The 142,481-nt window shown below is 45.3% G+C and overlaps 30 non-coding genes across 30 annotated transcripts; 16 read left to right on the forward strand and 14 right to left on the reverse strand.

Moving 5' to 3' along the window:
* Positions 1 to 6,626: 6,626 nt before the first annotated feature.
* On the forward strand, positions 6,627 to 6,790 carry LOC135022032 (U1 spliceosomal RNA). The gene has a single exon (XR_010219199.1). It is a non-coding gene; the product is annotated as a U1 spliceosomal RNA (small nuclear RNA).
* A 152-nt stretch (positions 6,791 to 6,942) lies between these two features.
* LOC135022055 (U1 spliceosomal RNA) lies at positions 6,943 to 7,105 on the forward strand. The gene has a single exon (XR_010219222.1). It is a non-coding gene; the product is annotated as a U1 spliceosomal RNA (small nuclear RNA).
* Positions 7,106 to 7,778: 673 nt separating this feature from the next.
* On the forward strand, positions 7,779 to 7,942 carry LOC135022091 (U1 spliceosomal RNA). The gene has a single exon (XR_010219258.1). It is a non-coding gene; the product is annotated as a U1 spliceosomal RNA (small nuclear RNA).
* Positions 7,943 to 8,094: 152 nt separating this feature from the next.
* LOC135022064 (U1 spliceosomal RNA) lies at positions 8,095 to 8,257 on the forward strand. The gene has a single exon (XR_010219231.1). It is a non-coding gene; the product is annotated as a U1 spliceosomal RNA (small nuclear RNA).
* Positions 8,258 to 8,928: 671 nt separating this feature from the next.
* LOC135022038 (U1 spliceosomal RNA) lies at positions 8,929 to 9,092 on the forward strand. The gene has a single exon (XR_010219205.1). It is a non-coding gene; the product is annotated as a U1 spliceosomal RNA (small nuclear RNA).
* Positions 9,093 to 9,244: 152 nt separating this feature from the next.
* LOC135022067 (U1 spliceosomal RNA) lies at positions 9,245 to 9,407 on the forward strand. Its single transcript, XR_010219234.1, has one exon. It is a non-coding gene; the product is annotated as a U1 spliceosomal RNA (small nuclear RNA).
* A 670-nt stretch (positions 9,408 to 10,077) lies between these two features.
* On the forward strand, positions 10,078 to 10,241 carry LOC135022097 (U1 spliceosomal RNA). Its single transcript, XR_010219264.1, has one exon. It is a non-coding gene; the product is annotated as a U1 spliceosomal RNA (small nuclear RNA).
* A 152-nt stretch (positions 10,242 to 10,393) lies between these two features.
* Positions 10,394 to 10,552, forward strand: LOC135022061 (U1 spliceosomal RNA). The gene has a single exon (XR_010219228.1). It is a non-coding gene; the product is annotated as a U1 spliceosomal RNA (small nuclear RNA).
* An 11,633-nt stretch (positions 10,553 to 22,185) lies between these two features.
* Positions 22,186 to 22,348, reverse strand: LOC135022075 (U1 spliceosomal RNA). The gene has a single exon (XR_010219241.1). It is a non-coding gene; the product is annotated as a U1 spliceosomal RNA (small nuclear RNA).
* A 152-nt stretch (positions 22,349 to 22,500) lies between these two features.
* On the reverse strand, positions 22,501 to 22,664 carry LOC135022084 (U1 spliceosomal RNA). The gene has a single exon (XR_010219251.1). It is a non-coding gene; the product is annotated as a U1 spliceosomal RNA (small nuclear RNA).
* Positions 22,665 to 23,335: 671 nt separating this feature from the next.
* LOC135022048 (U1 spliceosomal RNA) lies at positions 23,336 to 23,498 on the reverse strand. The gene has a single exon (XR_010219215.1). It is a non-coding gene; the product is annotated as a U1 spliceosomal RNA (small nuclear RNA).
* Positions 23,499 to 23,650: 152 nt separating this feature from the next.
* LOC135022042 (U1 spliceosomal RNA) lies at positions 23,651 to 23,814 on the reverse strand. The gene has a single exon (XR_010219209.1). It is a non-coding gene; the product is annotated as a U1 spliceosomal RNA (small nuclear RNA).
* A 670-nt stretch (positions 23,815 to 24,484) lies between these two features.
* LOC135022058 (U1 spliceosomal RNA) lies at positions 24,485 to 24,647 on the reverse strand. Its single transcript, XR_010219225.1, has one exon. It is a non-coding gene; the product is annotated as a U1 spliceosomal RNA (small nuclear RNA).
* A 152-nt stretch (positions 24,648 to 24,799) lies between these two features.
* Positions 24,800 to 24,963, reverse strand: LOC135022100 (U1 spliceosomal RNA). The gene has a single exon (XR_010219267.1). It is a non-coding gene; the product is annotated as a U1 spliceosomal RNA (small nuclear RNA).
* A 671-nt stretch (positions 24,964 to 25,634) lies between these two features.
* Positions 25,635 to 25,797, reverse strand: LOC135022080 (U1 spliceosomal RNA). The gene has a single exon (XR_010219246.1). It is a non-coding gene; the product is annotated as a U1 spliceosomal RNA (small nuclear RNA).
* A 17,622-nt stretch (positions 25,798 to 43,419) lies between these two features.
* LOC135022033 (U1 spliceosomal RNA) lies at positions 43,420 to 43,583 on the forward strand. The gene has a single exon (XR_010219200.1). It is a non-coding gene; the product is annotated as a U1 spliceosomal RNA (small nuclear RNA).
* A 152-nt stretch (positions 43,584 to 43,735) lies between these two features.
* Positions 43,736 to 43,898, forward strand: LOC135022056 (U1 spliceosomal RNA). The gene has a single exon (XR_010219223.1). It is a non-coding gene; the product is annotated as a U1 spliceosomal RNA (small nuclear RNA).
* Positions 43,899 to 44,571: 673 nt separating this feature from the next.
* LOC135022092 (U1 spliceosomal RNA) lies at positions 44,572 to 44,735 on the forward strand. The gene has a single exon (XR_010219259.1). It is a non-coding gene; the product is annotated as a U1 spliceosomal RNA (small nuclear RNA).
* A 152-nt stretch (positions 44,736 to 44,887) lies between these two features.
* On the forward strand, positions 44,888 to 45,050 carry LOC135022071 (U1 spliceosomal RNA). Its single transcript, XR_010219237.1, has one exon. It is a non-coding gene; the product is annotated as a U1 spliceosomal RNA (small nuclear RNA).
* A 671-nt stretch (positions 45,051 to 45,721) lies between these two features.
* LOC135022039 (U1 spliceosomal RNA) lies at positions 45,722 to 45,885 on the forward strand. Its single transcript, XR_010219206.1, has one exon. It is a non-coding gene; the product is annotated as a U1 spliceosomal RNA (small nuclear RNA).
* A 152-nt stretch (positions 45,886 to 46,037) lies between these two features.
* On the forward strand, positions 46,038 to 46,200 carry LOC135022068 (U1 spliceosomal RNA). The gene has a single exon (XR_010219235.1). It is a non-coding gene; the product is annotated as a U1 spliceosomal RNA (small nuclear RNA).
* A 670-nt stretch (positions 46,201 to 46,870) lies between these two features.
* Positions 46,871 to 47,034, forward strand: LOC135022098 (U1 spliceosomal RNA). The gene has a single exon (XR_010219265.1). It is a non-coding gene; the product is annotated as a U1 spliceosomal RNA (small nuclear RNA).
* A 152-nt stretch (positions 47,035 to 47,186) lies between these two features.
* Positions 47,187 to 47,345, forward strand: LOC135022062 (U1 spliceosomal RNA). The gene has a single exon (XR_010219229.1). It is a non-coding gene; the product is annotated as a U1 spliceosomal RNA (small nuclear RNA).
* An 11,636-nt stretch (positions 47,346 to 58,981) lies between these two features.
* LOC135022076 (U1 spliceosomal RNA) lies at positions 58,982 to 59,144 on the reverse strand. Its single transcript, XR_010219242.1, has one exon. It is a non-coding gene; the product is annotated as a U1 spliceosomal RNA (small nuclear RNA).
* A 152-nt stretch (positions 59,145 to 59,296) lies between these two features.
* On the reverse strand, positions 59,297 to 59,460 carry LOC135022085 (U1 spliceosomal RNA). Its single transcript, XR_010219252.1, has one exon. It is a non-coding gene; the product is annotated as a U1 spliceosomal RNA (small nuclear RNA).
* Positions 59,461 to 60,131: 671 nt separating this feature from the next.
* On the reverse strand, positions 60,132 to 60,294 carry LOC135022049 (U1 spliceosomal RNA). Its single transcript, XR_010219216.1, has one exon. It is a non-coding gene; the product is annotated as a U1 spliceosomal RNA (small nuclear RNA).
* Positions 60,295 to 60,446: 152 nt separating this feature from the next.
* On the reverse strand, positions 60,447 to 60,610 carry LOC135022043 (U1 spliceosomal RNA). The gene has a single exon (XR_010219210.1). It is a non-coding gene; the product is annotated as a U1 spliceosomal RNA (small nuclear RNA).
* Positions 60,611 to 61,280: 670 nt separating this feature from the next.
* LOC135022045 (U1 spliceosomal RNA) lies at positions 61,281 to 61,443 on the reverse strand. Its single transcript, XR_010219212.1, has one exon. It is a non-coding gene; the product is annotated as a U1 spliceosomal RNA (small nuclear RNA).
* Positions 61,444 to 61,595: 152 nt separating this feature from the next.
* On the reverse strand, positions 61,596 to 61,759 carry LOC135022035 (U1 spliceosomal RNA). Its single transcript, XR_010219202.1, has one exon. It is a non-coding gene; the product is annotated as a U1 spliceosomal RNA (small nuclear RNA).
* A 671-nt stretch (positions 61,760 to 62,430) lies between these two features.
* On the reverse strand, positions 62,431 to 62,593 carry LOC135022081 (U1 spliceosomal RNA). Its single transcript, XR_010219247.1, has one exon. It is a non-coding gene; the product is annotated as a U1 spliceosomal RNA (small nuclear RNA).
* Positions 62,594 to 142,481: the final 79,888 nt, after the last annotated feature.

The following is a 142,481-nucleotide window of genomic DNA, read 5'->3' on the forward strand; positions in this document are numbered from 1 at the left end:
TGTGTAGCACTGCAGAGTTCCTCCGCGCCCGGTCCACCCTCTCTCAGCGTCTGGACATGCTTACTGCGCATGTCAGGACTCCAGGGAGAGGAGGAGTCAGCAGGACAGGGCCGGGCGCAGAGGAACTCTGCAGTGGTACACAAACAATGACGCTCGGCCCTGTTGCGGTCACCGGTCTGTGCTGGCGGGCTGGTGTGCGGGCGGCAGCTCAGGCTAGGATAGAGGGCTTCCGGTGCAAATATATCCCTGGCAGTGCTCATTAGCAAACGGTTCTCAGAACTGTACCTAATATTAGGTATCGGTTCTATGGAACCGGTGCGAACCGGCTGAATCCCACCACTGCTACCGTGGTGTCGTTGTCCGATTGTACTTGAACAGGCCTGTTCTGTACTAGAGGCAGGGCCAGTGTCAATGAATTGAACACTGCCCGCAATTCCAGAATGTTTATCGGGAGGAGAGATTCCTCCCTGGTCCACCGATGGTGAAGGGTCGTTATCACGGCCATGACCTTGGTGAATTTCCGAGGTGCCGTGGCCAAACCAGAAGGCAGGACCTGAAATCCAAAAACTAACCAGGCACAACACTGCTTAGCTTCCAACATCAGATGAGATTGGACATATCCAGTGTGATGCGGCTGTAGATGATGTTTGCTGTTTCTAACTTCTACTTCTAACTACTGGTACATCAATGAATAAGTTTCAAAATATAATGCATCAAGAGAACGGTGTTGGTAGTATAAAACTACCTACAGCACCTGGTATTCCCAGGTGGTCTCACATCCAAGAACAAACCAGGCCTAAAATCAGGTGATATTGGGCATATACAGTGTGGTGTGGCTGTAGATGAGCTTAGTGGTTTCTGTTAGAGTTCTTCTACTTCTAACTACTCGTACATAAATGAGTAAGCAGCCGATTTATTAAACCTGGTGAAATGATAATTTGCATGGTGATAAAGTACCAGCCAATCAGCTCCTAATTGCCATGTCACAGGCTGGGTTTGAAAAATGACAGTTAGGAGCTGACTGGCTGGTACTTTATCACATTGCACTTTATCAGTTCACCAGGCTTAATAGATCTGCCCCAATGTTTCAAAATGGAATGTATCAAGAGAACGGTGTTAGTATTGTAAAAATACACACAGCTCCTGGTATTTCCTTGTGGTCTCCCATCCAAGTACTAAAACCAGGACCAACACTGCTCAGCTTCCATGATCAGGAGAGATTGGGCAAATCCAGTGTGCTGTGGCTGTAGATGAGCTGGTGGTTTCTGTTACAGCTCTTCTACTTCTAACTTCTGGTACATAAAAGAATACATGTAAAAATTAAATGTACCAAGAAAATGGTGTTGGTAGTTTAAAAACACCTAAAGAATCTGATACTACCAAGCAGTCTCCCATCCATGTATTAACAAAGTCCAATACTGCTTTGCTTCAAAAATCAAATGAGATTGGGCATATCCAGTGTGGTGTGGCTTTAGATAAGCTTTGTGGTTTCTGTTAGAGCTCTTCTACTTCTAACTACTGGTACATTAACGAATATGTATAACAGGCATGTCCAAACTGCGGCCCTCCAGCTGTTGAGAAACTACTCATCCCAGCATGCCCTGACGCAGCTTTAGCATTCCCTGACAGCAAAACTGTGTCTGGGCATGCTGGGATATGTAGTTTCACAACAGCTGGAGGGCCGCAGTTTGGACATGCCTGATGTATAAGGTTGTAGTTTATCCAATATGCCTTTACTACCTTACCTTTCAACCCCCCCTCCCTCCCCTCTTCTCCTTATAACTTCCTTAGTTCTCTCCTCCTCGTGTGTGCGTTATTTGTTTTCTCATACGTCCTAGAGGATGCTGGGGTCACATTAAGAACCATGGGGTATAGACGGGATCCGCAGGAGACATGGGCACTTTAAGACTTTCAAAGGGTGTGAACTGTCTCCTCCCTCTATGCCCCTCCTCCAGACTCCAGTTTTAGTATTGTGCGCAGTGATACTGGATGCACTACAGAGGAGCTCTACTGAGTTTCTCTGAAAAGACTAGTTAGTTTTTTTTATTTTCAGGGAGGCTGCTGGCAACAGTCTCCCTGCTTCGTTGGACTTAGGGGAGAGAAGTATGACCAACTTCTAGTGAGTTCAATGGCTCTGCTTCAGGCTGACAGGACACCATTAGCTCCTGAGGGTGCTGATCGCTGGGTACGCCTAGATGCACACTCCCGAAGCCTGCCGTCACCCCCTTACAGAGCCAGAAGACAGGTGAGTAGCAGAAGAACAGAAGACTTCTTCTTCAGTGACGGCATTCTGAGGTACCGAGCAGCGAGCGGAACGCTGCGCGCCATGCTCACACACAAACACAGGCACTGCAGGGTGCAGGGCACGGGGGGGGGGGCACCCTGGGCAGCATAAATTCCTCACAAAAGGCTGGAAAAAGTGGACATTAGTGCCTGGGCACTGTCCTTACCCCAATAGCGTAATTAATTATTTCTGAGCGGGACAGATACGCGCCATTACAGCGGCGGGGCTTCTTCCTCACCTCACCAGAACATCTTTAGAGCATTACAAGTCTATCACTATAGAGTTTATTATTTCCCAGACTGTGTACTCTTGGCGCTGGATTGTGAGCTGAAAAATCCTCTGTGTCCCTCTGACAGATTTACTGACGGTCTGTCCCCCATAAGCCGGTGTGTCTGTGGGTACTTGGTATATGTGTGTCAACATGTCGGTGGCTGAATGTTTTTCCCAAGAGGAAACTATATTAGGAATGCAGACATATGATGGTGGCCCTGTTGGCACCACCAATAACTGACTGGGTAAATGTTTCAGTAATATCAGAGTAAGGTTGGATAAATCTGTGTCCCAGACACAGACGTAGAGAATAGATGTGATATTCATGGCTATGTTTCTTTTCCCTCAGGCCCCGCTGGGTCGCAAAAATGTTATTTTGCCCAGTTACTACACACTGATACTGACACGGATACTGATACTTATGTCGACCATAATGTTTCCTGATTAGATCCAATATTGGCAAGGAGCATTCAGTACATGATTGTGGATATTAAGGACATATTAAAATCACTGAAGACCCTGCTGTTCCTGACAAAGGGGTCTATATGTATGTATATATAGATATATAATGAAAGCTGATGTAACGTTCCTCCATCTCTGTTTGAGAAAGTCTGGGCCAGCTCGACAAGATGGTTTCAAATCCCCAAAAGGATTCTGGTTGTTTATTCATTTCCCGCCGTGGACAGAATAAAGTGGGAGTCACCCCCTGTTCTGCACGGGGCCCTGTCACAAATCCAGCGGATCGTATGCAGGAAGCTACATTATTTCTAGTTATGTAACCACGGGTACATTACTTAGACCTGCCATTACATGTGCATGGGTGAGTAGTAGTATTCAAGAATTGGTCGAATACCTTGTCATCCGATATAGATACCCTGGAGAGATGGGATACTCCTTACGTTGTATCATATCAAGGACACTGCAGCATACTTACGTGAGACTGCAAGGGATATAGGACTCTTGAGTTCACGGGCCAATTTCATGGCAGTGTCGAATAGGAGGGCATTGTGGATTCACCAAGAGAATGCTGATGCTGACTCCAAGAAGAAAGGGAGTCTCTTCCCTATGAAGGTGAAGCCTTGTTTGGTGACTGCCTAGTTAATTTGATCTCGGCAGCTCCCGCAGGTAAGTCAACCTTCTTGCCCTATGTTCCCTCCCAACGGATGAAGACGCATCATTCTCTGATGCAGTCATTTCGGCCCAATAGATATGCAAGAAGTTAAGATTCCCCTTTCTTTGCAGGTAGAGGAAGGAGAAGAGAGAAGAGGTCTGCATCCTCTTCAAGATCGCAGGAGCAGAGATCATCCTCTGCTTCTGCCAAATCCACTGCATGACGCTGGGGCTCTCTTGCAGGAGCCCGCACCAGTGGGGGCACGTCTAAAACTCTTCAGTCAGTTCTGGATTCATTCGGACATGGACTCGTGTGTTTTACAAATAGTGTCCCAAGGGTACAAACTGGGGTTTCAAGATGTTCCCCCTCACCGATTGTTCAAACATTAAGTTACTGTGCTATTCCTGGGTTATATAGCGCTGGGGTATGTGCTGGCATACTCTCTCTCTGTCTCTCCAAAGGGCCTTGTGGGGAAATTGTCTTCAGTATTGGCAAGGAAAAGCTGTCTTGTACCTTTGCATTTTTCTCCCAAACGAAGGACACTAGAAAGAAAATTTTAAAGCCTCCTGTTAGGCCATCATCTACACGACATAGCCCTGAATTTTCCAATGCGTAGCTCTTTGCAAAAGAGAGATATTGGCAAGGAAAAGCTGTCTTGTACCTTTGCATTTTTCTCCCAAACGAAGGACACTAGAAAGAGAATTTTAAAGCCTCCTGTTAGGCCATCATCTACACGACATAGCCCTGAATTTTCCAATGCGCAGCTCTTTGCAAAAGAGAGATATTGGCAAGGAAAAGCTGTCTTGTACCATTGCATTTTTCTCCCAAACGAAGGACACTAGAAAGAAAATTTTAAAGCCTCCTGTTAGGCCATCATCTACACGACATAGCCCTGAATTTTCCAATGCGCAGCTCTTTGCAAAAGAGAGATATTGGCAAGGAAAAGCTGTCTTGTACCTTTGCATTTTTCTCCCAAACGAAGGACACTAGAAAGAAAATTTTAAAGCCTCCTGTTAGGCCATCATCTACACGACATAGCCCTGAATTTTCCAATGCGCAGCTCTTTGCAAAAGAGAGATATTGGCAAGGAAAAGCTGTCTTGTACCATTGCATTTTTCTCCCAAACGAAGGACACTAGAAAGAAAATTTTAAAGCCTCCTGTTAGGCCATCATCTACACGACATAGCCCTAAATTTTCCAATGCGTAGCTCTTTGCAAAAGAGAGATATTGGCAAGGAAAAGCTGTCTTGTACCTTTGCATTTTTCTCCCAAACGAAGGACACTAGAAAGAAAATTTTAAAGCCTCCTGTTAGGCCATCATCTACACGACATAGCCCTGAATTTTCCAATGCGCAGCTCTTTGCAAAAGAGAGATATTGGCAAGGAAAAGCTGTCTTGTACCTTTGCATTTTTCTCCCAAACGAAGGTCACTAGAAAGAAAATTTTAAAGCCTCCTGTTAGGCCATCATCTACACGACATAGCCCTGAATTTTCCAATGCGTAGCTCTTTGCAAAAGAGAGATATTGGCAAGGAAAAGCTGTCTTGTACCTTTGCATTTTTCTCCCAAACGAAGGACACTAGAAAGAAAATTTTAAAGCCTCCTGTTAGGCCATCATCTACACGACATAGCCCTGAATTTTCCAATGCGCAGCTCTTTGCAAAAGAGAGATATTGGCAAGGAAAAGCTGTCTTGTACCATTGCATTTTTCTCCCAAACGAAGGACACTAGAAAGAACATTTTAAAGCCTCCTGTTAGGCCATCATCTACACGACATAGCCCTGAATTTTCCAATGCGCAGCTCTTTGCAAAAGAGAGATATTGGCAAGGAAAAGCTGTCTTGTACCTTTGCATTTTTCTCCCAAACGAAGGTCACTAGAAAGAAAATTTTAAAGCCTCCTGTTAGGCCATCATCTACACGACATAGCCCTGAATTTTCCAATGCGTAGCTCTTTGCAAAAGAGAGATATTGGCAAGGAAAAGCTGTCTTGTACCTTTGCATTTTTCTCCCAAACGAAGGACACTAGAAAGAAAATTTTAAAGCCTCCTGTTAGGCCATCATCTACACGACATAGCCCTGAATTTTCCAATGCGCAGCTCTTTGCAAAAGAGAGATATTGGCAAGGAAAAGCTGTCTTGTACCTTTGCATTTTTCTCCCAAACGAAGGACACTAGAAAGAAAATTTTAAAGCCTCCTGTTAGGCCATCATCTACACGACATAGCCCTGAATTTTCCAATACTTGACTGCATAATTTGTGTTTCCCCTGGTCGGCTCTCATATAATTCAGATCTCTTTGTCTCAGGTCTCTCTCCAGCCTAGTTTGCTGTCTGTTTCCACTTCTCTTTTCTTGAGCCGCTCCCTTCTATGCCCTTGCGCACTATCCTGACTTCTCCCGTCTGCTTACTTTGTGCCTTCCAACGCACAATGCGAACTACAGGTAGTGCTGCAGGGCCCACACCCTTTTATTTGCCTTACAGAGCAGCTCTGGAGCTGTTACAGTGCCCAGCTGCTGCAAGAAATCAGCTTGAATGCTTCAGGGGCTGGGGCATAGCCAACATGAGCCCCACACCGAATGAGGGTGCAGGTGTTTAATGCGAACTAGGGGTCATCCAAGCGCCGCAAAAGGCCGCCATGCCCTGCACGCCCCTTTTCTCTTTTCATATGCAGATGAGGGTTGAAGCCAACTTTGACCCACTGCTTGGATGACATCACCATATGCAAATCCATCTGCTGCAGGCCTTCCCCCAGGAATGCTTGTACTAGTTGTTGCATTTGGTTTGTTGTTTGGGGGTGCTTCAGTATTAGGCAGCCTTCTGCCCTCCCATGTTCATCTGAAAATATGTGTTCTCCCTGCAGTTGTTGTCCCCAGATGAGAGTTCCCTTGTGCTGCCTCAGTTGAATCTCCTTTACTTGACAGAGATGTGCCTGAGCAGCGGCCCTCCCCAGCCCTATCCCAAATCATACTTATTTTGCATAGGAGATACCATGGTCATGAAGATTGTTCTCCCAGGGTGAGGTTCATTCATTGCATTCTGGGTATGCTGACCCCTGTGATTTCCCCAAATGTGGGAAACTCGACTGCATTATTTGTGGTAGAGGGGGACTATGTTTGTGCTTTCCTCTGGTCAGCTCTGGTAAAAGTCAGATTTATTTGTCTCAGATCTTCCTCTAGCCTTGTTCCTCTTTCAAGAGTTCCCTTGTGCTGCCTCAGTTGGATCTCCTTCACTTGACAGGGGGGTGCCCGAGCAGCGACCCTCCCCAGCTCTAGCCCAACTCCTACTTACCTGCCAGGTGAGATACTATGATCATGAAGGTGCTTCTCCCAGGGCAAGGCTCACCCATTGCACTCTGGGTGTGCTGCTCCTGCAATTTCCCCAAATGTGGGACACTTGACTGCATAATTTGTGTTTCCCCTGGTCGGCTCTCGTATAATTCAGATCTCTTTGTCTCAGGTCTCTCTCCAGCCTAGTTTGCTGTCTGTTTCCACTTCTCTTTTCTTGAGCCGCTCCCTTCTATGCCCTTGCGCACTATCCTGACTTCTCCCGTCTGCTTACTTTGTGCCTTCCAATGCACAATGCAAACTACAGGTAGTGCTGCAGGGCCCACACCCTTTTACTTGCCTTACAGAGCAGCTCTGGAGCTGTTACAGTGCCCAGCTGCTGTAAGAAATCAGCTTGAATGCTTCAGGGGCTGGGGCATAGCCAACATGAGCCCCACACCGAAGGAGGGTGGAGGTGTTTAATGCGAACTAGGGGTCATCCAAGCGCCGCAAAAGGCCGCCATGCCCTGCACGCCCCTTTTCTCTTTTTTGATATGCAGACGAGGGTTGAAGCCAACTTTGACCCACTGCTTGGATGGCATTACCATATGCAAATCAATCTGCTGCAGGCCTTCCCCCAGGAATGCTTGCACTAGTTGTTGCATTTGGTTTGTTGTTTGGGGGTGCTTCAGTATTAGGCAGCCTTCTGCCCTCCCATGTTCATCTGAAAATATGTGTTCTCCCTGCAGTTGTTGTCCCCAGATGAGAGTTCCCTTGTGCTGCCTCAGTTGAATCTCCTTTACTTGACAGAGATGTGCCTGAGCAGCGGCCCTCCCCAGCCCTATCCCAAATCATACTTATTTTGCATAGGAGATACCATGGTCATGAAGATTGTTCTCCCAGGGTGAGGTTCATTCATTGCATTCTGGGTATGCTGACCCCTGTGATTTCCCCAAATGTGGGAAACTCGACTGCATTATTTGTGGTAGTGGGGGACTGTGTTTGTGCTTTCTTCTGGTCAACTCTGGTAAAAGTCAGATTTCTTTGTCTCAGATCTTCCTCTAGCCTTGTTCTTCTTTCGAGAGTTCCCTTGTGCTGCCTCAGTTGGATCTCCTTCACTTGACAGGGGGGTGCACGAGCAGCGACCCTCCCCAGCTCTAGCCCAACTCCTATTTACCTGCCAGGTGAGATACTATGATCAGGAAGGTGCTTCTCCCAGGGCAAGGCTCACCCATTGCACTTTGGGTGTGCTGCTCCTGCGATTTCCCCAAATGTGGGACACTTGACTGCATAATTTGTGTTTCCTCTGGTCGGCTCTCATATAATTCAGATCTCTTTGTCTCAGGTCTTTCTCCAGCCTAGTTTGCTGTCTGTTTCCACTTCTCTTTTCTTGAGCCGCTCCCTTCTATGCCCTTGCGCACTATCCTGACCTCTCCCGTCTGCTTACTTTGTGCCTTCCAACGCACAATGCATACTACAGGTAGTGCTGCAGGGCCCACACCCTTTTACATGCTTTACAGAGCAGCTCTGGAGCTGTTACAGTGCCCAGCTGCTGCAAGAAATCATCTTGAATGCTTCAGGGGCTGGGGCATAGCCAACATGAGCCCCACACCGAAGGATGGTGGAGATGTTTAATGCGAATTAGGGGTCATCCAAGCGCCACAAAAGGACGCCATGCCCTGCACATCCCTTTTTTCTTTTCATATGCAGACGAGGGTTGAAGCCAACTTTGACCAACTGCTTGGATGACATCACCAAATGCAAATCCATCTGCTGCAGGCCTTCCCCCAGGAATGCTTGCACTAGTTGTTGCATTTGGTTTGTTGTTTGGGGGTGCTTCAGTATTAGGCAGCCTTCTGCCCTCCCATGTTCATCTGAAAATATGTGTTCTCCCTGCAGTTGTTGTCCCCAGATGAGAGTTCCCTTGTGCTGCCTCAGTTGAATCTCCTTTACTTGACAGAGATGTGCCTGAGCAGCGGCCCTCCCCAGCCCTATCCCAAATCATACTTATTTTGCATAGGAGATACCATGGTCATGAAGATTGTTCTCCCAGGGTGAGGTTCATTCATTGCATTCTGGGTATGCTGACCCCTGTGATTTCACCAAATGTGGGAAACTCAACTGCATTATTTGTGGTAGTGGGGGACTGTGTTTGTGCTTTCTTCTGGTCAACTCTGGTAAAAATCAGATTTCTTTGTCTCAGATCTTCCTCTAGCCTTGTTCCTCTTTCGAGAGTTCCCTTGTGCTGCCTCAGTTGGATCTCCTTCACTTGACAGGGGGGTACCCGAGCAGCGACCCTTCGCAGCTCTAGCCCAACTCCTACTTACCTGCCAGGTGAGATACTATGATCATGTAGGTGCTTCTCCCAGGGCAAGGCTCACCCATTGCACTCTGGGTGTGCTGCCCCTGTGATTTCCCCAAATGTGGGAAACTTGACTGCATAATTTGTGTTTCCCCTGGTCGGCTCTCGTATAATTCAGATCTCTTTGTCTCAGGTCTCTCTCCAGCCTAGTTTGCTGTCTGTTTCCACTTCTCTTTTCTTGAGCCGCTCCCTTCTATGCCCTTGCGCACTATCCTGACATCTCCCGTCTGCTTACTTGTGCCTTCCAACGCACAATGCATACTACAGGTAGTGCTGCAGGGCCCACACCCTTTTACATGCCTTACAGAACAGCTCTGGAGCTGTTACAGTGCCCAGCTGCTGCAAGAAATCATCTTGAATGCTTCAGGGGCTGGGGCATAGCCAACATGAGACCCACACCGAAGGAGGGTGGAGATGTTTAATGTGAATTAGGGGTCATCCAAGCGCCACAAAAGGACGCCATGCCCTGCACATCCCTTTTTTCTTTTCATATGCAGACGAGGGTTGAAGCCAACTTTGACCCACTGCTTGGATGACATCACCATATGCAAATCCATCTGCTGTAGGCCTTCCCCCAGGAATGCTTGTACTAGTTGTTGCATTTGGTTTGTTGTTTGGGGGTGCTTCAGTATTAGGCAGCCTTCTGCCCTCCCATGTTCATCTGAAAATATGTGTTCTCCCAGCAGTTGTTGTCCCCAGATGAGAGTTCCCTTGTGCTGCCTCAGTTGAATCTCCTTTACTTGACAGAGATGTGCCTGAGCAGCGGCCCTCCCCAGCTCTATCCCAAATCATACTTATTTTGCATAGGAGATACCATGGTCATGAAGATTGTTCTCCCAGGGTGAGGTTCATTCATTGCATTCTGGGTATGCTGACTCCTATGATTTCCCCAAATGTGGGAAACTCGACTGCATTATTTGTGGTAGTGGGGGACTGTGTTTGTGCTTTCCTCTGGTCAGCTCTGGTAAAAGTCAGATTTATTTGTCTCAGATCTTCCTCTAGCCTTGTTCTTCTTTCGAGAGTTCCCTTGTGCTGCCTCAGTTGGATCTCCTTCACTTGACAGGGGGGTGCCCGAGCATCGACCCTCCCCAGCTCAAGCCCAACTCCTACTTACCTGCCAGGTGAGATACTATGATCATGAAGGTGCTTCTCCCAGGGCAAGGCTCACCCATTGCACTCTGGGTGTGCTGCTCCTGCGATTTCCCCAAATGTGGGAAACTTGACTGCATAATTTGTTTTCTTTCAAAAATCCACTTAATTTTCTTTACCCTATTATTAAAATGGTAATTGACAAAAACAAACTACATTGTCACCAGAAGAGCAATACAAAATGTACAAGTGATATATTAAAATCATCTTTCCAGCTTGAATTTCAATGATGCATTAGGGCAACGATTTTGTGAGAAACATCTTCACCCTTAAATAAAGATTTTCTTAATTCCTTACCTGTGTGATAATTAGATATCACCTTGTTTTCGCATTAAACAGACTTCCACATGAGAAAACAGCAAGGATGCAGTGGCGTTAATGTTTCCTGGTGTCAACTTGTATTATTTCAGTAGACATTGAAATGAGGATGCATCTTGCTGCCTTTCCAATGAAGCAAGTTTAATTTAGTAATAGGTGAAAAACCATCCTTACAAAGGTGTTAATCAGAGACTTGGCTTTGTGGACACTTTTCAGAGAACAAATTTGTTAGCATAAAAATAAAGCCAGAAAATGAAGAGCTGTTTAATCACTCAATTGGATTTTTCTGCAAGCATATTTTTTTTCTCTGCAAACCACTGCTAAATTGTGCTTCCTAGCTGTTTTTATAAAATCAATTAATCAAATCTAACTCTGATTACATCAGAGAAGGCCAGGTACCCTACACAATAAGATGGGGTTTGAAATTTTGACTTGTCTACTTAAATATCACCAAAATCTGATCACAAGGTCAATTACGTCCCTGGGTGGGATTGAACCACCAACCTTTTGGTTAACAGCCGTACACACTAACTGATTGTGCCACAGAGACACTTTGCAAAAGTACAAACTGACAAATGCTAATAAGCATTCATCTAAAACGTTTCCTAGAAAAACTTAAAAAAGTCAATAATCTGGAGAGTTTTTGTAAGATGTTTCTTCTATCAACCAACGAAGAAACACATTGGTACTTTCCCATGATGAGTGAGTGCTTCAGGATCTCTTGCACTTACATGTGCAGCAGAGTACAGCAATGGAAGCATGCTGGGCCCATAACCCAGAGGTAGGCAGATTGAAACTATCCTCTGCTATATGCATTTTTTTTTGTTAATTAAAGTTATCCAAAACTGGGATTGATATTTTGGCTCTTTTATTTTTACTTAAAGTACAATAACTTTTACCATTTTAATTTGTTTTAATAGTATATTGACAGTATTGTTTTCTTTCAAAAATCCACTTAATTTTCTTTACCCTATTATTAAAATGGTAATTGACAAAAACAAACTACATTGTCACCAGAAGAGCAATACAAAATGTACAAGTGATATATTAAAATCATCTTTCCAGCTTGAATTTCAATGATGCATTGGGGCAACGATTTTGTGAGAAACATCTTCACCCTTAAATAAAGATTTTCTTAATTCCTTACCTGTGTGCTAATTAGATATCACCTTGTTTTCACATTAAACAGACTTCCACATGAGAAAGCAGCAAGGATGCAGTGGCGTTAATGTTTCCTGGTGTCAACCTGTATTATTTCAGTAGACATTGAAATGAGGATGCATCTTGCTGCCTTTCCAATGAAGCAAGTTTAATTTAGTAATAGGTGAAAAACCATCCCTACAAAGGTGTTAATCAGAGACTTGGCTTTGTGGACACTTTTCAGAGAACAAATTTGTTAGCATAAAAATAAAGCCAGAAAATGAAGAGCTGTTTAATCACTCAATTGGATTTTTCTGCCAGCATATTTCTTTTTCTCTGCAACCCACTGCTAAATTGTGCTTCCTAGCTGTTTTTATAAAATCACTGAATCAAATCTAACTCTGATTACATCAGAGAAGGCCAGGTACCCTACACCATAACAGGGGGTTTGAAATTTTGACTTGTCTACTTAAAGATCACCAAAATCTGATAACAAGGTCAATTACGTACCTGGGTGGGATTGAACCACCAACCTTTTGGTTAATAGCCGTACACACTAACTGATTGCGCCACAGAGACACATTGCAAAAGTATATACTGACAAGGGCTAATAAGCATTCATCTAAAACGTTTCCTAGAAAAACTTTAAAAAGTCAATAATCTGGAGAGTTTTTGTAAGATGTTTCTTCCATCAACCAACGAAGAAACACATTGGTACTTTCCCATGATGAGTGAGTGCTTCAGGATCTCTTGCACTTACATGTGCAGCAGAGTACAGCAATGGAAGCATGCTGGGCCCATAACCCAGAGGTAGGCAGATTGAAAATATCCTCTGCTATATGCTTTTTTTTTGTTAATTAAAGTAATCAAAAAACTGGGATTGATATTTTGGCTCTTTTATTTTTACTTAAAGTACAATAACTTTTACCATTTTAATTTGTTTTAATAGTATATTGACAGTATTGTTTTCTTTCAAAAATCCACTTAATTTTCTTTACCCTATTATTAAAATGGTAATTGACAAAAACAAACTACATTGTCACCAGAAGAGCAATACAAAATGTACAAGTGATATATTAAAATCATCTTTCCAGCTTGAATTTCAATGATGCATTGGGGCAACGATTTTGTGAGAAACATCTTCACCCTTAAATAAAGATTTACTTAATTCCTTACCTGTGTGCTAATTAGATATCACCTTGTTTTCACATTAAACAGACTTCCACATGAGAAAGCAGCAAGGATGCAGTGGCGTTAATGTTTCCTGGTGTCAACCTGTATTATTTCAGTAGACATTGAAATGAGGATGCATCTTGCTGCCTTTCCAATGAAGCAAGTTTAATTTAGTAATAGGTGAAAAACCATCCCTACAAAGGTGTTAATCAGAGACTTGGCTTTGTGGACACTTTTCAGAGAACAAATTTGTTAGCATAAAAATAAACCAGAAAATGAAGAGCTGTTTAATCACTCAATTGGATTTTTTTGCCAGCATATTTTTTTTCTCTGCAACCCACTGCTAAATTGTGCTTCCTAGCTGTTTTTTATAAAATCACTGAATCAAATCTAACTCTGATAACATCAGAGAAGGCCAGGTACCCTACACAATAAGAGGGGGTTTGAAATTTTGACTTGTCTACTTAAAGATTACCAAAATCTGAACACAAGGTCAATTACGTCCCTGGGTGGGATTGAACCACCAACCTTTTGGTTAATAGCCTTACACACTAACCAATTGCACCACAGAGACACTTTGCAAAAGTACATACTGACAAAATCTAATAAGCATTCATCTAGAACGTTTCCTAGAAAAACTTTAAAAAGTCAATAATCTGGAGAGTTTTTGTAAGATGTTTCTTCCATCAACCAATGAAGAAACACATTGGTACTTTCCCATGATGAGTGAGTGCTTCAGGATCTTTTGCACTTACATGTGCAGCAGAGTACTGCAATGGAAGCATGCTGGGCCCATAACCCAGAGGTAGGCAGATTGAAACTATCCTTTGCTATATGCATTTTTTTTGTTAATTAAAGTAATCCAAAACTGGGATTGATATTTTGGCTCTTTTATTTTTACTTAAAGTACAATAACTTTTACCATTTTAATTTGTTTTGATAGTATATTGACAGTATTGTTTTCTTTCAAAAATCCACTTAATTTTCTTTACCCTATTATTAAAATGGTAATTGACAAAAACAAACTACATTGTCACCAGAAGAGCAATACAAAATGTACAAGTGATATATTAAAATCATCTTTCCAGCTTGAATTTCAATGATGCATTGGGGCAACGATTTTGTGAGAAACATCTTCACCCTTAAATAAAGATTTTCTTAATTCCTTACCTGTGTGCTAATTAGATATCACCTTGTTTTCACATTAAACAGACTTCCACATGAGAAAGCAGCAAGGATGCAGTGGCGTTAATGTTTCCTGGTGTCAACCTGTATTATTTCAGTAGACATTGAAATGAGGATGCATCTTGCTGCCTTTCCAATGAAGCAAGTTTAATTTAGTAATAGGTGAAAAACCATCCCTACAAAGGTGTTAATCAGAGACTTGGCTTTGTGGACACTTTTCAGAGAACAAATTTGTTAGCATAAAAATAAACCAGAAAATGAAGAGCTGTTTAATCACTCAATTGGATTTTTTTGCCAGCATATTTTTTTTTTCTCTGCAACCCACTGCTAAATTGTGCTTCCTAGCTGTTTTTTTTATAAAATCACTGAATCAAATCTAACAACATCAGAGAAGGCCAGGTACCCTACACAATAAGAGGGGGTTTGAAATTTTGACTTGTCTACTTAAAGATCACCAAAATCTGAACACAAGGTCAATTACGTCCCTGGGTGGGATTGAACCACCAACCTTTTGGTTAATAGCCTTACACACTAACCAATTGCGCCACAGAGACACTTTGCCAAAGTACATACTGACAAAATCTAATAAGCATTCATCTAGAACGTTTCCTAGAAAAACTTTAAAAAGTCAATAATCTGGAGAGTTTTTGTAAGATGTTTCTTCCATCAACCAATGAAGAAACACATTGGTACTTTCCCATGATGAGTGAGTGCTTCAGGATCTTTTGCACTTACATGTGCAGCAGAGTACTGCAATGGAAGCATGCTGGGCCCATAACCCAGAGGTAGGCAGATTGAAACTATCCTTTGCTATATGCATTTTTTTTGTTAATTAAAGTAATCCAAAACTGGGATTGATATTTTGGCTCTTTTATTTTTACTTAAAGTACAATAACTTTTACCATTTTAATTTGTTTTGACAGTATATTGACAGTATTGTTTTCTTTCAAAAATCCACTTAATTTTCTTTACCCTATTATTAAAATGGTAATTGACAAAAACAAACTACATTGTCACCAGAAGAGCAATACAAAATGTACAAGTGATATATTAAAATCATCTTTCCAGCTTGAATTTCAATGATGCATTAGGGCAACGATTTTGTGAGAAACATCTTCACCCTTAAATAAAGATTTTCTTAATTCCTTACCTGTGTGATAATTAGATATCACCTTGTTTTCACATTAAACAGACTTCCACATGAGAAAGCAGCAAGGATGCAGTGGCGTTAATGTTTCCTGGTGTCAACTTGTATTATTTCAGTAGACATTGAAATGAGGATGCATCTTGCTGCCTTTCCAATGAAGCAAGTTTAATTTAGTAATAGGTGAAAAACCATCCTTACAAAGGTGTTAATCAGAGACTTGGCTTTGTGGACACTTTTCAGAGAACAAATTTGTTAGCATAAAAATAAAGCCAGAAAATGAAGACCTGTTTAATCACTCAATTGGATTTTTCTGCCAGCATATTTTTTTTTCTCTGCAAACCACTGCTAAATTGTGCTTCCTAGCTGTTTTTATAAAATCAATGAATCAAATCTAACTCTGATTACATCAGAGAAGGCCAGGTACCCTACACAATAAGATGGGGTTTGAAATTTTGACTTGTCTACTTAAATATCACCAAAATCTGATCACAAGGTCAATTACGTCCCTGGGTGGGATTGAACCACCAACCTTTTGGTTAATAGCCTTATACACTAACCAATTGCGCCACAGAGACACTTTGCAAAAGTACATACTGACAAAGGCTAATAAGCATTCATCTAGAACGTTTCCTAGAAAAACTTTAAAAAGTCAATAATCTGGAGAGTTTTTGTAAGATGTTTCTTACATCAACCAATGAAGAAACACATTGGTACTTTCCCATGATGAGTGAGTGCTTCAGGATCTCTTGCACTTACATGTGCAGCAGAGTACTGCAATGGAAGCATGCTGGGCCCATAACCCAGAGGTAGGCAGATTGAAACTATCCTTTGCTATATGCATTTTTTTTGTTAATTAAAGTAATCCAAAACTGGGATTGATATTTTGGCTCTTTTATTTTTACTTAAAGTACAATAACTTTTACCATTTTAATTTGTTTTGATAGTATATTGACAGTATTGTTTTCTTTCAAAAATCCACTTAATTTTCTTTACCCTATTATTAAAAAAAATGGTAATTGACAAAAACAAACTACATTGTCACCAGAAGAGCAATACAAAATGTACAAGTGATATATTAAAATCATCTTTCCAGCTTGAATTTCAATGATGCATTGGGGCAACGATTTTGTGAGAAACATCTTCACCCTTAAATAAAGATTTTCTTAATTCCTTACCTGTGTGCTAATTAGATATCACCTTGTTTTCACATTAAACAGACTTCCACATGAGAAAGCAGCAAGGATGCAGTGGCGTTAATGTTTCCTGGTGTCAACCTGTATTATTTCAGTAGACATTGAAATGAGGATGCATCTTGCTGCCTTTCCAATGAAGCAAGTTTAATTTAGTAATAGGTGAAAAACCATCCCTACAAAGGTGTTAATCAGAGACTTGGCTTTGTGGACACTTTTCAGAGAACAAATTTGTTAGCATAAAAATAAAGCCAGAAAATGAAGAGCTGTTTAATCACTCAATTGTATTTTTTTGCCAGCATATTTTTTTTATCTGCAACCCACTGCTAAATTGTGCTTCCTAGCTGTTTTTAATAAAATCACTGAATCAAATCTAACTCTGATTACATCAGAGAAGGCCAGGTACCCTACACAATAAGAGGGGGTTTGAAATTTTGACTTGTCTACTTAAATATCACCAAAATCTGATCACAAGGTCAATTACATTCCTGGGTGGGATTGAACCACCAACCTTTTGTTAATAGCCTTACACACTAACCAATTGCGCCACAGAGACACTTTGCAAAAGTACATACTGACAAAGGCTAATAAGCATTCATCTAGAACGTTTCCTAGAAAAACTTTAAAAAGTCAATAATCTGGAGAGTTTTTGTAAGATGTTTCTTCCATCAACCAACGAAGAAACACATTGGTACTTTCCCATGATGAGTGAGTGCTTCAGGATCTCTTGCACTTACATGTGCAGCAGAGTACTGCAATGGAAGCATGCTGGGCCCATAACCCAGAGGTAGGCAGATTGAAATTATCCTTTGCTATATGCATTTTTTTTTGTTAATTAAAGTAATCCAAAACTGGGATTGATATTTTTGCTCTTTTATTTTTACTTAAAGTACAATAACTTTTACCATTTTAATTTGTTTTAATAGTATATTGACAGTATTGTTTTCTTTCAAAAATCCACTTCATTTTCTTTACCCTATTATTAAAATGGTAATTGACAAAAACAAACTACATTGTCACCAGAAGAGCAATACAAAATGTACAAGTGATATATTAAAATCATCTTTCCAGCTTGAATTTCAATGATGCATTGGGGCAACGATTTTGTGAGAAACATCTTCACCCTTAAATAAAGATTTTCTTAATTCCTTACCTGTGTGCTAATTAGATATCACCTTGTTTTCACATTAAACAGACTTCCACATGAGAAAGCAGCAAGGATGCAGTGGCGTTAATGTTTCCTGGTGTCAACCTGTATTATTTCAGTAGACATTGAAATGAGGATGCATCTTGCTGCCTTTCCAATGAAGCAAGTTTAATTTAGTAATAGGTGAAAAACCATCCCTACAAAGGTGTTAATCAGAGACTTGGCTTTGTGGACACTTTTCAGAGAACAAATTTGTTAGCATAAAAATAAACCAGAAAATGAAGAGCTGTTTAATCACTCAATTGGATTTTTTTGCCAGCATATTTTTTTTCTCTGCAACCCACTGCTAAATTGTGCTTCCTAGCTGTTTTTTATAAAACCACTGAATCAAATCTAACTCTGATAACATCAGAGAAGGCCAGGTACCCTACACAATAGATGGGGTTTGAAATTTTGACTTGTCTACTTAAATATCACCAAAATCTGATCACAAGGTCAATTACGTCGCTGGGTGGGATTGAACCACCAACCTTTTGGTTAATAGCCTTACACACTAACCAATTGCGCCACAGAGACACTTTGCAAAAGTACATACTGACAAAGGCTAATAAGCATTCATCTAGAACGTTTCCTAGAAAAACTTTAAAAAGTCAATAATCTGGAGAGTTTTTGTAAGATGTTTCTTCCATCAACCAATGAAGAAACACATTGGTACTTTCCCATGATGAGTGAGTGCTTCAGGATCTCTTGCACTTACATGTGCAGCAGAGTACTGCAATGGAAGCATGCTGGGCCCATAACCCAGAGGTAGGCAGATTGAAACTATCCTTTGCTATATGCATTTTTTTTGTTAATTAAAGTAATCCAAAACTGGGATTGATATTTTGGATCTTTTATTTTTACTTAAAGTACAATAACTTTTACCATTTTAATTTGTTTTGATAGTATATTGACAGTATTGTTTTCTTTCAAAAATCCACTTAATTTTCTTTACCCTATTATTAAAATGGTAATTGACAAAAACAAACTACATTGTCACCAGAAGAGCAATACAAAATGTACAAGTGATATATTAAAATCATCTTTCCAGCTTGAATTTCAATGATGCATTGGGGGCAACGATTTTGTGAGAAACATCTTCACCCTTAAATAAAGATTTTCTTAATTCCTTACCTGTGTGCTAATTAGATATCACCTTGTTTTCACATTAAACAGACTTCCACATGAGAAAGCAGCAAGGATGCAGTGGCGTTAATGTTTCCTGGTGTCAACCTGTATTATTTCAGTAGACATTGAAATGAGGATGCATCTTGCTGCCTTTCCAATGAAGCAAGTTTAATTTAGTAATAGGTGAAAAACCATCCCTACAAAGGTGTTAATCAGAGACTTGGCTTTGTGGACACTTTTCAGAGAACAAATTTGTTAGCATAAAAATAAAGCCAGAAATGAAGAGCTGTTTAATCACTCAATTGGATTTTTTTGCCAGCATATTTCTTTTTCTCTGCAACCCACTGCTAAATTGTGCTTCCTAGCTGTTTTTATAAAATCACTGAATCAAATCTAACTCTGATTACATCAGAGAAGGCTAGGTACCCTACACAATAAGAGGGGGTTTGAAATTTTGACTTGTCTACTTAAATATCACCAAAATCTGATCACAAGGTCAATTACGTCCCTGGGTAGAATTTAACCACCAACCTTTTGGTTAATAGCCGTACACACTAACCAATTGCGCCTTAGAGACACTTTGCAAAAAGTACATACTGACAAAGGCTAATAAGCATTCATCTAGAACGTTTCCTAGAAAAACTTTAAAACGTCAATAATCTGGAGAGTTTTTGTAAGATGTTTCTTCCATCAACCAACAAAGAAACACATTGGTACTTTCCCATGATGAGTGAGTGCTTCAGGATCTCTTGCACTTACATGTGCAGCAGAGTACTCCAATGGAAGCATGCTGGGCCCATAACCCAGAGGTAGGCAGATTGAAACTATCCTTTGTTATATGCATTTTTTTTGTTAATTAAAGTAATCCAAAACTGGGATGGATATTTTTGCTCTTTTATTTTTACTTAAAGTACAATAACTTTTACCATTTTAATTTGTTTTAATAGTATATTGACAGTATTGTTTTCTTTCAAAAATCCACTTAATTTTCTTTACCCTATTATTAAAATGGTAATTGACAAAAACAAACTACATTGTCACCAGAAGAGCAATACAAAATGTACAAGTGATATATTAAAATCATCTTTCCAGGTTGAATTTCAATGATGCATTGGGGCAACGATTTTGTGAGAAACATCTTCACCCTTAAAAAAAGATTTTCTTAATTCCTTACCTGTGTGCTAATTAGATATCACCTTGTTTTCACATTAAACAGACTTCCACATGAGAAAGCAGCAAGGATGCAGTGGCGTTAATGTTTCCTGGTGTCAACCTGTATTATTTCAGTAGACATTGAAATGAGGATGCATCTTGCTGCCTTTCCAATGAAGCAAGTTTAATTTAGTAATAGGTGAAAAACCATCCTTACAAAGGTGTTAATCAGAGACTTGGCTTTGTGGACACTTTTCAGAGAACAAATTTGTTAGCATAAAAATAAAGCCAGAAAATGAAGAGCTGTTTATTCACTCAATTGGATTTTTCTGCCAGCATATTTTTTTTCTCTGCAACCTACTGCTAAATTGTGCTTCCTAGCTGTTTTTATAAAATCACTGAATCAAATCTAACTCTGATTACATCAGGGAAGGCCAGGTACCCACACCATAACAGGGGGTTTGAAATTTTGACTTGTCTACTTAAATATCACCAAAATCTGATCACAAGGTCAATTACATCCCTGGATGGGATTGAACCACCAACCTTTTGGTTAATAGCCGAACACACTAACCGATTGCGCCACAGAGACACTTTGCAAAAAGTACATACTGACAAAGGCTAATAAGCATTCATCTAGAACGTTTCCTAGAAAAACTTTAAAAAGTCAATAATCTGGAGAGTTTTTGTAAGATGTTTCTTCCATCAACCAACGAAGAAACACATTGGTACTTTCCCACGATGAGTGAGTGCTTCAGGATCTCTTGCACTTACATGTGCAGCAGAGTACTGCAATGGAAGCATGCTGGGCCGATAACCCAGAGGTAGGCAGATTGAAACTATCCTCTGCTATATGCATTTTTTTTTAATTAAAGTAATCCAATATTGGGATTGATATTTTGGCTCTTTTATTTTTACTTAAAGTACAATAACTTTTACCATTTTAATTTGTTTAATAGTATATTGACAGTATTGTTTTCTTTCAAAAATCCACTTAATTTTCTTTACCCTATTATTAAAATGGTAATTGACAAAAACAAACTACATTGTCACCAGAAGAGCAATACAAAATGTACAAGTGATATATTAAAATCATCTTTCCAGCTTGAATTTCAATGATGCATTGGGGCAACGATTTTGTGAGAAACATCTTCACCCTTAAATAAAGATTTTCTTAATTCCTTACCTGTGTGCTAATTAGATATCACCTTGTTTTCACATTAAACAGACTTCCACATGAGAAAGCAGCAAGGATGCAGTGGCGTTAATGTTTCCTGGTGTCAACCTGTATTATTTCAGTAGATATTGAAATGACGATGCATCTTGCTGCCTTTCCAATGAAGCAAGTTTAATTTAGTAATAGGTGAAAAACCATCCCTACAAAGGTGTTAATCAGAGACTTGGCTTTGTGGACACTTTTCAGAGAAAAAATTTGTTAGCACAAAAATAAAGCAAGAAAATGAAGAGCTGTTTAATCACTCAATTGGATTTTTTTGCCAGCATATTTCTTTTTCTCTGCAACCCACTGCTAAATTGTGCTTCCTAGCTGTTTTTTTTATAAAATCACTTAATCAAATCTAACTCTGATTACATCAGAGAAGGCCAGGTACCCTACACCACAAGAGGGGGTTTGAAATTTTGACTTGTCTACTTAAAGATCACCAAAATCTGATAACAAGGTAAATTACGTCCCTGGGTGGGATTGAACCACCAACCTTTTGGATAATAACCGAACACGCTAACTGATTGCGCCACAGAGACACTTTGCAAACGTACATTCTGACAAACGCTAATAAGCATTCATCTAGAACGTTTCCTAGAAAAACTTTAAAAAGTCAATAATCTGGAGAGTTTTTGTAAGATGTTTCTTCCATCAATCAACGAAGAACATTCAAGCTGATTTCTTGCAGCAGCTGGGCACTGTAACAGCTCCAGAGCTGCTCTGTAAGGGAACTAAAAGGGTGTGGGCCCTGCAGCACTACCTGTAGTTCGCATTGTGCGTTGGAAGGCACAAAGTAAGCAGACGGGAGAAGTCAGGATAGTGCGCAAGGGCATAGAAGGGAGCGGCTCAAGAAAAGAGAAGTGGAAACAGACAGCAAACTAGGCTGGAGAGAGACCTGAGACAAAGAGATCTGAATTATACGAGAGCCGACCAGGGGAAACACAAATTATGCAGTCGAGTTTCCCACATTTGGGGAAATAGCTGGAGCAGCACACACAGAGTGCAATGGGTGAGCCTTGCCCTGGGAGAAGCACCTTCATGATCATAGTATCTCACCTGGCAGGTAAGTAGGAGTTGGGCAAGAGCTGAGGAGGGTCGCTGCTCGGGCACCCCCCTGTCAAGTGAAGGAGATCCAACTGAGGCAGCACAAGAGAACTCTCGAAAGAAGAACAAGGCTAGAGGAAGATCTGAGACACAGAAATCTGGCTTTTACCAGAGCTGACCAGAGGAAAGCACAAACACAGTCCCCCACTACCACAAATTATGCAGTCGAGTTTCCCACATTTGGGGAAATCACAGGGGTCAGCATACCCAGAATGCAATGAATGAACCTCACCCTGGGAGAACAATCTTCATGACCATGGTATCTCCTATGCAAAATAAGTATGATTTGGGATAGGGCTGGGGAGGGCCGCTGCTCAGGCACATCTCTGTCAAGTAAAGGAGATTCAACTGAGGCAGCACAAGGGAACTCTCATCTGGGGACAACAACTGCAGGGAGAACACATATTTTCAGATGAACATGGGAGGGCAGAAGGCTGCCTAATACTGAAGCACCCCCAAACAACAAACCAAATGCAACAACTAGTACAAGCATTCCTGGGGGAAGGCCTGCAGCAGATGGATTTGCATATGGTGATGTCATCCAAGCAGTGGGTCAAAGTTGGCTTCAACCCTCGTCTGCATATGAAAAGAGAAAAGGGGCGTGCAGGGCATGGCGGCCTTTTGCGGCGCTTGGATGACCCCTAGTTCGCATTAAACACCTCCACCCTACTTCGGTGTGGGGCTCATGTTGGCTATGCCCCAGCCCCTGAAGCATTCAAGCTGATTACTTGCAGCAGCTGGGCACTGTAATAGCTCCAGAGCTGCTCTGTAAGGCAAGTAAAAGGGTGTGGGCCCTGCAGCACTACCTGTAGTTCGCATTGTGCGTTGGAAGGCACAAAGTAAGCAGATGGGAGAAGTCAAGATAGTGCGCAAGGGCATAGAAGGGAGCGGCTCAAGAAAAGAGAAGTTGAAACAGACAGCAAACTAGGCTGGAGAGAGACCTGAGACAAAGAGATCTGAATTATACGAGAGCTGACCAGGGGAAACACAAATTATGCAGTCAAGTTTCCCACATTTGGGGAAATCGCAGGAGCAGCACACCCAGAGTGCAATGGGTGAGCCTTGCCCTGGGAGAAGCACCTTCATGATCATAATATCTCACCTGGCAGGTAAGTAGGAGTTGGGCTTGAGCTGGGGAGGGTCGATGCTCGGGCACCCCCCTGTCAATTGAAGGAGATCCAACTGAGGCAGCACAAGGGAACTCTCGAAAGAAGAACAAGGCTAGAGGAAGATCTGAGACAAATAAATCTGACTTTTACCAGAGCTGACCAGAGGAAAGCACAAACACAGTCCCCCACTACCACAAATAATGCAGTCAAGTTTCCCACATTTGGGGAAATCATAGGAGTCAGCATACCCAGAATGCAATGAATGAACCTCACCCTGGGAGAACAATCTTCATGACCATGGTATCTCCTATGCAAAATAAGTATGATTTGGGATAGAGCTGGGGAGGGCCGCTGCTCAGGCACATCTCTGTCAAGTAAAGGAGATTCAACTGAGGCAGCACAAGGGAACTCTCATCTGGGGACAACAACTGCTGGGAGAACACATATTTTCAGATGAACATGGGAGGGCAGAAGGCTGCCTAATACTGAAGCACCCCCAAACAACAAACCAAATGCAACAACTAGTACAAGCATTCCTGGGGGAAGGCCTACAGCAGATGGATTTGCATATGGTGATGTCATCCAAGCAGTGGGTCAAAGTTGGCTTCAACCCTCGTCTGCATATGAAAAGAAAAAAGGGATGTGCAGGGCATGGCGTCCTTTTGTGGCGCTTGGATGACCCCTAATTCACATTAAACATCTCCACCCTCCTTCGGTGTGGGTCTCATGTTGGCTATGCCCCAGCCCCTGAAGCATTCAAGATGATTTCTTGCAGCAGCTGGGCACTGTAACAGCTCCAGAGCTGTTCTGAAAAGCATGTAAAAGGGTGTGGGCCCTGCAGCACTACCTGTAGTATGCATTGTGCGTTGGAAGGCACAAGTAAGCAGACGGGAGAGGTCAGTATAGTGTGCAAGGGCATAGAAGGGAGCGGCTCAAGAAAAGAGAAGTGGAAACAGACAGCAAACTAGGCTGGAGAAAGACCTGAGACAAAGAGATCTGAATTATACGAGAGCCGACCAGAGGAAACACAAATTATGCAGTCAAGTTTCCCACATTTGGGGAAATCGCAGGAGCAGCACACCCAGAGTGCAATGGGTGAGCCTTGCCCTGGGAGAAGCACCTTCCCGATCATAGTATCTCACCTGGCAGGTAAGTAGGAGTTGGGCTAGAGCTGGGGAGGGTCGCTGCTCGGGCACCCCCCTGTCAAGTGAAGGAGATCCAACTGAGGCAGCACAAGGGAACTCTCGAAAGAAGAACAAGGCTAGAGGAAGATCTGAGACATAGAAATCTGATTTTTACCAGAGCTGAGCAGAGGAAAGCACAAACACAGTCCCCCACTACCACAAATAATGCAGTCGAGTTTCCCACATTTGGGGAAATCACAGGGGTCAGCATACCCAGAATGCAATGAATGAACCTCAACCTGGGAGAACAATCTTCATGACCATGGTATCTCCTATGCAAAATAAGTATGATTTGGGATAGGGCTGGGGAGGGCCGCTGCTCAGGCACATCTCTGTCAAGTAAAGGAGATTCAACTGAGGCAGCACAAGGGAACTCTCATCTGGGGACAACAACTGCAGGGAGAACACATATTTTCAGATGAACATGGGAGGGCAGAAGGCTGCCTAATACTGAAGCACCCCCAAACAACAAACCAAATGCAACAACTAGTGCAAGCATTCCTGGGGGAAGGCCTGCAGCAGATTGATTTGCATATGGTAATGCCATCCAAGCAGTGGGTCAAAGTTGGCTTCAACCCTCGTCTGCATATGAAAAGAGAAAAGGGGCATGCAGGGCATGGCGGCCTTTTGCGGCACTTGGGTGACCCTTAGTTCGCATTAAACACCCCCACCCTCCTTCGGTGTGGGGCTCATGTTGGCAATGCCCCAGCCCCTGAAGCATTCAAGCTGATTTCTTGCAGCAGCTGGGCACTGTAACAGCTCCAGAGCTGCTCTGTGAGGCAAGTAAAAGGGTGTGGGCCCTGCAGCACTACCTGTAGTTTGCATTGTGTGTTGGAAGGCACAAAGTAAGCAGACGGGAGAAGTCAGGATAGTGCGCAAGGGCATAGAAGGGAGCGGCTCAAGAAAAGAGAAGTGGAAACAGACAGCAAACTAGGCTGGAGAGAGACCTGAGACAAAGAGATCTGAATTATACGAGAGCCGACCAGGGGAAACACAAATTATGCAGTCAAGTTTCCCACATTTGGGGAAATCACAGGGGCAGCACACCCAGAGTGCAATGGGTGAGCCTTGCCCTGGGAGAAGCACCAACATGATCATAGTATCTCACCTGGCAGGTACCAACGGCGAAACTCCGTACAACAAACCTCTGCAGGATTTCTACCCTGTCTGAGAGCGCGCAACTGACTTTCAGCGGACGCCTCTGTATCAGGGTCATCATACAAGAGCCCTAAAGACTCAAAAAAAGCGTCAATTGACAACAATGCCGGATCCTCTGCTCTTAAACCAAATGCCCAGGTCTGAGGATCCCCCTGGAGCAAAGAAATAATAAACCCGACCCGCTGAGATTCAGTACCCGAGGAAGTCGGTCTTAAACGAAAATAAAGTTTACAGGATTCTTTAAAATTAAAAAACTCTTTTCTATCACCAGAAAAACGGTCAGGCAAATGCATCTTTGGTTCAGGGACTACCCTTGGGGAAGCTCGCAAAAGATCTTCCTGCGACTTCACCCGAAGAGAAAGATCCTGAACCATCTGAGTAAGTTCTTGAATCTGGCTGACTAAGAGCTGACCAGGATTTGGCCCTAAACCTGTTGGATTCATGAGGCCGATAAACTCTCACAAAACTGAATGAGAAAAAATTAAACCCCGTTTAATTTTAAGTTTTGGTATGGCCGGTAATAATGTTATGATTCCAGCACTCTGGTCAGAGAAGATCTTATGGCAAGGACTGGAGCACTGGAACGGAATGCTGGGGAAGGGAGCAGGACAGGAAAATAGCCCCTGGCGCCCTAACTCTGTTGTCTCACCCATGTTGTCAGAAATCCCCTGCGAGACTATGGTTTCTTGAGCCCTTGGCAGCCGCGTTTGAAGGGCGGATTATGTCTGCCCAACTTCGATGCCCCCCGGTCTTAATGAGAGACAAAGGGAAACCTGAGACAGGGTGATAACAAGAGGCCCTCTAACTAAACAACCAGGCCAGGGGCTAAGCAAACTCAAAACTATAATATGTGCGGAGAAACCGCCAGGAAAAAGGACAACCAAAATATCCACTTGTCCAATTCTCCTACCCGGCACCGCCAAGTACCAGAGAGGACTTGTGGAAGCGGAACCCTCCGCAAATGCTCCAAACACAAAATATAAAAGGTAAAGCGGCTGAGCCGCAACACACGGCAGAGCCGCAACTCACGAACACCACTGGATATAAAACGGTGATCAGTCAGGACTCCAGGGAACCAAACGAACTCTTGGGATGAGATGACAACTCCCGAATACCGGACTTCTGCGGACTGGAATGACCGGATACAGCAGGACTGGAAACAGACTCTCAGCAAACAAAGGCAGCATGCAGGAAGCTATTACCGGCGTCTGTGAGAAGCCCTGGGAGTGTATTTAACAAGGAGTCCTCCAATCAGCTGCTAAAGGCTGATTAGAATAAATGCCGTGCAGCTGCCTTGCTGCACGGCCAGAGAGCAGGTGAATATCTTAATTTCCTAAAGCCTAGCAACGGGGAACGCGGTCCGCCAGTGGCGTCCCCGTTGCTAGGGTCCGTGCGGCTCAGCGCGCCCGGCGTCTAGCGTTGCTAGGGAGCCGGCGGCTGTACGTGCACGGCGTCTCTAGTTGCTAGGCGCCGGGCCGCGCAGACCATCAAGCGGACCCCGGCGCCTAACAGTATGACTCCCAAAAACAACAACCGCGTCATTGGGACCAACTGCGATTTTGGCAAGTTTAGGAGCCAACCATGTTGTTGAAGAACTGTCAGGGAGAGTGCAATGTTTTGCACCAACTGGTCCCTGGATCTCGCCTTTATCAGGAGATCATCCAAGTACGGGATAATTGTGACTCCTTGCTTGCGAAGGAGAACCATAATTTCCGCCATCACCCTGGTGAAAATCCTCGGAGCCGTGGACAGACCAAACGGCAATGTCTGAAATTGGTAATGACAATCCTGAATTGCAAACCTTAGGTAGCTTGAGGCAGTGGCTAAATGGGAACATGTAAGTAGGCATCCTTTATGTCTACCAAAACCATGAAATCTCCGTCCTCCGGACTGGAGATCACTGCCCTGAGAAATTCCATCTTGAAATTGAATTTCTTTAGGAAGAAATTGAGGGATTTCAGATTTAAGATTGGTCTGACTGAGCCGTCCGGCTTCGGGACCACGAAGAGGCTTGAATAAAAACCTTCTCCCTGCTGACTAAGGCCAATTTGAACAATCGGTGAGGGGGAACGTCTTGAAACCCCAGTTTGTACCCTTGGGACACTATTTGTAAAACCCACGAGTCCAGGTCCGAATGAATCCAGAACTGACTGAAGAGTTTTAGACGTGCCCCCACTGGTGTGGGCTCCTGCAAGAAAGCCCCAGTGTCATGCAGTGGATTTGGCAGAAGCAGAGGACAATCTCTGGTCCTGCGATCTTGAAGAGGCTACAGACCTCTTCCTTTTCCTTCCTCTACCTGCAAAGAAAGGGGAATCTAAACTTCTTGCATATCTATTGGGCCAAAATGACTGCGGTAGATAATGATGCGTCTTCATCCGTTGACAGGGAACATAGGGCAAGAAGGTTGACTTACCATTGAAATGAGGATGCATCTTGCTGCCTTTCCAATGAAGCAAGTTTAATTTAGTAATAGGTGAAAAACCATCCTTACAAAGGTGTTAATCAGAGACTTGGCTTTGTGGACACTTTTCAGAGAACAAATTTGTTAGCATAAAAATAAAGCCAGAAAATGAAGAGCTGTTTAATCACTCAATTGGATTTTTCTGCCAGCATATTTTTTTTCTCTGCAACCCACTGCTAAATTGTGCTTCCTAGCTGTTTTTATAAAATCACTGAATCAAATCTAACTCTGATTACATCAGAGAAGGCCAGGTACCCTACACCATAACAGGGGGTTTGAAATTTTGACTTGTCTACTTATTATAGTTTTGAGTTTGCTTAGCCCCTGGCCTGGTTGTTTAGTTAGAGGGCCTCTTGTTATCACCCTGTCTCAGGTTTCCCTTTGTCTCTCATTAAGACCGGGGGGGCATCGAAGTTGGGCAGACATAATCCGCCCTTCAAACGCGGCTGCCAAGGGCTCAAGAAACCATAGTCTTGCAGGGGATTTCTGACAACACGGGTGAGACAACAGAGTTAGGGCGCCAGGGGCTATTTTCCTGTCCTGCTCCCTTCCCCAGCATTCCGTTCCAGTGCTCCAGTCCTTGCCATAAGATCTTCTCTGACCAGAGTGCTGGAATCATAACATTATTACCGGCCATACCAAAACTTAAAATTAAACGGGGTTTAATTTTTTCTCATTCAGTTTTGTGAGAGTTTATCGGCCTCATGAATCCAACAGGTTTAGGGCCAAATCCTGGTCAGCTCTTAGTCAGCCAGATTCAAGAACTTACTCAGATGGTTCAGGATCTTTCTCTTCGGGTGAAGTCGCAGGAAGATCTTTTGCGAGCTTCCCCAAGGGTAGTCCCTGAACCAAAGATGCATTTGCCTGACCGTTTTTCTGGTGATAGAAAAGAGTTTTTTAATTTTAAAGAATCCTGTAAACTTTATTTTCGTTTAAGACCGACTTCCTCGGGTACTGAATCTCAGCGGGTCGGGTTTATTATTTCTTTGCTCCAGGGGGATCCTCAGACCTGGGCATTTGGTTTAAGAGCAGAGGATCCGGCATTGTTGTCAATTGACGCTTTTTTTGAGTCTTTAGGGCTCTTGTATGATGACCCTGATAGAGAGGCGTCCGCTGAAAGTCAGTTGCGCCCTCTCAGACAGGGTAGAAATCCTGCAGAGGTTTATTGTACGGAGTTTCGCCGTTGGTCGAACGACTGTGGCTGGAATGACCCAGCCCTGCGCAGTCAGTTTCGCCTCGGCTTATCAGAGTCTATAAAAGACAGTCTCCTTCACTACCCTGCTCCTGAGACTCTCGATAAACTCATGGAGCTTTCTATTAAGATTGATCGTCGTCTCAGAGAGCGGAGGGCTGAAAAAGGAGCACCTGTAAGGACAAGTCCGTGTGTATATTCCATTCCTGAAGACGTAGAGGAGACCATGCAGATGGGTCTCTCCCGGCTGTCTCCTGAAGAAAGAGCCAGAAGGCAAAATTCTGGTCTTTGTCTGTACTGTGGGGGTAAGGGACATTTTGCTCGTAATTGTCCGAACAAGTCGGGAAACGCTTTGACCAGGTGAATTGTGAGGGGGTTCACCTAGGTCTGCAGCTTATCTCCTCGAATAACTCCCTTTTAGTCCCAGTTAAAGTTTCCTTTGGCAGCCTCAGTTCTTTGGTGTCGGCTTTTGTTGACAGTGGAGCTGCAGGAAACTTTATGGATTTAACTTGGGCTAAGGCCTTAGGCATTCCTCAGTTACCTTTGGGTAGGTGTGTCACCATGCATGGCTTAGATGGGAGTCCGCTGTCTAATGGGATTATTTCTCTCCGTACACCCCCTGTACTACTTACAGTAGGAGCTCTACATTCCGAGAAAATCGAGTTCTTTCTTACACATTGCCCAGCAGTTCCAGTTGTTCTGGGTCACCCTTGGCTGGCCTTTCATAATCCCACCATTGATTGGCGGTCGGGGAAGATTTCACATTGGGGTACTTTTTGTGATAAGGAATGTATCACGTTTCCAGTCAGAGTAGCAGCTATCATTCCAGAACTCATTCCGGTGGAATACCAGGAGTTTGCTGATGTTTTCTCCAAAGGCAATGCGGACATTCTGCCTCCCCATCGGCCTTATGATTGTGCTATTGAGTTAATTCCTGGTGCCGCATTGCCAAAGGGAAGATTATATGCATTATCCGGGCCAGAAACTGCGGCTATGAATGATTATGTAAAGGAGAGCCTTGAGAAAGGATTTATTAGACCATCAAAATCTCCTTTAAGTGCAGGCTTCTTCTTTGTGGAGAAAAAGGATGGCTCGCTTAGACCTTGCATTGATTTTAGAGCCCTGAATAAGATCTCAGTTAAAAACACCTATCCTTTGCCGTTGATTTCTGTACTCTTTGATCAGTTACGTTCTGCTGTGATTTTTTCTAAAATTGACCTTAGAGGAGCGTACAACCTCATCCGAATTAAATCTGGAGATGAGTGGAAAACGGCCTTCAGTTCTCAGTCGGGTCACTACGAATACCTGGTGATGCCGTTCGGCCTGTCCAATGCTCCGGCAGTTTTTCAAGACCTCATTAACGATGTGCTCCGTGACTTCCTAGGGAAATTCGTGGTCGTTTACTTAGACGACATCCTGATTTTTTCTAAATCAATGGAACAACATGTTACCCAGGTGCGTCTGGTTCTTCAAAAGTTATGTGAGAATCATTTATATGCCAAGCTGGAGAAGTGTGAGTTTCATGTCACGGAAGTATCTTTTTTAGGGTACATAATTTTCCATGGAACCAAAGAAACTCCAGGCCATCCTTAGTTGGGCGCAACCCACCAATTTAAAAGCAATTAAGCGTTTTTTAGGGTTTGCGAATTATTATAGGAGGTTTATTCATTCTTTTTCTGACCTGGTTGCTCCCATTGTAGCTCTGACAAAGAAAGGAGCGGATCCTACCAACTGGTCGCGTGAAGCTGAGTTGTCCTTCCGGGCCTTGAAACAAGCCTTTGTCTCGGCTCCAGTCCTCTGACATCCTAATCCGGAATTGCCCTTTGTGGTGGAGGTTGATGCCTCGGAGGTTGGAGTGGGGGCTATCCTTTCTCAAAAGGATCCGGAGTCTCTGGAGTTACATCCTTGTGCCTTTATGTCCAGGAAATTCTCCTCCGCTGAATCCAACTATGACGTTGGTAATCGGGAGTTACTGGTGGTAAAATGGGCTTTCGAGGAGTGGAGGCATTGGCTGGAGGGAGCAAAACATACTATTTCGGTATTGACTGACCATAAGAACCTGCAATAGATTGAATCGGCTAAGCGGCTTAATGCCCGGCAGGCACGTTGGGCATTATTTTTTACGCGTTTCAAATTTATAATCACTTTCAGGCCTGGTTCCAAGAATACTAAGGCTGATGCCCTGTCACATAGCTTTCTTCCGGTTCACAATAACAATCCTGTTACCCCCATACTTCCATCTTCGGTCATCTGGGCGGGCCTCACACAAGATTTATTTACCCAGTTAAAACAGCTTCAACACCAAGCTCCTAGAATTACTCCTGCTGGTCGTCTTTACGTCCCTGAGTTTTTGAGAGTTACTGTTTTAACGGAATTCCATGATAACAAAGTTTCAGGGCATCCAGGAGTCTCTAAGACATTGGAGTTAGTCTCTCGCTCAGTATGGTGGCCTGGTCTTTCTAAAGACGTCAAGGAATTTGTTTATTCAAGTCAGGTTTGTGCACAGCATAAGGTTCCCCGTTCCTTGCCCATCGGGCAACTTATGCCCGTAAATGTTCCTCTCCGGCCGTGGTCTCATATTTCCATGGATTTTGTGGTTGACCTTCCCCTTTCAGCCGGATTCCGAGTCATATGGGTGGTAGTGGACCGTTTTAGTAAAATGGCTCATTTTATTGCTCTTCCCCGATTGCCTTCTGCCCAAGGGTTGGCAGTTTTGTTTCTCCGCCATGTATTCAGGCTTCATGGGTTGCCTACTGATATTGTTTCTGATCGGGGTCCACAATTCATCGCACAATTCTGGAAATGTTTTTGTGCCTCATTGAAGATGAAATTGTCGTTAACATCCGGTTACCACCCACAATCCAACGGGCAAACCGAACGAGTTAACCAATCATTGAAACAATATTTGCGCTTGTATTCAGCCAAACTCCAGAATGATTGGTCCGAGTTTCTTCCGTTGGCTGAATTTGCTTACAATAATTCTTGTCATTCCTCCACTAAAGAGTCTCCATTCTTTTCAGTTTTTGGTTTTCACCCCAGAGCTAATTCTTTTTTTCATCATTCCTCAGTCTCCTCGCTTACCTTAACCTCCCATCTCAGAGCCATTTGGAAAAAGGTGCACCTTGCTCTCAGAAAAGCGGCCTTTCGAGAGAAGAAATTTTCTGACAGGCTCCGACGTCCTTGCACTTTTAAGGTGGGAGATAGGGTGTGGTTGTCGACTCGCAACATCAGGCTTCGACAATCCTCAGCTAGACTGGGACCCAAATTTATTGGGCCATTTCTTATTATTAAAAGAGTCAACCCAGTTGCCTTTCGGTTACGTTTACCAAGATCTCTCAGGATTGGAAATACGTTTCATTGTTCCCTGTTGAAACAATACGTTTCTTCCAGTAGATTTCCTCGGAAGATCTCTCAGGGTAGATCTCCAGTGGATGTACAGGGACAACAGGAGTTCTTGGTAGAGAAGGTTCTCGATTCCAAATTGTCCCGGGATCGGCTGTATTTTCTGGTTCACTGGAAAGGCTATGGTCCGGAGGAAAGGTCTTGGGTCCTGGATAAGGATCTTCATGCCCCGAGGCTCAAGAGGGCATTTTTCCGGGAATTTCCTCAGAAACCTGGCTTTAGGGGTTCCTTGACCCCTCCTCAAGGGGGGGGTACTGTTAGGCGCCGGGGTCCGCTTGATGGTCTGCGCGGCCCGGCGCCTAGCAACTAGAGATGCCATGCACGTACAGCCGCCGGCTCCCTAGCAATGCTAGACGCCGGGCGCGCTGAGCCGCACGGACCCTAGCAACGGGGACGCCACTGGTGGACCGCGTTCCCCGTTGCTAGGCTTTAGGAAATTAAGATATTCACCTGCTCTCTGGCCGTGCAGCAAGGCAGCTGCACGGCATTTATTCTAATCAGCCTTTAGCAGCTGATTGGAGGACTCCTTGTTAAATACACTCCCAGGGCTTCTCACAGATGCCGGTAATAGCTTCCTGCATGCTGCCTTTGTTTGCTGAGAGTCTGTTTCCAGTCCTGCTGTATCCGGTCATTCCAGTCCGCAGAAGTCCGGTATTCGGGAGTTGTCATCTCATCCCAAGAGGTCGTTTGGTTCCCTGGAGTCCTGACTGATCACCGTTTTATATCCAGTGGTGTTCGTGAGTTGCGGCTCTGCCGTGTGTTGCGGCTCAGCCGCTTTACCTTTTATATTTTGTGTTTGGAGCATTTGCGGAGGGTTCCGCTTCCACAAGTCCTCTCTGGTACTCGGCGGTGCCGGGTAGGAGAATTGGACAAGTGGATATTTTGGTTGTCCTTTTTCCTGGCGGTTTCTCAGCACATATTATAGTTTTGAGTTTGCTTAGCCCCTGGCCTGGTTGTTTAGTTAGAGGGCCTCTTGTTATCACCCTGTCTCGGGTTTCCCTTTGTCTCTCATTAAGACCGGGGGGCATCGAAGTTGGGCAGACATAATCCGCCCTTCAAACGCGGTTGCCAAGGGCTCAAGAAACCATAGTCTCGCAGGGGATTTCTGACAACACGGGTGAGACAACAGAGTTAGGGCGCCAAGGGCTATTTTCCTGTCCTGCTCCCTTCCCCAGCATTCCGTTCCAGTGCTCCGGTCCTTGCCATAAGATCTTCTCTGACCAGAGTGCTGGAATCATAACACATACTGGACACAGAAGAGGTTTTCTTCCACTGGAAAGGCTATGGAGATCCAGAGTCTGGTCAAACAAATTCTGAAACCAGCAAGAGTGTTAATCCATCAATGCATTCAGTTGCTGGGGAAGATGGTTGTGGCCTACGAGACCATTCAGTTTGGCAGGTTCCATGCCAGAGTGTTCCAGTGGGACCTGTTGGACAATTGGTCCGGATCCCACCTACACATGCACCGGAGGATAATCCTGTCTTCCAAGACCAGAATCTCACTCCATTGGTGGCTGCACAGTTCTCACCTCCTAGAGGGGCGATGGTTCGGGATCCAGGACTGGATCCTAGGGACCACAGATGCAACCCTCCGAGGCTGGGGAGCAGTCACACAGGGGGAAAACAAGTGTCCTTCGTTTGGGAGAAAAATGCAATGGTACAAGACAGCTTTTCCTTGCCAATATCTCTCTTTTGCAAAGAGCTGCGCATTGGAAAATTCATAGCTATGCCGTGTAGATGATGGTCTAACAGGAGGCTTTAAAATTTTCTTTCTAGTGTCCTTCGTTTGGGTGAAAAATGCAATGGTACAAGACAGCTTTTCCTTGCCAATATCTCTCTTTTGCAAAGAGCTGCGCATTGGAAAATTCAGGGCTATGTCGTGTATATGATGGCCTAACAGGAGGCTTTAAAATTTTCTTTCTAGTGTCCTTCGTTTGGGAGAAAAATGCAAAGGTACAAGACAGGTTTTCCTTGCCAATATCTCTCTTTTGCAAAGAGCTGCGCATTGGAAAATTCCGGGCTATGTCGTGTAGATGATTGCCTAACAGGAGGCTTTAAAATTTTAATTCTAGTGTCCTTCGTTTGGGAGAAAAATGCAAAGGTACAAGACAGCTTTTCCTTGCCAATATCTCTCTTTTGCAAAGAGCTGCGCATTGGAAAATTCAGAGCTATGTCGTGTAGATGATGGCCTAACAGGAGGCTTTAAAATTATCTTTCTAGTGTCCTTCGTTTGGGAGAAAAATGCAAAGGTACAAGACAGCTTTTCCTTGCCAATATCTCTCTTTTGCAAAGAGCTGCGCATTGGAAAATTCAGGGCTATGTCGTGTAGATGATGGCCTAACAGGAGGCCATCATCTACACGACATAGCCCTGAATTTTCCAATGCGCAGCTCTTTGCAAAAGAGAGATATTGGCAAGGAAAAGCTGTCTTGTACCTTTGCATTTTTCTCCCAAACGAAGGACACTAGAATTAAAATTTTAAAGCCTCCTGTTAGGCCATCATCTACACGACATAGCCCTGAATTTTCCAATGCGCAGCTCTTTGCAAAAGAGAGATATTGGCAAGGAAAAGCTGTCTTGTACCTTTGCATTTTTCTCCCAAACGAAGGACACTAGAAAGATAATTTTAAAGCCTCCTGTTAGGCCATCATCTACACGACATAGCCCTGAATTTTCCAATGCGCAGCTCTTTGCAAAAGAGAGATATTGGCAAGGAAAAGCTGTCTTGTACCTTTGCATTTTTCTCCCAAACGAAGGACACTAGAAAGAAAATTTTAAAGCCTCCTGTTAGGCCATCATCTACACGACATAGCCCTGAATTTTCCAATGCGCAGCTCTTTGCAAAAGAGAGATATTGGCAAGGAAAAGCTGTCTTGTACCTTTGCATTTTTCTCCCAAACGAAGGTCACTAGAAAGAAAATTTTAAAGCCTCCTGTTAGGCCATCATCTACACGACATAGCCCTGAATTTTCCAATGCGCAGCTCTTTGCAAAAGAGAGATATTGGCAAGGAAAAGCTGTCTTGTACCTTTGCATTTTTCTCCCAAACGAAGGACACTAGAATTAAAATTTTAAAGCCTCCTGTTAGGCCATCATCTACACGACATAGCCCTGAATTTTCCAATGCGCAGCTCTTTGCAAAAGAGAGATATTGGCAAGGAAAAGCTGTCTTGTACCTTTGCATTTTTCTTCCAAACGAAGGACACTAGAAAGAAAATTTTAAAGCCTCCTGTTAGGCCATCATCTACACGACATAGCCCTGAATTTTCCAATGCGCAGCTCTTTGCAAAAGAGAGATATTGGCAAGGAAAAGCTGTCTTGTACCTTTGCATTTTTCTCCCAAACGAAGGACACTAGAATTAAAATTTTAAAGCCTCCTGTTAGTGCTTTATCTACAAGGCATAGCCCTGAATTTTCCAATGCGTAGCTCTTTGCAATAGAGAGATATTGGCAAGGAAAAGCTGTCTTGTACCTTTGCATTTTTCTCCCAAACGAAGGACACTAGAATTAAAATTTTAAAGCCTCCTGTTAGGCCATCATCTACACGACATAGCCCTGAATTTTCCAATGCGCAGCTCTTTGCAAAAGAGAGATATTGGCAAGGAAAAGCTGTCTTGTACCTTTGCATTTTTCTCCCAAACGAAGGACACTAGAATTAAAATTTTAAAGCCTCCTGTTAGGCCATCATCTACACGACATAGCCCTGAATTTTCCAATGCGCAGCTCTTTGCAAAAGAGAGATATTGGCAAGGAAAAGCTGTCTTGTACCTTTGCATTTTTCTCCCAAACGAAGGACACTAGAATTAAAATTTTAAAGCCTCCTGTTAGGCCATCATCTACACGACATAGCCCTGAATTTTCCAATGCGCAGCTCTTTGCAAAAGAGAGATATTGGCAAGGAAAAGCTGTCTTGTACCTTTGCATTTTTCTCCCAAACGAAGGACACTAGAAATAAAATTTTAAAGCCTCCTGTTAGGCCATCATCTACACGACATAGCCCTGAATTTTCCAATGCGCAGCTCTTTGCAAAAGAGAGATATTGGCAAGGAAAAGCTGTCTTGTACCTTTGCATTTTTCTCCCAAACGAAGGACACTAGAAAGATAATTTTAAAGCCTCCTGTTAGGCCATCATCTACACGACATAGCCCTGAATTTTCCAATGCGCAGCTCTTTGCAAAAGAGAGATATTGGCAAGGAAAAGCTGTCTTGTACCTTTGCATTTTTCTCCCAAACGAAGGACACTAGAAAGAAAATTTTAAAGCCTCCTGTTAGGCCATCATCTACACGACATAGCCCTGAATTTTCCAATGCGCAGCTCTTTGCAAAAGAGATATTGGCAAGGAAAAGCTGTCTTGTACCTTTGCATTTTTCTCCCAAACGAAGGACACTAGAATTAAAATTTTAAAGCCTCCTGTTAGAACATCATCTACACGACATAGCCCTGAATTTTCCAATGCGCAGCTCTTTGCAAAAGAGAGATATTGGCAAGGAAAAGCTGTCTTGTACCTTTGCATTTTTCTCCCAAACGAAGGACACTAGAATTAAAATTTTAAAGCCTCCTGTTAGGCCATCATCTACACGACATAGCCCTGAATTTTCCAATGCGCAGCTCTTTGCAAAAGAGAGATATTGGCAAGGAAAAGCTGTCTTGTACCTTTGCATTTTTCTCCCAAACGAAGGACACTAGAAAGATAATTTTAAAGCCTCCTGTTAGGCCATCATCTACACGACATAGCCCTGAATTTTCCAATGCGCAGCTCTTTGCAAAAGAGAGATATTGGCAAGGAAAAGCTGTCTTGTACCTTTGCATTTTTCTCCCAAACGAAGGACACTAGAAAGAAAATTTTAAAGCCTCCTGTTAGGCCATCATCTACACGACATAGCCCTGAATTTTCCAATGCGCAGCTCTTTGCAAAAGAGAGATATTGGCAAGGAAAAGCTGTCTTGTACCTTTGCATTTTTCTCCCAAACGAAGGTCACTAGAAAGAAACAAACCAGGCCTAAAATCAGGTGATATTGGGCATATACAGTGTGGTGTGGCTGTAGATGAGCTTAGTGGTTTCTGTTAGAGTTCTTCTACTTCTAACTACTCGTACATAAATGAGTAAGCAGCCGATTTATTAAACCTGGTGAAATGATAATTTGCATGGTGATAAAGTACCAGCCAATCAGCTCCTAATTGCCATGTCACAGGCTGGGTTTGAAAAATGACAGTTAGGAGCTGACTGGCTGGTACTTTATCACCTTGCACTTTATCAGTTCACCAGGCTTAATAGATCTGCCCCAATGTTTCAAAATGGAATGTATCAAGAGAACGGTGTTAGTATTGTAAAAATACACACAGCTCCTGGTATTTCCTTGTGGTCTCCCATCCAAGTACTAAAACCAGGACCAACACTGCTCAGCTTCCATGATCAGGAGAGATTGGGCAAATCCAGTGTGCTGTGGCTGTAGATGAGCTGGTGGTTTCTGTTACAGCTCTTCTACTTCTAACTTCTGGTACATAAAAGAATACATGTAAAAATTAAATGTACCAAGAAAATGGTGTTGGTAGTTTAAAAACACCTAAAGAATCTGATACTACCAAGCAGTCTCCCATCCATGTATTAACAAAGTCCAATACTGCTTTGCTTCAAAAATCAAATGAGATTGGGCATATCCAGTGTGGTGTGGCTTTAGATAAGCTTTGTGGTTTCTGTTAGAGCTCTTCTACTTCTAACTACTGGTACATTAACGAATATGTATAACAGGCATGTCCAAACTGCGGCCCTCCAGCTGTTGAGAAACTACTCATCCCAGCATGCCCTGACGCAGCTTTAGCATTCCCTGACAGCAAAACTGTGTCTGGGCATGCTGGGATATGTAGTTTCACAACAGCTGGAGGGCCGCAGTTTGGACATGCCTGATGTATAAGGTTGTAGTTTATCCAATATGCCTTTACTACCTTACCTTTCAACCCCCCCTCCCTCCCCTCTTCTCCTTATAACTTCCTTAGTTCTCTCCTCCTCGTGTGTGCGTTATTTGTTTTCTCATACGTCCTAGAGGATGCTGGGGTCACATTAAGAACCATGGGGTATAGACGGGATCCGCAGGAGACATGGGCACTTTAAGACTTTCAAAGGGTGTGAACTGTCTCCTCCCTCTATGCCCCTCCTCCAGACTCCAGTTTTAGTATTGTGCGCAGTGATACTGGATGCACTACAGAGGAGCTCTACTGAGTTTCTCTGAAAAGACTAGTTAGTTTTTTTTATTTTCAGGGAGGCTGCTGGCAACAGTCTCCCTGCTTCGTTGGACTTAGGGGAGAGAAGTATGACCAACTTCTAGTGAGTTCAATGGCTCTGCTTCAGGCTGACAGGACACCATTAGCTCCTGAGGGTGCTGATCGCTGGGTACGCCTAGATGCACACTCCCGCAGCCTGCCGTCACCCCCTTACAGAGCCAGAAGACAGGTGAGTAGCAGAAGAACAGAAGACTTCTTCTTCAGTGACGGCATTCTGAGGTACCGAGCAGCGAGCGGAACGCTGCGCGCCATGCTCACACACAAACACAGGCACTGCAGGGTGCAGGGCACGGGGGGGGGGCACCCTGGGCAGCATAAATTCCTCACAAAAGGCTGGAAAAAGTGGACATTAGTGCCTGGGCACTGTCCTTACCCCAATAGCGTAATTAATTATTTCTGAGCGGGACAGATACGCGCCATTACAGCGGCGGGGCTTCTTCCTCACCTCACCAGAACATCTTTAGAGCATTACAAGTCTATCACTATAGAGTTTATTATTTCCCAGACTGTGTACTTTTGGCGCTGGATTGTGAGCTGAAAAATCCTCTGTGTCCCTCTGACAGATTTACTGACGGTCTGTCCCCCATAAGCCGGTGTGTCTGTGGGTACTTGGTATATGTGTGTCAACATGTCGGTGGCTGAATGTTTTTCCCAAGAGGAAACTATATTAGGAATGCAGACATATGATGGTGGCCCTGTTGGCACCACCAATAACTGACTGGGTAAATGTTTCAGTAATATCAGAGTAAGGTTGGATAAATCTGTGTCCCAGACACAGACGTAGAGAATAGATGTGATATTCATGGCTATGTTTCTTTTCCCTCAGGCCCCGCTGGGTCGCAAAAATGTTATTTTGCCCAGTTACTACACACTGATACTGACACGGATACTGATACTTATGTCGACCATAATGTTTCCTGATTAGATCCAATATTGGCAAGGAGCATTCAGTACATGATTGTGGATATTAAGGACATATTAAAATCACTGAAGACCCTGCTGTTCCTGACAAAGGGGTCTATATGTATGTATATATAGATATATAATGAAAGCTGATGTAACGTTCCTCCATCTCTGTTTGAGAAAGTCTGGGCCAGCTCGACAAGATGGTTTCAAATCCCCAAAAGGATTCTGGTTGTTTATTCATTTCCCGCCGCGGACAGAATAAAGTGGGAGTCACCCCCTGTTCTGCACGGGGCCCTGTCACAAATCCAGCGGATCGTATGCAGGAAGCTACATTATTTCTAGTTATGTAACCACGGGTACATTACTTAGACCTGCCATTACATGTGCATGGGTGAGTAGTAGTATTCAAGAATTGGTCGAATACCTTGTCATCCGATATAGATACCCTGGAGAGATGGGATACTCCTTACGTTGTATCATATCAAGGACACTGCAGCATACTTACGTGAGACTGCAAGGGATATAGGACTCTTGAGTTCACGGGCCAATTTCATGGCAGTGTCGAATAGGAGGGCATTGTGGATTCACCAAGAGAATGCTGATGCTGACTCCAAGAAGAAAGGGAGTCTCTTCCCTATGAAGGTGAAGCCTTGTTTGGTGACTGCCTAGTTAATTTGATCTCGGCAGCTCCCGCAGGTAAGTCAACCTTCTTGCCCTATGTTCCCTCCCAACGGATGAAGACGCATCATTCTCTGATGCAGTCATTTCGGCCCAATAGATATGCAAGAAGTTAAGATTCCCCTTTCTTTGCAGGTAGAGGAAGGAGAAGAGAGAAGAGGTCTGCATCCTCTTCAAGATCGCAGGAGCAGAGATCATCCTCTGCTTCTGCCAAATCCACTGCATGACGCTGGGGCTCTCTTGCAGGAGCCCGCACCAGTGGGGGCACGTCTAAAACTCTTCAGTCAGTTCTGGATTCATTCGGACATGGACTCGTGTGTTTTACAAATAGTGTCCCAAGGGTACAAACTGGGGTTTCAAGATGTTCCCCCTCACCGATTGTTCAAACATTAAGTTACTGTGCTATTCCTGGGTTATATAGCGCTGGGGTATGTGCTGGCATACTCTCTCTCTGTCTCTCCAAAGGGCCTTGTGGGGAAAATGTCTTCAGTATTGGCAAGGAAAAGCTGTCTTGTACCTTTGCATTTTTCTCCCAAACGAAGGACACTAGAAAGAAAATTTTAAAGCCTCCTGTTAGGCCATCATCTACACGACATAGCCCTGAATTTTCCAATGCGTAGCTCTTTGCAAAAGAGAGATATTGGCAAGGAAAAGCTGTCTTGTACCTTTGCATTTTTCTCCCAAACGAAGGACACTAGAAAGAGAATTTTAAAGCCTCCTGTTAGGCCATCATCTACACGACATAGCCCTGAATTTTCCAATGCGCAGCTCTTTGCAAAAGAGAGATATTGGCAAGGAAAAGCTGTCTTGTACCATTGCATTTTTCTCCCAAACGAAGGACACTAGAAAGAAAATTTTAAAGCCTCCTGTTAGGCCATCATCTACACGACATAGCCCTAAATTTTCCAATGCGTAGCTCTTTGCAAAAGAGAGATATTGGCAAGGAAAAGCTGTCTTGTACCTTTGCATTTTTCTCCGAAACGAAGGACACTAGAAAGAAAATTTTAAAGCCTCCTGTTAGGCCATCATCTACACGACATAGCCCTGAATTTTCCAATGCGCAGCTCTTTGCAAAAGAGAGATATTGGCAAGGAAAAGCTGTCTTGTACCTTTGCATTTTTCTCCCAAACGAAGGTCACTAGAAAGAAAATTTTAAAGCCTCCTGTTAGGCCATCATCTACACGACATAGCCCTGAATTTTCCAATGCGTAGCTCTTTGCAAAAGAGAGATATTGGCAAGGAAAAGCTGTCTTGTACCTTTGCATTTTTCTCCCAAACGAAGGACACTAGAAAGAAAATTTTAAAGCCTCCTGTTAGGCCATCATCTACACGACATAGCCCTGAATTTTCCAATGCGCAGCTCTTTGCAAAAGAGAGATATTGGCAAGGAAAAGCTGTCTTGTACCATTGCATTTTTCTCCCAAACGAAGGACACTAGAAAGAACATTTTAAAGCCTCCTGTTAGGCCATCATCTACACGACATAGCCCTGAATTTTCCAATGCGCAGCTCTTTGCAAAAGAGAGATATTGGCAAGGAAAAGCTGTCTTGTACCTTTGCATTTTTCTCCCAAACGAAGGTCACTAGAAAGAAAATTTTAAAGCCTCCTGTTAGGCCATCATCTACACGACATAGCCCTGAATTTTCCAATGCGTAGCTCTTTGCAAAAGAGAGATATTGGCAAGGAAAAGCTGTCTTGTACCTTTGCATTTTTCTCCCAAACGAAGGACACTAGAAAGAAAATTTTAAAGCCTCCTGTTAGGCCATCATCTACACGACATAGCCCTGAATTTTCCAATGCGCAGCTCTTTGCAAAAGAGAGATATTGGCAAGGAAAAGCTGTCTTGTACCTTTGCATTTTTCTCCCAAACGAAGGACACTAGAAAGAAAATTTTAAAGCCTCCTGTTAGGCCATCATCTACACGACATAGCCCTGAATTTTCCAATACTTGACTGCATAATTTGTGTTTCCCCTGGTCGGCTCTCATATAATTCAGATCTCTTTGTCTCAGGTCTCTCTCCAGCCTAGTTTGCTGTCTGTTTCCACTTCTCTTTTCTTGAGCCGCTCCCTTCTATGCCCTTGCGCACTATCCTGACTTCTCCCGTCTGCTTACTTTGTGCCTTCCAACGCACAATGCGAACTACAGGTAGTGCTGCAGGGCCCACACCCTTTTATTTGCCTTACAGAGCAGCTCTGGAGCTGTTACAGTGCCCAGCTGCTGCAAGAAATCAGCTTGAATGCTTCAGGGGCTGGGGCATAGCCAACATGAGCCCCACACCGAATGAGGGTGCAGGTGTTTAATGCGAACTAGGGGTCATCCAAGCGCCGCAAAAGGCCGCCATGCCCTGCACGCCCCTTTTCTCTTTTCATATGCAGATGAGGGTTGAAGCCAACTTTGACCCACTGCTTGGATGACATCACCATATGCAAATCCATCTGCTGCAGGCCTTCCCCCAGGAATGCTTGTACTAGTTGTTGCATTTGGTTTGTTGTTTGGGGGTGCTTCAGTATTAGGCAGCCTTCTGCCCTCCCATGTTCATCTGAAAATATGTGTTCTCCCTGCAGTTGTTGTCCCCAGATGAGAGTTCCCTTGTGCTGCCTCAGTTGAATCTCCTTTACTTGACAGAGATGTGCCTGAGCAGCGGCCCTCCCCAGCCCTATCCCAAATCATACTTATTTTGCATAGGAGATACCATGGTCATGAAGATTGTTCTCCCAGGGTGAGGTTCATTCATTGCATTCTGGGTATGCTGACCCCTGTGATTTCCCCAAATGTGGGAAACTCGACTGCATTATTTGTGGTAGAGGGGGACTATGTTTGTGCTTTCCTCTGGTCAGCTCTGGTAAAAGTCAGATTTATTTGTCTCAGATCTTCCTCTAGCCTTGTTCCTCTTTCAAGAGTTCCCTTGTGCTGCCTCAGTTGGATCTCCTTCACTTGACAGGGGGGTGCCCGAGCAGCGACCCTCCCCAGCTCTAGCCCAACTCCTACTTACCTGCCAGGTGAGATACTATGATCATGAAGGTGCTTCTCCCAGGGCAAGGCTCACCCATTGCACTCTGGGTGTGCTGCTCCTGCAATTTCCCCAAATGTGGGACACTTGACTGCATAATTTGTGTTTCCCCTGGTCGGCTCTCGTATAATTCAGATCTCTTTGTCTCAGGTCTCTCTCCAGCCTAGTTTGCTGTCTGTTTCCACTTCTCTTTTCTTGAGCCGCTCCCTTCTATGCCCTTGCGCACTATCCTGACTTCTCCCGTCTGCTTACTTTGTGCCTTCCAATGCACAATGCAAACTACAGGTAGTGCTGCAGGGCCCACACCCTTTTACTTGCCTTACAGAGCAGCTCTGGAGCTGTTACAGTGCCCAGCTGCTGTAAGAAATCAGCTTGAATGCTTCAGGGGCTGGGGCATAGCCAACATGAGCCCCACACCGAAGGAGGGTGGAGGTGTTTAATGCGAACTAGGGGTCATCCAAGCGCCGCAAAAGGCCGCCATGCCCTGCACGCCCCTTTTCTCTTTTTTGATATGCAGACGAGGGTTGAAGCCAACTTTGACCCACTGCTTGGATGGCATTACCATATGCAAATCAATCTGCTGCAGGCCTTCCCCCAGGAATGCTTGCACTAGTTGTTGCATTTGGTTTGTTGTTTGGGGGTGCTTCAGTATTAGGCAGCCTTCTGCCCTCCCATGTTCATCTGAAAATATGTGTTCTCCCTGCAGTTGTTGTCCCCAGATGAGAGTTCCCTTGTGCTGCCTCAGTTGAATCTCCTTTACTTGACAGAGATGTGCCTGAGCAGCGGCCCTCCCCAGCCCTATCCCAAATCATACTTATTTTGCATAGGAGATACCATGGTCATGAAGATTGTTCTCCCAGGGTGAGGTTCATTCATTGCATTCTGGGTATGCTGACCCCTGTGATTTCCCCAAATGTGGGAAACTCGACTGCATTATTTGTGGTAGTGGGGGACTGTGTTTGTGCTTTCTTCTGGTCAACTCTGGTAAAAGTCAGATTTCTTTGTCTCAGATCTTCCTCTAGCCTTGTTCTTCTTTCGAGAGTTCCCTTGTGCTGCCTCAGTTGGATCTCCTTCACTTGACAGGGGGGTGCACGAGCAGCGACCCTCCCCAGCTCTAGCCCAACTCCTATTTACCTGCCAGGTGAGATACTATGATAAGGAAGGTGCTTCTCCCAGGGCAAGGCTCACCCATTGCACTTTGGGTGTGCTGCTCCTGCGATTTCCCCAAATGTGGGACACTTGACTGCATAATTTGTGTTTCCTCTGGTCGGCTCTCATATAATTCAGATCTCTTTGTCTCAGGTCTTTCTCCAGCCTAGTTTGCTGTCTGTTTCCACTTCTCTTTTCTTGAGCCGCTCCCTTCTATGCCCTTGCGCACTATCCTGACCTCTCCCGTCTGCTTACTTTGTGCCTTCCAACGCACAATGCATACTACAGGTAGTGCTGCAGGGCCCACACCCTTTTACATGCTTTACAGAGCAGCTCTGGAGCTGTTACAGTGCCCAGCTGCTGCAAGAAATCATCTTGAATGCTTCAGGGGCTGGGGCATAGCCAACATGAGCCCCACACCGAAGGATGGTGGAGATGTTTAATGCGAATTAGGGGTCATCCAAGCGCCACAAAAGGACGCCATGCCCTGCACATCCCTTTTTTCTTTTCATATGCAGACGAGGGTTGAAGCCAACTTTGACCCACTGCTTGGATGACATCACCATATGCAAATCCATCTGCTGCAGGCCTTCCCCCAGGAATGCTTGCACTAGTTGTTGCATTTGGTTTGTTGTTTGGGGGTGCTTCAGTATTAGGCAGCCTTCTGCCCTCCCATGTTCATCTGAAAATATGTGTTCTCCCTGCAGTTGTTGTCCCCAGATGAGAGTTCCCTTGTGCTGCCTCAGTTGAATCTCCTTTACTTGACAGAGATGTGCCTGAGCAGCGGCCCTCCCCAGCCCTATCCCAAATCATACTTATTTTGCATAGGAGATACCATGGTCATGAAGATTGTTCTCCCAGGGTGAGGTTCATTCATTGCATTCTGGGTATGCTGACCCCTGTGATTTCACCAAATGTGGGAAACTCAACTGCATTATTTGTGGTAGTGGGGGACTGTGTTTGTGCTTTCTTCTGGTCAACTCTGGTAAAAATCAGATTTCTTTGTCTCAGATCTTCCTCTAGCCTTGTTCCTCTTTCGAGAGTTCCCTTGTGCTGCCTCAGTTGGATCTCCTTCACTTGACAGGGGGGTACCCGAGCAGCGACCCTTCGCAGCTCTAGCCCAACTCCTACTTACCTGCCAGGTGAGATACTATGATCATGTAGGTGCTTCTCCCAGGGCAAGGCTCACCCATTGCACTCTGGGTGTGCTGCCCCTGTGATTTCCCCAAATGTGGGAAACTTGACTGCATAATTTGTGTTTCCCCTGGTCGGCTCTCGTATAATTCAGATCTCTTTGTCTCAGGTCTCTCTCCAGCCTAGTTTGCTGTCTGTTTCCACTTCTCTTTTCTTGAGCCGCTCCCTTCTATGCCCTTGCGCACTATCCTGACATCTCCCGTCTGCTTACTTGTGCCTTCCAACGCACAATGCATACTACAGGTAGTGCTGCAGGGCCCACACCCTTTTACATGCCTTACAGAACAGCTCTGGAGCTGTTACAGTGCCCAGCTGCTGCAAGAAATCATCTTGAATGCTTCAGGGGCTGGGGCATAGCCAACATGAGACCCACACCGAAGGAGGGTGGAGATGTTTAATGTGAATTAGGGGTCATCCAAGCGCCACAAAAGGACGCCATGCCCTGCACATCCCTTTTTTCTTTTCATATGCAGACGAGGGTTGAAGCCAACTTTGACCCACTGCTTGGATGACATCACCATATGCAAATCCATCTGCTGTAGGCCTTCCCCCAGGAATGCTTGTACTAGTTGTTGCATTTGGTTTGTTGTTTGGGGGTGCTTCAGTATTAGGCAGCCTTCTGCCCTCCCATGTTCATCTGAAAATATGTGTTCTCCCAGCAGTTGTTGTCCCCAGATGAGAGTTCCCTTGTGCTGCCTCAGTTGAATCTCCTTTACTTGACAGAGATGTGCCTGAGCAGCGGCCCTCCCCAGCTCTATCCCAAATCATACTTATTTTGCATAGGAGATACCATGGTCATGAAGATTGTTCTCCCAGGGTGAGGTTCATTCATTGCATTCTGGGTATGCTGACTCCTATGATTTCCCCAAATGTGGGAAACTCGACTGCATTATTTGTGGTAGTGGGGGACTGTGTTTGTGCTTTCCTCTGGTCAGCTCTGGTAAAAGTCAGATTTATTTGTCTCAGATCTTCCTCTAGCCTTGTTCTTCTTTCGAGAGTTCCCTTGTGCTGCCTCAGTTGGATCTCCTTCACTTGACAGGGGGGTGCCCGAGCATCGACCCTCCCCAGCTCAAGCCCAACTCCTACTTACCTGCCAGGTGAGATACTATGATCATGAAGGTGCTTCTCCCAGGGCAAGGCTCACCCATTGCACTCTGGGTGTGCTGCTCCTGCGATTTCCCCAAATGTGGGAAACTTGACTGCATAATTTGTTTTCTTTCAAAAATCCACTTAATTTTCTTTACCCTATTATTAAAATGGTAATTGACAAAAACAAACTACATTGTCACCAGAAGAGCAATACAAAATGTACAAGTGATATATTAAAATCATCTTTCCAGCTTGAATTTCAATGATGCATTAGGGCAACGATTTTGTGAGAAACATCTTCACCCTTAAATAAAGATTTTCTTAATTCCTTACCTGTGTGATAATTAGATATCACCTTGTTTTCGCATTAAACAGACTTCCACATGAGAAAACAGCAAGGATGCAGTGGCGTTAATGTTTCCTGGTGTCAACTTGTATTATTTCAGTAGACATTGAAATGAGGATGCATCTTGCTGCCTTTCCAATGAAGCAAGTTTAATTTAGTAATAGGTGAAAAACCATCCTTACAAAGGTGTTAATCAGAGACTTGGCTTTGTGGACACTTTTCAGAGAACAAATTTGTTAGCATAAAAATAAAGCCAGAAAATGAAGAGCTGTTTAATCACTCAATTGGATTTTTCTGCCAGCATATTTTTTTTCTCTGCAAACCACTGCTAAATTGTGCTTCCTAGCTGTTTTTATAAAATCAATGAATCAAATCTAACTCTGATTACATCAGAGAAGGCCAGGTACCCTACACAATAAGATGGGGTTTGAAATTTTGACTTGTCTACTTAAATATCACCAAAATCTGATCACAAGGTCAATTACGTCCCTGGGTGGGATTGAACCACCAACCTTTTGGTTAACAGCCGTACACACTAACTGATTGCGCCACAGAGACACTTTGCAAAAGTACTAACTGACAAATGCTAATAAGCATTCATCTAAAACGTTTCCTAGAAAAACTTAAAAAAGTCAATAATCTGGAGAGTTTTTGTAAGATGTTTCTTCTATCAACCAACGAAGAAACACATTGGTACTTTCCCATGATGAGTGAGTGCTTCAGGATCTCTTGCACTTACATGTGCAGCAGAGTACAGCAATGGAAGCATGCTGGGCCCATAACCCAGAGGTAGGCAGATTGAAACTATCCTCTGCTATATGCATTTTTTTTTGTTAATTAAAGTAATCCAAAACTGGGATTGATATTTTGGCTCTTTTATTTTTACTTAAAGTACAATAACTTTTACCATTTTAATTTGTTTTAATAGTATATTGACAGTATTGTTTTCTTTCAAAAATCCACTTAATTTTCTTTACCCTATTATTAAAATGGTAATTGACAAAAACAAACTACATTGTCACCAGAAGAGCAATACAAAATGTACAAGTGATATATTAAAATCATCTTTCCAGCTTGAATTTCAATGATGCATTGGGGCAACGATTTTGTGAGAAACATCTTCACCCTTAAATAAAGATTTTCTTAATTCCTTACCTGTGTGCTAATTAGATATCACCTTGTTTTCACATTAAACAGACTTCCACATGAGAAAGCAGCAAGGATGCAGTGGCGTTAATGTTTCCTGGTGTCAACCTGTATTATTTCAGTAGACATTGAAATGAGGATGCATCTTGCTGCCTTTCCAATGAAGCAAGTTTAATTTAGTAATAGGTGAAAAACCATCACTACAAAGGTGTTAATCAGAGACTTTGCTTTGTGGACACTTTTCAGAGAACAAATTTGTTAGCATAAAAATAAAGCCAGAAAATGAAGAGCTGTTTAATCACTCAATTGGATTTTTCTGCCAGCATATTTCTTTTTCTCTGCAACCCACTGCTAAATTGTGCTTCCTAGCTGTTTTTATAAAATCACTGAATCAAATCTAACTCTGATTACATCAGAGAAGGCCAGGTACCCTACACCATAACAGGGGGTTTGAAATTTTGACTTGTCTACTTAAAGATCACCAAAATCTGATAACAAGGTCAATTACGTACCTGGGTGGGATTGAACCACCAACCTTTTGGTTAATAGCCGTACACACTAACTGATTGCGCCACAGAGACACATTGCAAAAGTATATACTGACAAGGGCTAATAAGCATTCATCTAAAACGTTTCCTAGAAAAACTTTAAAAAGTCAATAATCTGGAGAGTTTTTGTAAGATGTTTCTTCCATCAACCAACGAAGAAACACATTGGTACTTTCCCATGATGAGTGAGTGCTTCAGGATCTCTTGCACTTACATGTGCAGCAGAGTACAGCAATGGAAGCATGCTGGGCCCATAACCCAGAGGTAGGCAGATTGAAAATATCCTCTGCTATATGCTTTTTTTTTTGTTAATTAAAGTAATCCAAAACTGGGATTGATATTTTGGCTCTTTTATTTTTACTTAAAGTACAATAACTTTTACCATTTTAATTTGTTTTAATAGTATATTGACAGTATTGTTTTCTTTCAAAAATCCACTTAATTTTCTTTACCCTATTATTAAAATGGTAATTGACAAAAACAAACTACATTGTCACCAGAAGAGCAATACAAAATGTACAAGTGATATATTAAAATCATCTTTCCAGCTTGAATTTCAATGATGCATTGGGGCAACGATTTTGTGAGAAACATCTTCACCCTTAAATAAAGATTTACTTAATTCCTTACCTGTGTGCTAATTAGATATCACCTTGTTTTCACATTAAACAGACTTCCACATGAGAAAGCAGCAAGGATGCAGTGGCGTTAATGTTTCCTGGTGTCAACCTGTATTATTTCAGTAGACATTGAAATGAGGATGCATCTTGCTGCCTTTCCAATGAAGCAAGTTTAATTTAGTAATAGGTGAAAAACCATCCCTACAAAGGTGTTAATCAGAGACTTGGCTTTGTGGACACTTTTCAGAGAACAAATTTGTTAGCATAAAAATAAACCAGAAAATGAAGAGCTGTTTAATCACTCAATTGGATTTTTTTGCCAGCATATTTTTTTTCTCTGCAACCCACTGCTAAATTGTGCTTCCTAGCTGTTTTTTATAAAATCACTGAATCAAATCTAACTCTGATAACATCAGAGAAGGCCAGGTACCCTACACAATAAGAGGGGGTTTGAAATTTTGACTTGTCTACTTAAAGATTACCAAAATCTGAACACAAGGTCAATTACGTCCCTGGGTGGGATTGAACCACCAACCTTTTGGTTAATAGCCTTACACACTAACCAATTGCACCACAGAGACACTTTGCAAAAGTACATACTGACAAAATCTAATAAGCATTCATCTAGAACGTTTCCTAGAAAAACTTTAAAAAGTCAATAATCTGGAGAGTTTTTGTAAGATGTTTCTTCCATCAACCAATGAAGAAACACATTGGTACTTTCCCATGATGAGTGAGTGCTTCAGGATCTTTTGCACTTACATGTGCAGCAGAGTACTGCAATGGAAGCATGCTGGGCCCATAACCCAGAGGTAGGCAGATTGAAACTATCCTTTGCTATATGCATTTTTTTTGTTAATTAAAGTAATCCAAAACTGGGATTGATATTTTGGCTCTTTTATTTTTACTTAAAGTACAATAACTTTTACCATTTTAATTTGTTTTGATAGTATATTGACAGTATTGTTTTCTTTCAAAAATCCACTTAATTTTCTTTACCCTATTATTAAAATGGTAATTGACAAAAACAAACTACATTGTCACCAGAAGAGCAATACAAAATGTACAAGTGATATATTAAAATCATCTTTCCAGCTTGAATTTCAATGATGCATTGGGGCAACGATTTTGTGAGAAACATCTTCACCCTTAAATAAAGATTTTCTTAATTCCTTACCTGTGTGCTAATTAGATATCACCTTGTTTTCACATTAAACAGACTTCCACATGAGAAAGCAGCAAGGATGCAGTGGCGTTAATGTTTCCTGGTGTCAACCTGTATTATTTCAGTAGACATTGAAATGAGGATGCCTCTTGCTGCCTTTCCAATGAAGCAAGTTTAATTTAGTAATAGGTGAAAAACCATCCCTACAAAGGTGTTAATCAGAGACTTGGCTTTGTGGACACTTTTCAGAGAACAAATTTGTTAGCATAAAAATAAACCAGAAAATGAAGAGCTGTTTAATCACTCAATTGGATTTTTTTGCCAGCATATTTTTTTTTCTCTGCAACCCACTGCTAAATTGTGCTTCCTAGCTGTTTTTTTTATAAAATCACTGAATCAAATCTAACTCTGATAACATCAGAGAAGGCCAGGTACCCTACACAATAAGAGGGGGTTTGAAATTTTGACTTGTCTACTTAAAGATCACCAAAATCTGAACACAAGGTCAATTACGTCCCTGGGTGGGATTGAACCACCAACCTTTTGGTTAATAGCCTTACACACTAACCAATTGCGCCACAGAGACACTTTGCCAAAGTACATACTGACAAAATCTAATAAGCATTCATCTAGAACGTTTCCTAGAAAAACTTTAAAAAGTCAATAATCTGGAGAGTTTTTGTAAGATGTTTCTTCCATCAACCAATGAAGAAACACATTGGTACTTTCCCATGATGAGTGAGTGCTTCAGGATCTTTTGCACTTACATGTGCAGCAGAGTACTGCAATGGAAGCATGCTGGGCCCATAACCCAGAGGTAGGCAGATTGAAACTATCCTTTGCTATATGAATTTTTTTTGTTAATTAAAGTAATCCAAAACTGGGATTGATATTTTGGCTCTTTTATTTTTACTTAAAGTACAATAACTTTTACCATTTTAATTTGTTTTGACAGTATATTGACAGTATTGTTTTCTTTCAAAAATCCACTTAATTTTCTTTACCCTATTATTAAAATGGTAATTGACAAAAACAAACTACATTGTCACCAGAAGAGCAATACAAAATGTACAAGTGATATATTAAAATCATCTTTCCAGCTTGAATTTCAATGATGCATTAGGGCAACGATTTTGTGAGAAACATCTTCACCCTTAAATAAAGATTTTCTTAATTCCTTACCTGTGTGATAATTAGATATCACCTTGTTTTCACATTAAACAGACTTCCACATGAGAAAGCAGCAAGGATGCAGTGGCGTTAATGTTTCCTGGTGTCAACTTGTATTATTTCAGTAGACATTGAAATGAGGATGCATCTTGCTGCCTTTCCAATGAAGCAAGTTTAATTTAGTAATAGGTGAAAAACCATCCTTACAAAGGTGTTAATCAGAGACTTGGCTTTGTGGATACTTTTCAGAGAACAAATTTGTTAGCATAAAAATAAAGCCAGAAAATGAAGACCTGTTTAATCACTCAATTGGATTTTTCTGCCAGCATATTTTTTTTTCTCTGCAAACCACTGCTAAATTGTGCTTCCTAGCTGTTTTTATAAAATCAATGAATCAAATCTAACTCTGATTACATCAGAGAAGGCCAGGTACCCTACACAATAAGATGGGGTTTGAAATTTTGACTTGTCTACTTAAATATCACCAAAATCTGATCACAAGGTCAATTACGTCCCTGGGTGGGATTGAACCACCAACCTTTTGGTTAATAGCCTTACACACTAACCAATTGCGCCACAGAGACACTTTGCAAAAGTACATACTGTCAAAGGCTAATAAGCATTCATCTAAAACGTTTCCTAGAAAAACTTTAAAAAGTCAATAATCTGGAGAGTTTTTGTAAGATGTTTCTTACATCAACCAATGAAGAAACACATTGGTACTTTCCCATGATGAGTGAGTGCTTCAGGATCTCTTGCACTTACATGTGCAGCAGAGTACTGCAATGGAAGCATGCTGGGCCCATAACCCAGAGGTAGGCAGATTGAAACTATCCTTTGCTATATGCATTTTTTTTGTTAATTAAAGTAATCCAAAACTGGGATTGATATTTTGGCTCTTTTATTTTTACTTAAAGTACAATAACTTTTACCATTTTAATTTGTTTTGATAGTATATTGACAGTATTGTTTTCTTTCAAAAATCCACTTAATTTTCTTTACCCTATTATTAAAAAAAATGGTAATTGACAAAAACAAACTACATTGTCACCAGAAGAGCAATACAAAATGTACAAGTGATATATTAAAATCATCTTTCCAGCTTGAATTTCAATGATGCATTGGGGCAACGATTTTGTGAGAAACATCTTCACCCTTAAATAAAGATTTTCTTAATTCCTTACCTGTGTGCTAATTAGATATCACCTTGTTTTCACATTAAACAGACTTCCACATGAGAAAGCAGCAAGGATGCAGTGGCGTTAATGTTTCCTGGTGTCAACCTGTATTATTTCAGTAGACATTGAAATGAGGATGCATCTTGCTGCCTTTCCAATGAAGCAAGTTTAATTTAGTAATAGGTGAAAAACCATCCCTACAAAGGTGTTAATCAGAGACTTGGCTTTGTGGACACTTTTCAGAGAACAAATTTGTTAGCATAAAAATAAAGCCAGAAAATGAAGAGCTGTTTAATCACTCAATTGTATTTTTTTGCCAGCATATTTTTTTTATCTGCAACCCACTGCTAAATTGTGCTTCCTAGCTGTTTTTTATAAAATCACTGAATCAAATCTAACTCTGATTACATCAGAGAAGGCCAGGTACCCTACACAATAAGAGGGGGTTTGAAATTTTGACTTGTCTACTTAAATATCACCAAAATCTGATCACAAGGTCAATTACATTCCTGGGTGGGATTGAACCACCAACCTTTTGTTAATAGCCTTACACACTAACCAATTGCGCCACAGAGACACTTTGCAAAAGTACATACTGACAAAGGCTAATAAGCATTCATCTAGAACGTTTCCTAGAAAAACTTTAAAAAGTCAATAATCTGGAGAGTTTTTGTAAGATGTTTCTTCCATCAACCAACGAAGAAACACATTGGTACTTTCCCATGATGAGTGAGTGCTTCAGGATCTCTTGCACTTACATGTGCAGCAGAGTACTGCAATGGAAGCATGCTGGGCCCATAACCCAGAGGTAGGCAGATTGAAATTATCCTTTGCTATATGCATTTTTTTTTGTTAATTAAAGTAATCCAAAACTGGGATTGATATTTTTGCTCTTTTATTTTTACTTAAAGTACAATAACTTTTACCATTTTAATTTGTTTTAATAGTATATTGACAGTATTGTTTTCTTTCAAAAATCCACTTAATTTTCTTTACCCTATTATTAAAATGGTAATTGACAAAAACAAACTACATTGTCACCAGAAGAGCAATACAAAATGTACAAGTGATATATTAAAATCATCTTTCCAGCTTGAATTTCAATGATGCATTGGGGCAACGATTTTGTGAGAAACATCTTCACCCTTAAATAAAGATTTTCTTAATTCCTTACCTGTGTGCTAATTAGATATCACCTTGTTTTCACATTAAACAGACTTCCACATGAGAAAGCAGCAAGGATGCAGTGGCGTTAATGTTTCCTGGTGTCAACCTGTATTATTTCAGTAGACATTGAAATGAGGATGCATCTTGCTGCCTTTCCAATGAAGCAAGTTTAATTTAGTAATAGGTGAAAAACCATCCCTACAAAGGTGTTAATCAGAGACTTGGCTTTGTGGACACTTTTCAGAGAACAAATTTGTTAGCATAAAAATAAACCAGAAAATGAAGAGCTGTTTAATCACTCAATTGGATTTTTTTGCCAGCATATTTTTTTTCTCTGCAACCCACTGCTAAATTGTGCTTCCTAGCTGTTTTTTATAAAACCACTGAATCAAATCTAACTCTGATAACATCAGAGAAGGCCAGGTACCCTACACAATAGATGGGGTTTGAAATTTTGACTTGTCTACTTAAATATCACCAAAATCTGATCACAAGGTCAATTATGTCGCTGGGTGGGATTGAACCACCAACCTTTTGGTTAATAGCCTTACACACTAACCAATTGCGCCACAGAGACACTTTGCAAAAGTACATACTGACAAAGGCTAATAAGCATTCATCTAGAACGTTTCCTAGAAAAACTTTAAAAAGTCAATAATCTGGAGAGTTTTTGTAAGATGTTTCTTCCATCAACCAATGAAGAAACACATTGGTACTTTCCCATGATGAGTGAGTGCTTCAGGATCTCTTGCACTTACATGTGCAGCAGAGTACTGCAATGGAAGCATGCTGGGCCCATAACCCAGAGGTAGGCAGATTGAAACTATCCTTTGCTATATGCATTTTTTTTGTTAATTAAAGTAATCCAAAACTGGGATTGATATTTTGGATCTTTTATTTTTACTTAAAGTACAATAACTTTTACCATTTTAATTTGTTTTGATAGTATATTGACAGTATTGTTTTCTTTCAAAAATCCACTTAATTTTCTTTACCCTATTATTAAAATGGTAATTGACAAAAACAAACTACATTGTCACCAGAAGAGCAATACAAAATGTACAAGTGATATATTAAAATCATCTTTCCAGCTTGAATTTCAATGATGCATTGGGGCAACGATTTTGTGAGAAACATCTTCACCCTTAAATAAAGATTTTCTTAATTCCTTACCTGTGTGCTAATTAGATATCACCTTGTTTTCACATTAAACAGACTTCCACATGAGAAAGCAGCAAGGATGCAGTGGCGTTAATGTTTCCTGGTGTCAACCTGTATTATTTCAGTAGACATTGAAATGAGGATGCATCTTGCTGCCTTTCCAATGAAGCAAGTTTAATTTAGTAATAGGTGAAAAACCATCCCTACAAAGGTGTTAATCAGAGACTTGGCTTTGTGGACACTTTTCAGAGAACAAATTTGTTAGCATAAAAATAAAGCCAGAAATGAAGAGCTGTTTAATCACTCAATTGGATTTTTTTGCCAGCATATTTCTTTTTCTCTGCAACCCACTGCTAAATTGTGCTTCCTAGCTGTTTTTATAAAATCACTGAATCAAATCTAACTCTGATTACATCAGAGAAGGCCAGGTACCCTACACAATAGATGGGGTTTGAAATTTTGACTTGTCTACTTAAATATCACCAAAATCTGATCACAAGGTCAATTACGTCCCTGGGTAGAATTTAACCACCAACCTTTTGGTTAATAGCCGTACACACTAACCAATTGCGCCACAGAGACACTTTGCAAAAAGTACATACTGACAAAGGCTAATAAGCATTCATCTAGAACGTTTCCTAGAAAAACTTTAAAACGTCAATAATCTGGAGAGTTTTTGTAAGATGTTTCTTCCATCAACCAACAAAGAAACACATTGGTACTTTCCCATGATGAGTGAGTGCTTCAGGATCTCTTGCACTTACATGTGCAGCAGAGTACTCCAATGGAAGCATGCTGGGCCCATAACCCAGAGGTAGGCAGATTGAAACTATCCTTTGTTATATGCATTTTTTTTGTTAATTAAAGTAATCCAAAACTGGGATGGATATTTTTGCTCTTTTATTTTTACTTAAAGTACAATAACTTTTACCATTTTAATTTGTTTTAATAGTATATTGACAGTATTGTTTTCTTTCAAAAATCCACTTAATTTTCTTTACCCTATTATTAAAATGGTAATTGACAAAAACAAACTACATTGTCACCAGAAGAGCAATACAAAATGTACAAGTGATATATTAAAATCATCTTTCCAGGTTGAATTTCAATGATGCATTGGGGCAACGATTTTGTGAGAAACATCTTCACCCTTAAAAAAAGATTTTCTTAATTCCTTACCTGTGTGCTAATTAGATATCACCTTGTTTTCACATTAAACAGACTTCCACATGAGAAAGCAGCAAGGATGCAGTGGCGTTAATGTTTCCTGGTGTCAACCTGTATTATTTCAGTAGACATTGAAATGAGGATGCATCTTGCTGCCTTTCCAATGAAGCAAGTTTAATTTAGTAATAGGTGAAAAACCATCCTTACAAAGGTGTTAATCAGAGACTTGGCTTTGTGGACACTTTTCAGAGAACAAATTTGTTAGCATAAAAATAAAGCCAGAAAATGAAGAGCTGTTTATTCACTCAATTGGATTTTTCTGCCAGCATATTTTTTTTCTCTGCAACCTACTGCTAAATTGTGCTTCCTAGCTGTTTTTATAAAATCACTGAATCAAATCTAACTCTGATTACATCAGGGAAGGCCAGGTACCCACACCATAACAGGGGGTTTGAAATTTTGACTTGTCTACTTAAATATCACCAAAATCTGATCACAAGGTCAATTACATCCCTGGATGGGATTGAACCACCAACCTTTTGGTTAATAGCCGAACACACTAACCGATTGCGCCACAGAGACACTTTGCAAAAAGTACATACTGACAAAGGCTAATAAGCATTCATCTAGAACGTTTCCTAGAAAAACTTTAAAAAGTCAATAATCTGGAGAGTTTTTGTAAGATGTTTCTTCCATCAACCAACGAAGAAACACATTGGTACTTTCCCACGATGAGTGAGTGCTTCAGGATCTCTTGCACTTACATGTGCAGCAGAGTACTGCAATGGAAGCATGCTGGGCCGATAACCCAGAGGTAGGCAGATTGAAACTATCCTCTGCTATATGCATTTTTTTTTAATTAAAGTAATCCAATATTGGGATTGATATTTTGGCTCTTTTATTTTTACTTAAAGTACAATAACTTTTACCATTTTAATTTGTTTAATAGTATATTGACAGTATTGTTTTCTTTCAAAAATCCACTTAATTTTCTTTACCCTATTATTAAAATGGTAATTGACAAAAACAAACTACATTGTCACCAGAAGAGCAATACAAAATGTACAAGTGATATATTAAAATCATCTTTCCAGCTTGAATTTCAATGATGCATTGGGGCAACGATTTTGTGAGAAACATCTTCACCCTTAAATAAAGATTTTCTTAATTCCTTACCTGTGTGCTAATTAGATATCACCTTGTTTTCACATTAAACAGACTTCCACATGAGAAAGCAGCAAGGATGCAGTGGCGTTAATGTTTCCTGGTGTCAACCTGTATTATTTCAGTAGATATTGAAATGACGATGCATCTTGCTGCCTTTCCAATGAAGCAAGTTTAATTTAGTAATAGGTGAAAAACCATCCCTACAAAGGTGTTAATCAGATACTTGGCTTTGTGGACACTTTTCAGAGAAAAAATTTGTTAGCACAAAAATAAAGCAAGAAAATGAAGAGCTGTTTAATCACTCAATTGGATTTTTTTGCCAGCATATTTCTTTTTCTCTGCAACCCACTGCTAAATTGTGCTTCCTAGCTGTTTTTTTTATAAAATCACTTAATCAAATCTAACTCTGATTACATCAGAGAAGGCCAGGTACCCTACACCACAAGAGGGGGTTTGAAATTTTGACTTGTCTACTTAAAGATCACCAAAATCTGATAACAAGGTAAATTACGTCCCTGGGTGGGATTGAACCACCAACCTTTTGGATAATAACCGAACACGCTAACTGATTGCGCCACAGAGACACTTTGCAAACGTACATTCTGACAAACGCTAATAAGCATTCATCTAGAACGTTTCCTAGAAAAACTTTAAAAAGTCAATAATCTGGAGAGTTTTTGTAAGATGTTTCTTCCATCAATCAACGAAGAACATTCAAGCTGATTTCTTGCAGCAGCTGGGCACTGTAACAGCTCCAGAGCTGCTCTGTATGGGAACTAAAAGGGTGTGGGCCCTGCAGCACTACCTGTAGTTCGCATTGTGCGTTGGAAGGCACAAAGTAAGCAGACGGGAGAAGTCAGGATAGTGCGCAAGGGCATAGAAGGGAGCGGCTCAAGAAAAGAGAAGTGGAAACAGACAGCAAACTAGGCTGGAGAGAGACCTGAGACAAAGAGATCTGAATTATACGAGAGCCGACCAGGGGAAACACAAATTATGCAGTCGAGTTTCCCACATTTGGGGAAATAGCTGGAGCAGCACACACAGAGTGCAATGGGTGAGCCTTGCCCTGGGAGAAGCACCTTCATGATCATAGTATCTCACCTGGCAGGTAAGTAGGAGTTGGGCAAGAGCTGAGGAGGGTCGCTGCTCGGGCACCCCCCTGTCAAGTGAAGGAGATCCAAATGAGGCAGCACAAGAGAACTCTCGAAAGAAGAACAAGGCTAGAGGAAGATCTGAGACACAGAAATCTGGCTTTTACCAGAGCTGACCAGAGGAAAGCACAAACACAGTCCCCCACTACCACAAATTATGCAGTCGAGTTTCCCACATTTGGGGAAATCACAGGGGTCAGCATACCCAGAATGCAATGAATGAACCTCACCCTGGGAGAACAATCTTCATGACCATGGTATCTCCTATGCAAAATAAGTATGATTTGGGATAGGGCTGGGGAGGGCCGCTGCTCAGGCACATCTCTGTCAAGTAAAGGAGATTCAACTGAGGCAGCACAAGGGAACTCTCATCTGGGGACAACAACTGCAGGGAGAACACATATTTTCAGATGAACATGGGAGGGCAGAAGGCTGCCTAATACTGAAGCACCCCCAAACAACAAACCAAATGCAACAACTAGTACAAGCATTCCTGGGGGAAGGCCTGCAGCAGATGGATTTGCATATGGTGATGTCATCCAAGCAGTGGGTCAAAGTTGGCTTCAACCCTCGTCTGCATATGAAAAGAGAAAAGGGGCGTGCAGGGCATGGCGGCCTTTTGCGGCGCTTGGATGACCCCTAGTTCGCATTAAACACCTCCACCCTACTTCGGTGTGGGGCTCATGTTGGCTATGCCCCAGCCCCTGAAGCATTCAAGCTGATTACTTGCAGCAGCTGGGCACTGTAATAGCTCCAGAGCTGCTCTGTAAGGCAAGTAAAAGGGTGTGGGCCCTGCAGCACTACCTGTAGTTCGCATTGTGCGTTGGAAGGCACAAAGTAAGCAGATGGGAGAAGTCAAGATAGTGCGCAAGGGCATAGAAGGGAGCGGCTCAAGAAAAGAGAAGTTGAAACAGACAGCAAACTAGGCTGGAGAGAGACCTGAGACAAAGAGATCTGAATTATACGAGAGCTGACCAGGGGAAACACAAATTATGCAGTCAAGTTTCCCACATTTGGGGAAATCGCAGGAGCAGCACACCCAGAGTGCAATGGGTGAGCCTTGCCCTGGGAGAAGCACCTTCATGATCATAATATCTCACCTGGCAGGTAAGTAGGAGTTGGGCTTGAGCTGGGGAGGGTCGATGCTCGGGCACCCCCCTGTCAATTGAAGGAGATCCAACTGAGGCAGCACAAGGGAACTCTCGAAAGAAGAACAAGGCTAGAGGAAGATCTGAGACAAATAAATCTGACTTTTACCAGAGCTGACCAGAGGAAAGCACAAACACAGTCCCCCACTACCACAAATAATGCAGTCAAGTTTCCCACATTTGGGGAAATCATAGGAGTCAGCATACCCAGAATGCAATGAATGAACCTCACCCTGGGAGAACAATCTTCATGACCATGGTATCTCCTATGCAAAATAAGTATGATTTGGGATAGAGCTGGGGAGGGCCGCTGCTCAGGCACATCTCTGTCAAGTAAAGGAGATTCAACTGAGGCAGCACAAGGGAACTCTCATCTGGGGACAACAACTGCTGGGAGAACACATATTTTCAGATGAACATGGGAGGGCAGAAGGCTGCCTAATACTGAAGCACCCCCAAACAACAAACCAAATGCAACAACTAGTACAAGCATTCCTGGGGGAAGGCCTACAGCAGATGGATTTGCATATGGTGATGTCATCCAAGCAGTGGGTCAAAGTTGGCTTCAACCCTCGTCTGCATATGAAAAGAAAAAAGGGATGTGCAGGGCATGGCGTCCTTTTGTGGCACTTGGATGACCCCTAATTCACATTAAACATCTCCACCCTCCTTCGGTGTGGGTCTCATGTTGGCTATGCCCCAGCCCCTGAAGCATTCAAGATGATTTCTTGCAGCAGCTGGGCACTGTAACAGCTCCAGAGCTGTTCTGAAAAGCATGTAAAAGGGTGTGGGCCCTGCAGCACTACCTGTAGTATGCATTGTGCGTTGGAAGGCACAAGTAAGCAGACGGGAGAGGTCAGTATAGTGTGCAAGGGCATAGAAGGGAGCGGCTCAAGAAAAGAGAAGTGGAAACAGACAGCAAACTAGGCTGGAGAAAGACCTGAGACAAAGAGATCTGAATTATACGAGAGCCGACCAGAGGAAACACAAATTATGCAGTCAAGTTTCCCACATTTGGGGAAATCGCAGGAGCAGCACACCCAGAGTGCAATGGGTGAGCCTTGCCCTGGGAGAAGCACCTTCCTGATCATAGTATCTCACCTGGCAGGTAAGTAGGAGTTGGGCTAGAGCTGGGGAGGGTCGCTGCTCGGGCACCCCCCTGTCAAGTGAAGGAGATCCAACTGAGGCAGCACAAGGGAACTCTCGAAAGAAGAACAAGGCTAGAGGAAGATCTGAGACATAGAAATCTGATTTTTACCAGAGCTGAGCAGAGGAAAGCACAAACACAGTCCCCCACTACCACAAATAATGCAGTCGAGTTTCCCACATTTGGGGAAATCACAGGGGTCAGCATACCCAGAATGCAATGAATGAACCTCAACCTGGGAGAACAATCTTTATGACCATGGTATCTCCTATGCAAAATAAGTATGATTTGGGATAGGGCTGGGGAGGGCCGCTGCTCAGGCACATCTCTGTCAAGTAAAGGAGATTCAACTGAGGCAGCACAAGGGAACTCTCATCTGGGGACAACAACTGCAGGGAGAACACATATTTTCAGATGAACATGGGAGGGCAGAAGGCTGCCTAATACTGAAGCACCCCCAAACAACAAACCAAATGCAACAACTAGTGCAAGCATTCCTGGGGGAAGGCCTGCAGCAGATTGATTTGCATATGGTAATGCCATCCAAGCAGTGGGTCAAAGTTGGCTTCAACCCTCGTCTGCATATGAAAAGAGAAAAGGGGCATGCAGGGCATGGCGGCCTTTTGCGGCGCTTGGGTGACCCTTAGTTCGCATTAAACACCCCCACCGTCCTTCGGTGTGGGGCTCATGTTGGCAATGCCCCAGCCCCTGAAGCATTCAAGCTGATTTCTTGCAGCAGCTGGGCACTGTAACAGCTCCAGAGCTGCTCTGTGAGGCAAGTAAAAGGGTGTGGGCCCTGCAGCACTACCTGTAGTTTGCATTGTGTGTTGGAAGGCACAAAGTAAGCAGACGGGAGAAGTCAGGATAGTGCGCAAGGGCATAGAAGGGAGCGGCTCAAGAAAAGAGAAGTGGAAACAGACAGCAAACTAGGCTGGAGAGAGACCTGAGACAAAGAGATCTGAATTATACGAGAGCCGACCAGGGGAAACACAAATTATGCAGTCAAGTTTCCCACATTTGGGGAAATCACAGGGGCAGCACACCCAGAGTGCAATGGGTGAGCCTTGCCCTGGGAGAAGCACCAACATGATCATAGTATCTCACCTGGCAGGTACCAACGGCGAAACTCCGTACAACAAACCTCTGCAGGATTTCTACCCTGTCTGAGAGCGCGCAACTGACTTTCAGCGGACGCCTCTCTATCAGGGTCATCATACAAGAGCCCTAAAGACTCAAAAAAAGCGTCAATTGACAACAATGCCGGATCCTCTGCTCTTAAACCAAATGCCCAGGTCTGAGGATCCCCCTGGAGCAAAGAAATCATAAACCCGACCCGCTGAGATTCAGTACCCGAGGAAGTCGGTCTTAAACGAAAATAAAGTTTACAGGATTCTTTAAAATTAAAAAACTCTTTTCTATCACCAGAAAAACGGTCAGGCAAATGCATTTTTGGTTCAGGGACTACCCTTGGGGAAGCTCGCAAAAGATCTTCCTGCGACTTCACCCGAAGAGAAAGATCCTGAACCAACTGAGTAAGTTCTTGAATCTGGCTGACTAAGAGCTGACCAGGATTTGGCCCTAAACCTGTTGGATTCATGAGGCCGATAAACTCTCACAAAACTGAATGAGAAAAAATTAAACCCCGCTTAATTTTAAGTTTTGGTATGGCCGGTAATAATGTTATGATTCCAGCACTCTGGTCAGAGAAGATCTTATGGCAAGGACTGGAGCACTGGAACGGAATGCTGGGGAAGGGAGCAGGACAGGAAAATAGCCCCTGGCGCCCTAACTCTGTTGTCTCACCCATGTTGTCAGAAATCCCCTGCGAGACTATGGTTTCTTGAGCCCTTGGCAGCCGCGTTTGAAGGGCGGATTATGTCTGCCCAACTTCGATGCCCCCCGGTCTTAATGAGAGACAAAGGGAAACCTGAGACAGGGTGATAACAAGAGGCCCTCTAACTAAACAACCAGGCCAGGGGCTAAGCAAACTCAAAACTATAATATGTGCGGAGAAACCGCCAGGAAAAAGGACAACCAAAATATCCACTTGTCCAATTCTCCTACCCGGCACCGCCAAGTACCAGAGAGGACTTGTGGAAGCGGAACCCTCCGCAAATGCTCCAAACACAAAATATAAAAGGTAAAGCGGCTGAGCCGCAACACACGGCAGAGCCGCAACTCACGAACACCACTGGATATAAAACGGTGATCAGTCAGGACTCCAGGGAACCAAACGAACTCTTGGGATGAGATGACAACTCCCGAATACCGGACTTCTGCGGACTGGAATGACCGGATACAGCAGGACTGGAAACAGACTCTCAGCAAACAAAGGCAGCATGCAGGAAGCTATTACCGGCGTCTGTGAGAAGCCCTGGGAGTGTATTTAACAAGGAGTCCTCCAATCAGCTGCTAAAGGCTGATTAGAATAAATGCCGTGCAGCTGCCTTGCTGCACGGCCAGAGAGCAGGTGAATATCTTAATTTCCTAAAGCCTAGCAACGGGGAACGCGGTCCGCCAGTGGCGTCCCCGTTGCTAGGGTCCGTGCGGCTCAGCGCGCCCGGCGTCTAGCGTTGCTAGGGAGCCGGCGGCTGTACGTGCACGGCGTCTCTAGTTGCTAGGCGCCGGGCCGCGCAGACCATCAAGCGGACCCCGGCGCCTAACAGTATGACTCCCAAAAACAACAACCGCGTCATTGGGACCAACTGCGATTTTGGCAAGTTTAGGAGCCAACCATGTTGTTGAAGAACTGTCAGGGAGAGTGCAATGTTTTGCACCAACTGGTCCCTGGATCTCGCCTTTATCAGGAGATCATCCAAGTACGGGATAATTGTGACTCCTTGCTTGCGAAGGAGAACCATAATTTCCGCCATCACCCTGGTGAAAATCCTCGGAGCCGTGGACAGACCAAACGGCAATGTCTGAAATTGGTAATGACAATCCTGAATTGCAAACCTTAGGTAGCTTGAGGCAGTGGCTAAATGGGAACATGTAAGTAGGCATCCTTTATGTCTACCAAAACCATGAAATCTCCGTCCTCCGGACTGGAGATCACTGCCCTGAGAAATTCCATCTTGAAATTGAATTTCTTTAGGAAGAAATTGATGGATTTCAGATTTAAGATTGGTCTGACTGAGCCGTCCGGCTTCGGGACCACGAAGAGGCTTGAATAAAAACCTTCTCCCTGCTGACTAAGGCCAATTTGAACAATCGGTGAGGGGGAACGTCTTGAAACCCCAGTTTGTACCCTTGGGACACTATTTGTAAAACCCACGAGTCCAGGTCCGAATGAATCCAGAACTGACTGAAGAGTTTTAGACGTGCCCCCACTGGTGTGGGCTCCTGCAAGAAAGCCCCAGTGTCATGCAGTGGATTTGGCAGAAGCAGAGGACAATCTCTGGTCCTGCGATCTTGAAGAGGCTACAGACCTCTTCCTTTTCCTTCCTCTACCTGCAAAGAAAGGGGAATCTAAACTTCTTGCATATCTATTGGGCCAAAATGACTGCGGTAGAAAATGATGCGTCTTCATCCGTTGACAGGGAACATAGGGCAAGAAGGTTGACTTACCATTGAAATGAGGATGCATCTTGCTGCCTTTCCAATGAAGCAAGTTTAATTTAGTAATAGGTGAAAAACCATCCTTACAAAGGTGTTAATCAGAGACTTGGCTTTGTGGACACTTTTCAGAGAACAAATTTGTTAGCATAAAAATAAAGCCAGAAAATGAAGAGCTGTTTAATCACTCAATTGGATTTTTCTGCCAGCATATTTTTTTTCTCTGCAACCCACTGCTAAATTGTGCTTCCTAGCTGTTTTTATAAAATCACTGAATCAAATCTAACTCTGATTACATCAGAGAAGGCCAGGTACCCTACACCATAACAGGGGGTTTGAAATTTTGACTTGTCTACTTATTATAGTTTTGAGTTTGCTTAGCCCCTGGCCTGGTTGTTTAGTTAGAGGGCCTCTTGTTATCACCCTGTCTCAGGTTTCCCTTTGTCTCTCATTAAGACCGGGGGGGCATCGAAGTTGGGCAGACATAATCCGCCCTTCAAACGCGGCTGCCAAGGGCTCAAGAAACCATAGTCTTGCAGGGGATTTCTGACAACACGGGTGAGACAACAGAGTTAGGGCGCCAGGGGCTATTTTCCTGTCCTGCTCCCTTCCCCAGCATTCCGTTCCAGTGCTCCAGTCCTTGCCATAAGATCTTCTCTGACCAGAGTGCTGGAATCATAACATTATTACCGGCCATACCAAAACTTAAAATTAAACGGGGTTTAATTTTTTCTCATTCAGTTTTGTGAGAGTTTATCGGCCTCATGAATCCAACAGGTTTAGGGCCAAATCCTGGTCAGCTCTTAGTCAGCCAGATTCAAGAACTTACTCAGATGGTTCAGGATCTTTCTCTTCGGGTGAAGTCGCAGGAAGATCTTTTGCGAGCTTCCCCAAGGGTAGTCCCTGAACCAAAGATGCATTTGCCTGACCGTTTTTCTGGTGATAGAAAAGAGTTTTTTAATTTTAAAGAATCCTGTAAACTTTATTTTCGTTTAAGACCGACTTCCTCGGGTACTGAATCTCAGCGGGTCGGGTTTATTATTTCTTTGCTCCAGGGGGATCCTCAGACCTGGGCATTTGGTTTAAGAGCAGAGGATCCGGCATTGTTGTCAATTGACGCTTTTTTTGAGTCTTTAGGGCTCTTGTATGATGACCCTGATAGAGAGGCGTCCGCTGAAAGTCAGTTGCGCCCTCTCAGACAGGGTAGAAATCCTGCAGAGGTTTATTGTACGGAGTTTCGCCGTTGGTCGAACGACTGTGGCTGGAATGACCCAGCCCTGCGCAGTCAGTTTCGCCTCGGCTTATCAGAGTCTATAAAAGACAGTCTCCTTCAGTACCCTGCTCCTGAGACTCTCGATAAACTCATGGAGCTTTCTATTAAGATTGATCGTCGTCTCAGAGAGCGGAGGGCTGAAAAAGGAGCACCTGTAAGGACAAGTCCGTGTGTATATTCCATTCCTGAAGACGTAGAGGAGACCATGCAGATGGGTCTCTCCCGGCTGTCTCCTGAAGAAAGAGCCAGAAGGCAAAATTCTGGTCTTTGTCTGTACTGTGGGGGTAAGGGACATTTTGCTCGTAATTGTCCGAACAAGTCGGGAAACGCTTTGACCAGGTGAATTGTGAGGGGGTTCACCTAGGTCTGCAGCTTATCTCCTCGAATAACTCCCTTTTAGTCCCAGTTAAAGTTTCCTTTGGCAGCCTCAGTTCTTTGGTGTCGGCTTTTGTTGACAGTGGAGCTGCAGGAAACTTTATGGATTTAACTTGGGCTAAGGCCTTAGGCATTCCTCAGTTACCTTTGGGTAGGTGTGTCACCATGCATGGCTTAGATGGGAGTCCGCTGTCTAATGGGATTATTTCTCTCCGTACACCCCCTGTACTACTTACAGTAGGAGCTCTACATTCCGAGAAAATCGAGTTCTTTCTTACACATTGCCCAGCAGTTCCAGTTGTTCTGGGTCACCCTTGGCTGGCCTTTCATAATCCCACCATTGATTGGCGGTCGGGGAAGATTTCACATTGGGGTACTTTTTGTGATAAGGAATGTATCATGTTTCCAGTCAGAGTAGCAGCTATCATTCCAGAACTCATTCCGGTGGAATACCAGGAGTTTGCTGATGTTTTCTCCAAAGGCAATGCGGACATTCTGCCTCCCCATCGGCCTTATGATTGTGCTATTGAGTTAATTCCTGGTGCCGCATTGCCAAAGGGAAGATTATATGCATTATCCGGGCCAGAAACTGCGGCTATGAATGATTATGTAAAGGAGAGCCTTGAGAAAGGATTTATTAGACCATCAAAATCTCCTTTAAGTGCAGGCTTCTTCTTTGTGGAGAAAAAGGATGGCTCGCTTAGACCTTGCATTGATTTTAGAGCCCTGAATAAGATCTCAGTTAAAAACACCTATCCTTTGCCGTTGATTTCTGTACTCTTTGATCAGTTACGTTCTGCTGTGATTTTTTCTAAAATTGACCTTAGAGGAGCGTACAACCTCATCCGAATTAAATCTGGAGATGAGTGGAAAACGGCCTTCAGTTCTCAGTCGGGTCACTACGAATACCTGGTGATGCCGTTCGGCCTGTCCAATGCTCCGGCAGTTTTTCAAGACCTCATTAACGATGTGCTCCGTGACTTCCTAGGGAAATTCGTGGTCGTTTACTTAGACGACATCCTGATTTTTTCTAAATCAATGGAACAACATGTTACCCAGGTGCGTCTGGTTCTTCAAAAGTTATGTGAGAATCATTTATATGCCAAGCTGGAGAAGTGTGAGTTTCATGTCACGGAAGTATCTTTTTTAGGGTACATAATTTTCCATGGAACCAAAGAAACTCCAGGCCATCCTTAGTTGGGCGCAACCCACCAATTTAAAAGCAATTAAGCGTTTTTTAGGGTTTGCGAATTATTATAGGAGGTTCATTCATTCTTTTTCTGACCTGGTTGCTCCCATTGTAGCTCTGACAAAGAAAGGAGCGGATCCTACCAACTGGTCGCGTGAAGCTGAGTTGTCCTTCCGGGCCTTGAAACAAGCCTTTGTCTCGGCTCCAGTCCTCTGACATCCTAATCCGGAATTGCCCTTTGTGGTGGAGGTTGATGCCTCGGAGGTTGGAGTGGGGGCTATCCTTTCTCAAAAGGATCCGGAGTCTCTGGAGTTACATCCTTGTGCCTTTATGTCCAGGAAATTCTCCTCCGCTGAATCCAACTATGACGTTGGTAATCGGGAGTTACTGGCGGTAAAATGGGCTTTCGAGGAGTGGAGGCATTGGCTGGAGGGAGCAAAACATACTATTTCGGTATTGACTGACCATAAGAACCTGCAATAGATTGAATCGGCTAAGCGGCTTAATGCCCGGCAGGCACGTTGGGCATTATTTTTTACGCGTTTCAAATTTATAATCACTTTCAGGCCTGGTTCCAAGAATACTAAGGCTGATGCCCTGTCACATAGCTTTCTTCCGGTTCACAATAACAATCCTGTTACCCCCATACTTCCATCTTCGGTCATCTGGGCGGGCCTCACACAAGATTTATTTACCCAGTTAAAACAGCTTCAACACCAAGCTCCTAGAATTACTCCTGCTGGTCGTCTTTACGTCCCTGAGTTTTTGAGAGTTACTGTTTTAACGGAATTCCATGATAACAAAGTTTCAGGGCATCCAGGAGTCTCTAAGACATTGGAGTTAGTCTCTCGCTCAGTATGGTGGCCTGGTCTTTCTAAAGACGTCAAGGAATTTGTTTATTCAAGTCAGGTTTGTGCACAGCATAAGGTTCCCCGTTCCTTGCCCATCGGGCAACTTATGCCCGTAAATGTTCCTCTCCGGCCGTGGTCTCATATTTCCATGGATTTTGTGGTTGACCTTCCCCTTTCAGCCGGATTCCGAGTCATATGGGTGGTAGTGGACCGTTTTAGTAAAATGGCTCATTTTATTGCTCTTCCCCGATTGCCTTCTGCCCAAGGGTTGGCAGTTTTGTTTCTCCGCCATGTATTCAGGCTTCATGGGTTGCCTACTGATATTGTTTCTGATCGGGGTCCACAATTCATCGCACAATTCTGGAAATGTTTTTGTGCCTCATTGAAGATGAAATTGTCGTTAACATCCGGTTACCACCCACAATCCAACGGGCAAACCGAACGAGTTAACCAATCATTGAAACAATATTTGCGCTTGTATTCAGCCAAACTCCAGAATGATTGGTCCGAGTTTCTTCCGTTGGCTGAATTTGCTTACAATAATTCTTGTCATTCCTCCACTAAAGAGTCTCCATTCTTTTCAGTTTTTGGTTTTCACCCCAGAGCTAATTCTTTTTTTCATCATTCCTCAGTCTCCTCGCTTACCTTAACCTCCCATCTCAGAGCCATTTGGAAAAAGGTGCACCTTGCTCTCAGAAAAGCGGCCTTTCGAGAGAAGAAATTTTCTGACAGGCTCCGACGTCCTTGCACTTTTAAGGTGGGAGATAGGGTGTGGTTGTCGACTCGCAACATCAGGCTTCGACAATCCTCAGCTAGACTGGGACCCAAATTTATTGGGCCATTTCTTATTATTAAAAGAGTCAACCCAGTTGCCTTTCGGTTACGTTTACCAAGATCTCTCAGGATTGGAAATACGTTTCATTGTTCCCTGTTGAAACAATACGTTTCTTCCAGTAGATTTCCTCGGAAGATCTCTCAGGGTAGATCTCCAGTGGATGTACAGGGACAACAGGAGTTCTTGGTAGAGAAGGTTCTCGATTCCAAATTGTCCCGGGATCGGCTGTATTTTCTGGTTCACTGGAAAGGCTATGGTCCGGAGGAAAGGTCTTGGGTCCTGGATAAGGATCTTCATGCCCCGAGGCTCAAGAGGGCATTTTTCCGGGAATTTCCTCAGAAACCTGGCTTTAGGGGTTCCTTGACCCCTCCTCAAGGGGGGGGTACTGTTAGGCGCCGGGGTCCGCTTGATGGTCTGCGCGGCCCGGCGCCTTGCAACTAGAGATGCCATGCACGTACAGCCGCCGGCTCCCTAGCAATGCTAGACGCCGGGCGCGCTGAGCCGCACGGACCCTAGCAACGGGGACGCCACTGGTGGACCGCGTTCCCCGTTGCTAGGCTTTAGGAAATTAAGATATTCACCTGCTCTCTGGCCGTGCAGCAAGGCAGCTGCACGGCATTTATTCTAATCAGCCTTTAGCAGCTGATTGGAGGACTCCTTGTTAAATACACTCCCAGGGCTTCTCACAGATGCCGGTAATAGCTTCCTGCATGCTGCCTTTGTTTGCTGAGAGTCTGTTTCCAGTCCTGCTGTATCCGGTCATTCCAGTCCGCAGAAGTCCGGTATTCGGGAGTTGTCATCTCATCCCAAGAGGTCGTTTGGTTCCCTGGAGTCCTGACTGATCACCGTTTTATATCCAGTGGTGTTCGTGAGTTGCGGCTCTGCCGTGTGTTGCGGCTCAGCCGCTTTACCTTTTATATTTTGTGTTTGGAGCATTTGCGGAGGGTTCCGCTTCCACAAGTCCTCTCTGGTACTCGGCGGTGCCGGGTAGGAGAATTGGACAAGTGGATATTTTGGTTGTCCTTTTTCCTGGCGGTTTCTCAGCACATATTATAGTTTTGAGTTTGCTTAGCCCCTGGCCTGGTTGTTTAGTTAGAGGGCCTCTTGTTATCACCCTGTCTCGGGTTTCCCTTTGTCTCTCATTAAGACCGGGGGGCATCGAAGTTGGGCAGACATAATCCGCCCTTCAAACGCGGTTGCCAAGGGCTCAAGAAACCATAGTCTCGCAGGGGATTTCTGACAACACGGGTGAGACAACAGAGTTAGGGCGCCAAGGGCTATTTTCCTGTCCTGCTCCCTTCCCCAGCATTCCGTTCCAGTGCTCCGGTCCTTGCCATAAGATCTTCTCTGACCAGAGTGCTGGAATCATAACACATACTGGACACAGAAGAGGTTTTCTTCCACTGGAAAGGCTATGGAGATCCAGAGTCTGGTCAAACAAATTCTGAAACCAGCAAGAGTGTTAATCCATCAATGCATTCAGTTGCTGGGGAAGATGGTTGTGGCCTACGAGACCATTCAGTTTGGCAGGTTCCATGCCAGAGTGTTCCAGTGGGACCTGTTGGACAATTGGTCCGGATCCCACCTACACATGCACCGGAGGATAATCCTGTCTTCCAAGACCAGAATCTCACTCCATTGGTGGCTGCACAGTTCTCACCTCCTAGAGGGGCGATGGTTCGGGATCCAGGACTGGATCCTAGGGACCACAGATGCAACCCTCCGAGGCTGGGGAGCAGTCACACAGGGGGAAAACGTCCAAGGAAGATGGTCAAGTCAGGAAAGTTGTCTCCACATAAATGTTCTGGAGTTAAGGGCCATTTAATAACTGCAGACACAGTACACACTGGGACGGGTGCCCAGCATCCTCAACAGACTAAGAGAAAAGGATTTACCGGTAGGTATTAAAATCCTAGTTTCTCTAACGTCCTAGAGGATGCTGGGGACTCCGTAAGGACCATGGGGATAGACGGGCTCCACAGAGTTCATGATCTTCACTGAGGTAGCGCACAGCACTGCAGCTGTGCGCCATTGCTCCCATACACCTCACATACTCCGGTCACTGTAAGGGTGCAGGGCGCAGGGGGGGGGCCCTGGGCAGCAATATAAACCTCTTTTTGGCAAAAATATAACATATATACAGCTGGGCACTGTATATATGTATGAGCCCCCACCAATTTTACAGTTTAAGCGGGACAGAAGCCCGCCGCCGAGGGGGCGGGGCTTCTCCCTCAGCACTCACCAGCGCCATTTTTTCTCCACAGCACCGCTGAGAGGAAGCTCCCCGGACTCTCCCCTGCTTATACCACGGTAGAGAAGAGGGTTGAAAAGAGAGGGGGGGCACATAATTCGGCGCAAATTACATACAGCAGCGCTACTGGACAAACATTAAGTTACTGTGTTATTCCTGGGTTATATAGCGCTGGGGAGTGTGCTGGCATACTCTCTCTCTGTCTCTCCAAAGGGCCTTGTGGGGAAAATGTCTTCAGAAAAAGTATTCCCTGTGTGTGTGGTGTGTCGGTACTCGTGTGTCGACATGTCTGAGGAAGAAGGCTATATTAGAGAGGAGCGGGAGCAAATGAATGTGGTGTCTCCGCTGACACCTGATTGGATGGATATGTGGAATGTTTTAAATGCTAGTGTAAACTCATTGTACAAAAGATTAGACAAGGCTGAAGCTTTGGGACAGTCAGGGACTCAACCCATGCCTGATCCTATGTTGCAGGGACTGTCAGGGTCTCATAAGCGCCCACTATCCCAGATTGTTGACACAGATACCGACACGGATTCTGACTCCAGTGTCGATTACGATGATGCAAAGTTACAGCCAAAATTGGCAAAATCCATTCGATATATGATTATGGCAATAAAAGATGTTTTGCACATCACAGAGGAACCCCCTGTCCCTGACAAGAGGGTACATATGTACAAGGGAAAGAAGCCTGAGGTAACCTTTGAGGGGGTCACACGAGCTGAACGAGTTATGTGAAAAAGCTTGGGAATCTCCAGATAAAAGACTGCAGATTTCCAAAAGGATTCTTATGGCGTATCCTTTTCCATCAACGGATAGGTTACGATGGAAATCCTCCCGTAGGATGGACAAAGCATTAACACGCACAGCTACAGTTGGAAAATCAAATTTTTTACCTTATGTTCCCTCACAGCATAAGAAAGCTCCGCATTATCAAATGCAGTCCTTTCGGTCACAAAGAAACAAGAAAGTGCGAGGTGCGTCCTTTCTTGCCAGAGGTAGGGGCAGAGGAATAAAGCTGCACAACACAGCTAGTTCCCAGGAACAGAAGTCCTCCCCGGCCTCTACAAAATCTACCTCATGACGCTGGGGCTCCACTGGCAGAGTCCGGCCCATGTGATGTCATGCAGCTGCTCTGGCCACGCCTCCTGTTTCTCCGTTGCCGACCCCATTTTGAAACCGTGCCCCCGCACCGCTCCATCTCCGACTTGGAAATGGAGTGTTGTTGACCCCCCTCCCCCCCCCCTTCACCGATTCACAGGCAGAGGTGATCGCATTATCTGCGGGGTGCCGCAGAAAATGCAGGCGGATGCGTATGCTCTTAGCAGTTTTTGCAGTTGGATTGCGATCCAACCTGAATTAGGCCCCATTACCTATCACAATGCACTGCGGGTAGTACAAAATGGGGTTAATATAGGAGAAAAAACCCCAGAGCTGTGCTCCTTAACTGTCCCTGGTGGCTAGTGGAGCGGCTGCCCAGTAATCAGTGTCCACGCCAGTGCGCACACGGCCCGCCCCCATCAGCGGCCTCGTGATCCCGGAGGGCGGTGTGTGTGTGACTGACCTTAGGAAGAAACCGGAGCCTCCGCTGCAGTGACCCAGCAACCGGGGCACGGGAGTATACTGCGCCACTGGGAGTGATGGAGCTGCAGTAAAGAGGTCTATTAGACCTAGCCTGCTGCAGCCCTTGTAGATTCTTATAAAAAAAGTTCTTCTTTTCTTGCCAAAATTAATAGCTAAGAATAGGCTGCCTGAGGCAGCCCCCTGTTAAGTGGCCTGCTACTGAAGGCACCAACTACAAACTGAGCTCCCTGTTCATGGAAGCGAGGTTATAGAGGAGGGGGCGCTGAGCATCTTGGGAACAGTCAAAAGCTTTGAGCCTGTTGGTGCCTCAGATCAAGATCCTACTCTGGTGTACATATACAATGTGAATCCTTGTGGAGTCCAGTGTACCCCACAGAAGAAATGAATGCGTCACACCCATTGGCAGCAACATTAGAATAGCTGCTGATGGGCACAATTGAGAAAGGAAGGGGGGAAAACATTTGAATCCAGCACATATATGTAATTTGAATATGTAATTTGTACCTTCCTACTTTAAAATGTAATGGATGAACCTCACCCTGTGAGAACTATCTTCATGATCAAGAGATCTCATATGCAAGATAAGTATGTGTTGGGATAGGGCTGTGGAGGGCGGCTGCTCGGGCACACCCCTGTCAAGTTAAGGAGATTCAACTGAGGAAGCACAAGAGAACTCTCATCTGGGAACAACAACTGCAGGGAGAACACATTTTCAGACGAATGTGGGAGGGCAGAAGGCTGCCTAATACTGAAGCACCCCCAAACAACAAACCAAATGCAACAACTACTGCAAGCATTCCTGGGGGAAGGCCTGCAGCAGATGGATTTGCATATAGTGATGTCATCCAAGCAGTGGGCATAGTTGGCTGCAACCCTCGTCTGCATATGAAAAGAGAAAAGGGTCACGCAGGGCATGGCGGCCTTTGTGGGGTTGCGCTTGGATGACCCCTAAATCGCTTTATACACCCCCACCCCCCATCAGTGTGGGCTCATGTTGGCCATGCCCCAGCCCCTGAAGCATTCAAGCTGATTTCTTGCAGCAGCTGGACCCAGAAACAGCTCCAGAGTTGCTCTACAAGACAAGTAAAAGGGTGTGAGCCCTGCAGCACCACCTGTAGTTTGCATACACACATATATAGGACAGCATCTCTTATATGCCCCAGGGTCAATAAAATAGTATCCTTATCTAGGGTATCCATCCCCTCAGATAAGGTATCCGTCCATGCCGCTACAGCACTACACACCCAGGCCGACGCAATTGCCGGTCTGAGTAAGGTACCTGAATGTGTATAAATGGACTTCAGGGTAATCTCCTGTTTGCGGTCAGCAGACTCTTTGAGGGTAGCCGTATACTGGGACGGGAGGGCTACCTTCTTGGATAAGCGTGTTAATGCTTTGTCCACCCTAGGGTAGGATTCCCATCGTAACCTATCCATTGATGGGAAAGGATACGCCATAAGAATCCTTTTGGAAATCTGCAGTCTTTTATCTGGAGATTCCCAAGCTTTTTCACATAACTCGTTCAGCTCATGTGACCCCCTCAAAGGTTACCTCAGGCTTTTTCACCTTGTAGGGTAGGTGTGTCACCATGCATGGCTTAGATGGGAGTCCGCTGTCTAATGGGATTATTTCTCTCCGTACACCCCCTGTACTACTTACAGTAGGAGCTCTACATTCCGAGAAAATCGAGTTCTTTCTTACACATTGCCCAGCAGTTCCAGTTGTTCTGGGTCACCCTTGGCTGGCCTTTCATAATCCCACCATTGATTGGCGGTCGGGGAAGATTTCACATTGGGGTACTTTTTGTGATAAGGAATGTATCACGTTTCCAGTCAGAGTAGCAGCTATCATTCCAGAACTCATTCCGGTGGAATACCAGGAGTTTGCTGATGTTTTCTCCAAAGGCAATGCGGACATTCTGCCTCCCCATCGGCCTTATGATTGTGCTATTGAGTTAATTCCTGGTGCCGCATTGCCAAAGGGAAGATTATATGCATTATCCGGGCCAGAAACTGCGGCTATGAATGATTATGTAAAGGAGAGCCTTGAGAAAGGATTTATTAGACCATCAAAATCTCCTTTAAGTGCAGGCTTCTTCTTTGTGGAGAAAAAGGATGGCTCGCTTAGACCTTGCATTGATTTTAGAACCCTGAATAAGATCTCAGTTAAAAACACCTATCCTTTGCCGTTGATTTCTGTACTCTTTGATCAGTTACGTTCTGCTGTGATTTTTTCTAAAATTGACCTTAGAGGAGCGTACAACCTCATCCGAATTAAATCTGGAGATGAGTGGAAAACGGCCTTCAGTACTCAGTCGGGTCACTACGAATACCTGGTGATGCCGTTCGGCCTGTCCAATGCTCCGGCAGTTTTTCAAGACCTCATTAACGATGTGCTCCGTGACTTCCTAGGGAAATTCGTGGTCGTTTACTTAGACGACATCCTGATTTTTTCTAAATCAATGGAACAACATGTTACCCAGGTGCGTCTGGTTCTTCAAAAGTTATGTGAGAATCATTTATATGCCAAGCTGGAGAAGTGTGAGTTTCATGTCACGGAAGTATCTTTTTTAGGGTACATAATTTTCCATGGAACCAAAGAAACTCCAGGCCATCCTTAGTTGGGCGCAACCCACCAATTTAAAAGCAATTAAGCGTTTTTTAGGGTTTGCGAATTATTATAGGAGGTTCATTCATTCTTTTTCTGACCTGGTTGCTCCCATTGTAGCTCTGACAAAGAAAGGAGCGGATCCTACCAACTGGTCGCGTGAAGCTGAGTTGTCCTTCCGGGCCTTGAAACAAGCCTTTGTCTCGGCTCCAGTCCTCTGACATCCTAATCCGGAATTGCCCTTTGTGGTGGAGGTTGATGCCTCGGAGGTTGGAGTGGGGGCTATCCTTTCTCAAAAGGATCCGGAGTCTCTGGAGTTACATCCTTGTGCCTTTATGTCCAGGAAATTCTCCTCCGCTGAATCCAACTATGACGTTGGTAATCGGGAGTTACTGGCGGTAAAATGGGCTTTCGAGGAGTGGAGGCATTGGCTGGAGGGAGCAAAACATACTATTTCGGTATTGACTGACCATAAGAACCTGCAATAGATTGAATCGGCTAAGCGGCTTAATGCCCGGCAGGCACGTTGGGCATTATTTTTTACGCGTTTCAAATTTATAATCACTTTCAGGCCTGGTTCCAAGAATACTAAGGCTGATGCCCTGTCACATAGCTTTCTTCCGGTTCACAATAACAATCCTGTTACCCCCATACTTCCATCTTCGGTCATCTGGGCGGGCCTCACACAAGATTTATTTACCCAGTTAAAACAGCTTCAACACCAAGCTCCTAGAATTACTCCTGCTGGTCGTCTTTACGTCCCTGAGTTTTTGAGAGTTACTGTTTTAACGGAATTCCATGATAACAAAGTTTCAGGGCATCCAGGAGTCTCTAAGACATTGGAGTTAGTCTCTCGCTCAGTATGGTGGCCTGGTCTTTCTAAAGACGTCAAGGAATTTGTTTATTCAAGTCAGGTTTGTGCACAGCATAAGGTTCCCCGTTCCTTGCCCATCGGGCAACTTATGCCCGTAAATGTTCCTCTCCGGCCGTGGTCTCATATTTCCATGGATTTTGTGGTTGACCTTCCCCTTTCAGCCGGATTCCGAGTCATATGGGTGGTAGTGGACCGTTTTAGTAAAATGGCTCATTTTATTGCTCTTCCCCCGATTGCCTTCTGCCCAAGGGTTGGCAGTTTTGTTTCTCCGCCATGTATTCAGGCTTCATGGGTTGCCTACTGATATTGTTTCTGATCGGGGTCCACAATTCATCGCACAATTCTGGAAATGTTTTTGTGCCTCATTGAAGATGAAATTGTCGTTAACATCCGGTTACCACCCACAATCCAACGGGCAAACCGAACGAGTTAACCAATCATTGAAACAATATTTGCGCTTGTATTCAGCCAAACTCCAGAATGATTGGTCCGAGTTTCTTCCGTTGGCTGAATTTGCTTACAATAATTCTTGTCATTCCTCCACTAAAGAGTCTCCATTCTTTTCAGTTTTTGGTTTTCACCCCAGATCTAATTCTTTTTTTCATCATTCCTCAGTCTCCTCGCTTACCTTAACCTCCCATCTCAGAGCCATTTGGAAAAAGGTGCACCTTGCTCTCAGAAAAGCGGCCTTTCGAGAGAAGAAATTTTCTGACAGGCTCCGACGTCCTTGCACTTTTAAGGTGGGAGATAGGGTGTGGTTGTCGACTCGCAACATCAGGCTTCGACAATCCTCAGCTAGACTGGGACCCAAATTTATTGGGCCATTTCTTATTATTAAAAGAGTCAACCCAGTTGCCTTTCGGTTACGTTTACCAAGATCTCTCAGGATTGGAAATACGTTTCATTGTTCCCTGTTGAAACAATACGTTTCTTCCAGTAGATTTCCTCGGAAGATCTCTCAGGGTAGATCTCCAGTGGATGTACAGGGACAACAGGAGTTCTTGGTAGAGAAGGTTCTCGATTCCAAATTGTCCCGGGATCGGCTGTATTTTCTGGTTCACTGGAAAGGCTATGGTCCGGAGGAAAGGTCTTGGGTCCTGGATAAGGATCTTCATGCCCCGAGGCTCAAGAGGGCATTTTTTCGGGAATTTCCTCAGAAACCTGGCTTTAGGGGTTCCTTGACCCCTCCTCAAGGGGGGGGTACTGTTAGGCGCCGGGGTCCGCTTGATGGTCTGCGCGGCCCGCCTATCAACTAGAGATGCCATGCACGTACAGCCGCCGGCTCCCTAGCAATGCTAGACGCCGGGCGCGCTGAGCCGCACGGACCCTAGCAACGGGGACGCCACTGGTGGACCGCGTTCCCCGTTGCTAGGCTTTAGGAAATTAAGATATTCACCTGCTCTCTGGCCGTGCAGCAAGGCAGCTGCACGGCATTTATTCTAATCAGCCTTTAGCAGCTGATTGGAGGACTCCTTGTTAAATACACTCCCAGGGCTTCTCACAGATGCCGGTAATAGCTTCCTGCATGCTGCCTTTGTTTGCTGAGAGTCTGTTTCCAGTCCTGCTGTATCCGGTCATTCCAGTCCGCAGAAGTCCGGTATTCGGGAGTTGTCATCTCATCCCAAGAGGTCGTTTGGTTCCCTGGAGTCCTGACTGATCACCGTTTTATATCCAGTGGTGTTCGTGAGTTGCGGCTCTGCCGTGTGTTGCGGCTCAGCCGCTTTACCTTTTATATTTTGTGTTTGGAGCATTTGCGGAGGGTTCCGCTTCCACAAGTCCTCTCTGGTACTCGGCGGTGCCGGGTAGGAGAATTGGACAAGTGGATATTTTGGTTGTCCTTTTTCCTGGCGGTTTCTCAGCACATATTATAGTTTTGAGTTTGCTTAGCCCCTGGCCTGGTTGTTTAGTTAGAGGGCCTCTTGTTATCACCCTGTCTCGGGTTTCCCTTTGTCTCTCATTAAGACCGGGGGGCATCGAAGTTGGGCAGACATAATCCGCCCTTCAAACGCGGCTGCCAAGGGCTCAAGAAACCATAGTCTCGCAGGGGATTTCTGACAACACGGGTGAGACAACAGAGTTAGGGCGCCAAGGGCTATTTTCCTGTCCTGCTCCCTTCCCCAGCATTCCGTTCCAGTGCTCCGGTCCTTGCCATAAGATCTTCTCTGACCAGAGTGCTGGAATCATAACACATACTGGACACAGAAGAGGTTTTCTTCCACTGGAAAGGCTATGGAGATCCAGAGTCTGGTCAAACAAATTCTGAAACCAGCAAGAGTGTTAATCCATCAATGCATTCAGTTGCTGGGGAAGATGGTTGTGGCCTACGAGACCATTCAGTTTGGCAGGTTCCATGCCAGAGTGTTCCAGTGGGACCTGTTGGACAATTGGTCCGGATCCCACCTACACATGCACCGGAGGATAATCCTGTCTTCCAAGACCAGAATCTCACTCCATTGGTGGCTGCACAGTTCTCACCTCCTAGAGGGGCGATGGTTCGGGATCCAGGACTGGATCCTAGGGACCACAGATGCAACCCTCCGAGGCTGGGGAGCAGTCACACAGGGGGAAAACGTCCAAGGAAGATGGTCAAGTCAGGAAAGTTGTCTCCACATAAATGTTCTGGAGTTAAGGGCCATTTAATAACTGCAGACACAGTACACACTGGGACGGGTGCCCAGCATCCTCAACAGACTAAGAGAAAAGGATTTACCGGTAGGTATTAAAATCCTAGTTTCTCTAACGTCCTAGAGGATGCTGGGGACTCCGTAAGGACCATGGGGATAGACGGGCTCCACAGAGTTCATGATCTTCACTGAGGTAGCTCACAGCACTACAGCTGTGCGCCATTGCTCCCATACACCTCACATACTCCGGTCACTGTAAGGGTGCAGGGCGCAGGGGGGGCGCCCTGGGCAGCAATATAAACCTCTTTTTGGCAAAAATATAACATATATACAGCTGGGCACTGTATATATGTATGAGCCCCCACCAATTTTACAGTTTAAGCGGGACAGAAGCCCGCCGCCGAGGGGGCGGGGCTTCTCCCTCAGCACTCACCAGCGCCATTTTTTCTCCACAGCACCGCTGAGAGGAAGCTCCCCGGACTCTCCCCTGCTTATACCACGGTAGAGAAGAGGGTTGAAAAGAGAGGGGGGGCACATAATTCGGCGCAAATTACATACAGCAGCGCTACTGGACAAACATTAAGTTACTGTGTTATTCCTGGGTTATATAGCGCTGGGGAGTGTGCTGGCATACTCTCTCTCTGTCTCTCCAAAGGGCCTTGTGGGGAAAATGTCTTCAGAAAAAGTATTCCCTGTGTGTGTGGTGTGTCGGTACACGTGTGTCGACATGTCTGAGGAAGAAGGCTATATTAGAGAGGAGCGGGAGCAAATGAATGTGGTGTCTCCGCTGACACCTGATTGGATGGATATGTGGAATGTTTTAAATGCTAGTGTAAACTCATTGTACAAAAGATTAGACAAGGCTGAAGCTTTGGGACAGTCAGGGACTCAACCCATGCCTGATCCTATGTTGCAGGGACTGTCAGGGTCTCATAAGCGCCCACTATCCCAGATTGTTGACACAGATACCGACACGGATTCTGACTCCAGTGTCGATTACGATGATGCAAAGTTACAGCCAAAATTGGCAAAATCCATTCGATATATGATTATGGCAATAAAAGATGTTTTGCACATCACAGAGGAACCCCCTGTCCCTGACAAGAGGGTACATATGTACAAGGGAAAGAAGCCTGAGGTAACCTTTGAGGGGGTCACACGAGCTGAACGAGTTATGTGAAAAAGCTTGGGAATCTCCAGATAAAAGACTGCAGATTTCCAAAAGGATTCTTATGGCGTATCCTTTTCCATCAACGGATAGGTTACGATGGAAATCCTCCCATAGGATGGACAAAGCATTAACACGCACAGCTACAGTTGGAAAATCAAATTTTTTACCTTATGTTCCCTCACAGCATAAGAAAGCTCCGCATTAAATGCAGTCCTTTCGGTCACAAAGAAACAAGAAAGTGCGAGGTGCGTCCTTTCTTGCCAGAGGTAGGGGCAGAGGAATAAAGCTGCACAACACAGCTAGTTCCCAGGAACAGAAGTCCTCCCCGGCCTCTACAAAATCTACCTCATGACGCTGGGGCTCCACTGGCAGAGTCCGGCCCATGTGATGTCATGCAGCTGCTCTGGCCACGCCTCCTGTTTCTCCGTTGCCGACCCCATTTTGAAACCGTGCCCCCGCACCGCTCCATCTCCGACTTGGAAATGGAGTGTTGTTGACCCCCCCCCCCCCCCCCCCCCCTTCACCGATTCACAGGCAGAGGTGATCGCATTATCTGCGGGGTGCCGCAGAAAATGCAGGCGGATGCGTATGCTCTTAGCAGTTTTTGCAGTTGGATTGCGATCCAACCTGAATTAGGCCCCATTACCTATCACAATGCACTGCGGGTAGTACAAAATGGGGTTAATATAGGAGAAAAAACCCCAGAGCTGTGCTCCTTAACTGTCCCTGGTGGCTAGTGGAGCGGCTGCCCAGTAATCAGTGTCCACGCCAGTGCGCACACGGCCCGCCCCCATCAGCGGCCTCGTGATCCCGGAGGGCGGTGTGTGTGTGACTGACCTTAGGAAGAAACCGGAGCCTCCGCTGCAGTGACCCAGCAACCGGGGCACGGGAGTATACTGCGCCACTGGGAGTGATGGAGCTGCAGTAAAGAGGTCTATTAGACCTAGCCTGCTGCAGCCCTTGTAGATTCTTATAAAAAAAGTTCTTCTTTTCTTGCCAAAATTAATAGCTAAGAATAGGCTGCCTGAGGCAGCCCCCTGTTAAGTGGCCTGCTACTGAAGGCACCAACTACAAACTGAGCTCCCTGTTCATGGAAGCGAGGTTATAGAGGAGGGGGCGCTGAGCATCTTGGGAACAGTCAAAAGCTTTGAGCCTGTTGGTGCCTCAGATCAAGATCCTACTCTGGTGTACATATACAATGTGAATCCTTGTGGAGTCCAGTGTACCCCACAGAAGAAATGAATGCGTCACACCCATTGGCAGCAACATTAGAATAGCTGCTGATGGGCACAATTGAGAAAGGAAGGGGGGAAAACATTTGAATCCAGCACATATATGTAATTTGAATATGTAATTTGTACCTTCCTACTTTAAAATGTAATGGATGAACCTCACCCTGTGAGAACTATCTTCATGATCAAGAGATCTCATATGCAAGATAAGTATGTGTTGGGATAGGGCTGTGGAGGGCGGCTGCTCGGGCACACCCCTGTCAAGTTAAGGAGATTCAACTGAGGAAGCACAAGGGAACTCTCATCTGGGAACAACAACTGCAGGGAGAACACATTTTCAGACGAATGTGGGAGGGCAGAAGGCTGCCTAATACTGAAGCACCCCCAAACAACAAACCAAATGCAACAACTACTGCAAGCATTCCTGGGGGAAGGCCTGCAGCAGATGGATTTGCATATAGTGATGTCATCCAAGCAGTGGGCATAGTTGGCTGCAACCCTCGTCTGCATATGAAAAGAGAAAAGGGTCACGCAGGGCATGGCGGCCTTTGTGGGGTTGCGCTTGGATGACCCCTAAATCGCTTTATACACCCCCACCCCCCATCAGTGTGGGCTCATGTTGGCCATGCCCCAGCCCCTGAAGCATTCAAGCTGATTTCTTGCAGCAGCTGGACCCAGAAACAGCTCCAGAGTTGCTCTACAAGACAAGTAAAAGGGTGTGAGCCCTGCAGCACCACCTGTAGTTTGCATACACACATATATAGGACAGCATCTCTTATATGCCCCAGGGTCAATAAAATAGTATCCTTATCTAGGGTATCCATCCCCTCAGATAAGGTATCCGTCCATGCCGCTACAGCACTACACACCCAGGCCGACGCAATTGCCGGTCTGAGTAAGGTACCTGAATGTGTATAAATGGACTTCAGGGTAATCTCCTGTTTGCGGTCAGCAGACTCTTTGAGGGTAGCCGTATACTGGGACGGGAGGGCTACCTTCTTGGATAAGCGTGTTAATGCTTTGTCCACCCTAGGGGAGGATTCCCATCGTAACCTATCCGTTGATGGGAAAGGATACGCCATAAGAATCCTTTTGGAAATCTGCAGTCTTTTATCTGGAGATTCCCAAGCTTTTTCACATAACTCGTTCAGCTCATGTGACCCCCTCAAAGGTTACCTCAGGCTTTTTCACCTTGTACATATGTACCCTCTTGTCAGGGACAGGGGGTTCCTCTCTGATGTGCAAAACATCTTTTATTGCCATAATCATATATCGAATGGATTTTGCCAATTTTGGCTGTAACTTTGCATCATCGTAATCGACACTGGAGTCAGAATCCGTGTCTGTATCTGTGTCAACAATCTGGGATAGTGGGCGCTTATGAGACCCTGACAGTCCCTGCAACATAGGATCAGGCATGGGTTGAGACCCTGACTGTCCCAAAGCTTCAGCCTTGTCTAATCTTTTGTGCAATGAGTTTACACTAGCATTTAAAACATTCCACATATCCATCCAATCAGCTGTCGGCGGAGACACCACATTCATTTGCTCCTGCTCCTCTCTAATATAGCCTTCTTCCTCAGACATGTCGACACACGTGTACCGACACACCACACACACAGGGAATGCTTTTTCTGAAGACAGTTTCCCCACAAGGCCCTTTGGAGAGACAGAGAGAGAGTATGCCAGCACACACCCCAGCGCTATATAACCCAGGAATACACAGTAACTTAATGTTTGCCCAGTAGTACTGCAGCATGTAATTTGCGCCAAATTATGTGCCCCCCCCCCCTCTTTTCAACTCTCTTGTCTACTGTGGTATAAGCAGGGGAGAGTCCGGGGAGCTTCCTCTCAGCGGTGCTGTGAAGAAAAAATGGCGCTGGTGAGTGCTGAGGGAGAAGCCCCGCACCCTCGGCGGCAGGCTTCTGTCCCGCTTAAACTGTAAAATTGGCGGGGGCTCATACATATATACAGTGCCCCGCTGTATATGTGTTATATTTTTGCCAAAAAGAGGTTTATATTGCTGCCCAGGGTGCCCCCCCACCCCCCTGCGCCCTGCACCCTTACAGTGACCGGAGTGTGTGAGGTGTATGGGATCAATGGCGCACAGCTGCAGTGCTGTGCGTTACTTCAGTGAAGATTATGAAGTCTTCTGCCGCCTCTGAAGTCTTCTTTTCTTCTCATACTCACCCGGCTTCTATCTTCCGGCTCTGCAAGGGGGATGGAGGCGCGGCTCTGGGACGGACGGCGAGGGTGAGATCCTGCGTACCAATCCCTCTGGAGCTAATGGTGTCCAGTAGCCTAAGAAGCAGGACCTTGCAACTCAGAGAGTAGGGCTGCTTCTCTCCCCTCAGTCCCTCGATGAGGGAGTCTGTTGCCAGCAGTGCTCCCTGAAAATTAAAAACCTAACAAAATACTTTCTGTCAGAAAGCTCAGGAGAGCTCCTGAAAAGCACCCAGTCTCCACTGGGCACAGTATCAAACTGAGGTCTGGAGGAGGGGCATAGAGGGAGGAGCCAGTGCACACCCAGAACTAAAGTCTTTCTTAAAGTACCCATGTCTCCTGCGGAGCCTATCTATCCCCATGGTCCTTACGGAGTCCCCAGCATCCTCTAGGACGTTAGAGAAAATAGGATTTTAATACCTACCGGTAAATCCTTTTCTCTTAGTCCGTAGAGGATGCTGGGCACCCGTCCCAGTGCGTACTGTGCCTGCAGTTATTAAATGGCCCTTAACTCCAGAACATTTATGTGGAGAAAACTTTCCTGACTTGACCATCTTCCTTGGATGTTTTCCCCCTGTGTGACTGCTCCCCAGCCTCGGAGGGTTGCATCCATGGTCCCTAGGATCCAGTCCTGGATCCCGAACCATCGCCCCTCTAGGAGGTGAGAACTGTGCAGCCACCAATGGAGTAAGATTCTGGTCTTGGAAGACAGGATTATCCTCCGGTGCATGTGTAGGTGGGATCCGGACCACTTGTCCAACAGGTCCCACTGGAACACTCTGGCATGGAACCTGCCAAACTGAATGGCCTCGTAGGCCGCAACCATCTTCCCCAGCAACAGAATGCATTGATGGATTAACACTCTTGCTGGTTTCAGAATTTGTTTGACCAGACTCTGGAACTCCATAGCCTTTCCACTGGAAGAAAGCCTATTCTGTGTCCAGTATGACTCCCAGAAACAACAACCGCGTCATTGGGACCAACTGCGATTTTGGCAAGTTTAGGAGCCAACCATGTTGTTGAAGAACTGTCAGGGAGAGTAGATGTTTTGCACCAACTGGTCCCTGGATCTCGCCTTTATCAGGAGATCATCCAAGTACGGCATAATTGTGACTCCTTGCTTGCGAAGGAGAACCATCATTTCCACCATCACCCTGGTGAAAATCCTCGGAGCCGTGGACAGACCAAACGGCAACGTCTGAAATTGGTAATGACAATCCTGAATTGCAAACCTCAGGTAGCTTGATGCAGTGGCTAAACGGGAACATGTAATTAGGCATCCTTATGTCTACCAAAACCATGAAATCTCCTTCCTCCTGACTGGAGATCCCTACCCTGAGAGATTCCATCTTGAAATTGAATTTCTTCAGGTAGAAATTGAGGGATTTCAGATTTAAGATTGGTCTGACTGAGCCGTCCGGCTTCGGGAGCACGAAGAGGCTTGAATAAAAACCTTCTCCCTGCTGACTAAGGCCGATTTGAACAATCGGTGAGGGGGAACGTCTTGAAACCCTAGTTTGTACCCTTGGGACACTATTTGTAAAACCCACGAGTCCAGGTCCAAATTAATCCAGAACTGACTGAAGTGTTTTAGACGTGCCCCCACTGGTGCGGGCTCCTGCAAGAGAGCCCCAGCGTCATGCAGTGGATTTGGCAGAAGCAGAGGACGATCTCTGCTCCTGCGATCTTGAAGAGGCTACAGACCTCTTCCCTCTTCTCCTTCCTCTACCTGCAAAGAAAGGGGAATCTTAACTTCTTGCATATCTATTGGGACAAAATGACTGCGTTAGACAATGATGCGTCTTCATCCGTTGAGAGGGAACATAAGGCAAGAAGGTTGACTTACCTGCGGGAGCTGCCGAGATCAAATTAACTAGGCCGTTGCCAAACAAGGCTTCACCTTCATAGGGAAGAGACTCCCTTTCTTCTTGGAGTCAGCATCAGCATTCCCTTGGTGAATCCACAATGCCCTCCTATCCGAGACTGCCATGAAATTGGCCCGTGAACTCAAGAGTCCTATATCCCTTGCAGTCGTAAGTATGCTGCAGTGTCCTTGATATGATCCAACGTAAGGAGTATCCCATCTCTCCAAGATATCTATATCGGAAGACAAGGTATTCGACCAATTCTTGAATACTACTACTCACCCATGCGCATGTAATGGCAGGTCTAAGTAATGTACCCGTGGTTACATAACTAGAAATAATGTAGCTTCCTGCATATGATCCGCTGGATTTGTGACAGGGCCCCGTGCAGAACAGGGGGTGACTCCCACTTTATTCTGTCCGCAGCAGGAAATGAATAAACAATCGGAAACCTTTTGGGGATTTGAAACCATCTTGTCGAGCTGGCCCAGACTTTCTCAAACAGAGATGGAGGAACGTTACATCAGCTTTCATTATATATCTATATATACATACATATAGACCCCTTTGTCAGGAACAGCAGGGTCCTCAGTGATGTTAATATGTCCTTAATATCCACAATCATGTACTGAATGCTCCTTGCCAATATTGGATCTAATCAGGAAATATTATGGTCGACATAGGAATCAGTATCCGAGTCAGTATCAGTGTGTAGTAACATTTTTGCGGGCCTGAGGGAAAAGAAGCATAGCCATGAACATCACATCTATTCTCTACGTCTGTGTCTGGGACACAGATTTATCCAACCTCACTCTGATATTATTGAAACTTTCACCCAGTCAGTTATTGGTGGTGCCAACAGGGCCACCATCATATGTCTGCATTCCTAATATAGTTTCCTCTTGGGAAAAACATTCAGCCACCGACATGTTGACACACATGTACCAAGTACCCACAGACACATCGGCTTATCGGGGATAGACCTACAGTAAATCTGTCAGAGGGACAGAGAGGATTTTTCAGCTCACAACCCAGCGCCAAAAGTACACAGTCTGGGAAATAATAAACTCTATAGTGATAGACTTGTAACGCTCTATAGATGTGCTGGTGAGGTGAGGAAGAAGCCCCGCCGCTGTAATGGCACGCTTCTGTCCCGCTCAGAAACAAATAATTAATTACGCTGGCGGGGTAAGGACAGTGCCCAGGCACTAATGTCCACTTTTGCCAGCCTTTTGTGAGGAATTTATGCTGCCCAGGGTGCCCCCCCCCCCACCCACCCACATGCCCTGCACCCTGCAGTGCCTGTGTTTGTGTGGAAGCATGGCGCACAGCATTCCGCTCGCTGCGTGGTACCTCAGAATGCCGTCACTGGAGAAGAAGTCTTCTGTTCTTCTGCTACTCGCCTGTCTTCTGACTTCTGGCTCTGTAAGGGGGTGATGGCAGGCTACGGGAGTGGGCATCTAGGCGTACCCAGCGATCAGCACCCTCAGGAGCTAATGGTGTCCTGTCAGCCAGAAGCAGAGCCATTGAACTCACTAGAAGTTGGTCATACTTCTCTCCCCTAAGTTCCACGAAGCAGGGAGACTGTTGCCAGCAGCCTCCCTGAAAATAAGAAAAACTAACATAAGTCTTTTCAGAGAAACTCAGTAGAGCTCCCCTGTAGTGCATCCAGTCTCACTGGGCACAATTCTAAAACTGGAGTCTGGAGGAGGGGCATAGAGGGAGGAGACAGTTCACACCCTTTGAAAGTCTTAAAGTGCCCATGTCTCCTGCGGATCCCGTCTATACCCCATGGTTCTTAATGTGATCCCAGCATCCTCTAGGACATATGAGAAAACAAATAACGCACACACGAGGAGGAGAGAACAAAGGAAGCTATAAGGAGGGGAGGGGAGGGGATGGGGGGGGGGAGGTAATGTAGTAAAGGGATATTGGATAAACTACAACCTTATACATATTCATTAATGTACCAGTAGTTAGAAGTAGAAGAGCTCTAACAGAAACCACAAAGCTTATCTAAAGCCACACCACACTGGATATGCCCAATCTCATTTGATCTTTGAAGCAAAGCAGTATTGGACTTTGTTACTACCAAGCAGTCTCCCATCCATGTATTATCAGATTCTTTAGGTGTTTTTAAACTACCAACACCCTTTTCTTGGTACTGTACATTTAATTTTTACACATATTCTTTTATGTACCAGAAGTTAGAAGTAGAAGAGCTCTAACAGAAACCACGAGCTCATCTACAGCCACAGCACACTGGATTTGCCCAATCTCTCCTGATCATGGAAGCTGAGCAGTGTTGGTCCTGGTTTTAGTACTTGGATGGGAGACCACCAGGAAACTGAGGAAGGGGTGACAGGGAAAGTGTGTGACTCAGGCAGGGGTGATAGGGAGATAGTGGGCTGCATATCTCTGCCTCACTGCAGCAGCACATTCCTGCTTCAATGACAGCAGCACATCCCTACCTCACTTATAGCAGCACATCCCTGCCTCGCTGACAGCAGCACATCCCTGCCTCGCTGACAGCAGCACATCCCTGCCTCGCTGACAGCAGCACATCCCTGCTTCACTGACAGCAGCACATCCCTGCTTCGCTGACAGCAGCACATCCCTGCTTCGCTGACAGCAGCACATCCCTGCCTCGCTGACAGCAGCACATCCCTGTCTCGCTGACAGCAGCACAGCACTGCTTCGCTGACAGCAGCACATCACTGCTTCACTACCAGCAGCACATCCCTGCCTCACTGGCAGCAGCACATCCCTGCCTTACTGACAGCTGTATATAGGGCCTAATTCAGACCTGATCCCTGCTGTGCATATTCACACAACAGGAGATCAGGTCTGAAGTGCGTGTGTGCTGGTGCCGCAGTGCACCGGCACATGCCAGAGATGCGATCAGCATCTCTGCCCAGTGAGCGCCTCTGCCTGATTGACAGGCAGAGGCGGTCACTGGGCAGGAGGAGTCGGGCCAGCGGCGTTGTGCCGCCATTTTGGGGGCACAGTCAGGACAACGCAGACATGACCGGACCGTATGGGGGCGGGCCGTGACGGCTGCGTGACATTTATGGCATTTATGTGCAGTCTAGTTTGCACAGTTGATAGAGTGTTGATCTTGCACTATCAATGTAAGCCTCACATAGGTTTGATACACATGTAAGTTTGTTTTTATTTTACTACATTGTGGTTTGTGGCTCTATACCATGTAATGCATGTCTTTTAACAGTAGTCAAGTCTTCCAATGTGCTTGTTAGTGAAACCCAATAGATAGCTTTATTTTATTTTGTTTCTTCAAATATTGAATGCATATGTCTTATAACTTTTTTTTTTCAATATACAGGTTGAGTATCTGTATATACATTTTTATTATAAGATTTTCAATGACACAAGTACATCCAAGTTGCAGATTATGGATTGTGAAGGACAAATCAACCATATAAACAATTTAAGCAATTTAAATTGCATGCAGGTAGTAGAATATCAAACTCCTTGGATGAGAGTTGGTCGTAATAAACTAGGATAGAAAAGAATAAAGTAGAAAATAAGATTTTAAACCTACCGGTAAATCTTTTTCTCGTAGTCCGTAGAGGATGCTGGGGACTCCGTAAGGACCATGGGGATAGACGGGCTCCACAGGAGACATGGGCACTTTAAGAAAGACTTTAGTTCTGGGTGTGCACTGGCTCCTCCCTCTATGCCACAGTTAGAGAAACTGTGCCCAGAGGAGACGGACAGTATGAGGAAAGGATTTTGTTAATCCAGGGCAAGATTCATACCAGCCACACCAATCACACCGTATAACTTGTGATAAACTACCCAGTTATCAGTATGAAAAAACAACATAGCATCAGTGCAGGACCGATGCAACTATAACATAACCCTTATTGAAGCAATAACTATATACAAGTATTGCAGAAGTAGTCCGCACTTGGGACGGGCGCCCAGCATCCTCTACGGACTACGAGAAAAAGATTTACCAGTAGGTTTAAAATCTTATTTTCTCTAACGTCCTAGAGGATGCTGGGGACTCCGTAAGGACCATGGGGATTATACCAATGCTCCAAAACGGGCGGGAGAGTGCGGATGACTCTGCAGCACCGATTGAGCAAACATGAGTTCCTCCTCAGCCAGGGTATCAAACTTATAGTATTTTGCAAAGGTGTGTGAACCCGACCAAGTAGCAGCTTGACACAGCTGTAGTGCCGAGACCCCTCGGGCAGCCGCCCAAGAAGAGCCCACTTTCCTCGTGGAATGGGCCTTGACCGATTTCAGTAACTGCAATCCAGCCATAGAATGCGCTTGCTGAATCGTGTTACAAATCCGGCGAGCAATAGCCTGCTTTGAAGCAGGGGCACCAATCTTGTTGGTTGCATACAGGACAAACAGCGCTTCAGTTTTCCTGACTCTAGCCGTCCTGGCCACGTAAATTTTCAAAGCCCTAACCACATCAAGTAACTCGGAATCCTCCAAGTCACGCGTAGCCACAGGCACCACAATAGGTTGGTTCATATGAAAAGATGAGACCACTTTTGGTAGGAATTGAGGACGGGTCTGCAATTCCGCTCTATCCACATGGAATACCAAATATGGGCTTTTATGTGACAAAGCCGCTAATTCCGACACTCGCCTAGCCGAAGCCAAGGCTAATAACATGACCACCTTCCATGTGAGATATTTTAACTCCACTGTTTTAAGTGGTTCAAACCAGTGTAATTTTAGAAAACTTAACACCACGTTAAGGTCCCAAGGTGCCACTGGAGGCACAAAAGGAGGCTGAATATGCAGCACTCCTTTTACAAAAGTCTGAACTTCTGGAAGAGAAGCCAATTCTTTTTGAAAGAAAATGGATAAGGCCGAAATCTGGACCTTAATAGAGCCTAATTTTAGGCCCAAATTCACTCCAGTTTGTAGGAAGTGAAGGAAACGGCCCAGATGGAATTCTTCCGTAGGAGCATTCCTGGCCTCACACCAAGAAACATAATTTCGCCATATACGGTGTAATGTTTTAACGTTACATCCTTCCTAGCCTTTATCAGCGTAGGGATGACCTCAACCGGAATGCTAGGATCCGGCATTCAACCGCCATGCCGTCAAACGCAGCCGCGGTAAGTCTTGGAACAGACAGGGCCCCTGATGCAACAGGTCCTGTCTTAGAGGGAGAGGCCACAGATCTTCTGTGAGCATTTCCTGCAGATCCGGATACCAGGTCCTCCGTGGCCAATCTGGAACAATGAGGATTGTTCTCACTCCTCTTTGTCTTATTATCCTCAACACCTTGGGTATGAGAGGAAGAGGAGGAAATACATAGACCGACCGGAACACCCACGGTGTCACTAGGGCGTCTACAGCTACTGCCTGAGGGTCTCTTGACCTTGCGCAATACCTCTGTAGCTTTTTGTTGAGCCGGGACGGCATCATGTCTATCTGTGGCAGTTCCCACCGACTTGTAATCTGTGCAAAGACTTCCTGATGAAGTCCCCACTCTCCCGGATGTAGGTCGTGTCTGCTGAGGATGTCTGCTTCCCAGTTGTCCACTCCCGGAATGAACACTGCTGACAGTGCGCTTGCGTGATTCTCCACCCAGCGAAGAATTCTGGTGGCTTGTGCCATCGCCACTCTGCTTCTTGTGCCGCCTTGGCGGTTTACATGAGCCACTGCGGTGACGTTGTCTGACTGGATCAGAACCGGTTGGTCGCAAAGTAAGGTCTCCGCTTGACGTAGGGCATTGTATATGGCCCTTAGTTCCAGGATGTTGATGTGAAGACAAGTCTCTTGACTTGACCAAAGACCTTGGAAATTTCTTCCCTGTGTGACTGCTCCCCAAACTTGGAGGCTTGCGTCTGTGGTCACCAGGATCCAGCCCTGAATGCTGAATCTGCGTCCCTCGAGAAGGTGAGCACTCTGCAGCCACCACAAGAGTGATACCCTGACCCTGGGGGACAGGGTGATCAACCAATGCATCTGTAAATGTGACCCGGACCACTTGTCCAGTAGGTCCCATTGGAAAGTCCTCGCATGGAACCTGCCGAATGGAATGGCCTCGTATGATGCCACCATCTTTCCCAGGACTCGAGTGCAGTGATGCACTGACACCTGTTTTGGTTTCAATAGGTTCCTGACAAGAGTCATGAGTTCCTGGGCCTTTTCTATCAGGAGATAAACCCTCTTCTGGTCTGTGTCCAGAATCATGCCCAAGAAAGACAGACGAGTAGTAGGAATCAACTGCGACTTTGGGATATTGAAAATCCAGCCGTGTTGCTGTAACACTTTCAGTGAAAGTGATACGCTGTTCAGCAACTGCTCTCTTGATCTCGCTTTTATGAGATCGCCCAAGTACGGGATAATTGTGACACCTTGCTTGCACAGGAGCACCATCATTTCCGCCATTACCTTGGTGAAAATTCTCAGGGCCATGGAGAGACCAAACAGCAACGTCTGAAATTGGCAATGACAGTCCTGTACCGCAAATCTGAGTTACGCCTGATGAGGTGGATAAATGGTGACATGAAGGTATGCATCCTGTACACAAATGCGGACAACAGGTGTCAAGCCGTGTGTTGCCTTTGTCAAGCTGTAATAAGTAGGGATAAGGACGTTAACCACCTCGGAACATCCTCCCTTATACGTCACCTGCAGCGCATTCATCATAAGTCAGTGACAAGTTCAAAAACTTTGGATGACAGCGGAAGCAGTCCACTAACCACTAAATCCCTTCCTCTTGTAACCAAGCTCCTGCAAACCACACCACCAACTCCCTCAGTGTCAATTTCCTCCTTAGACAGGAGAGCCAATAGTCCTGCAGGCCATGTCACTGGCAAGTCTGACGAGTCCTCTCCTGCCTGGGATTCCTCCGATGCATCCTTGAGTGTAACGCCTACTGCTGCTGGCGCTGCTGTTGTTGCTGCTGGGAGTCGATCGTCATCCCAGAGGGGAAGTCGGAAGACCACTTGTACTTCTTCCAGTAAGCAATTGACTGTCCAACAGTCCTTTGCGAGGAAGATGAAATATCACAGCAGTCATCCTGCTGCAAAGCGGATAACTCAGGTCTGGGTGGTGAGAAACGTGGTTCCGGTATCCATCGTTAATTTAGAGGCAACTAGAGACTTGATTGAGGTACTTTGTCCCCGGTACCAAATACCCTCTAGGTTCCATTTCTCTAGGCAGGCGATACCGAAAATGTACACAGACCTCAGAAAAAGAGTCACCAGTGTCCTAAAAAATGCAGTTGTACCCAATGTCCACTTGTCTGTGGTTAAGTGGAGCAGGGCAGACTCAGGACTATATGACTGTGACAGCCCACTGGGTAGATGTATTGCCTCCCACAGCAAGAACAGCAGCGGCGGCACCAGTAGCAGCATCTCGCAATTGCCAACTCGTTCCTAGGCAGGCTACGCTTTGTATCACCGCTTTCCATAAGAGGCACACAGCTGACAACCTCTTACGGAAACTGAGGAACATCATCGCAGAATGGCTTACCCCAATTGAACTCTCCTGGGGATTTGTGACATCGGACAACGCCACCAATATTGTGCGTGCATTACATCTGGGCAAATTCCAGCACGTCCCATGTTTTGCACATACATTGAACTTGGTGGTGCAGAATTATTTAAAAAACGACAGGGGCGTGCAAGAGATGTTGTCGGTGGCCCGAAGAATTGCGGGCCACTTTCTGCCTTCAGCCACCGCATGCCGAAGACTGGAGCACCACCAAACATTCCTGAACCTGCCCTACCATCATCTGAAGCAAGAGGTGGTAACGAGGTGGAATTCAACCCTCTATATGCTTCAGAGGATGGAGGAGCAGCAAAAGGCCATTCAAGCCTATACATCTGCCCACGATATAGGCAAAGGAGGGGGAATGCACCTGACTCAAGCGCAGTGGAGAATGATTTCAACGTTGTGCAAGGTTCTGCAACCCTTTGAACTTTCCACACGTGAAGTCAGTTCAGACACTGCCAGCCTGAGTCAGGTCATTCCCCTCATCAGGCTTTTGCAGAAGAAGCTGGAGACATTGAAGGAGGAGCTAAAACAGAGCGATTCAACTAGGCATGTGGGACTTGTGGATGGAGCCCTTAATTTGCTTAACCAGGATTCAATCTGTTGAAATCAGAGCACTACATTTTGGCCGCCGTGCTCGATCCTAGATTTAAAACCTACATTGTATCTCTCTTTTCGGCAGACACAAGTCTGCAGAGGTTCAAAGACCTGCTGGTGAGAAAATTGTCAAGTCAAGCGGAACGTGACCCGTCAACAGCTCCTCCTTCACATTCTCCCGCAACTGGGGGTGCGAGGAAAAGGCTAAGAATTCCGAGCCCACCCGCTGGCGGTGATGCAGGGCAGTCTGGAGTGAGTGCTGACATCTGGTCCAGACTGAAGGACCTTGCAACGATTACTGACATGTCGTCTACTGTCACTGCATATGATTCTGTCACCTTTGAAAGAATGGTGGAGAAAAAGAGGCAATTTGGAGGCCCTTGCACAAACTGGCTTTATTCTACCTAAGTTGCCCTCCCTCCAGTGTGTACTCCGAAAGAGTGTTTAGTGCGGCCGCTCACCTTGTCAGCAATCGGCGTACGAGGTTACTTCCAGAAAATGTGGAGAAGATGATGATCATCAAAATTAATTATAATCAATTCCTCCGTGGAGACATTCACCAGCAATTGCCTCCAGAAAGTACACAGGGATCTGAGATGGTGGATTCCAGTGGGGACGAATTAATAATCTGTGAGGAGGGGGATGTACACAGTGAAAGGGGTGAGGAATCGGAGGATGATGAGGTGGACATCTTGCCTCTGTAGAGCCAGTTTGTGCAAGGAGAGATTGATTCTTTTTTGGTGGGGGCCCAAACCAACCAGTCATTTCAGTCAGTCGTGTGGCAGACCCTGTCGCTGAAATGATGGGTTCGTCAATGTTTTTCTTTTCAATCTAAACCCCTGCAGTTTTCTGTAAGCATCTGCTTCGCTATGATGATCAACAAGTCACAAGGGAAAACACTCAGGGCTGGAGGCGTAGATCTTAGGACCAGCTGCTACAAGCATGGCAGAGGTGTCACTATCACTGGTGACACCCAGAGAGGCGGCGAGGGAGATTGTAATGCAGTGCGCGCAGATAAGCAGCGCAATGGTAAAAAGGAGGCATGGTCTCATAGGTAGGGGCGTGGCCTGAATCACCATTTTGTTGCTGCGGGTATCCCGGGGGTTGGGGGCTGTACCCGGGGACTAGTGTGTGAGTGGTGCTGGCTCCTGCACAGTGACAGAAACTGGGTGTTGCACGTAATGTCACAGTGAAACACCCATATTCTGTCACTGAAGAAGAGCCGGCACTTTGGTGTCACCCCACTTGGCGGGTGACACTCGGGTGTGTGCCGCAACCCCGTTGTGATGCCACTGACCCATGGGAAGCTTTACGTGGCTTACCCATGTGTTAGTAGCCCCAAGCATCTTTTGTGTTAGTCCCTGAAGAAAAACTTCAAATATTGTTTACAATTTTGTAATCAATGGCCTAATTCAGTAAGGATTGCAAATTCTGCTAAGTAACAGAATTTGCAATCCTTTGGTTCGCATGCTGGGGCCACCCATCACAGGGCATGGCCACCCAGCATGCCGCCTCCCTTCTTGACCACGCTGAAATTGCAGTCTCAGTGCAGTTCAGCGTGATCATAAAAAATGGGTTAGCCTCCTGTTGGTGCAGACTGTACGTGTGCGCAGGAAGCCGCCACCATTTTTGTGATCGCAACGGCTGCATGTGATGTCATGCAGCCGCTCTGACCACGCCTCCTGTTTCTCCGTTGAAGCCCTGCCCCCGCACCGCTCCATCTCCGACTTTGAAATGGAGTGTTGCTGACCCCCCCCCCGCACCGATTGACAGTCACAGAAAATGCAGGCGCATGCGTATGCTCTTAGCAATTTTTGCAGTTGGATTGCTTATTGTGATTGCAATCCAACCTAAATCAGGCTCTATTACCTATCACAATGCACTGCAGGTAGTACAAAATGGGGTTAATATAGGAGAAAACCCCCCAGAGCTGTGCTCCTTAACTGTCCCTGGTGGCTAGTGGAGCGGCTGCCCAGTAATCAGTGTCCACGCCAGTGCGCACACGGCCCGCCCCCTACAGCCATGCTGGATCACGGTATAGTGTGGGCACAGAAGCCCCTTACCTCCCTTTCATCAGCGGCCTCGTGATCCCGGAGGGCGGTGTGTGTGTGACTGACCTTAGGAAGAAACCGGAGCCTCCGCTGCAGTGACCCAGCAACCAGGGCACGGGAGTATACTGCGCCGCTGGGAGTGACGGAGCTGCAGTAAAGATGTCTATTAGACCTAGCCTGCTGCAGCCCTTGTACATTCTTATAAAAAAAGTTCTTCTTTTCTTGTCAAAATTAATAGCTAAGTATAGGCTGCCTGAGGCAGCCCCCTGTTAAGTGTCCTGCTACTGAAGGCACCAACTACAAACTGAGCTCCCTGTTCATGGAAGCGAGGTTATAGAGCAGGGGGCGCTGAGCATCTTGGGAACAGTCAAAAGCTTTGAGCCTGTTGGTGCCTCAGATCAAGATCCTATTCTACACCACAATGTGAATCCTTGTGGAGTCCAGTGTACCCCACAGAAGAAATGAATGTGTCACACCCATTGGCAGCAACATTAGAATAGCTGCTGATGGGCACAATTGAGAAAGGAAGGGGGGAAAACATTTGAATCCAGCACATATATGTAATTTGAATATGTAATTTGTACCTTCCTACTTTAAAATGTAATGGATGAACCTCACCCTGTGAGAACTATCTTCATGATCAAGAGATCTCATATGCAAGATAAGTATGTGTTGGCAGAGGCGCTCACTGGGCAGAGATGCTGATCGCATCTCAGGCATGTGCAGGTGCACTGCGGCACCAGCACACACACACACACACTTCAGACCTGATCTCCTGTTGTGTGAATATGCACAGCAGAGATCAGGTCTGAATACAGCTGTCAGTAAGGCAGGGATCTGCTGCTGCCAGTGAGGCAGGGATGTGCTGCTGTCAGTGAAGCAGTGATCTGCTGCTGCCAGTGAGGCAGGGATCTGCTGCTGCCAGTGAGGCAGGGATGTGCTGCTATAAGTGAGGCAGGTATGTGCTGCTGTCAATGAGGCAGGGATGTGCTGCTGTCAGTGAAGCAGGGATGTGCTGCTGTCAGCGAGGCAGTGATCTGCTGCCCACTATCTCCCTATCACCCCTGCCTGAGTCACACACTTTCCCTGTCACCCCTGCCCCAGTTACCCACTATCTCCCAGTCACCGCTGCCTCAGTTAACCACTATACCTGCGACCCCTGCCTCAGTCACCCACTATACCAGTCACCCCTGCTTTAGTCACCCACTATCTCTGTCACCCCTGCCTCAGTTAACCACTATCTCCATATCACCCCTACCTCAGTCACCCACTATCCCTGTCACCTCTGCCTCAGTCACCCACTGTCACCCTATCACCCCTGCCTCAGTCACCCACTATCCCTGTCACCCCTGCCTCAGTCTCCTACTGTCCCTGTCACCCCTGCCACAGTCATCCACTATATCCCTATCACCCCTGCCTTAGTCACTGACTATCTCCCAGTCACCCCGGCCTCAGTCACCCACTATCTCCCAGTCATACATGCTTCAGTCACCCACTATCTCCCAGTCATCCCTGCCTCAGTCACCTACTGACACCAGTGCAGACATTTCTGCTGCGGCCTCTCCACTCTCCAGCGTGAACGTACTGACGACTGAGGAAATCCGCTTCCCAGTTGAGGACTCCGGGAATGAACACTGCCGATATTGCTGGCAGATGACGTTCTACCCAACTGAGGATTTTTGATACTTCCAGCTTTGCCATGCAATTTCGAGTGCCGCCTTGATGATTTGTGTACACTACCGTGGTGTCGTTGTCCGATTGTACTTGAACAGGCCTGTTCTGTACTAGAGGCAGGGCCAGTGTCAATGAATTGAACACTGCCCGCAATTCCAGAATGTTTATCGGGAGGAGAGATTCCTCCCTGGTCCACCGATGGTGAAGGGTCGTCATCACGGCCATGACCTTGGTGAATTTCCGAGGTGCCGTGGCCAAACCAGAAGGCAGGACCTGAAATCCAAAAACTAACCAGGCACAACACTGCTTAGCTTCCAACATCAGATGAGATTGGACATATCCAGTGTGATGCGGCTGTAGATGATTTTTGCTGTTTCTAACTTCTACTTCTAACTACTGGTACATCAATGAATAAGTTTCAAAATATAATGCATCAAGAGAACGGTGTTGGTAGTATAAAACTACCTACAGCACCTGGTATTCCCAGGTGGTCTCACATCCAAGAACAAACCAGGCCTAAAATCAGGTGATATTGGGCATATACAGTGTGGTGTGGCTGTAGATGAGCTTAGTGGTTTCTGTTAGAGTTCTTCTACTTCTAACTACTCGTACATAAATGAGTAAGCAGCCGATTTATTAAACCTGGTGAAATGATAATTTGCATGGTGATAAAGTACCAGCCAATCAGCTCCTAATTGCCATGTCACAGGCTGGGTTTGAAAAATGACAGTTAGGAGCTGACTGGCTGGTACTTTATCACCTTGCACTTTATCAGTTCACCAGGCTTAATAGATCTGCCCCAATGTTTCAAAATGGAATGCATCAAGAGAACGGTGTTAGTATTAGAGATGAGCGGGTTCGGTTTCTCTGAATCCGAACCCGCCAGAACTTCATGGTTTTTTTCACGGGTCCGAGCAGACTCGGATCTTCCCGCCTTGCTCGGTTAACCCGAGCGCGCCCGAACGTCATCATGACGCTGTCGGATTCTCGCGAGGCTCGGATTCTATCGCGAGACTCGGATTCTATATAAGGAGCCGCGCGTCGCCGCCATTTTCACACGTGCATTGAGATTGATAGGGAGAGGACGTGGCTGGCGTCCTCTCCATTTAGATTATAAGAGACTGAGAGAGATTTACTGGAGCTGACTAGGAGGAGTACTGTTACTGTAGAAGTGTAGAGACTGAGTGGAGAGAGTTTACTAGTGAGGACAGTGCAGTTTACTTTATAATCCGTTCTCTGCCTGAAAAAAGCGATACACAGCACACAGTGACTCAGTCACATACCATATCTGTGTGCACTGCTCAGGCTCAGGCCAGTGTGCTGCATCATCTATTATCTATATATAATATTATATATATCTGTCTGACTGCTCAGCTCACACAGCTTATAATTGTGGGGGAGACTGGGGAGCACTACTGCAGTGCCAGTTATAGGTTATAGCAGGAGCCAGGAGTACATAATATATTATATAGTGAGTGACCACCAGACACACAGTGCAGTTTATTTAATATATCCGTTCTCTGCCTGAAAAAAGCGATACACACAGTGACTCAGTCAGTCACATACCATATCTGTGTGCACTGCTCAGGCTCAGGCCAGTGTGCTGCATCATCTATTATCTATATATAATATTATATATATCTGTCTGACTGCTCAGCTCACACAGCTTATAATTGTGGGGGAGACTGGGGAGCACTACTGCAGTGCCAGTTATAGGTTATAGCAGGAGCCAGGAGTACATAATATATTATATAGTGAGTGACCACCAGACACACAGTGCAGTTTATTTAATATATCCGTTCTCTGCCTGAAAAAAGCGATACACACAGTGACTCAGTCAGTCACATACCATATCTGTGTGCACTGCTCAGGCTCAGGCCAGTGTGCTGCATCATCTATTATCTATATATAATATTATATATATCTGTCTGACTGCTCAGCTCACACAGCTTATAATTGTGGGGGAGACTGGGGAGCACTACTGCAGTGCCAGTTATAGGTTATAGCAGGAGCCAGGAGTACATAATATATTATATAGTGAGTGACCACCAGACACACAGTGCAGTTTATTTAATATATCCGTTCTCTGCCTGAAAAAAGCGATACACACAGTGACTCAGTCAGTCACATACCATATCTGTGTGCACTGCTCAGGCTCAGGCCAGTGTGCTGCATCATCTATATATATTATATATCTGTCTGACTGCTCAGCTCACACAGCTTATAATTGTGGGGGAGACTGGGGAGCACTACTGCAGTGCCAGTTATAGGTTATAGCAGGAGCCAGGAGTACATATTATATTAAAATTAAACAGTGCACACTTTTGCTGCAGGAGTGCCACTGCCAGTGCGACTGACCAGTGACCTGACCACACTGACCACCAGTATAGTTAGTAGTATACTTATATTGTGATTGCCTGAAAAAGTTAAACACTCGTCGTGTGACTTCACTTGTGTGTTTTTTTTTTTTTATTCTATAAAAATAAAACTCATTCTGCTGACAGACAGTGTCCAGCAGGTCCGTCATTATATAATATATAATATATACCTGTCCGGCTGCAGTAGTGATATATATATATTTTTTATATCATTTATCATCCAGTCGCAGCAGACACAGTACGGTAGTTCACGGCTGTGGCTACCTCTGTGTCTCTGCACTCGGCAGGCAGTCCGTCCATAATTGTAATACCACCTAACCGTGGATTTTTTCCATTCTTCTTTATACATACATAGTTACATAGACATCTTCTCTTTATCAACCAGTCTATATTAGCTGCAGACACAGTACAGTACGGTAGTTCACGGCTGTGGCTACCTCTGTGTCTGCACTCGGCAGGCAGTCCGTCCATAATTGTATACCACCTAACCGTGGTTTTTTTTCATTCTTCTTTATACATACATAGTTACATAGACATCTTCTCTTTATCAACCAGTCTATATTAGCTGCAGACACAGTACAGTACGGTAGTTCACGGCTGTGGCTACCTCTGTGTCTGCACTCGGCAGGCAGTCCGTCCATAATTGTATACCACCTAACCGTGGATTTTTTTCAGTCTTCTTTATACATACATAGTTACATAGACATCTTCTCTTTATCAACCAGTCTATATTAGCTGCAGACACAGTACAGTACGGTAGTTCACGGCTGTGGCTACCTCTGTGTCTGCAGTCGGCAGGCAGTCCATAATTGTATACTAGTATCCATCTCCATTGTTTACCTGAGGTGCCTTTTAGTTGTGCCTATTAAAATATGGAGAACAAAAATGTTGAGGTTCCAAAATTAGGGAAAGATCAAGATCCACTTCCACCTCGTGCTGAAGCTGCTGCCACTAGTCATGGCCGAGACGATGAAATGCCAGCAACGTCGTCTGCCAAGGCCGATGCCCAATGTCATAGTACAGAGCATGTCAAATCCAAAACACCAAATATCAGAAAAAAAAGGACTCCAAAACCTAAAATAAAATTGTCGGAGGAGAAGCGTAAACTTGCCAATATGCCATTTACCACACGGAGTGGCAAGGAACGGCTGAGGCCCTGGCCTATGTTCATGGCTAGTGGTTCAGCTTCACATGAGGATGGAAGCACTCAGCCTCTCGCTAGAAAAATGAAAAGACTCAAGCTGGCAAAAGCAGCACAGCAAAGAACTGTGCATTCTTCGAAATCCCAAATCCACAAGGAGAGTCCAATTGTGTCGGTTGCGATGCCTGACCTTCCCAACACTGGACGTGAAGAGCATGCGCCTTCCACCATTTGCACGCCCCCTGCAAGTGCTGGAAGGAGCACCCGCAGTCCAGTTCCTGATAGTCAGATTGAAGATGTCAGTGTTGAAGTACACCAGGATGAGGAGGATATGGGTGTTGCTGGCGCTGGGGAGGAAATTGACCAGGAGGATTCTGATGGTGAGGTGGTTTGTTTAAGTCAGGCACCCGGGGAGACACCTGTTGTCCGTGGGAGGAATATGGCCGTTGACATGCCAGGTGAAAATACCAAAAAAATCAGCTCTTCGGTGTGGAGGTATTTCACCAGAAATGCGGACAACAGGTGTCAAGCCGTGTGTTCCCTTTGTCAAGCTGTAATAAGTAGGGGTAAGGACGTTAACCACCTCGGAACATCCTCCCTTATACGTCACCTGCAGCGCATTCATAATAAGTCAGTGACAAGTTCAAAAACTTTGGGTGACAGCGGAAGCAGTCCACTGACCAGTAAATCCCTTCCTCTTGTAACCAAGCTCACGCAAACCACCCCACCAACTCCCTCAGTGTCAATTTCCTCCTTCCCCAGGAATGCCAATAGTCCTGCAGGCCATGTCACTGGCAATTCTGACGAGTCCTCTCCTGCCTGGGATTCCTCCGATGCATCCTTGCGTGTAACGCCTACTGCTGCTGGCGCTGCTGTTGTTGCCGCTGGGAGTCGATGGTCATCCCAGAGGGGAAGTCGTAAGCCCACTTGTACTACTTCCAGTAAGCAATTGACTGTTCAACAGTCCTTTGCGAGGAAGATGAAATATCACAGCAGTCATCCTACTGCAAAGCGGATAACTGAGGCCTTGACAACTATGTTGGTGTTAGACGTGCGTCCGGTATCCGCCGTTAGTTCACAGGGAACTAGACAATTTATTGAGGCAGTGTGCCCCCGTTACCAAATACCATCTAGGTTCCACTTCTCTAGGCAGGCGATACCGAGAATGTACATGGACGTCAGAAAAAGACTCACCAGTGTCCTAAAAAATGCAGTTGTACCCAATGTCCACTTAACCACGGACATGTGGACAAGTGGAGCAGGGCAGGGTCAGGACTATATGACTGTGACAGCCCACTGGGTAGATGTATGGACTCCCGCCGCAAGAACAGCAGCGGCGGCACCAGTAGCAGCATCTCGCAAACGCCAACTCTTTCCTAGGCAGGCTACGCTTTGTATCACCGCTTTCCAGAATACGCACACAGCTGAAAACCTCTTACGGCAACTGAGGAAGATCATCGCGGAATGGCTTACCCCAATTGGACTCTCCTGTGGATTTGTGGCATCGGACAACGCCAGCAATATTGTGTGTGCATTAAATATGGGCAAATTCCAGCACGTCCCATGTTTTGCACATACCTTGAATTTGGTGGTGCAGAATTTTTTAAAAAACGACAGGGGCGTGCAAGAGATGCTGTCGGTGGCCAGAAGAATTGCGGGACACTTTCGGCGTACAGGCACCACGTACAGAAGACTGAAGCACCACCAAAAACTACTGAACCTGCCCTGCCATCATCTGAAGCAAGAAGTGGTAACGAGGTGGAATTCAACCCTCTATATGCTTCAGAGGTTGGAGGAGCAGCAAAAGGCCATTCAAGCCTATACAATTGAGCACGATATAGTAGGTGGAATGCACCTGTCTCAAGCGCAGTGGAGAATGATTTCAACGTTGTGCAAGGTTCTGATGCCCTTTGAACTTGCCACACGTGAAGTCAGTTCAGACACTGCCAGCCTGAGTCAGGTCATTCCCCTCATCAGGCTTTTGCAGAAGAAGCTGGAGACATTGAAGGAGGAGCTAACACGGAGCGATTCCGCTAGGCATGTGGGACTTGTGGATGGAGCCCTTAATTCGCTTAACAAGGATTCACGGGTGGTCAATCTGTTGAAATCAGAGCACTACATTTTGGCCACCGTGCTCGATCCTAGATTTAAAGCCTACCTTGGATCTCTCTTTCCGGCAGACACAAGTCTGCTGGGGTTGAAAGACCTGCTGGTGACAAAATTGTCAAGTCAAGCGGAACGCGACCTGTCAACATCTCCTCCTTCACATTCTCCCGCAACTGGGGGTGCGAGGAAAAGGCTCAGAATTCCGAGCCCACCCGCTGGCGGTGATGCAGGGCAGTCTGGAGCGACTGCTGATGCTGACATCTGGTCCGGACTGAAGGACCTGACAACGATTACGGACATGTCGTCTACTGTCACTGCATATGATTCTCTCAACATTGATAGAATGGTGGAGGATTATATGAGTGACCGCATCCAAGTAGGCACGTCACACAGTCCGTACTTATACTGGCAGGAAAAAGAGGCAATTTGGAGGCCCTTGCACAAACTGGCTTTATTCTACCTAAGTTGCCCTCCCACAAGTGTGTACTCCGAAAGAGTGTTTAGTGCCGCCGCTCACCTTGTCAGCAATCGGCGTACGAGGTTACATCCAGAAAATGTGGAGAAGATGATGTTCATTAAAATGAATTATAATCAATTCCTCCGCGGAGACATTGACCAGCAGCAATTGCCTCCACAAAGTACACAGGGAGCTGAGATGGTGGATTCCAGTGGGGACGAATTGATAATCTGTGAGGAGGGGGATGTACACGGTGATATATCGGAGGGTGAAGATGAGGTGGACATCTTGCCTCTGTAGAGCCAGTTTGTGCAATGAGAGATTAATTGCTTCTTTTTTGGGGGGGGTCCAAACCAACCCGTCATATCAGTCACAGTCGTGTGGCAGACCCTGTCACTGAAATGATGGGTTGGTTAAAGTGTGCATGTCCTGTTTTGTTTATACAACATAAGGGTGGGTGGGAGGGCCCAAGGACAATTCCATCTTGCACCTCTTTTTTCTTTTCTTTTTCTTTGCATCATGTGCTGATTGGGGAGGGTTTTTTGGAAGGGCCATCCTGCGTGACACTGCAGTGCCACTCCTAGATGGGCCCGGTGTTTGTGTCGGCCACTAGGGTCGCTAATCTTACTCACACAGTCAGCTACCTCATTGCGCCTCTTTTTTTCTTTGCGTCATGTGCTGTTTGGGGAGGGTTTTTTGGAAGGGACATCCTGCGTGACACTGCAGTGCCACTCCTAGATGGGCCCGGTGTTTGTGTCGGCCACTAGGGTCGCTAATCTTACTCACACAGCTACCTCATTGCGCCTCTTTTTTTCTTTGCGTCATGTGCTGTTTGGGGAGGGTTTTTTGGAAGGGACATCCTGCGTGACACTGCAGTGCCACTCCTAGATGGGCCCGGTGTTTGTGTCGGCCACTAGGGTCGCTAATCTTACTCACACAGCTACCTCATTGCGCCTCTTTTTTTCTTTGCGTCATGTGCTGTTTGGGGAGGGTTTTTTGGAAGGGCCATCCTGCGTGACACTGCAGTGCCACTCCTAGATGGGCCCGGTGTTTGTGTCGGCCACTAGGGTCGCTAATCTTACTCACACAGCTACCTCATTGCGCCTCTTTTTTTCTTTGCGTCATGTGCTGTTTGGGGAGGGTTTTTTGGAAGGGACATCCTGCGTGACACTGCAGTGCCACTCCTAGATGGGCCCGGTGTTTGTGTCGGCCACTAGGGTCGCTTATCTTACTCACACAGCGACCTCGGTGCAAATTTTAGGACTAAAAATAATATTGTGAGGTGTGAGGTATTCAGAATAGACTGAAAATGAGTGTAAATTATGGTTTTTGAGGTTAATAATACTTTGGGATCAAAATGACCCCCAAATTCTATGATTTAAGCTGTTTTTTAGTGTTTTTTGAAAAAAACACCCGAATCCAAAACACACCCGAATCCGACAAAAAAAATTCGGTGAGGTTTTGCCAAAACGCGTTCGAACCCAAAACACGGCCGCGGAACCGAACCCAAAACCAAAACACAAAACCCGAAAAATTTCAGGCGCTCATCTCTAGTTAGTATTGAAAAAATACACACAGCTCCTGGTATTTCCTTGTGGTCTCCCATCCAAGTACTAAAACCAGGACCAACACTGCTCAGCTTCCATGATCAGGAGAGATTGGGCAAATCCAGTGTGCTGTGGCTGTAGATGAGCTGGTGGTTTCTGTTACAGCTCTTCTACTTCTAACTTCTGGTACATAAAAGAATACATGTAAAAATTAAATGTACCAAGAAAATGGTGTTGGTAGTTTAAAAACACCCAAAGAATCTGATACTACCAAGCAGTCTCCCATCCATGTATTAACAAAGTCCAATACTGCTTTGCTTCAAAAATCAAATGAGATTGGGCATATCCAGTGTGGTGTGGCTTTAGATAAGCTTTGTGGTTTCTGTTAGAGCTCTTCTACTTCTAACTACTGGTACATTAATGAATATCTATAAGGTTGTAGTTTATCCAATATGCCTTTACTACCTTACCTTTCAACCCCCCCTCCCTCCCCTCTTCTCCTTATAGCTTCCTTAGTTCTCTCCTCCTCGTGTGTGCGTTATTTGTTTTCTCATACGTCCTAGAGGATGCTGGGGTCACATTAAGAACCATGGGGTATAGACGGGATCCGCAGGAGACATGGGCACTTTAAGACTTTCAAAGGGTGTGAACTGTCTCCTCCCTCTATGCCCCTCCTCCAGACTCCAGTTTTAGTATTGTGCGCAGTGATACTGGATGCACTACAGGGGAGCTCTACTGAGTTTCTCTGAAAAGACTTGTTAGTTTTTTTTATTTTCAGGGAGGCTGCTGGCAACAGTCTCCCTGCTTCGTGGGACTTAGGGGAGAGAAGTATGACCAACTTCTAGTGAGTTCAATGGCTCTGCTTCAGGCTGACAGGACACCATTAGCTCCTGAGGGTGCTGATCGCTGGGTACGCCTAGATGCACACTCCCGAAGCCTGCCGTCACCCCCTTACAGAGCCAGAAGACAGGTGAGTAGCAGAAGAACAGAGACTTCTTCTTCAGTGACGGCATTCTGAGGTACCGAGCAGCGAGCGGAACGCTGCGCGCCATGCTCACACACAAACACAGGCACTGCAGGGTGCAGGGCACAGGGGGGGGGGGCACCCTGGGCAGCATAAATTCCTCACAAAAGGCTGGAAAAAGTGGACATTAGTGCCTGGGCACTGTCCTTACCCCACTAGCGTAATTAATTATTTCTGAGCGGGACAGATACGCGCCATTACAGCGGCGGGGCTTCTTCCTCACCTCACCAGAACATCTTTAGAGCATTACAAGTCTATCACTATAGAGTTTATTATTTCCCAGACTGTGTACTTTTGGCGCTGGATTGTGAGCTGAAAAATCCTCTGTGTCCCTCTGACAGATTTACTGACGGTCTGTCCCCCATAAGCCGGTGTGTCTGTGGGTACTTGGTATATGTGTGTCAACATGTCGGTGGCTGAATGTTTTTCCCAAGAGGAAACTATATTAGGAATGCAGACATATGATGGTGGCCCTGTTGGCACCACCAATAACTGACTTGGTAAATGTTTCAGTAATATCAGAGTAAGGTTGGATAAATCTGTGTCCCAGACACAGACGTAGAGAATAGATGTGATATTCATGGCTATGTTTCTTTTCCCTCAGGCCCCGCTGGGTCGCAAAAATGTTATTTTGCCCAGTTACTACACACTGATACTGACACGGATACTGATACTTATGTCGACCATAATGTTTCCTGATTAGATCCAATATTGGCAAGGAGCATTCAGTACATGATTGTGGATATTAAGGACATATTAAAATCACTGAAGACCCTGCTGTTCCTGACAAAGGGGTCTATATGTATGTATATATAGATATATAATGAAAGCTGATGTAACGTTCCTCCATCTCTGTTTGAGAAAGTCTGGGCCAGCTCGACAAGATGGTTTCAAATCCCCAAAAGGATTCTGGTTGTTTATTCATTTCCCGCCGCGGACAGAATAAAGTGGGAGTCACCCCCTGTTCTGCACGGGGCCCTGTCACAAATCCAGCGGATCGTATGCAGGAAGCTACATTATTTCTAGTTATGTAACCACGGGTACATTACTTAGACCTGCCATTACATGTGCATGGGTGAGTAGTAGTATTCAAGAATTGGTCGAATACCTTGTCATCCGATATAGATACCCTGGAGAGATGGGATACTCCTTACGTTGTATCATATCAAGGACACTGCAGCATACTTACGTGAGACTGCAAGGGATATAGGACTCTTGAGTTCACGGGCCAATTTCATGGCAGTGTCGGATAGGAGGGCATTGTGGATTCACCAAGAGAATTCTGATGCTGACTCCAAGAAGAAAGGGAGTCTCTTCCCTATGAAGGTGAAGCCTTGTTTGGTGACTGCCTAGTTAATTTGATCTCGGCAGCTCCCGCAGGTAAGTCAACCTTCTTGCCCTATGTTCCCTCCCAACGGATGAAGACGCATCATTATCTGATGCAGTCATTTCGGCCCAATAGATATGCAAGAAGTTAAGATTCCCCTTTCTTTGCAGGTAGAGGAAGGAGAAGAGAGAAGAGGTCTGCATCCTCTTCAAGATCGCAGGAGCAGAGATCATCCTCTGCTTCTGCCAAATCCACTGCATGACGCTGGGGCTCTCTTGCAGGAGCCCGCACCAGTGGGGGCACGTCTAAAACTCTTCAGTCAGTTCTGGATTCATTTGGACATGGACTTGTGTGTTTTACAAATAGTGTCCCAAGGGTACAAACTGGGGTTTCAAGATGTTCCCCCTCACCGATTGTTCAAACATTAAGTTACTGTGCTATTCCTGGGTTATATAGCGCTGGGGTATGTGCTGGCATACTCTCTCTCTGTCTCTCCAAAGGGCCTTGTGGGGGAAATGTCTTCAGTAAAAGTATTCCCTGTGTGTGTGGTGTGTCGGTACGCGTGTGTCGACATGTCTGAGGAAGAAGGCTATATTAGAGAGGAGCGGGAGCAAATGAACGTGGTGTCTCCGCCGACACCTGATTGGATGGATATGTGGAATGTTTAAAATGCTAGTGTAAACTCATTGCACAAAAGATTAGACAAGGCAGAAGCTTTGGGACAGTCAGGGTCTCAACCAATGCCTAATCCTATGTCGCAGGGACTGTCAGGGTCTCATAAGCGCCCACTATCCAGATTGTTGACACAGATACCGACACGGATTCTGACTCCAGTGTCGATTACGATGATGCAAAGTTACAGCCAAAATTGGCAAAATACATTTGATATATGATTATGGCAATAAAAGATGTTTTGCACATCACAGAGGAGCCCCCTATCCCTGACAAGAGGGTACATATGTACAAGGGAAAGAAGCCTGAGGTAACCTTTCCCCCCTCACACGAGCTGAACGAGTTATGTGAAAAAGCTTGGGAATCTCCTGCAGATTTCCAAAAGGATTCCCCTTTCCCATCAACGGATAGGTTACGATGGGAATCCTCCCCTTGGGTGGACAAAGCATTAACACGCTTATCCAAGAAGGTAGCCCTCCCGTCCCAGGATACGGCTACCCTCAAAGAGTCTGCTGACCGCAAACAGGAGATTACCCTGAAGTCCATTTATACACATTCAGGTACCTTACTCAGACCGGCAATTGCGTCGGCCTGGGTGTGTAGTGCTGTAGCGGCATGGACGGATACCCTAGATAAGGCTACTATTTTATTGCCCCTGGGGCATATAAGAGATGCTGTCCTATATATGTGTGTATGCAAACTACAGGTGGTGCTGCAGGGCTCACACCCTTTTACTTGTCTTGTAGAGCAACTCTGGAGCTGTTACTGGGTCCAGCTGCTGCAAGAAATCAGCTTGAATGCTTCAGGGGCTTGGGCATGGCCAACATGAGCCCCACACTGATGGGGGTGTATAAAGCGATCTAGGGGTCATCCAAGCGCAACCCCACAAAGGCCGCCATGCCCTGCGTGACCATTTTCTCTTTTCATATGCAGACGAGGGTTGCAGCCAACTATGCCCATTGCTTGGATGACATCACCGTATGCAAATCCGTCTGCTGCAGACCTTTCCCCAGGAATGCTTGTACTAGTTGTTGCATATGGTTTGATGTTTGAGGGTGCTTCAGTATTAGGCAGCCTTCCGCCCTCTCATGTTCATCTGAAAATATGTGGTCTCCCTGCAGTTCCCTTGTGCTTCCTCAGTTGAATCTCCTTAACTTGACGGGTGTGTGCCCGAGCAGCCGCCCTCCACAGCCCTATCCCAGCACATGCTTTTCTTGCGTATGAGATCTCTTGATCATGAAGATAGTTCTCACAGGGTGAGGTTCATCCATTACATTTTAAAGTAGGAAGGTACAAATTACATATTCAAATTACATATATGTGCTGGATTCAAATGTTTTCCCCCCTTCCTTTCTCAATTGTGCCCATCAGCAGCTATTCTAATGTTGCTGCCAATGGGTGTGACACATTCATTTCTTCTGTGGGGTACACTGGACTCCACAAGGATTCACATTGGGGTGTAGAGTAGGATCTTGATCTGAGGCACCAACAGGCTCAAAGCTTTTGACTGTTCCCAAGATGCTCAGCGCCCCCTCCTCTATAACCTCGCTTCCATGAACAGGGAGCTCAGTTTGTAGTTGGTGCCTTCAGTAGCAGGCCACTTAAGAGGGGGCTGCCTCAGGCAGCCTATTCTTAGCTATTAATTTTGACAAGAAAAGAAGAACTTTTTTTTATAAGAATCTACAAGGGCTGCAGCAGGCTAGGTCTAATAGACATCTTTACTGCAGCTCCATCACTCCCAGCGGCGCAGTATACTCCCGCGCCCTGGTTGCTGGGTCACTGCAGCGGAGGCTCCGGTTTCTTCCTAAGGTCAGTCACACACACACCGCCCTCCGGGATCACGAGGCCGCTGATGAAAGGGAGGTAAGGGACTTCTGTGCCCACACTATACCGTGATCCAGCGTGGCTGTAGGGGGCGGGCCATGTGCGCACTGGCGTGGACACTGATTACTGGGCAGCCGCTCCACTAGCCACCAGGGACAGTTAAGGAGCACAGCTCTGGGGGGTTTTCTCTTATATTAACCCCATTTTGTACTACCCGCAGTGCATTGTGATAGGTAATAGAGCCTGATTCAGGTTGGATTGCAATCGCAATAAGCAGTCCAACTGCAAAAATTGCTAAGAGCATACGCATGCGCCTGCATTTTCTGCGGCACCCCGTAGTTAATGCGATCGCCTCTGACTGTCAATCGGTGCTGGGGGGGGGGTCAGCAACACTCCATTTCCAAGTCGGAGATGGAGCGGTGCGTGGGCAGGGCTTCAAAATGGGGTCGGCAACGGAGAAACAGGAGGCGTGGTCAGAGCGGTTGCATGACATCACATGCAGCAGCTGCGATCACAAAAATGGTGGCGGCTTCCTGCGCACACATACAGTCTACACCAACAGGAGGCTAACCCATTTTTTATGATCACGCTGAACTGCACTGCGACTGCAATTTCAGCGTGGTCAAGAAGGGAGGCGGCATGCTGGGTGGCCCCAGCATGCGAACCAAAGGATTGCAAATTCTGTTACTTAGCAGAATTTGCAATCCTTACTGAATTAGGCCCATTGATTACAAAATGTATTTGTAAATATTTGAAGTTTTTCTTCAGGGACTAACACAAAAGATGCTTGGGGCTACTAACACATGGGTAAGCCACGTAAAGCTTCCCATGGGTCAGTGGCATCACAACGGGGTTGCGGCCCACACCCGAGTGTCACCCGCCAAGGGGGGTGATACCAAAGTGCCGGCTCCTCTTCAGTGGCAGAATATGGGTGTTTCACTGTGACATTACGTGCAACACCCAGTTTCTGTCACTGTGCAGGAGCCAGCACCACTCACACACTAGTCCCCGGGTGCAGCACTCAACCCCCGGGATACCCGGAGCAACAAAATGGAGATTCAGGCCAACAGGCCACACCCCTACCTATGAGACCATGCCTCCATTTTACCATTGCGCTGCTTATCTGCGCGCACTGCATTACAATCTCCCTCGCTGCCTCTCTGGGTGTCACCAATGATAGTGACACCTTTGCCATGCTTGTAGCAGCTGGTCCTAAGATCTACGCCTCCAGCCCTGAGTGTTTGCCCTTGTGACTTGTTGATCATCATAGCGAAGCAGATTCTTACAAAAAACTGCAGGGGCTTAGATTGAAAAGAAAAACATTGACGAACCCATCATTTCAGCAACAGGGTCTGCCACACGGCTGACTGAAATGACTGGTTGGTTTGGACCCCCACCAAAAAAGAAGCAATCAATCTCTCCTTGCACAAACTGGCTCTACAGAGGCAAGATGTTCACCTCATCATCCTCCGATTCCTCACCCCTTTCACTGTGTACATCGCCCTCCTCACAGATTATTAATTCGTCCCCACTGGAATCCACCATCTCAGATCCCTGTGTACTTTCTGGAGGCAATTGCTGGTGAATGTCTCCACGGAGGAATTGATTATAATTAATTTGGATGATCATCATCTTCTCCACATTTTCTGGAAGTAACCTCGTACGCCGATTGCTGACAAGGTGAGCGGCCGCACTAAACACTCTTTTGGAGTACACACTGGAGGGAGGGCAACTTAGGTAGAATAAAGCCAGTTTGTGCAAGGGCCTCCAAATTGCCTCTTTTTCCTGCCAGTATACATACGGACTGTCTGACGTGCCTACCTGGATGCGGTCACTCATATAATCCTCCACCATTCTTTCAAAGGTGACAGAATCATATGCAGTGACAGTAGACGACATGTCAGTAATCGTTGCCAGGTCCTTCAGTCCGGACCAGATGTCAGCACTCACTCCAGACTGCCCTGCATCACCGCCAGCGGGTGGGCTCGGAATTCTTAGCCTTTTCCTCGCACCCCCAGTTGCGGGAGAATGTGAAGGAGGAGCTGTTGACGGGTCACGTTCCGCTTGACTTGACAATTTTCTCACCAGCAGGTCTTTGAACCTCTGCAGACTTGTGTCTGCAGGAAAGAGAGATACAATGTAGGTTTTAAATCTAGGATCGAGCACGGTGGCCAAAATTTATTGCTCTGATTTCAACAGATTGAATCCTGGTTAAGCGAATTAAGGGCTCCATCCACAAGTCCCACATGCCTAGCGGAATCGCTCTGTTTTAGCTCCTCCATCAATGTCTCCAGCTTCTTCTGCAAAAGCCTGATGAGGGGAATGACCTGACTCAGGCTGGCAGTGTCTGAACTGACTTCACGTGTGGCAAGTTCAAAGGATTGCAGAACCTTGCACAACGTTGAAATCATTCTCCACTGCGCTTGAGTCAGGTGCATTCCCCCTCCTTTGTCTATATCTTGGGTAGATGTATAGGCTTGAATGGCCTTTTGCTGCTCCTCCATCCTCTGAAGCATATAGAGGGTTGAATTCCACCTCGTTACCACCTCTTGCTTCAGAGGATGGCAGGGCAGGTTCAGGAATGTTTGGTGGTGCTCCAGTCTTCGGCACGCGGTGGCTGAATGCAGAAAGTGGCCCGCAATTCTTCGGGCCACCGACAGCATCTCTTGCACGCCCCTGTCGTTTTTTAAATAATTCTGCACCACCAAATTCAATGTATGTGCAAAACATGGGACGTGCTGGAATTTGCCCAGATGTAATGCACGCACAATATTGGTGGCGTTGTCCGATGTCACAAATCCCCAGGAGAGTCAAATTGGGGTAAGCCATTCTGCGATGATGTTCCTCAGTTTCCGTAAGAGGTTGTCAGCTGTGTGCCTCTTATGGAAAGCGGTGATACAAAGCGTAGCCTGCCTAGGAACGAGTTGGCATTTGCGAGATGCTGCTACTGGTGCCGCCGCTGCTGTTCTTGCTGCGGGAGGCAATACATCTACCCAGTGGGCTGTCACAGTCATATAGTCCTGAGTCTGCCCTGCTCCACTTAACCACGGACATGTGGACTAGTGGACATTGGGTACAACTGCATTTTTTAGGACACTGGTGACTCTTTTTCTGAGGTCTGTGTACATTTTCGGTATCGCCTGCCTAGAGAAATGGAACCTAGATGGCATCTGGTACCGGGGACACAGTACCTCAATCAAGTCTCTAGTTGCCTCTGAATTAACGATGGATACCGGAACCACGTTTCTCACCACCCAGGCTGACAAGACCTGAGTTATCCGCTTTGCAGCAGGATGACTGCTGTGATATTTCATCTTCCTCGCAAAGGACTGTTGGACAGTCAATTGCCTACTGGAAGTAGTACAAGTGGTCTTCCGACTTCCCCTCTGGGATGACGATCGACTCCCAGCAGCAACAAAAGCAGCGCCAGCAGCAGTAGGCGTTACACTCAAGGATGCATCGGAGGAATCCCAGGCAGGAGAGGACTCGTCAGACTTGCCAGTGACATGGCCTGCAGGACTATTGGCTCTCCTGTCTAAGGAGGAAATTGACACTGAGGGAGTTGGTGGTGTGGTTTGCAGGAGCTTGGTTACAAGAGGAAGGGATTTAGTGGTCAGTGGACTGCTTCCGCTGTCATCCAAAGTTTTTGAACTTGTCACTGACTTATGATTAATGCGCTGCAGGTGACGTATAAGGGAGGATGTTCTGAGGTGGTTAACGTCCTTACCCCTACTTATTACAGCTTGACAAAGGTAACACACGGCTTGACACCTGTTGTCCGCATTTGTGTACAGGATGCATACCTTCATGTCCAAATGTATCCATCTCATCAGTCGTACCTCAGATTTGCGGTACAGGACTGTCATTGCCAATTTCAGACGTTGCTGTTTGGTCTCTCCACGGCCCAGAGAATTTTCACCAAGGTAATGGTGGAAATGATGGTTTTCCTGCGCAAGCAAGGTGTCACAATTATCCCGTACTTGAGCGATCTCATAAAAGCGAGATCAAGAGAGCAGTTGCTGAACAGCGTATCACTTTCACTGAAAGTGTTACAGCAACACGGCTGGATTTTCAATATCCCAAAGTCGCAGTTGGTTCCTACGACTCGTCTGTCTTTCTTGGGCATGATTCTGGACACAGACCAGAAGAGGGTTTATCTCCCGATAGAAAAGGCCCAGGAACTCATGACTCTTGTCAGGAACCTATTGAAACCAAAACTTGTGTCAGTGCATCACTGCACTCGAGTCCTGGGAAAGATGGTGGCATCATACAAAGCCATTCCATTCGGCAGGTTCCATGCGAATACTTTCCAATGGGACCTACTGGACAAGTGGTCTGGGTCACATTTACAGATGCATTGGTTGATCACCCTGTCCCCCAGGGTCAGGGTATCACTCCTGTGGTGGCTGCAGAGTGCTCACCTTCTCGAGTGACGCAGATTCGGCATTCAGGACTGGATCCTGGTGACCACAGATGCAAGCCTCCAAGGTTGGGGAGCAGTCACACAGGGAAGAAATTTCCAAGGTCTTTGGTCAAGTCAAGAGACTTGTCTTCACATCAACATCCTGAAACTAGGGGCCATATACAATGCCCTACGTCAAGCGGAGACCTTACTTTGCGACCAACCGGTTCTGATCCAGTCAGACAACGTCACCGCAGTGGCTCATGTAAACCGCCAAGGCGGCACAAGGAGCAGAGTGGCGATGGCACAAGCTACCTTTGCATTTTTCTCCCAAACGAAGGACACTAGAATGAAAATTTTAAAGCCTCCTGTTAGTGCTTCATCTACACGGTATAGCCCTGAATTTTCCAATGCGTAGCTCTTTGCAAAAGAGAGATATTGGCAAGGAAAAGCTGTCTTGTACCTTTGCATTTTTCTCCCAAACGAAGGACACTAGAAAGAAAATTTTAAAGCCTCCTGTTAGGCCATCATCTACACGGCATAGCCCTGAATTTTCCAATGCGTAGCTCTTTGCAAAAGAGAGATATTGGCAAGGAAAAGCTGTCTTGTACCTTTGCATTTTTCTCCCAAACGAAGGACACTAGAAAGAAAATTTTAAAGCCTCCTGTTAGGCCATCATCTACACGGCATAGCCCTGAATTTTCCAATGTGCAGCTCTTTGCAAAAGAGAGATATTGGCAAGGAAAAGCTGTCTTGTACCTTTGCATTTTTCTCCCAAACGAAGGAAACTAGAATGAAAATTTTAAAGCCTCCTGTTAGTGCTTCATCTACACGGTATAGCCCTGAATTTTCCAATGCGTAGCTCTTTGCAAAAGAGAGATATTGGCAAGTAAAAGCTGTCTTTCAACTCTTCCACAACTGAAAAACAGATAGTGTTCCCAAGCCTTCCATCCTGTAATATCTTCAGTCTCTCGTCAATGAAGAAAACAATCCCTCCAGCAGACTCTTCAACCACGATACAAGATCACAGCCAAAAGGGCGAGAAGCAACTACACTTGCGTTTAACCAAAATGGCTAAAACTTAGCGGAGGAAAGTGCAGTGCACCAAAACATAAGCTGACACAATCATGGAGAATGCGCCAGCATATATGCTCTTCTATCTATATTTTGCAAACCTGCTCTTGTCCCCTCCAGCTGCTCCATGTAGATTTGACGCCTGGCAAGGTGCATAACCCACTGACAAGCAGGCACACTCCTGCATGAGTTTTCACTCTCACTAGCAGGATGATACACATTCATTTGCATGTGCTCCACCTCTGACACACCGCCCACCCAACCACCCAGTCACCAGAGCCACCCACAAGCCAACTGGCTCCGTGATTTAATTTGCACAGTGCAGTCATCCAGGCAGCATGTCCTTCTCAATGGAATAATCTCTGGTTCCATGGAATCTTCCGCATTGGAATGCTGCGGAACAAAAAGGATTTAAACATTCAGCTTGCTAGCATTCAATGTACCTGCGGCTTGGCTCTAGCACATGGGTCTTCATCCTGTGGCCCTCCAGCTGCTGTGAAACTACACATCCCAGCATGCCCTGCCACAGTTTTGCTATTAAGGTATGCTAAAACTGAGGCAGGGCATGCTGGTATATGTAGTTCCACAGCAGCTGGAGGGTCGCAGGTTGAAGACCCATATTCTAGCATGCCTGTTCTATGATGCATGTTCCGTGATGTCACAATCAGCTTGGAATGGGGTGTCTAGCATGCATTTGCTGACAGCCACTTGAGGGAGACACACATCAGGAGATGCAGCATATCGATGCCTTTCCAGCAAATGCACACCACCAGCTGCTGGTCTGGACACAAAAAAATACCCACAATTGAAGGCTCAAAATGCCCAACTACAGGATTAATGTAAGTAGTGAATTTAGGAATGAATTTAGAAGTAGGAAATTAAGTTAGTTCACAAGTACATTCAAATTCCGATCTAAAGTCTAGGTAGGCCTCACGTCCTGGCAGCCCCCAGCATTTAAAAATGCCTTGATTAGAGGTAGGGAATTAAATGTAGATAAGAAGTAGACACAAAATAACACTCCACAGAGCAATTATCAGGTGTCTTTATCAATTGTTGCATTTAAAAAATCAAGCAATTAGGGAACACAATGTTGCGACAATGTAACCCTATTTGCAAAATAGTACTAAATAAGTTTGTCGATGTAAGACATTTGCAAAGGCGCAAACAAAACACGCTGGAAAATGCAACTGAATCTGTTTTTGGAGGTTAGAATAGATGCAGGATCAAGTAGCTCAATGGGTAGGGTGTTTGATTAGAATTCAACAGGTTATAGATTTGAATCCTGGGTATGATAGTTTGAGGTGTTATTTAATAAAGTATGTTTATATATTAGTCACACATGGCTTACTTGTACAAATGGCATGTCACCAGTTAGTGCTGACTGCTGATATGCCATTTGCACAAACACGCCATGTGTGACTGTATATGCATTTAAGGAGGGCACCCCGGCAATACCACAAACCATTGAGTGTCTCATGTGCTTTCTCTGAGACCAATCTTGTTATGCCCCTTCCCCACAAGGCATGCGCCTTTTGTCCATATTGCAAAAATGGGGAGGGGAGGGGGGGGGGCATATAATTCTCTGTCACAGGGCACCAAAAAGTCTAGTTATGGCTCTGGTATGCATTATGTAATCTGGCAGACCATATCTCCAACACTGGCTGGTTGGAATAGAAATCCGGTTATCTATGTGAGCAAATGACCATCAACGATTTACTCTCAAACACTAGAAAATGGACAAACATGGTCCCCTAAACAAATTGGTTAAATTTTGGGTTTAACCAATTTGTGTAATGACCATTTTTGACCACTTTTCTAGTGTTTGGGAGCAAATGGTTAATTGACATTTGCTACTATACATTACCAGATTTTCATTCCATCCATCCAGACTGGATAGATAGCCTGACAGATAATTGTGTAGTGTACGCCCAGGATAACTGTCAGTTGTGCTTTCTTTTATGACGGCACATAAATGGGTGGGCAGATCCAGAGCAAGCACTGCCCACTCATGCATAGTTGTCAACTGATGTGAAGTTCCAGGGGGCAATCTCAGTTATAAAGAAAATTATCTGGAAATTGTCCCTAGTTTAAAAAAAAAATTAAAAAAAAATTGATCAACTCCATTTATTTAGTATAATATCCCAGCAGTCAGAACAACATACTTTATTAAATAACACATCTCAAACTACCATACCCAGGATTCAAACCTATAACCTGTTGAATTCTAATCAAACACCCTACCTATTGAGCTATTTGATCCTGCATAAAAATTGTGAACATTATATGAAGCTATTGGTACTTTGCAAAAAAAAAAAGTATCAGCATTACAACGCAGCAGATCCATGCAGTTTGCAGCCACACACTACATGTATCTGCTCAGCCACAATGCTGATTATTTCTTCACAAAGTACAAGGTGAGCTCCAAACAGAATTCTCTAGCTTAGAATTATACCTTTCTATGCCAAACCTAAAAGTCGGGCCCCCCACCCTGGGATCCCCCAGAGGGAGGCCTGCACCGTCATGCGGCAGGCTTGTCCGTTTTGGAAGCAGGCTGATGGGCAGCCCAGGCTTGCTTCAGTCTGGGCTTGGCAGGTCTGGAAGCATGAGCTTGCTTTGGGTATGCCTGACCTTGGGTACGCTTTACCTGAGGGATGAAAGGGCTAAGGGAAAGTACTTTTAGCCTTCTGCGTGGTAGGAGTCATACGAGGTAGGCAAGCTGTTTTAGCAGTAGCCAGATCAGCTACAATCTTATTGAGGTCTTCTCCAAAGAGAGTGTCTCCCTTGAAAGGAAGCACCTCCAGGGTTTTCTTGGAATCCATATCCACCGACCAGGATCTCAACCAGCTGTATAAAGTATTACCTTGGAACTGGCTCTCCACTCCCCATTATCTGGTTATCATGGCTTCCTCCGCCAGTGTCCAGACTCGCTTGCTGAAGCTCGGCCACTTCTTCCTAGCAGCAGGCTCCTGGATCACTGGGCAGCAGAGGTGCTTGGGAGCCGGAAGGGGGCGGAGCAATCAGGCAGGCAGTTGCAGTGCTGCCCAGCTATCTGTGGTGTGAGAAGAAGCAGGGGCACCCCACCGCTGGCAGTGCTGCAGCTAGCGGTGGTGGTAGCGGCGAGGCTGCTGGGCTGGGTCTTGAAAAAGGTGGAAAGAAGGGTGTTACGGCATGGAATGTACAAACTGCGAGACACTGCTGGTAGCGCCTTTGTCTATTTAGTAGGAAGGGCACGTAACAGCCGGGGGGCAATGGAGGAAGCCCCTTTAGGGCTGGAGCCCGGCGGCAACTGACTTCGTTGTCTCTGGCAGTTCTGCCCCTGGACTAGAGGAATGGTCAAGAACATGGCAACATTTAATGCCAAAAAATGCAAAATCATACACATCTCAAAAATGCAAAGGCTAACTATAATATTAAGGGCATTATAATGGCAAGAGGAAAGCTATCTAAGTATTACTATTTCAGGTGAGCAATGTAACAAAGCAATAGGAAAGGCAAGTCAGATGCTTGTTTGCATAGGTTAAAGAACCAGTAGCAGAAAAAAGTAATACAGGTTGAGTATCCCATATGCAAATATTCCGAAATACGGAATATTCCGAAATACGGACTTTTTTGAGTGAGACTGAGATAGTGAAACCTTTGTTTTTTGATGGCTCAGTGTACACAAACTTTGTTTAATACTCAAAGTTATTAAAAATATTGTATTAAATGAACTTCAGACTGTGTGTATAAGGTGTATATGACACATGAATGAATTCTGTGAATGTACACACACTTTGTTTAATGCACAAAGTTATAAAAAATATTGGCTAAAATGACCTTCAGGCTGTGTGTATAAGGTGTATATGAAACATAAATGCATTATGTGCTTAGATTTAGGTCCCATCACCATGATATCTCGTTATGGTATGCAATTATTCCAAAATACAGAAAAATCCGATATCCAAAATTCCTCTGGTCCCAAGCATTTTGGATAAGGGATACTCAACCTGTAATGCCACTGTATAGGTCCTTGGTACAGCCACATTTAGAATCCTGTGTTCAGTTCCAGAAGCCATATCTCCAGAAGGCTGTAAATACATTAGGGCAACTAAAATTGTGCATGGCCTACATCACAAAACTTACCTGGAAATACTAAAAGATTATGTGTATAGTTTGGAGAAGGGAAGAGGGAACATACAGTAATAGAAACATTTAAATATATAGGGAGGAATGTAATAGGGTGTGAGAATCAGAAAGTGAGAGATTTTGTGTTTTTTCCTGTTGTTTTTTTTTTTTTTATTGTTTGTTTTTTAAAGTGGCAATCCTTTACATGGCAAAACCAGGTTGATATTTGCCATGTAAAGGATTGCCACCGTGGGCATGTGTAGAAGGGGCACTGCTACTGTTGGCATTATGTGTGTAAGCTGCACTGATATGGTGGTTATGTGTATAAAGGGCACTGCGACTGTGGGTATTATTATTATTATTATTATTATTATTACATGCGGTGTAATGACAATAAGATAGTGCTACTGTGTGGCGTATTTTGATTTGGGGTGCTATTGTGTGGCCATGCCCCTTCCTTGTGATACCACACCTTCTTTTTTTAAGGAGCGCACTGTCCCTTTATTAAGTATTGGAGAGAGGGCCCAAATTAATAGTTTGCAGGGAGGCGCCAAACACCCTAGCACTGGCCCTTTGGTAGGGGACAGGATTTGCTTCTGCTTGTGCACATATGTTATGATTGCCAGCCAACAGCACTGGTTTTGCCTATAACACTAACTATAAATATTTTGAATTGGTCCTGGACCACCAATCCAAGGCACCCCTGCAAGTGTCCTGAGGCACCCCAGGGTGCAGTTTGAGAACCACTGGTCTAGTGAGTACCCAGGATAATTATTGTAGCTGGTCTGCGGGTAACAGCTCTCAGATCCACTTCTAGAAAAAATGCAGCAATGTAATTTGAGTGACAAACTGCAGAGATGAACCCTTTCTGTGACTGCTGCACAGGGATCACACAAACTCTATTCATAGGGCTGACTTCACTTAGGGGAGATGTTCTCACCCCGCAAAGAAGTGCGAGTATATACCGCACTTACGGTACCATTGGATTTACAGATATTTTCTTGCAATACACTATGGGGGTCATTCTGAGTTGATTGCTCGCTAGCAGTTTTTAGCAGCCATGCAAACGCATTGTCGCTGCCCACTGGAGAGTGTATATTCACTTTGGAGAAGTGCGAACACTTGAGCAGCAGAGCGCCTGCAAAATCGTTTCAAAATAAGACCAGCGCTGTAGTTACACTTCGTGTGCGTTGATTCTAACAACCGAGGGACGGCTTTTGATGTCACACACCCATCCAGCGAATGCCCAGCCACGTCTGCATTTCTTATGCCACGCCTGCATTTTTCCAAGCACTCCCTGAAAACGGTCAGTTGACACCCAGAAACGCCCTCTTTCTGTCAATCTCCTTGTGGCCTGTTCTGTGATTGGAATAATCGCTAGAACTAGTGCAAAACCACAATGGACTTTGTACCCGTACGATGAGCATGCGCATGCACAGATTAGCCATTTTTTTTCAACTGATTGCTACGCAGCGAACAACGGCAGCAAGCGATCAACTCGGAATGACCCCCTATATACATAGAAACATGGATTTTTACTGCAGGAATTATGGTTAGTTTAGGGGTATCGGTTAGGGTCAACAGAGGTGTAGCTAGGGGTCCAAGCGCCCCTGGCAAAGTAAGGGACTGGCGCCCCCCCTTTCGATAAAGCATTGCAGTCCATTGGCGGTTACCATGTTGGAGCCACAGCAACTGACCCCCTCCCCCACACGCTGCCCTACATCATCGGCTGGGATTCACTGTTGGTGTGAAGCCACTGGGAACATTCTGGTAGCATTAGCAGCAGTCTGTGTCATAGATAGGGAAGGCAGAAGGTTAACTAGCTAATAGCAGTCTGTTGGCAGCAGAGGCTGGGCGGGGGGCTGAGAATGAGCCAACGCTGATCAGTGTCCAGTCTGCTCAGACAAAAATATTTTGTGATCAGGGCTGGTTCTAGACCAAAGGAGCCAATAGCAAAAATTTCCTTTGGCACCCCCCCCCCACACACACACACACACACATACACACACACACACACACACACACACACACACACACCAAAAAAGAACATATCCCAGTTTAACATAACGCTATGTGGTGCAAGGTGTGGAGCTGGTCACTTGTATCAGACCTCTGACATTTGCCTTTTCACCCATATTGCATACTTTTTCTTGCAGGTTGTGTCTTAATTCAAGAAGTGTTCTAAGTACTTCAGCATAGTATCTTTACTGACCCCTCTTTACCCCACACTACATAACTGACCCCTCTATACCCTACACTACATCACTGACCTTTCTATAACCATCACTGCATTACTGACCCCTCTATACAGTACACTGACCTCTATATACCTGCTAGTACATCCCTGATGCCTATATTCCCTAAGCTTAATCCCTGACGCCTCTATTCCCTACGCTACATCCCTGACGCCACTATTCCCTATGCTACATCCCTGACGCCTCTATACCCTACGCTACATCCCTGATGCCTCTATTCCCTACGCTACATTCCTGATGCCTCTATAACCTACGCTACATCCCTGACGCCTCTATACCCTACGCTACATCCCTGACGCCTCTATACAGTACAATGCATTACTGATCCCTCTAGACCATACATCCTCATTACATCAGAGAGATAGTGAAACACTGGAAAAAATAAGGATAAAGTGGACTACAGAAACTGATGCTCTAAACAAAGGAGAGAGAGAGAAAAGCACAAGGGAAAGTGGGCAATCGGAACACCATAGAGAGAGGAGAGATAGAAATGCCTGAAAAAGTAAAGGGGGTTGGGTATGGCATCCGGCGCTCGGGATTCCAGCAGTCACATGATACCTAATCCTAATCCTAACCCTCTGGGGGGGTGGCGGATAGGGCTAACCCTCAGGGGGTGGCAGCTAGGACTAACCCCCCCCCCCCTCCTAGTGCCTTCCCTAACACCCCCTCCCCCGGTCCTAACCCTCCCTCCAATACTCGCCTTCGGGATGTTGGCTGTCTGTGTGCCGGCACCAGTCTCCCAAGTGGTGTCAGGATTCCAACATCGGTCAAATGACCGCCGGTATACCGTCTGCCGGGATGGTAAATGTATCCTGAGGACAGGTAGTGAGTGTGGAGGGATAGGTGGTTCAGTAAAATGTAACAGCTCAAACTGCGATCATTCACTGATAAATTGATTTATAGCTCTCCCTTTTTAACCATTGCAGTCATAAAAGCAATGTTTTTTAAACTTTTAAATAAAGCTTGTTAGCATCCCCAGCACACTGTATATGCTGGGAGATATAGTTCTCAATATGAAAACATTTAATTACTGTATGAACTCTAATTCCCCAACTGAAACCTCTCACAAACACACACTCCTAAATCTAGTACACACACACACACATTTCCCCAGTACTGACAACTCTCATCACTTCCACACACTGACAACTCCCTCCTGCTCCTCTCCCCACTGACACTGACAGCTCCCCCACAGTCACACACATCCTCCACCCCCCCACCCCCCCCACACACACACTGATAGCACACATGCACAAATCCCCCCCTCCTCGACACTAACTGTCACGGACTGCTTGGGCAGCAGGGGGCAGGCTCTGACTTGAAGTGCTGAAATTCAACAGCTCTCTCGAACTTGCAAGGCATGGCTGTGCAGCTGTCTCCAGCCATCTCCTTGCCCACTGTGTAATTTGTGGCGTTCTCTGATGTTCCCCGCTCTGCCTCTACAACCGGCACATTATGTACAGCAGTGGTGACTCCTGAGTATGGGCCTGGAGAACTCCGCCTACCGGGGGGTAGGGATTAATAATTTCAAAGGGGCAGAGCTAGGAGTGAAGCAGTGGACAGCAGTTGAGGGGCGTTTCAAACTGTAACAGGGTTGGGACAATTTCAGTATCCTTCCCTCACCGTCTAATTGGTCAGTCCCACGCTGATTGCCATAGCGCCCTTTTCGAGACTGCAGAACTCTATCCCTTAGCCACGGTTGGCACAGCTGGATGGTGCCCCTGGCAAGTGCCATCCTGGCCAAGGGGTAGATACGCCCCTGAGGGTCAGGGCCAGCAACAGAAATCTCGGGGCCCAGTACACTGATATCTCTGGGGCCCCCTCAACCCCCCCTAAACTTGGCAGAGGGATCTTTAAAAAAAAATGGAGCCTTTGACTCGGACCGTCAGTGAGGCCGGCAGGTGGTTTTCATACTGGGCTATCCAGCTCTTCGGTGGCGGTGGCAGGGACATTCAGAAAAGGGCCAGCACAGCAACATGCATAATAATGGCAATACAGTATGGACCACAGGGACTGGACAAAGTGATGGGGTAAAAGGAGGGGGGAGGGTTTAGTTGGCCTGTTAATTGTTTTCCTGCTTAAATTGAGCAGTTGGTGGATACACTTTAAAAAGCAATATTGGCACTGTGGCCCCATTATTTCTGTTCTTAATACTTGGAGCCCTGAACAAGTGTCCCCTTTGTCCCCCCTGTCACCGGGCCTGTTCAGGCGTTACCTATGGAGAAGCTGCGACATGACATCCTAGGACACGATACTGCACCATGCATCACCATTATATTTCAGTGTGCCTTGTCAATATTTAAATCTTGTTCTGTGTGACGTGAGTTGTAAATGGTTGAAAATCTCTGTGCTACAGTATCGTCACCATGTAGTTATAACAACACCGCAAAACCACCAAAAGACGTGTTTTGGTAGAGGGACTGCTGGAGGGGCCCATTGGGGCCCCCAGTTTGCTACCCCACCCCAGTATACCTGTGCTGTAGCCAGTGGAAGGGGCACTATCTTCCCGGTGATCTCTTAGGGAAGATGGTGCCGCACATAGAAAGCAAAGACTCTGGCTGCACTCTCCTGCCCTCGCTCTAAGCAAGGTGATCGGGCCACAAAAGGACCCCTGTCGGACCCCGGCCTGTGGGCCACAAAAGGATGCATTGGGGGCGGCATGCGGCCCATGGGTTTGACACCCCTGCCCTAGAGTATCAAAATTTGTTTCACGGCACCCCTAGGCCAAAGTTTTTTTTATTGAGAAATTCAGAAAAAAATATAAAATTAAGTAAATTGTGTTTATAGCATGTCATCCTCAGGTTCAGTTATGTTGTGAGGGAATGGTTTTGCCAATTTAATAAAGTATAAATAATTTTAATTGGTCCTGGACCACCAAACTATGCTACCAGTGCAAGAACCCCAGTTTGGAAACTGCTGCCATAAAATAAACCTTTTTTGTTTTTTTTAAACTACATGTAATACACCTTAGAGCTCAGTTCCTAAAAGGTTTTAAACCCTTGCATACAGTAAACTACACATATTTAAAAATCCTACACCGGGCACAAGTGCTCACGGGCCAATTTCATGGCAGTCTCGGATAGGAGGGCATTGTGGATTCACCAAGGGAATGCTGATGCTGACTCCAAGAAGAAAGGGAGTCTCTTCCCTATGAAGGTGAAGCCTTGTTTGGCGACGGCCTAGTTAATTTGATCTCGGCAGCTCCCGCAGGTAAGTCATCCTTCTTGCCCTATGTTCCCTCTCAACGGATGAAGACGCATCATTATCTGACGCAGTCATTTCGGCCCAATAGATATGCAAGAAGTTAAGATTCCCCTTTCTTTGCAGGTAGAGGAAGGAAAAGAGGGAAGAGGTCTGTAGCCTCTTCAAGATCGCAGGAGCAGAGATCGTCCTCTGCTTCTGCCAAATCCACTGCATGACGCTGGGGCTCTCTTGCAGGAGCCCGCACCAGTGGGGGGCACGTCTAAAACTCTTCAGTCAGTTCTGGATTCATTCGGACCTGGACTCGTGGGTTTTACAAATAGTGTCCCAAGGGTACAAACTGGGGTTTCAAGACGTTCCCCCTCACCGATTGTTCAAATCAGCCTTAGTCAGCAGGGAGAAGGTTTTTATTCAAGCCTCTTCGTGGTCCCGAAGCCGGACGGCTCAGTCAGACCAATCTTAAATCTGAAATCCCTTAATTTCTACCTAAAGAAATTCAATTTCAAGATGGAATCTCTCAGGGTAGTGATCTCCAGTCCGGGGGATAAAGGAGATTTCATGGTTTTGGTAGACATAAAGGATGCCTACTTATATGTTCCCATTTAGCCACTGCATCAAGCTACCTGAGGTTTGCAATTCAGGATTGTCATTACCAATTTCAGACGTTGCCGTTTGGTCTGTCCACGGCTCCGAGGATTTTCACCAGGGTGATGGCGGAAATGATGGTTCTCCTTCGCAAGCAAGGAGTCACAATTATCCCGTACTTGGATGATCTCCTGATAAAGGCGAGATCCAGGGACCAGTTGGTGCAAAACATCTACTCTCCCTGACAGTTCTTCAACAACATGGTTGGCTCCTAAACTTGCCAAAATCGCAGTTGGTCCCAATGACGCGGTTGTTGTTTTTGGGAGTGATACTGGACACAGAAGAGGTTTTCTTCTAGTGGAAAGGCTCTGGAGATCCAGAGTCTGGTCAAACAAATTCTGAAACCAGCAAGAGTGTTAATCCATCAATGCATTCAGTTGCTGGGGAAGATGGTTGCGGCCTACGAGGCCATTCAGTTTGGCAGGTTCCATGCCAGAGTGTTCCAGTGGGACCTGTTGGACAAGTGGTCCGGATCCCACCTACACATGCACCGGAGGATAATCCTGTCTTCCAAGACCAGAATCTCACTCCATTGGTGGCAGCACAGTTCTCACCACCTAGAGGGGCGATGGTTCGGGATCCAGGACGGGATCCTAGGGACCACGGATGCAACCCTCCGAGGCTGGAGAGCAGTCACACAGGGGGAAAACATCCAAGGAAGATGGTCAAGTCTTCCTTGGATGTTTTCATCTCCACATAAATGTTCTGGAGTTAAGGGCCATTTAATAACTGCAGACACAGTACGCACTGGGACGGGTGCCCAGCATCCTCTACGGACTAAGAGAAAAGGATTTACCGGTAGGTATTAAAATCCTGTTTTCTCTAACGTCCTAGAGGATGCTGTGGACTCCGTAAGGACCATGGGGATAGACGGGCTCCGCAGGAGACATGGGCACTTTAAGAAAGACTTTAGTTCTGGGTGTGCACTGGCTCCTCCCTCTATGCCCCTCCTCCAGAACTCAGTTTGATACTGTACCCAGTGGAGACTGGGTGCTTTTCAGGAGCTCTCCTGAGCTTTCTGACAGAAAGTATTTTGTTAGGTTTTTAATTTTCAGGGAGCACTGCTGGCAACAGACTCCCTCATCGAGGGACTGAGGGGAGAGAAGCAGCCCTACTCTCTGAGTTGCAAGGTCCTGATTCTTAGGCTACTGGACACCATTAGCTCCAGTGGGATTGGTACGCAGGATCTCACCCTCGCCGTCCGTCCCAGAGCCGCGCCGCCGTCCCCCTCGCAGAGCCGGAAGATAGAAGCCGGGTGAGTATGAGAAGAAAAGAAGACTTCAGAGGCGGCAGAAGACTTCATGATCTTCACTGAGGTAACGCATAGCACTGCAGCTGTGCGCCTTTGCTCCCATACACCTCACATACTCCGGTCACTGTAAGGGTGCAGGGCGCAGGGGGGGGCGCCCTGGGCAGCAATATAAACCTCTTTCGCAAAAATATAACATATATACAGCTGGGCACTTTATATATGTATAAGCCCCCACCAATTTTACAGTTTAAGCGGGACAGAAGCCCGCCTCCGAGGGGGCGGGGCTTCTCCCTCAGCACTCACCAGCGCCATTTTTTCTCCACAGCACCGCTGAGAGGAAGCTCCCCGGACTCTACCCTGCTTATACCACGTTAGACAAGAGGGTTGAAAAGAGGGGTGGGGGGGGCACATAATTCGCAAATTACATACAGCAGCACTACTGGGCAAACATTAAGTTACTGTTTTATTCCTGGGTTATATAGCGCTGGGGGGTGTGCTGGCATACTCTCTCTCTGTCTCTCCAAAGGGCCTTGTGGGGAAACTGTCTTCAGAAAAAGCATTCCCTGTGTGTGTAGTGTGTCGGTACACGTGTGTCGACATGTCTGAGGAAGAAGGCTATATTAGAGAGGAGCGGGAGCAAATGAATGTGGTGTCTCCGCCGACAGCTGATTGGATGGATATGTGGAATGTTTTAAATGCTAGTGTAAACTCATTGCACAAAAGATTAGACAAGGCAGAAGCTTTGGGACAGTCAGGGTTTCAACCCATGCCTGATCCTATGTTGCAGGGACTGTCAGGGTCTCATAAGCGCCCACTATCCCAGATTGTTGACACAGATACCGACACGGATTCTGACTCCAGTGTCGATTACGATGATGCAAAGTTACAGCCAAAATTGGCAAAATCCATTCGATTTATGATTATGGCAATAAAAGATGTTTTGCACATCACAGAGGAACCCCCTGTCGCTGACAAGAGGGTACATATGTACAAGGGAAAGAAGCCTGAGGTAACCTTTCCCCCCTCACACGAGCTGAACGAGTTATGTGAAAAAGCTTGGGAATCTCCAGATAAAAGACTGCAGATTTCCAAAAGGATTCTTATGGCGTATCCTTTCCCATCAACGGATAGGTTACGATGGGAATGCTCCCCTAGGGTGGACAAAGCATTAACACGCTTATCCAAGAAGGTAGCCCTCCCGTCCCAGGATACGGCTACCTTCAAAGAGTGTGCTGACCGCAAACAGGAGATTACCCTGAAGTCCATTTATACACATTCAGGTACCTTACTCAGACCGGCAATTGCGTCGGCCTGGGTGTGTAGTGCTGTAGCGGCATGGACAAATACCTTATCTGAGGGGATGGATAGCCTAGACAAGGATACTATTTTATTGACCCTGGGGCATATAAGAGATGCTGTCCTATATATGTGTGTATGCAAACTACAGGTGGTGCTGCAGGGCCCACACCCTTTTACTTGTCTTGTAGAGCAGCTCTGAAGCTGTTACAGTGCCCAGCTGCTGCAAGAAATCAGCTTGAATGCTTCAGGGGCTTGGGCATGGCCAACATGAGCCCCACACCGAAGGAGGGTGGGGGTGTTTAATGCAAACTTGGGGTTATACAAGCGCCGCAAAAGGCCGCCATGCCCTGCATGCCCCTTTTCTCTTTTCATATACAGATGAGGGTTCCAGCCAACTTTGGCCCACTGCTTGGATGACATCACCGTATGCAAATCCGTCTGCTGCAGACCTTCCCCCAGGAATGCTTGCAATAGTTGTTGCATATGGTTTAATGTCTGAGGGTGCTTCAGTATTAGGCAGCCTTCCGCCCTCCCATGTTCATCTGAAAAGATGTGGTCTCCCTGCAGTTGTTGTCCCCAGACGAGAGTTCCCTTGTGCTTCCTCAGTTAAATCTCCTTAACTTGACGGGGGTGTGCCCGAGCAGCCGCCCTCCCCAGCCCTATCCCAACACATACTTATCTTGCATATGAGATCTCTTGATCATGAAGATAGTTCTCACAGGTTGAGGTTCATCCTGGCCCCGCTCCCCGCTGGAGAGCGCTGATGGGGACAGCAGCGGGGCTTCAGCAGAAGGGTGAGTATGTGTGGCCAGAGACCTCCCTTCCCATGTGCAGGCCTGCAGAGTCTGCCACGCAGGATGGGGCATGTGGCACTCTCCCTCCCAGGGGCTCTTCCAGATGTAGCTCCTCAGCAGTATTTTTCCCGGGCTGCGCGGCGCTCTCCCCGACTGGCATCCGCCCTGGAACACTGCCTTCCTCAACGCAACATCAGCAGGGGGCCCTGGCCTCATCACCATCCCAGGTCTTTCTCATGTATGTATCATGTATGTGTGTGTGATATATGTATGAATCATATATGTTTGTGATATATATATATAAATATATATGTATGTATCTATCTATCTATCTATCTATCTATCGTATGTGTGTGTATATATATGTATCTATCATGTATGTATGTATGTATCTATCTTGTATGTATGTGTTCTATCTATCTATCTATCTATCTATCTATCGTGTGTGTGATATATGTATGTATCTATCATGTATGTGTTATATGTATGTATCACACCTTCCTCTATACATATACATACATACATACATACATACATACATACATACACACACCTATATCTGTACGTACACTGACATACACACACCAACATCTATAGATAAACACGCTGACCCCTAAACGTACACCAACGTACCCACACCTGCATCTATACCTACACATGCTGACACGTGGACGTACACCGGCTTACCCACATGTGAATCTATACATACATGTGCTGACACCTGGACATACACTGATGTACCCACACCTAACATCTATACATACACATGCTAACACCTGGACGTATACAGACGTACCCACATTTGCATCCATGCATATATAGATGTAGGTGTGTGTACGTCAGTGTACGTCCAGGTGTCAACGCGTGTATGTATAGATGCAGGTGTGGGTACGTCTGTGTATGTCCAGGTGTCAGAATGTGTATGTATAGATGCAGGTGTGGGAACGTCAGTGTAGGTTCAGGTGTCAGCGCGTGTATGTATAGATGCAGGTGCTTGTATGTCCAGATGTCAGTGCATGTATGTATAGATGCAAGTGTGGGTACGTCGGTGTATGTCCATTTGTCAGCGCGTGTATATATAGATGCAGGTGCTTGTATGTTGGTGTATGTCCAGGTGTCAGCATGTGTATGTATAGATGCAGGTGTGGGAATGTTGGTGTATGTCCAGGTGTCAGGGCGTGTATGTATGGATATTAGGTGTGGGTACATCAGTGTATGTCCAGGTGTTAGCGCATGTATGTATAGATGCAGGATAATAATCACACAGCGTGCCCCCCACCAATCACAAACCTCCCCCACCCCCTGTATGACATAAACACCGCTAATTCCACTTACACACAATAATTTCAGTTTGCGACCAGGAGCCGGCAATGTATGTGCACCCAAATGAAGCCACTGTACATGCCCTGCAGGCTGCTATGTACTGCACAGGTGCAACAAATGTAAATGCCCTATCTTTAAAATGGGGCATATTTTACTAAATTAAAAAAACCTGTAACTTTCTGTAAAACCTTAACCCCAAAAGGCACTACACTAACATCGGGGTGTAGAGTTGGATCTTGATCCAAGGCACCAACAGGCTAAAGCTTTGACTGTTCCCAGGATGCCTTGCACCGCCTCCTCTACAACCCTGCCCAGTGGCGTAACTAGACCTTTGTGGGCCCCATAGCAAAATTCTGAATGGGCCCACCAGCACTCAACAAGAATGAGTGGCGTTTGGGGTCAGAAAAGTAGAGGGGAAGGGGTCTGACAGAGTAGGGGGCAGGACATGAATGAATAGAAACTGAGGTGTCCATTATATAAAGAAATACAGTATGTGTGTCTGTGTGTATATCACACACACACACATATAAGGGAAATTCAAATGCCCTCAATTATTGCGCCCATTACACTCTGGTTTAGGTGCACAAAGCACCTAAACCTGAATAAAGTAATGGGCGCGATCATGAAAAGACACCGTTTGGTTGCCCAAATGGGTCTCTTTGCACACATTTCAGCTTGTTTCCCCTGGGGGTAGCTAGCTGAAATAAACATGTCGCACCCGTTGGCAGCAACATTAGAATAGCTGCTGACGGGCACGATTGAGGGAGGAAAGGGACATTTGAATCCAGCCCATAGATGCAATGTGAATATGTAATTTGTACCTTCCTATCTTAAAATGTATATAGTAGTGTTTACACTAGAGGTCTTTCCGAACCCCCTAATCCTAACATTGTAATTTGCTTTAGGGCGCACCTCCAATTAGTCTAGTGTTTCGTATTTTCACATTAAATACTTTCTTGCATTGGTTGGTTAAAGATTAGATCGTATATTTTTCTAGATATAGCTGTGCATAGTCTACAAGGCTACATGCTTCTCCCCTAACTAGAGATGTGCAGCGGGCATTTTTCGTGTTTCATGTTTTGGTTTTGGTTTCGGATCCGCAGTTGTGTTTTGGATACGGACGCGTTTTGGCAAAACCACCCTTTCGGGTTTTGTATTCGGGTGATTTTTTTTTAAAACCTCAAACAGCTAAAATCATAGAATTTGGGGGTAATTTTGATCCTATAGTATTAAGCTCAATAACCATAATTTCTACTCCTTTCCAGTCTATTCTGAACACCTCACACCTCCCAATATTATTTTTAGTCCTAAAATTTGCACCAAGGTCCCTGGATGACTAAGCTAAGCGACCCAAGTGGGCAGCACAAACACCTGGCCCATCTAGGAGTGGCACTGCAGTGTCAGACAGGATGGCACTTAAAAAAATAGCCCCAAACAGCACATGATGCAAAGATAAATAAAAAAAGAGGCGCAAGATGAAATTGTAGTGTGTCTCTCCTGCTCAGTGTCAGTTCTCAGTAGTATCCTCATCAGTGCTCAGTATCACTGCTCATTGTCTTGTGCTGCAATGTGGTGCTCAGTATACTAGAGTACATTACTAATAGTCCAGTGCTGCATCTTGCTGCTCAGTGTCAGTTCTAGTATCCTCATCAGTGCTCAGTATCACTGCTCATTGTCTTGTGCTGCATTGTGGTGCTCAGTATACTACAGAACATTACTAATAGTCCAGTGCTGCATCTGGCTGCTCAGTGTCAGTTCTAGTAATCTCATCAGTGCTCCGTATCACTGCTCATTGTCTTGTGGTGCTCAGTATACTACAGTACATTACTAATACTCCAGTGTCTTGTGCCGCATATGGCTGCTGTAGGGTGCTGTGGTAGTGTCCTGTCACTGTGCATATGTCATCATTCCAGTCACAGTGATATCTGGTATCTATCTAGTGGTATCTAATTCCAGACATTACCACCGTCTAATTCCAGATATATTACTGGCATATAATTCCACACATTAAAAAATGGAGAACAAAAAGGTGGAGGGTAAAATAGGGAAAGATCAAGATCCACTTCCACCTAGTGCTGAAGCTGCTGCCACTAGTCAAGGCAGAGACAATTCAATGCCATCAACATTATGTAATGATTATACGATACATTATATATCATATCATTGTATGGTTGTAAAATACAACTTAAAAACTTTAATGAATAAATACATAAAGTAGCTTTTATGTAACCTTTTTAAACCTATTAGCATAGACCGAATCTCATCGTGTGTATAGGCCTTTAGTTCAACAACAGCATGGGACCAGTTAGTGTGTTTTGACCACTGCACAGCACCTGGTGTTATATAGTAAGCACCACTATGGCATAGTATACAGCATTATGGGCCTGATATGAGTGTGACCAGCGGTGATGTGGAATGCAGTAGGAGGTGCTGTTTAGCAAGCACCACTTCTATATTCACCATGCAGTATATTGTGTGAATATAGAAGTGTTGGCTGTGTTATGTATTAGAGTAATTATTGCAGCTCCCAGCTAAAATTGCAACAATGTAATTTAGTGACAAGCTGCAGAGATTAACCCTTTCTGTGGCTGCTGCACAACCTCTATTCATATCGCTGAATTCAATTAGGGAGATGTTCTCACCCCGCGAGCAAGCGCAGGTATATGCCACACTTAAATGTATGGGTATGGTCTCCATAAAATGAGCGTAGCCTTGCAGGCAAAGACTACCTTACACCCTAGTTCTTGACCCTGCACCAACAGACCTCGGCCACCACAGGGAAAAAAGTACAGTAATTTCCACCATGTTAAGCCCCACACATTAATGCCCTTTGGAACATATTATGTCACACACCACAATATCTGTGATACACTATGCCCTACAGTAAAGCTTCTAATTACTTTTACAAAAACTGCTCAACGCCAAGAGTTTCACGTGCTGGGTGTCATGCTCATTGCCAGGGGTTTCACTCTCTGGGTGTCATGCTCATTGCCAGGGGGAACGCAGTAGGAGGTGTTATATAGTAAGCACCACTATGGCATAGTATATAGCATTATATATATTGTGAGCACTGGTGATGTTGAGTGCAGTAGAGCTGCTGCTGGGTAATTACAATTTACTTCAACCACCAATATATTCTGCTGCACTATATATATGAAGATCTAATTCTGCTGGGTAATTACAATTGACTACAACCACCAATATATTCTGCTGCACTATATCTATATTTGCAAAGCTAATTCTGCTGGGTAATTACAATTGACTACAACCACCAATATATTCTGCTGCACTCTATCTATATATGCAAAGCTAATTCTGCTGAGTAATTACAATTGACTACAACCACCAATATATTCTGCTGCACTATATCTATATATGCAAAGCTAATTCTGCTGGGTAATGCAAATTGAAACATTATTGCATAGTATGTGATTTTTAAGTACTTTTTTAAAGTTTTGAATGATAAAGACCCAGTTTAATCTTTGTGGAATGCCTGGTTGTTGTTTTTAAGGTAATTTATTGCCTGGCATTTGAGGTGGGGGGGGGGTTTGGTTACAGATTTCAATTATTGGTTTTACTTGTAATAGTCTTCTACTTAAGTCCAATGGTGTAGGCTGTGCAAAGCCGTTTGGCTGTGCATTTATTGATCCAAGCGTGCATTTTTATCAAAGCGTGATAAAATTGACACATAACAGCAGCGTTCAATCAGCGTTAATTTATCTTCAGCTGATATCGATTGTGAATTGACGTTTCTTCTCTTCTTGTCACCTACAGTTAATTACAATTGACTACAACCACCAATATATTCTGCTGCACTATATCTATATATGCAAAGCTAATTCTGCTGGGTAATACAAATTGAAACATTATTGCATAGTATGTGATTTTGAAGTACTTTTTTAAAGTTTTGAATGATATAGACCCAGTTTAATCTTTGTGGAATGCCTGGTTGTTGTTTTTAAGGTAATTTATTGCCTGGCATTTGAGGGGGTGGGGTGTGGTTACAGATTTCAATTATTGGTTTCACTTGTAATAGTCTTCTACTTAAGTCCAATGGTGTAGGCTGTGCAAAGCCGTTTGGCTGTGCATTTATTGATCTAAGCGTGCATTTTTATCAAAGCGTGATAAAATTGACACATAACAGCAGCGTTCAATCAGCGTTAATTTATCTTCAGCTGATATCGATTGTGAATTGACGTTTCTTCTCTTCTTGTCACCTACAGGTAATTACAATTGACTACAACCACCAATATATTCTGCTGCACTATATCTATATATGCAAAGCTAATTCTGCTGGGTAATGCAAATTGAAACATTATTGCATAGTATGTGATTTTGAAGTACTTTTTTAAAGTTTTGAATGATATAGACCCAGTTTAATATTTGTGGAATGCCTGGTTGTTGTTTTTATGGTAATTTATTGCCTGGCATTTGAGGGGGTTGGGTGTGGTTACAGATTTCAATTATTGGTTTCACTTGTAATAGTCTTCTACTTAAGTCCAATGGTGTAGGCTGTGCATTTATTGATCTAAGCATGCATTTTTATCAAAGCGTGATAAAATTGACACATAACAGCAGTGTTCAATCAGCATTAATTTATCTTCAGCTGATATCGATTGTGAATTGACGTTTCTTCTCTTCTTGTCACCTCCAGGTAATTACAATTGACTACAACCACCAATATATTCTGCTGCACTATATCTATATATGCAAAGCTAATTCTGCTGGGTAATGCAAATTGAAACATTATTGCATAGTATGTGATTTTGAAGTACTTTTTTAAAGTTTTGAATGATATAGACCCAGTTTAATCTTTGTGGAATGCCTGGTTGTTGTTTTTAAGGTAATTTATTGCCTGGCATTTGAGGGGGTGGGGTGTGGTTACAGATTTCAATTATTGGTTTCACTTGTAATAGTCTTCTACTTAAGTCCAATGGTGTAGGCTGTGCAAAGCCATTTGGCTGTGCATTTATTGATCTAAGCGTGCATTTTTATCAAAGCGTGATAAAATTGACACATAACAGCAGTGTTCAATCAGCGTTCAATCGAAGTGAAAAAGAAGGAAAACAGAAGCACACCAATCTAACAAAACAAAGAAAACTGAAGAACTAATAACAAATGTGAGTCACTTACTCCTCAGATCACTCACCTCCTGATTGTTGCATCTGATTACATAGCACAGAACTACCTTACTTGGACATTTCATAAACCATCCATTTCACCTACAAATGCCTGTATCTGTATTATTGTAATTTTGTTTTTTAAGCACAGCTGCACCAATGCAATTTTGCCTGCAAACACTTAAAACATCTAACATAATTACCATTGCTTCTTAAACCTCTCACAATCCTTTCATTTCTTACACTCCAAATACATTTCTGCACCCACTTTATCTACGCTTTTGACTCATTTCATACTAAATCTACACCCCTTGAGCCTACACTGCTTTTCTCACCTGCATTTCTGCAATTCTTCTGCTCGGATTGCCTTACAGTCTCCTCTCCTACTTCCACTACTTCAACCTATTTACCTACTTAACACTATGTCAAGGTTTTCTTATACTCCCCACATCACTCAGTGTCTACCTAATAATGTATCTTTATCCTTCCCCACTAGTCTCCTCCACCTCCTCCTCTCTCCCCTCCTCTGTCTCCCCTCCATCCCTCTGTTTCCTTCCCCCACCTTTCCTGTTACCCCACTTTCATTCACCTCTGCCCCATGGTCCTGCTACCCCACAACTCAGCCCTGCTCCCTCTCTCCCTTCCCTGTCACCTCCCCACACCCCCATCCACATCACACTGACCTCCCTCCCTGCCCACCTTTGGTAAACGTAACCGAAAGGCAACTGGGTTGACTCTTTTAATAATAAGAAATGGCCCAATAAATTTGGGTCCCAGTCTAGCTGAGGATTGTCGAAGCCTGATGTTGCGAGTCGACAACCACACCCTATCTCCCACCTTAAAAGTGCAAGGACGTCGGAGCCTGTCAGAAAATTTCTTCTCTCGAAAGGCCGCTTTTCTGAGAGCAAGGTGCACCTTTTTCCAAATGGCTCTGAGATGGGAGGTTAAGGTAAGCGAGGAGACTGAGGAATGATGAAAAAAAGAATTAGCTCTGGGGTGAAAACCAAAAACTGAAAAGAATGGAGACTCTTTAGTGGAGGAATGACAAGAATTATTGTAAGCAAATTCAGCCAACGGAAGAAACTCGGACCAATCATTCTGGAGTTTGGCTGAATACAAGCGCAAATATTGTTTCAATGATTGGTTAACTCGTTCGGTTTGCCCGTTGGATTGTGGGTGGTAACCGGATGTTAACGACAATTTCATCTTCAATGAGGCACAAAAACATTTCCAGAATTGTGCGATGAATTGTGGACCCCGATCAGAAACAATATCAGTAGGTAACCCATGAAGCCTGAATACATGGCGGAGAAACAAAACTGCCAACCCTTGGGCAGAAGGCAATCGGGGAAGAGCAATAAAATGAGCCATTTTACTAAAACGGTCCACTACCACCCATATGACTCGGAATCCGGCTGAAAGGGGAAGGTCAACCACAAAATCCATGGAAATATGAGACCACGGCCTGAGAGGAACATTTAAGGGCATAAGTTGCCCGATGGGCAAGGAACGGGGAACCTTATGCTGTGCACAAACCTGACATGAATAAACAAATTCCTTGACGTCTTTAGAAAGACCAGGCCACCATACTGAGCGAGAGACTAACTCCAATGTCTTAGAGACTCCTGGATGCCCTGAAACTTTGTTATCATGGAATTCCGTTAAAACAGTAACTCTCAAAAACTCAGGGACGTAAAGACGACCAGCAGGAGTAATTCTAGGAGCTTGGTGTTGAAGCTGTTTTAACTGGGTAAATAAATCTTGTGTGAGGCCCGCCCAGATGACCGAAGATGGAAGTATGGGGGTAACAGGATTGTTATTGTGAACCGGAAGAAAGCTATGTGACAGGGCATCAGCCTTAGTATTCTTGGAACCAGGCCTGAAAGTGATTATAAATTTGAAACGCGTAAAAAATAATGCCCAACGTGCCTGCCGGGCATTAAGCCGCTTAGCCGATTCAATCTATTGCAGGTTCTTATGGTCAGTCAATACCGAAATAGTATGTTTTGCTCCCTCCAGCCAATGCCTCCACTCCTCGAAAGCCCATTTTACCGCCAGTAACTCCCGATTACCAACGTCATAGTTGGATTCAGCGGAGGAGAATTTCCTGGACATAAAGGCACAAGGATATAACTCCAGAGACTCCGGATCCTTTTGAGAAAGGATAGCCCCCACTCCAACCTCCGAGGCATCAACCTCCACCACAAAGGGCAATTCCGGATTAGGATGTCTGAGGACTGGAGCCGAGACAAAGGCTTGTTTCTAGGCCCGGAAGGACAACTCAGCTTCACGCGACCAGTTGGTAGGATCCGCTCCTTTCTTTGTCAGAGCTACAATGGGAGCAACCAGGTCAGAAAAAGAATGAATGAACCTCCTATAATAATTCGCAAACCCTAAAAAACGCTTAATTGCTTTTAAATTGGTGGGTTGCGCCCAACTAAGGATGGCCTGGAGTTTCTTTGGTTCCATGGAAAATCCCTGAGGGCAAATTATGTACCCTAAAAAAGATACTTCCGTGACATGAAACTCACACTTCTCCAGCTTGGCATATAAATGATTCTCACATAACTTTTGAAGAACCAGACGCACCTGGGTAACATGTTGTTCCATTGATTTAGAAAAAATCAGGATGTCGTCTAAGTAAACGACCACGAATTTCCCTAGGAAGTCACGGAGCACATCGTTAATGAGGTCTTGAAAAACTGCCGGAGCATTGGACAGGCCGAACGGCATCACCAGGTATTCGTAGTGACCCGACTGAGTACTGAAGGCCGTTTTCCACTCATCTCCAGATTTAATTCGGATGAGGTTGTACGCTCCTCTAAGGTCAATTTTAGAAAAAATCACAGCAGAACGTAACTGATCAAAGAGTACAGAAATCAACGGCAAAGGATAGGTGTTTTTAACTGAGATCTTATTCAGGGCTCTAAAATCAATGCAAGGTCTAAGCGAGCCATCCTTTTTCTCCACAAAGAAGAAGCCTGCACTTAAAGGAGATTTTGATGGTCTAATAAATCCTTTCTCAAGGCTCTCCTTTACATAATCATTCATAGCCGCAGTTTCTGGCCCGGATAATGCATATAATCTTCCCTTTGGCAATGCGGCACCAGGAATTAACTCAATAGCACAATCATAAGGCCGATGGGGAGGCAGAATGTCCGCATTGCCTTTGGAGAAAACATCAGCAAACTCCTGGTATTCCACCGGAATGAGTTCTGGAATGATAGCTGCTACTCTGACTGGAAACGTGATACATTCCTTATCACAAAAAGTACCCCAATGTGAAATCTCCCCCGACCGCCAATCAATGGTGGGATTATGAAAGGCCAGCCAAGGGTGACCCAGAACAACTGGAACTGCTGGGCAATGTGTAAGAAAGAACTCGATTTTCTCGGAATGTAGAGCTCCTACTGTAAGTAGTACAGGGGGTGTACAGAGAGAAATAATCCCATTAGACAGCGGACTCCCATCTAAGCCATGCATGGTGACACACCTACCCAAAGGTAACTGAGGAATGCCTAAGGCCTTAGCCCAAGTTAAATCCATAAAGTTTCCTGCAGCTCCACTGTCAACAAAAGCCGACACCAAAGAACTGAGGCTGCCAAAGGAAACTTTAACTGGGACTAAAAGGGAGTTATTCGAGGAGATAAGCTGCAGACCTAGGTGAACCCCCTCACAATTCACCTGGTCAAAGCGTTTCCCGACTTGTTCGGACAATTACGAGCAAAATGTCCCTTACCCCCACAGTACAGACAAAGACCAGAATTTTGCCTTCTGGCTCTTTCTTCAGGAGACAGCCGGAAGAGACCCATCTGCATGGTCTCCTCTACGTCTTCAGGAATGGAATATACACACGGACTTGACCTTACAGGTGCTCCTTTTTCAGCCCTCCGCTCTCTGAGACGACGATCAATCTTAATAGAAAGCTCCATGAGTTTATCGAGAGTCTCAGGAGCGGGGTACTGAAGGAGACTGTCTTTTATAGACTCTGATAAGCCGAGGCGAAACTGACTGCGCAGGGCTGGGTCATTCCAGCCACAGTCGTTCGACCAACGGCGAAACTCCGTACAATAAACCTCTGCAGGATTTCTACCCTGTCTGAGAGCGCGCAACTGACTTTCAGCGGACGCCTCTCTATCAGGGTCATCATACAAGAGCCCTAAAGACTCAAAAAAAGCGTCAATTGACAACAATGCCGGATCCTCTGCTCTTAAACCAAATGCCCAGGTCTGATGATCCCCCTGGAGCAAAGAAATAATAAACCCGACCCGCTGAGATTCAGTACCCGAGGAAGTCGGTCTTAAACGAAAAAAAAGTTTACAGGATTCTTTAAAATTAAAAAAACTCTTTTCTATCACCAGAAAAACGGTCAGGCAAATGCATCTTTGGTTCAGGGACTACCCTTGGGGAAGCTCGCAAAAGATCTTCCTGCGACTTCACCCGAAGAGAAAGATCCTGAACCATCTGAGTAAGTTCTAGAATCTGGCTGACTAAGAGCTGACCAGGATTTGGCCCTAAACCTGTTGGATTCATGAGGCCGATAAACTCTCACAAAACTGAATGAGAAAAAATTAAACCCTGTTTAATTTTAAGTTTTGGTATGGCCGGTAATAATGTTATGATTCCAGCACTCTGGTCAGAGAAGATCTTATGGCAAGGACTGGAGCACTGGAACGGAATGCTGGGGAAGGGAGCAGGACAGGAAAATAGCCCCTGGCGCCCTAACTCTGTTGTCTCACCCGTGTTGTCAGAAATCCCCTGCGAGACTATGGTTTCTTGAGCCCTTGGCAGCCGCGTTTGAAGGGCGGATTATGTCTGCCCAACTTCGATGCCCCCCGGTCTTAATGAGAGACAAAGGGAAACCTGAGACAGGGTGATAACAAGAGGCCCTCTAACTAAACAACCAGGCCAGGGGCTAAGCAAACTCAAAACTATAATATGTGCGGAGAAACCGCCAGGAAAAAGGACAACCAAAATATCCACTTGTCCAATTCTCCTACCCGGCACCGCCAAGTACCAGAGAGGACTTGTGGAAGCGGAACCCTCCGCAAGTGCTCCAAACACAAAATATAAAAGGTAAAGCGGCTGAGCCGCAACACACGGCAGAGCCGCAACTCACGAACACCACTGGATATAAAACGGTGATCAGTCAGGACTCCAGGGAACCAAACGACCTCTTGGGATGAGATGATAACTCCCGAATACCGGACTTCTGCGGACTGGAATGACCGGATACAGCAGGACTGGAAACAGACTCTCAGCAAACAAAGGCAGCATGCAGGAAGCTATTACCGGCGTCTGTGAGAAGCCCTGGGAGTGTATTTAACAAGGAGTCCTCCAATCAGCTGCTAAAGGCTGATTAGAATAAATGCCAGAGAGCAGGTGAATATCTTAATTTCCTAAAGCCTAGCAACGGGGAACGCGGTCCGCCAGTGGCGTCCCCGTTGCTAGGGTCCGTGCGGCTCAGCGCGCCCGGCGTCTAGCGTTGCTAGGGAGCCGGCGGCTGTACGTGCACGGCGTCTCTAGTTGCTAGGCGCCGGGCCGCGCAGACCATCAAGCGGACCCCGGCGCCTAACAGTATGACTCCCAAAAACAACAACCGCGTCATTGGGACCAACTGCGATTTTGGCAAGTTTAGGAGCCAACCATGTTGTTGAAGAACTGTCAGGGAGAGTGCAATGTTTTGCACCAACTGGTCCCTGGATCTCGCCTTTATCAGGAGATCATCCAAGTACGGGATAATTGTGACTTCTTGCTTGCGAAGGAGAACCATAATTTCCGCCATCACCCTGGTGAAAATCCTCGGAGCCGTGGACAGACCAAACGGCAATGTCTGAAATTGGTAATGACAATCCTGAATTGCAAACCTTAGGTAGCTTGAGGCAGTGGCTAAATGGGAACATGTAAGTAGGCATCCTTTATGTCTACCAAAACCATGAAATCTCCGTCCTCCGGACTGGAGATCACTGCCCTGAGAAATTCCATCTTGAAATTGAATTTCTTTAGGAAGAAATTGAGGGATTTCAGATTTAAGATTGGTCTGACTGAGCCGTCCGGCTTCGGGACCACGAAGAGGCTTGAATAAAAACCTTCTCCCTGCTGACTAAGGCCAATTTGAACAATCGGTGAGGGGGAACGTCTTGAAACCCCAGTTTGTACCCTTGGGACACTATTTGTAAAACCCACGAGTCCAGGTCCGAATGAATCCAGAACTGACTGAAGAGTTTTAGACGTGCCCCCACTGGTGTGGGCTCCTGCAAGAAAGCCCCAGTGTCATGCAGTGGATTTGGCAGAAGCAGAGGACAATCTCTGGTCCTGCGATCTTGAAGAGGCTACAGACCTCTTCCTTTTCCTTCCTTTACCTGCAAAGAAAGGGGAATCTAAACTTCTTGCATATCTATTGGGCCAAAATGACTGCGGTAGATAATGATGCGTCTTCATCCGTTGACAGGGAACATAGGGCAAGAAGGTTGACAAGCTATTACCGGCGTCTGTGTGAAGCACTGAGAAGGTATTTAGCAGGGAGTCCTTCAATCAGAAGTTCAGAGCCTGATTAGCACAATGCCGTGCAGCTGCCTTGCTGCACGACCAGAAGACAAGTGTGTGTGTGTAGTTTACTTGATTGACCCTGCAAGGGGAGCGCAGTCCGTCCGTGGCGTCCCCGTTGCTAGGGTCCAGGCGGCTCAGCGCGCCCGGCGTCCTAGCGTTGCTAGGGAGCCGGCGGCTAGCAC

The sequence above is a fragment of the Pseudophryne corroboree genome, unplaced genomic scaffold, assembly GCF_028390025.1.
Source record: "Pseudophryne corroboree isolate aPseCor3 unplaced genomic scaffold, aPseCor3.hap2 scaffold_381, whole genome shotgun sequence".
NCBI classification, from domain to species: domain Eukaryota; kingdom Metazoa; phylum Chordata; class Amphibia; order Anura; family Myobatrachidae; genus Pseudophryne; species Pseudophryne corroboree.